This window comes from Oryzias latipes, chromosome 17 (genome assembly GCF_053564925.1).
Source record: "Oryzias latipes strain Hd-rR chromosome 17, Olatipes_Hd-rR_3.1".
In the NCBI taxonomy this organism is placed as follows: Eukaryota; Metazoa; Chordata; class Actinopteri; order Beloniformes; family Adrianichthyidae; genus Oryzias; species Oryzias latipes.
This window is the reverse complement of record NC_136253.1, coordinates 26,462,018-26,583,408: the sequence shown is the minus strand read 5'-3', so window position 1 is coordinate 26,583,408 and position 121,391 is coordinate 26,462,018. Positions and strand designations below refer to the sequence as shown.

Here is a 121,391-nt window from a genome sequence, read left to right as displayed (position 1 = left end):
TACAGCCAGCACAAATCAGTTTTAAGCACTTTTATAATGAATGTTGTTTGTCATAAGAAACAAAGAAGTGCTTCTAGTAACAAAAAGGCTTTGAATTTTTTTTTTGAATGAGAAAGATTTTTGCGATTGAAAACCTAAGCTGATCCAAGTTTTAATTTTGGGATAATTTCAAAGTGAAATGTTTTTAAAGAATATTTGAATCCATGGTTAAAAGTTTGAGTTCCGAAACAGTAACCAGAGTTAAAGAGCATACCACAGAATATCATTTTTTTAAAAAAAATAGAGATAGTGATTTTTTTTAATTCACATAATCAAGCAGATCTATATGAGTGATTTTTTTGTATGATTTTCTTTTTTCTGGCGATATCCTAAGTCAGTAAAACTAAAGTTGCACATACAGTCAGGACCATACATATTTGGACAGAGACACATTTGTTCTAATTTAGTTTCTGTACTTTACCACACTGAATTTTAAATAAAACAACTCAGATGCCGTTGAAGTGCAGACTTTTAGCTTTTATTCCATGGGTTGAACAAAAAGATTGCATAAAAATGTGAAAAACTGAAGCATTTTTTAAACACAATCCCTTCATTTCATAGGCTTGTAAGTAATTGGACAAATGAAATAACTGAAAAATTAATGGTCATTACTAATATTTGGTTGAAAACCCTTTGTTGGCAATGACAGCCTGAAGTCTTGAACTCATGGACATCACCAGATGCTGGGTTTCCTCCTTCTGAATGCTCTGCCTTTACTGCAGCGGCTTTCAGTTGCTGCTTGTTTGTGGGCCTTTCTATCTGAAGTTTAGTCTTCAACAAGTGAAATGCATGCTCAATTGGGTTAAGATCAGGTGACCGACTTGGCCATTCAAGAATATTCCACTTCTTTGCTTTAATAAACTCCTGAGTTGCTTTGGCTGCATGTTTTGAGTCGTTGTCCATCTGTATTATGAAACGCCGCCCAATCAGTTTGGCTGCATTCACCTGGATCTGCGCAGACAGCATGTCTCTGAACACCTCAGAATCCATTGGGCTGCTTCTGTCCTGTGTCACGTCATCAACAAACACTAGTGTCCCAGTGCCACTAGCAGCCATGCACGCCCAGGCCATCACACTGCCTCCACAGTGTTTTACTGATGATGTAGTGTGCTTTGGATCATGAACTTCTCCACGCCTTCTCCATACTTTTCTCTTGCCACCATTCTGGTAGAGATCATCTGTCCAAAGAATGTTTTTTCCAGAACTGTGCTGGCTTTTTTAGATGCTTTTTAGCGAAGTCCAATCTAGCCTTCCTATTCTTGAGGCTTATGAGTGGCTTGCATCTTGCAGTGTACCCTCTGTATCAACTTTCATGCAGTCTTCTTTTTATGGTAGACTTGGACATTGATACGCCTACCTCCTGGAGAGTGTTGTTTACTTGGTTGGTTGTTGTGAACGGGTTCCTCTTCACCGTAATAATGATTGTGCGATCATCCACCACTTTTGTCTTCCATGGACGTCCAGGTCTTTTCGCGTTGCTGAGTTCACCACTGCTTTCTTTGTTTCTCAGGATACTGTAGTAATTTCTCGCATGGTTTTTTCTGTTTTCTCAGCTTAATGATGGCTCCTTTCACCTGCATGGAGAGCTCCTTTGACCGCATGTTGTCTGTTCACAGCAAAATCTTCAAAATGCAAGCACGAGTCCTCTAATCAACTCCAGGCCTTTTATCTGCTTCACTCATAATGACATAACAAGGGAATTGCCCACACCTGCCTATGCAATAGTGTGGAAGTCAATTGTCCAATTACTTACAAGCCCATCAAATGAAAGGATTGTACTTTTTTACTTTGTTTAAAAAATGCTGTAGTTTTTCACATTTCTGTGCAATCTTTTTGTTCAACCCATGGAATAAAAGCTGAAAGTCTGCACTTCAATAGCATCTGAGTTGTTTTATTTAAATTCAGTGTGGTAATGTGCAGAAACAAAATTAGAAAGAATGTGTTTCTGTCCAAATATTTATGGTCCTGACTGTATGTCTTAATGAACAATCTGTTTTATTCTACATTTAAAAATCTGAACAGATGGATAAGAAGTAAAAGAAAACTCATCTAGGTTGTAATTGAAAAGTAATCTGTAGACATTTTTTTCTTCTTAGGATGTACTATTAGTTGAATAGATTTGCACGTAATCAGTTCTTCCCCTGTTAATTGAGCTAAATTGTGTATTTTGTGTCTATTTGTACAATTCATTCTACACTTCAGTTTTGACCAAAACCTAAATGAGAGTATCAGTAATGTAAATAAGGTTAAAATGTAAATAAATTTGCAAGTTTTTATTAAAATGTCTTCCTTTATTTATGTCTAAACATACTGTAGGTTAACATATTTTTTGTTTTGTCTCCCTCTCGCTCTTCCAGAGTTTTGGGAGGAAATTGAAAATAGACAGACATCAGATGAAGGGGGTCAGGCTGGTACAGAATGATGCATGAGGGGCAGGCTGGAATAAATGTGTGTCATTCAGGACTTGGTCTTCTATCATAAGGAAAAACGTTTCTCATGATAACAGAGTAGTGTCTTCATCACGAGAAAACAGGCAAAGAAAAAGTAGGATAGGCCGTTATTTTAGAACATATAGTATTTAAACTCCTTTTCAATCATTTCTTTATTTTACTAAAAGTGATGCCACTTTTACTTGAGTAAAAACATTTGGATAGTCTCCCACTTCTGCAAACGTGTGCCTGCAGCTTTAGGCAGAAATGTCACATGTAAGAAGGACGTCACAAAAGTAGAACAAAAGGTCCATGCAAAACACTTTAATGCTGTCAATATCTATCAAACACTATTCTTTGACAGACACACCACATCATTTACAAACATTCAGTAAACTGTTCGCTGTAAGAAGACACTAATAGGAGTTCACAGTTTTCACACTGATCTTTAAGGACAGGTCAGAAATCAAAGTTGACTGTATAAAAATGTACTCTTTAGCACCTTAGGTCTGTCACCAGTTAGGCTGAAATGTGGGAAATAACGTAACACTGTAATAATTCAAGTCAGGTCAACTGCACAGAGACTGCTGGGAAATTCGAGCCCTAATAGGAATGTGCTGATGAAGTTTGAGGCTTGGATTAGGAGTCATAACAACAGAAGACTCCTTCAAGGCTTCTGCAGGAAAAACAGAAAGCACTTCCAGGCAGCCGTGAGTATTGGTGAGTGGTAGCACCAAGTAGTTGCACATTTACGTTAGCAGAAACACCCAGACGTACGCACATTTAGAGAGTCAGTGAGTGAACATCAACATCTCCTTGTAAATCACAGTTTGGAGCAGCAGGAAAAAATTGTGCAGTTTTTCAGTACTGATGAATTCCAGGTTCCATCCAGTTATTTTACAAATAAATAAACAAGACTGTTTGTGCTGAAACCAAAGAGTGTCTTGATTATTTTCCTCCAGGTGAGAGTTTGCCGCTCTGGTGTTGATCCTGGCATTCCGTGGTTTGTTTGTTCACGCGCTCTCCAGTGTTTCAGATTCACATTAGCACACAGGCCGCGGCTCAGACAGGAAAACATCGGGCTCAGCTGGTGGTCTGGTATGTAACAGAGCTTCCCAAGTAAAATTTGAACAGATTTTGTTGGTGCTTTAAATTGAGAGGCAGTTTGTAAACATTTTTTTGCAGGCGGACAAGCACACCTATTTGCTTAATCCAGCCAGGCAACAGTTTTGTGAAATTGCAGGACCGGAGTGCAGACTGATCAGAAGTCACTTCGTTCACTTCCAAGATGAGACCAAAAGAAGGATCCCAGAACACCACCTAATGAGGAGGTGCTGTGTTTTTTTGTCACGTAGTTTCTATCAACAAGGCACAGAATGAGAACACAATGAAACTGCTGCAGGTCTGCGTAGGGCACTGGAGAGTCAGGATGGAGAGAATCTAGTCCTGACTGACTCGTCTCTTCTCCAGAGTCATTTTGAGCTCCTCGTTGAGTGCTGGGAAGAAACAGTAGAGTTTCCTTTTAGGTTTAGACAAAAATAACGGCAGCAGAAGAAGCTGAGAAAGCCCCTTACTTTGTGTGAGAGGTGAAGGGGAGTGGATGAGCCGCCTCATCGGGTTGGTGGGTGAGGCCGGCACTGAGGAGGTGAGGATACGACGGTCTGGTGCTGGAGACCTGGACAGCGGACTAGTGCACCAGCGATCTGCACAGGAATGAAAGTAACCCTCATTGATGAAGTTTGGTTCTGTCTGTATATTTATAAGATTGGGACAAACCTTGTTTTGGAGGCAGGGCAGGGGCTTTGGGCAGTGGGCTGGTGGGGGCAGTGTGCAGAATTTTTTCTCCATTTTCATCGTTGGCAGAGACATATGCTGACAATGAAAACAATTGATAACGTCAAACTGTGAGGATGAGACCTGACGGATGAAAGAAAACTGAGGAGTGCTCACTAATGTTTTCCTCATAAGGCTCCTCCAGGAGGAACGGCTGCAGAGTTCCTGCTGTCTTCTCGACCAAAGCGTCAATGACGTCATGAAGTGTGGCACAGGGAATCTAAAAGAAGAAATACCATTTGTATTACAGACTTTTTGGGCTTTTCAATGTCTTAACTTTTGTACTGTTGCTACAGGGTATCGCCATGAATTTTGAATATAAAGCTGACTGTTAAATGAGGACAAGGTCACTTTTGAAGACCTTTTACTTCCAAACTAGGTTTTATTCTGAAATGTTTTTTGCTCTATTATTGTTAGAGATATAACTGGGAAGTATCATTAGGTAAGAGAGACATTTATTTGCCCCCATGTTTATGATTGGTGTTGAAATACTTTTATAAATATTGATTTTTTTTAAGTATTATGGTGACACATTTAAATGTTTAAATTTTTTTTTTAAAGTTTTCTCTTATCAGACACAAGATTCAACGTGAATTACTCCTATGATACTATATATTTCTTTAAAGGAAAGTTTCATTACTTGGTCCATCAATATTGTTAAAGACTCGCTCCAATGATGATCTTGTTGCATTTTTCTCGTGATGGAGGACATGAGATGGAATGAGATGGAGTGATGGTATTTAGGATTAAAAACTGTGTTTCGAAGTATTGCTTTAGTCTAATTCTGGAGAATCAGGAGCAGACAAAACAAATGCTGTTGCGAAAAGTCTGTAGCAGTGATGAAGGTGTTACAATTGACAGGACACAAGCACCCTGCTCCGCCAAAATCCCATGCATCCACTTGTGGTTGGCTAGATCCATGTATGTCTTTCTCGTCCTTGGAGCTGGATAGCTCCAATATTGCTCACCATTTTTGTTTCACAAGTAATGCTGGGTTGGGGTTGTGAGAGGCTTTAAGCTAGCAGGAGAGTCTTTTTTTAATTTATTTATTTAACCAGGAAATGTCCTATTGAGATTAAGTATCTCTTTTTCAGGGGAGTCCTGGCTAGGAGGAAACAATAAGTTTAAACAAAGGGATGATGGAAAGTGTGGGCAGGCTTACTATGCACCAACAGACCCACCCACAACCAGATTCTGATGAACTCCTGCTGGTCTGCAGAAACTAGGTCCTAGAAAACCACACAGGTTTTTCTATTTGGCCTAAAAACTGCAAAATCATAATTAAACTACCACTGGGAACGCTTTTATAATAGATCAAAGAAGATTGGAGTGGGACTTTAAGAAGAGGATCTGTTTCAAACCAATAAAAAAAGACTTCTGTATAGAAAGTGAGAGGACAGGACAAAGGAACGGTCGGTGGTGAATCTCCCTCGTGACGGTTCCCTGAAATCTCCAAAACCTTTTTTTTACAGTTGCAACCACAATTTGGTCATAAAAGTACCTGTGGTGTACTATCTTTTATCTAAATGTCTGGCTGACAGTAATCAGCCAAGTAAAGTGGCAACTACAAACACTGCAAAGTGAAATACACACAAAAAAGTATTTACATCTGTTAAACCACTGCAAGCCTAAAACAAAAACTAAGAATGTGGCAGTCCTGCAGGTCTCGTCACAGCTTTACATGACATTTTGCTGTTTCATTTTAGAACAGTGCAGGAACAAACCTCTGTTTGCACTTTAAATTCCCACTGTGCAACAATACTCCACTACTACTTCAGCCATTCTTTATTCTGTGACTTCCCAGAAAAAAACTTGTAAATTGGTCACATAAAGTGTGTGCAAATCTTTTTTTTTATAATGGTAGGGCCTTTCTCATTAGGGGTCTGACTGCAAATATTTGCATGCACAGCAAAAATGAACAGCTCAGTACATAGATAGGGATTGGGTGGAGTTGAGTAGTTACACATAAAAAAGCTCCTGAAGACGTGAAAGAAATAAAAAATAAGGTAAAGGAAAACTGTGTTTTGGATCTTTGAAGACAGTTTTATGAACTAAAAGTAATTTTGCGTAAATAACCAAAGCAGAATATTATTTCAGTTTTATTATCAATCGCGCCAGCTCAGGTGAGGAAAACAAAATCCGTACATGGATCAAGTCATCTGCAAATGGATGAATCAGAATGAAGCGGAACAAGAAGCTTGTGACCCACCCAGCGTATTTTATGCATGACAAATACGGTATTTTTCCAACTGAATTTCTTGTCTGCTCCTGATTCACAACAATTTGAATAAGGAAATACTCAGAAATGCAAATTGAAGCTTCATTTTCTTTATATATGTCTTCCATCATGGGAGAAAGGCTACAATAACATGTTAAAAACACTAAAAACTGTCAAATTAATAACACCAGATCTAAAAGAATGTGAACTAAGCACACTTACTGGGTTTTCGACATCGATGATATACCCACCCTGGTCTCTCTGAGTGACTCTGTAGTGCCTAAACACTGACCTAGAGAAAACAGAGCAAAAAACCAAACATTTTGACAATATGTAGGCTGTTTTGCCAACTCAGTGTCCTGATGTTTGACAGGAGTTTACCCATTTAGGTCCTGTCTTGTTGTAACAGCCAGTGAACATCCATCTCTGCCTGGACGGAGCAACATATTGCCACAGTCTGGGTGCCTCTCCAGAAGGACCTCAGCCTCTGTGCGGGACACGGGACGGAAGCACCTGCAGGACGATGGGGATGCATTGATGCAGACGCTAAATGGAGGTGTGCGGCAAAATCGTACCACTTACGCAGGAATCTCCCCCACTAAAGGAACCGAGAGGGGTGAAGGAGGCGCTCGTGCAGGGTTGCGGGTTCTCCGCCTGGACCTCTCTTTGTCTACCACCTCCTTTAACATTTGTAGCTGGCCTGGCAACAACGTGAGGCTCGTAGGGACGTTCAGCTGTGATTAAAAGGAACAAACAATAATTGTTTGACATTTGAAAATAGCTGATAATAGAGTTAAGAAATAGATTGATATTCACATCTATGACAGAGTAGAGGAAACCTTTCCAGAGCTCCCGGGCTTCTAAATTTGGTGCCTGAAAAACAAAAACACATCTGTGATCCCTGAGATTTGGCGAGCTTTGATTTTTGTTAGCACGACAGGCTCACTGTGAGTCGGGTTTCTCCATCCTTCATGCGGAGGATGAGCCTGGCAGCCTCCAGGTTTCTGTCTCGGCTGCTGTCATCCTTCAGGGACACAAACCCACCAAGGTCCATTTTTTCCACATACTGTGACAGACAGAGGAAAATTCAGACCAGTGCAGTAAAAATAAATAAAAGCCCAAAATTCAGAAGAAACAAACCCCTTACATGGCTGTCCTTGGCATTATTGAAGAAGTATAAGGAGTTCCCACAAAGGCAGGTCCACAGCCTCCTGGACGCCTGGCATATTGAGAAAATGAATAAAAGGAATTGGTGAGGATTGTTGTTTTTTTCCAACATCTGTGCTGGAAATTTCGGTTTCTATCATTTCCTGTCCCAGGAGATGGATAGTAAGTGAGCCTCAGCTGTGATCAATCTGACAAGAGAGCAGCAGCAGCACACTGCACCTGAGCCTTTAGGACATTACATGTAATGCCTTGGAGGCAAATCAATGATGTGCTGCAGGCAGAGTAGTTGAAACCAGCCATGGAGGTGAATTTACACTTTTGAATTGTAAAAACCTTTGTGTTTTTAGCAATTTTAGTCAACACTTCATTCTGCGTGGAAATGCGTGTCGTGTAATCTGTGCGCAACATGCATCCCCCCCCGCAACAACCAGAGTCACAAACATCCAAGCTGACAGCTGCGCTTTAACATCCGCTGGAATTCCTCGATTCCCGGCGCGCGCTGTGATCCGTGCGTAAATGGTTGCTCGATGTTTTCCCCTCACCTTCGGCGTCTGCGAGGGAAAGAAAACAAACGGCAGCTCCACCTGCGTGGGTGCCCACGCTCGCCTCGCCCATTTCAATCACAGCAAGCGAGAAAGTTGACATCTGTCTGTCTGGGAATGGTGGCGCACAGTTTGTGCGCGCATCAGCATTGCGCTTCGAACCGCCTCACCTTCTCCTTCGGCCCTCGCTTCTCCAGGTAGCCTTCGTAGTAGCAGGGCGGGAGCTGCGCCCGGGCCCCCCCTGAACCGGAGCGCTGCCTGACGGGTGCAGCCGCCATGAGTGTCGCTGTCAGGGCACCGACTGAGGACAAAGGGGCGCCGAGCAATTCGGGGACTGACACGCCTTCCCCTATGTGATAGAGCTGTGGCTGTAATCCAGCAGCTGCCTGCTGTGTCTGCGCACACGCAGATTGTGTGTGTGCGTGTGTGAGGAGGGAGTGAGGGAGGGGGGGGGGGTTAGATTAAAAAACATGACAGATGAAATATAAAGATGTTAAAAGAAAAATCAAATTTGTGAAAATAAAAGACACTCCAATGCAAGTTACTTAACATTTATTAAAGATAATAAACGGCAAATGATACACAACACAAGAGAAAAGGCACAAGTGTATTAATCCACGCAGTTTGTGGATAATCCAGGTCAACCCCACCATTTCTTTAATACAGAAAAATAGGACATTGCATGATAGAAGGCTTTTAATAAAGTTGCAATTAAAAAGTTTTCACAAATATTTCTTTATAAAAAATGTGCATGACAGAACAAAGCTTGAAGGCTGCTAATACTTCAATTATGTTGGAGATCTGAAAAAGAATAGATGGATGTCAGCTGCAGACTCTTAGCAGCCACACAGATTGATTGATGCCCCCCCTAAAAAAATAAATCAACATTAATATTTAAAAGAAAGATGCAAATCGGAGCCCCCACTCCCTGATTATAATATTTTTCTGTGATTTAAACCCACACCTGACCCCCCCCCCCACTACTCTGAAACCTAAAAGGTGCATGTGTGGAATATGATTCCACACACAGACTAATGATCCTCAGAGCCACTGGGGGTTTGGGTTGGGACAGATAATGAGAAAGAGGGTGGATGAGGGGGCAGGTGGTGAATAGGAGTAGTGGGGGAGGGCACAATCCACCCCTGGGTGCCCTTCCCATTTGAAGACTTGTCAGTTCCACTTGCAGTTTAAATAGAGATGGGGAGAGACGAGTGGGGCAGGGGCGGTCTAACATGGGGATCACGAGGAGAGGAGCAAGTTGGCATTTTAGGCAAAAGGACAAAGCCTGACAGCTCATCGTTTGCCAGTAATAGGCTTAATTGGCACTGAAACCAGACCTTTCTTGTTTGTAAACTCAGATTACAATCCCTGTAAGGCAGCGTTTCTGTTATCGTGTCTGGAGGAGTTTCTATCTGAAAACGGAGACAGCTTCAAGAACGCCAAGCGCACTTCGTGTTAATTTCCATGCTCCAAATCAAAGCACGGCATACCATACTCTAAGGGGGGAAGAGTAAAAACACAAACAATTCAGAAAAAGCCCTGAAAGACAGAGTGACACTGCCCGCAGCATCAATAGAGCCTGGGAAAAACACCAGGAACATGTTATAGCTGGACAATGAGGGGGTGGGTTGAAACCATTGCATATATCGTCAACTATAGAATTTTTTTTTTAATAATCACACGCATTAATTAAAGCAGTACCGTTTTAAATGTTCTCAGCATGTAGTAAAACCTATTGCGACGTTTTAAAAAGACATTTTTGGAGTTCATAGTGTGATAAATGTAACGTCAAAGTAGTGTTTCCAAGGAACAAAGCTGCTTCTTTCAAGGCTGGTGGACAAAAACTGTACAGAGAAGCGACAACAATTTCATAACATGCCTTTAAAATCCCCAAAAATTGGGACAAGCCATCCATAATGATTTATTAAGCACAATTCAGATGAAATGAGACATTTCGACTCTATTAATGAGCTAAGACAGGTCTTTCGAACAGTACCAGCAGATGGCAGTGGAGGAGTTTTCAATCCCTAAAAGGCAGCCCCCTTTGATGCTAATAAACAAGACACAACTATCATAGTGAGGCTTAAAAACGAGGATAAAGGAGAGTGAAAGTATCATGTTGTAGTTCCAGTATAAAAGGGAAACATTGCATAAACCACAAGTCAAACAATAAAGGTTTACCTCTTGAATAGTGTTATACATATATGTTCTCATTTTTCTTTCAGCTTTGGTTGAGGAGCTGTAATGTGCAAAGTTGCATGGGTGCAAAAGATGATAAAGACTCAGGATATGTTAAAATGCACCTATAACAATATGCAATCCCTTTCACTTAATGCACATCCCTTCAAAATGAATGTGTTCTTAACTGTAAATGCATTACAAAACAGTCTTGTGAAATCTTGTCCTACAAACACACAAAGGTTTGGTCACTTCCTTGCTTTTTCCCCCCACTTTCATTGCAGTAAAAAAACAGGATCTATTGGTTGGCATTTATAAACTTCCATCATCCTATTGGTTTTTAGTGACGTTCTCTTTATTGCTTTATTCCCTTTAGTATGGCAGGGGCACCATCACTTCCACATAGTTGGTGGGAAAGTATCCAGATCTTCCTTGAAGCCTTCCCTCATACCAGTTCTCATCGATTTTAGAGACCAAGGTGATGATGTCCCCCTCACGAAAGCCCAGCTCTCCGTCATTCTCCGGCTCAAAGTCGTACATGGCTTTACAACAGGGGTCTGCTGCAGAAAGAGACCGATGTTAGCAGAGACACGTCACAAAGCAGATAGAAAGCAGTCCAGCCAAGAAAAGAAGGTGCGACTCCTCTGTTACAGTTTTTTTATTTTATTTTAAAGTCTCACTCCGATCATCTTTTAATCTATTGTAGAAGCGTTCCCTCTGGTCTTTCAATTATAAATATATATTTTTTCCCCTTAAATCAAAAACCTATTGTTTTCTAGGACATCCTTTCTGCAGAGTGGCAGTAGTTCATTGGAAATTCGCCTATGAATTGTGGGCGGAACCGGTGCTGCTGAGTTACCATCATTGGTTTACATGCTCTTCACTAGCTTACAGGCCCTTACAACCCCAACCTAACATTACAATCAAAGTTAGGCTTAAAACATTCCTCTTTGGATTATTCAACTCAATTTTATTTTTATAGCCCAACATTACAATAATCGTCTCAGTGGGCTTTGTAATAAACATGAAATCATTAAGAACATGAAGTCATACAGTTCAATATTTAATGGCTAAACTAAACTAAACTAAACAGACTACGCTAAACTGAGCCTCCCTGCCCTTACACCCTCTTAGAAACCTGAGGGGTGTCCACAAGAAGGAGGGATCCTCCCCCAGGACGGACAGGCGATGTACCATGACTGAACTGAAGAAACCAGACATCACTGAGGTTTAATATTCTTTTTCCAGAATCAAATTTTTTTAGGAGTTTTTCCTTACAAAGAAGGAGGGTCTAATGGCAGTTTAGTTTAGTTTAGCCATTACCTATTGAATTCTATGACTGCATGTTCTTTATGATTTCCTGTTCATTGAATAGGTTCATAGAACCTGCGTCAGACTGGCGACCTCTGCAGGATGTCCCCTGCTTCAGCCCATGTGTGGCTGGGATAGGCTCCAGCAGCCCCGTGACCCAGAAAGGGACCAAACGGGTTCAGAAGATGAATGAATGATGAATGTAGAATTAGCGGTATGAAGCCCATTGAGATGACTATTGTTGGGCTATATAAACAATAATGAATTGAATTACAGGTGCAACAAAAATGGCGAGCAATATTGGAGCTATCCAGCCATACAGTTTTAGCCAGATTCTAGTTCAGACGAGGAAAACAAAGACATACATGGATCTATTTGTCTGCAAGTGGATGCATCAGACTGGAGCAGAGCAGGGAGCCTGTGGCCTGCCGTAGTAGCTTAATGTCATTGCTACAAGCTTTTTCCAACAGCATTTAAGCATCTACTCCTGATAAACAACTATTTGAAAAAAGAAATACTCAGAAATGCATTTTTAAGGTTTTTCTTTATACATGTCCTCCCTCATGAGAAAAATACGATGAGAATATGTTAAAAACACCATTTTCATCGGAGTGGGTCTTTAATTTGATTGTCTATTCCAATGCCCCCTTTCCACAGGGAAATTTCCACACAACGTGATTTGTGTAAAAAGAGTAAATGTTATGATTTATGAATTTGCCATTATAGTGTTAATATAGAATACCTCTGAACATAGAGATCTGTTACTAAAAATCTAATTGAAAATATCAGAAAAAAAGCTTTTTTGTCAAGATCTTTGAGGCTCAGAGGTTTCAGGAAACAGGCTGTCAGATGCATGAAATTCAGCAGCAATAATGGTCTCTTTGTTTAAAAATCCATCCCAATCGAGTGAGCTGACATCTCCATACATCTGCAGTCTTGTGCTGTATTACGTTCTCAGCTGGTAAACCAGACACCGTGAACACTTTTTAACTCTTCAACACCAGTGTCTACATTCTTTAGACCACCGTAAATCTTCAACCGTTATTCAATTAACCAGCGCATTCTGAGGCTCTGATACGCATCACTCTACCGTAGGGAAATGCTCATGCAATCAACTCATCAGCTGATTCTGGCGCGGAAATGGCCAAAGAGTTACGGTAAATCAAAGACTGTGTGGTATTTCGGTGTCACTGGTGTTATAGGGTTAAACAATGTTAGTAAAAGACTCAAAAACAAGGAACCACCCATCCATTGCTGAGATGCAACAGTCTGAATGAGAGTGTTAAAATGTGTCTTTATGCAAGTCACACCCCGCCCTCATCTCTGTCCACTCACTTGGCTTCTTCTTGACAGACGGTCTTTGGAAGGACGGATATTGGGCGGCTTTATGTTGCAAAGGGACATACATGTGTCATAAAAATGCCAGATGTGCACGCTTGGCATTCCAAGACAGACACACAGACTTACCAGCAGAATAACTTGGGGGGTTTATGGCAGCGGGTGAATATCCTCCGTTTGAGTCATCCTGTTCGTGTCCGTACTCAAAGGACTCCTGTCTTTTTTTGGGGATCTCTCGTTTTGGACGGGACTGAGCATCACTGACCCTGCACAGAATCAGAAGTCTTACAAAATTCAGGGCAACACAAGCATGACCCAGTGAAATAGAACTCTAGACAGTTTGGTGGCTGGATTCTTAAAAATGGATGAAAAATGTCCATTGGGATGTTTGGTCCATCTTCTAAAAATAGTCAAATAGCATTGATGTAGTTTACCTAAAAAAATACAACTCTTAAAAATGTTTTGAAATTGACTCGAATCATTTGGAGATTTTTCATTCAACATACTATAAACTACAAAAATAAACTATGTAAATATATATTTTTAAAATCATATCAAGACCTCTTTTAATATCAACTTTAGGCCAAGAATTTGGAACTTGAGTGCCGACAAAAACAAGCATGCAACCGAGTAATGAAGGTGTGGTGGCTCAGATAATATTTAATACAGTTGATTTAGATCTCAATTTAGGAAGTTAATCATTTGGAATGGTAGCTTATAGGGCTGCACGATATGAAGAAAACTCGCGATATGCGATATTAGTAATTAATATTGCGATAATATAATTTGCGGTATATAAACAATTAGCAAAACAACATAAAATATTATTCCCATTCCATTACAGCAGCTTAAAAATTATACTACAAATGACCCTTGTTGACATAGGAGGCGAACATACAACATAATAGGGTGCCATCCGATTTGTTAACAACGTGAAGGGGTCCATCTGATTGGTCAAATGCAGAAAGGTATTCTTTCAATCCATTAAACACTTCAAGCTGCCATAAGATTGTTTGGCCACATCTAAGGTAACCATTTATTGCAAATTTGCTGTCTTTTGCGATATGCATATTGCACAGCTTGATATTGCGATAACGATAAATTTGCGGTATATTGTGCAGGCCTAGTAGCTTATTTTAAATAATACAATCAGAAATGTTTTTAATCATGTTTGCATGGTCGAACTGCTAAACTGTGAAACACCGCAGCTGATTTGAAAGTGAGAACCCCTCAGGCTCTATGCGACAGTTCGAACTCTCTCACTCTGACAGTTTGTTGTCAAGTTGTATTACTTGTTTGAAAATGTGTTATTTAAAAGCTAAACTTACTCACCTTTAACCTAGAATAAAGCTAATGTAATTAAACAATTGTTTGTTTTCCAAAAACTGCTGAAATACGGACCTCTCTTTTAGCCTGCCATTGAGCTCCTGCAGGATTTGTGTGGCCTCCTGGTGGTACTGAAGCAGAGAATCCACAAAGGCCGACAGCTGACTCACCTGCTCCACCTAGATGCACACAAACAACAAAAATGCAAGACTAAAAGAAAACAAAGACTGGTGCTTTTGTGAACTCTTCTACTAATGTAACAGCGCTTGTTTGTCCCAATATCAGAGGGTCATTCCAGCTTCAAATAGCTTTAGATTAGGCGTGAAAAACAAACATACAGGAGCGAGCAGGTTGGACAAGCTTGCTGTGGAAAATAACCCGGCATGTCAGCTGACTGACAGAACTATGTTTTTTGTGGTTAACTAATGGAGATGCAGACAAAAGGATTTCCAACACATGCCAAAAAATGCAACAAACTTTTTTTTCCAACAAAAAACAGAATCCTTCATATTTCTGAGCTTCTATGGCATAGAAAACATGAAAATCAAGAGTGTTGCCCTTAAATTCCGACGTTAACTTTTTTAACAAACTACTTTAATGCATAACCATAACATGCGTTACATGTACACTATTATTGTTTTTGTCAACAGCAATATCAGGTTTAAAGGCATTACCAAAGAGAATTTGGTTTAAATAAAATTTTCTCCCAATAATATTATGTTATGTCATAATCCTCTATGAGAGATTGTACATTCGTGTGTTGTGCTCTATAAAAAAATTAAATCGTGACTTTTTCTTTCACTAAAAACAAACAAATCATCTTAGGAACATTAGTATAAAAAGACTCTTTAAAAAACACCACATTCCAGGTTTCCATTTGACGGTTGAGACTTGTTTAGATTCACTCACATCAGTCTCCAGCAGGTTATACATGGAGGTCTCGGCCAGATCCCGGGACTCGTGGAACTTCTCCAGGGCCTGCCTGAGCTCCTCATCTGGGATTTTACCTTGACGCTTCTTTTTGTAATCATAGTCAAGACGGCGGCCCTCCAGTTTCTTGAGGTGGTGCTGGGAGTAGTAATGCAGAAGACATTTAAGCAGGGCACCTCTCATGATGGTTGAGTGAAACTCTTTATGCCATAGATGAAACAAATCACACGCGGGCATCTTATCTGCTTTGTATCAAAGTTAGTAAAAGCTGAGCCCTCTGAGGAGTTGACTGGATCTACCTGAATGTCCTTGATATCCTTGTCAGCAACTGCCTGCAGTGGGTCAATAAAGTTCTGCTTCACGTCAATGTCCAGAGAGTCCTTGACCTCAGCCATCCTCTTCATCGTTTCTCCAACATCTAATAGAGCCCCACCTGAAGAACACACCGAAGAATGTTTGAAAAGTAAACATGGAGTGACGTGATTGATGCTGATTTCAATGAGTAAATCTTTACTTAAGTAGTCAGCAGAAAAACAACTGCAGTTCATGGACATTCTCTAACACAGGCCGACCATTGTATTAGAAGCGAAAGCTTCTGCCAAACACTAACCTTTAGGAGCATTAAATGAGGGAAGAATTTTATGTTTTCTATCACAACTCCACTTTTTAGGCAAATCCTCTGATAAAAGAAAGCCCCAAATCCGATCACACATTTCTCTGTGAGCACCAGCCCCTCCCAATCCACAAAAACGAGCGGGTTCTGAGAACAGCCCCTTCCTAGAAGAGTCTGCGCTGCCAGCAACCCCGCCCACGTTCTCCACTGAGTTAGCGGTGATCGGCTAAACGTTTTGCTGTTATATGCACAATATGCACATCCATCTTTGCAAAAGTTCAGATGTTGTTTGTTTTCGTGGGGGAGACGCAGACACGCTGCTGACTCTAGGATGACGTCATGAAATGGGCGTCACCCACAAGGAGCAAAAGCCGGTGTTCTCTGAGGTCGAGTCGTTTTACTTCCGGGTAGGAAAAGAACTCACGAAAATAACAAATATTTGATTAAAAAAAGTTCTTTTTAGTGCCAAAGTAATAAATGATCACATACATGGCTTTTGTTTACTATAAAAGGCTTATGAAAAGCATGGAAAAAGTCCTTTAAAATCTTTAGCACAGTCAAGTTCTTCGTCTATTATGTTTGTTTTAAAACATCATAGAGTTGAGCCACATAGATGTGATCCATGGCTTGACTTTGTTTACAAAGGATTTACATCAGTGCTGTGTCTGAAAATACTCACAATAGATTGAACATTTATCACAGTATCAGCCTGAACCGTACACATATCGCAAAAGACGGCATTAACTGTGATGGACGGCTACTGTAAAATCAGTGTTGCCGATAACGGATTACAAAATAATGTATTACTGTAATTTAATTACTTTTGTCAGTAGGAAAGTAAAGAAACGAATTACAGTTCAAATTTTGCTATTAAATTACAATTACTGGACTACAGAAACCCTCGTTACTTTGTTACTTAGGTTTTATAGGCTTTGATATTTATTTATTTAATATAAATAAATAAAGAAATGGAATAACTAGCCCGGGCTAATGCTAATGCAGACAGACAGAGAGCGGTCACTACAGACAGGCATCACTTCAAATCAAAGTCTGATGGCTCAAAGACCAGACGAAGAGCAGCAGACCAGAGCCCACGCCGTACAGTGAATAAAACTACTCTGAGCTGTTCTTGGATGAGAACCACACGAGCCGAAAAGGTTTTTTCTCCAAATTCTTTCACCCTTTCTTTTTTTTTTCCCCCTAAGCGGCATGTCAATATGGGTTTGCGCTACACTTGCAGCAGGGCAGAACTGTGGAGGACAGGGAGAGAGGTGCAACAAAAAGAATCAACACCCACACAAACGTAAAGGAAATGAGTGACAGCAGGAAAAGAAGCAACACCTGAACCATTTCAACTTTATGGATCATACAAAAAGGCAGGATTTAGAGTCTGCAAGAAATAATGGAATCTAGAAACAACCTGAGAACTGTCAGAATCTTCTACAAAACAGGATGATCACTGACTGAAGAAACCAGAAGAGCTTCAAAAAGATGAGACACTTAGTATTTTTAAAGCTTTACCATGATTAATTCAAATCTTCTTGTTGTTTTTTTCTTTTTTTTTTGTACATTTTAATTTTTCTATTTTGTGCTGTGATCGCTGTGTTTTGTGTTGTTTTTTTTTAAAGTTTGTTTTAAAAGGAAAAACCCAAACATTTTTGAGTAAAAAGTTGAATTGTAAATAGTTTGTTTTTTTAGATTTTAGCATTTCCTTTTTCTGGTTTAGCACTGTGCCTCATCCCGTCAGACTGAATTCTTTGCATTTGAGGAGAAAGAAACTGCTGGAGGAATTTAATAGTTGGTGTTTTCAAAAGGTTGGCTTAGTTTCAGGTTTGATAGATGTGACTCTAACTTCATAGATACAGGCACAACCGTTTTTTCTCACTTCTCACTTTCAGGAGTGGTATAGACCATATATATAGTACGGTATTTTCGTGTCATCATTTTTACACTAGTGAATTATGAGTAAAGTAATTTAATTACAATGTCAGCCAGTAATTAAAGTAAAGTAGCAAATTGAAATAGTAAATGGATTAAAAAAACACCCTTAACACATGTGACCAACTGGACAGACCCCTTTTATGTTAGATGCCCACCTCCTTTGAAGACGTGGGTCATTCAGCTTCTAATCGGTTTATTCCCCGTCTGAATCTGTCTGTCGCAGGGCCACAATCACACACCCATACACACTCACATTACATTAACCTGTGAAGCATATTTTTGGACGGTGGGAGAAAGCTGGAGTCCCTGGAGAAAACCCACGCATGCACGGGGAGAACATGCAAACTCCACACAGAAAGGTCTCCCCATTGATGTGCTTTTTCAGGACCCCCAGCTAGGACTTGAACCAGTGGCCTTCTTGCCTAACCACTCCACCAGTGAGCACCCGATGTGGCTCATTGGCAGTATAAATTATATTGACTTTTATTTAAATAAAACTGTTGCAGAGAAATGGAAATGATGTAGTAGTTGTTTTTGTTTTGTTTATGTATTGCAAGTCATGTTATCATCACAATATTGACATCACTTATTTCGCACATCACAAGGTTTCCTCATGTAGAAAATACTGATAATGGGGAAAAGCCTAAAAACAGCTCAGTCCTGTCCTACCTAAAAGCCCTGACATCCCTGATTATTCAGGGTAATAAAAACAACATAGCATCTTTGCTTAAGTTAGCATATGTGAACAAACACCAGGGAAGATATCAGCTTTTACTACCCACCAAATCCTGTTCAGGCTCACATGGATGCTGGAGCCTATCCAGCTACTGCTGAGGAAAGGTGAGGCACACCCTCGACAGTTCACAAGTCCATCACAGAGCCACAAAGAGACAACCACACATACTCACATTCACACTTAAAGGACAAATAAGAGTCAACAATCAAGTGATGAATGAAGGATGCTTTTTAGAAAGTGGGAGGAAGCTGGAGTTCCCTGACCCCCCCCCCCCCCCCCCCCCCACGCACACGCACACACACACACACACACACACACCCACACACACACACACACACACCATGTAAACTCCATATAGAAAAGACCCAGCTGGGATCTGGACCATGGCCTTCACGCAAACCACTACACAACTGTGCAGCCTGGATTTGAGAAATGTGCGGAAAAAATTCCTGCCAGGAAACTTTGCATAAAACAACTGAAGGTTTGCCACAGATGAACCGGTACATTTGAAAAAGCCAAATAAAAGAAAACAAGCCATTCTCTGCTAACATCTCAAGTGTTTTCTGGTTCCTCGTTGAACAAATTCTCCTTTGCATGCATTCATTTTTATTAACATAGACCTGTTACGCCTTTTAAATAGTGATGCGTTGTGTGAGGAGAATAACGTGTGTGTGTGTGTCGCAATGTTTCAATAATTTGAACATGTGGTTACTTATGTTTGAGGAACAAAAACCTTTAAAAAGATAGTCAGTAACAGTAACAAGTAAATAACAAAAGATCTTTATTTAATTCAAAAGAATCTACTAAGGTCTTTGGAAGCCTACCAGTCAAATTAGATTTTTTCTTAAATTTAGGATTAAATAACGTTTTCTTTTTTTAAACACGCATCAAAAGTGGCCTTTTTGACTGATGCTCCTTGTTTACCCCAAGATTACAGTGTTTTTTTTAAATCAGCATTAATTCATTGTTTTAAATGAAAAATGATCACAAATCTTGTGTTAAACGGGTGAGAACTCTACAAAGGTGAGCTTCTGTTACATCTCTTGCCATCTGATAAGAGGCAAATAAACCGCTTGAGCCTATATGCAAGTGCTTGTGTAATTTGGAAATACAATTCACTGTTAATTCTTGGCGAAAGAGATATTTCAAACTGCTGTGTGAAACTTACCAAAGTTAGTGTCATCCCCCATATCTCGACCATATTTCAACATGGCTTCTCCCAGAAGGCCCTCAGGCTGCGGGTACCCTGGACTCTTCACCTGGCCTCGGATTTTGGACACCGTGTTGAGCATGGTAAGCTTAGCTCTTGTTGCTGGATTGGGCTGAAGATATTCTGTCGTTTTACTGATCACCTCCAGCATAGCTTTGCTGGTGATGTCTGCTTTCTGTTGACACAAGGTAGGAGAAAAAATTTTACAGTGTAATAACTCAAACAATGAGAAAAGTACACAACATAAGGCTTTACTTGATCTAGCTCAGGAGCTCTTACATACCCTTTCAAGCTCCTTGAAATCTTCATCAAGTTTGGTTCCCTCTGCACCTCCGACTTTTTCATTTATCATCTTCGAACACAACAAAATATGAATGAATGACTATGACATTGCTGGATGGTCAGATGAGATTAACTTTAAGTATTGTTGACATAAATGCAACAAAAAAATGTCAAATCCCTTAAAGTAACAGGAGGTGGTGTTATATTGCTCAAAGGTTAATGCAGAAATAAGACTCAGGATCTACACAGACCAAAAAAGGACAATGTGTGTCATACAACAACTACACAAATCCAGCAAACACACACATCTGTAAAGTTCAAATGAACACCAAACCTGTACTGAGAGGAAGTTTTAACACCTGATTTGTCAGGCTCAATTCCTGACCTAAATATCATTCTATACTATGACAGATTTTAGAAATAAATAAAAAAAGATCCTCAAAATTTAATCTTTGTAAATAATTACTAAGTTGTCTTTAAAGGATTGAAGGATGTGCCGATGCACTTAGAATTATGAAATATGCCCAGAAGTCAAAGAGTCCAACATTCCTTGGAAACCCAGTTTTCCATTAGCTAACTATGTCCAAATATATCCTGGGAATTGTGCATTTGTGTCGGCCAATTGACTGCAAGTTATGGCACGAAAAAGAGACGAGTGCACAAGTGTCCAATGTAGTTTTTTTTTAATAAATCAGAAAAAGTTTTTTAAATCTATTTGAAACAGGATCTGTAAAGTAGTTCGCCCCTAATTAGCTGACTAAAAAGGTTCCACCAGTTACAACTTACTTTCAAATAATCAAATAAAAGTGGTTGATCTCTGCTGTTTATCTTGTTGCTGTATAGGTGACCTTATTTTTGATTGAATTCATTTCAACTGCGACAACCCGACAGTCAAAAACAAAAAATGTAATTTACATTCTGACCCTCGTATGGATTTTTCTGTATTTATGGACACATCCATTTTTTATAGCTACTTAAAACACAGGCATCACTAATGTCACTAACATTATCCACTTGTGGGCCAAAAGTCACAAGTGTGATAGCTTAATGACATGACTAATAAAACTGCTTCTTTACTTGCCCATGAGGGTGTGTTTATTTTAAAAATTCTGTTTGAAAACCATGTGTGGCCTAACACACAAACCAAGTGCAGCATTTTTTAAAGTTTACTCAAAGGTTTTCTTAATAAAATGTAGATAATATTGTTTTTTTCTAATTTATTCTACACACACAAAAAGATGACATAAAATAACACCATAATTATCAAGAAAAGGTGGAGCGTAAAAGAAAAAACATTTTTAATGTTCATTTGATTTTTTTATTCCTTTAACAATAATAGAATTTATATTTACAATAGATTCAATCCATCAGTCAACGGTATGCTCTTCTTCCTCAAAAAATGTAATTTTGAGAATGTTTTTGTGTATATCTTGTTCTACTTGTTTAAGATTTTTACTGATTTCACAAAATCACGTTTTGAAGTACAGGGTACTTTCAAGTGTAGTGTGAATTATAAGGTTTTTTTAAGTCATTTTCCCTCTCAATTCTATTTCCCTTCTTCCTTCATCGTGAATGCTTTGTGTTTAGCAATAGTCACATTTAAATATTTATTAGCAAGGCTCCATTTTTAAAATAAAACGGGAACCAACTTTTACACAACTGATTACTCAGCTTTACACTAATTTTTTCCACTTTAAGCTGGACTGGAAATATTAACACTAGGAACACATAAAAAAATGATTACTATGTGGAAACTATTTTCAAAAGACAAATAAGTTATGGTACGGTATTCAGTATAAATGTCAATCATCCCAAGAAATAGGGGACAAAAAAAATGATTGTGCACAAGCTGTACTGCGAAGAACCAAATTAAAGAAATTCCTTCCATGGACTCACATTTATTGAGGTAATTGTTTTTCCCTTTATAAAAGATAAAAACAATAAAAAAAAAAGAAACTACATTGTAATATCATGACTCACTCCCAGAAGTGCTCCAGAGAACCCAACTACCCCTGGCTGCAGCCTGCAGAATGGGTCATCATAGTGGAATGCTTTGATTGCAGAGGAATGTGAACACGCTGTGGAATGTTAGCCCCGCCCATGCTGAGCCCGTCTTCTTCTTTGGTGGTTTTACAAGTTTCCATGTGCAATATTGCCACCTACGGGTTTTTAAGGAGTTTTTCCTTACTGTGAAGGGGGGGGGTCTAAGGGCAGGGATATCAGTTTAGCTTAGTCTTTTTTGTTAAAGTTTAGTATTATCCTAATGCATTCTTTGTATTCATGATCCCTTTTTCATTGTATGTGCTAAAATAAAATAAAAATATTTAATTGAATTAGGGAATTTCTACCATGATTCCTGCCTTCTTATGCCTTTTACAAGTTTCCATGTGCATGCATTAGGGAATTAATAAATTCTGTCTGGCCTCACAGACTCAAAAAATAACTCATTGGATGAACTCAATTTAATTGTTTTGTCAGGATTTACATCCAATAAATATGAGTAACCCCACCTCAAAGTAAATTCTTCCATGTAATGAAATATAATCGAGTTAGTCGAACTAAATTTTATCAAGAAAGGCAAAGGAAAAAAAAATAAGCAACAACGGTCTAATGCTAGATTCGAACTCAGAACCTCTGAGTTGTTAACCCGCTATCTAAGCCACTGAGCTATCACTCCGGTGATCACGCACGTGATCATGATCGTCTTTCCTCTTATTGGGAGAAGCCGAGTTGAAGCGATTTCATGCCACAGTTTCGTTTTTTACGTGGAAAAAGCGAACTAAAGTTTTCACTTTTGAAAAGTCGAAGGATTTGAAGGACTAATAGTCATACCAGGCATTACATTAGATGAAGGAGTTGAACATTTTAAAAGTTCAATGGTTAAAATAGGTGAAAAATTGTAGCCGTGAGACGGCAAAAAGAATAAAGAGAAACAGGAAAACAGCATTCAACAGCATGCCCCTTACTTGAACTCAATTATTTTGGATTACTGGAGTTATAGGGGAAACTATTTATACATTTTGTGTTAGGTCAATTAAATGTAGATACAATCTTTTAAAATAAATATTTTTAAATAAAACATACAGAATTTTATTGTGTTACATGAAAGAGGGGCTTGAATCATTTTTTTGAGTGATACATAAAAAAAATTGCACCATTCAAATTTTCCTCCTTCTGTTCTCTTTCTTCCTCATACAATTCACAATGACACAAAATGTGCTCCACTGATTCTTCCCCTTTCCTGCAATCACAACTGCTGTGACAAAGGTGAATCAAATGCACGGGCTCAGCGTGGGCGGGGTTAACATTCCACAGCGTGTTCACATTCCTCTGCAATCAAAGCATTCCACTATGATGACCCATTCTGCAGGCTGCAGCCAGGGCTTACTCAGAGAACCAGGAAAAGTTTGGTAAAGCTTGATGGTTATGCAAAACCAAACCGGCGTGTTTGGAGCCATAATTATAAACATTGAATGAACTAAAATGAGCAAAAGCAAAGCAAAGTCTAATAATAATATTAGGTAGAAACATAGTTTTGACATTGTTTTCACATGACTAGAATTCTTTTGCACACATGCACACCCAGTGGTAATGGAACAGTGACGTCATTTAAATGACAGTGTGTTCAAACAGTCACATGTTGTAAAAAGTCATTATTACATTTCATAAAAATCCTACAAACTTTGTTAAGATCCAATTTATTTACAAAAACAGACAAACAAAAAACAAGCAAATATTTGATGTTAGTCACTCAGAGATCAAATTAAAAATAAAACAACAACAAAAATAATATGTTCAAATGGAAACCCAAGATAAATAAGTATTTCTTAAGCTACATTTTCATATATTTAAAAAAAGATAAATGGATCTGCGTAAAACTAAAATTTAAGGAGTAACCAAGAATTTTGCGACTTTTCCGTATCACAGGAGGCTTGGCTATCTAGAATGATCTATAAAAGTAAATTTCAAACAATGGTATAAAAAAAAGTATTTATAAATTTATACAATTACTTTAAAAGCAAAACAAGGTTTAAATCAACTCGTACTTTGGTAAACTAAAAGTTTAATCCACCGCTAACTTAGTTCACAAGTAGCATTAGCTAACTAAAGGGTTAACGTCAACGTTTCGCAGGAACGACTACTTATTTTTTAGTAGTTTGATTACTTTATTACACAAACACGGTAGATTTAATATTAAATATATGTTTTTTGAAATAATAAAAACATATAACCCAACAAAAGCGAGTATCGAAGGGTTTCTCTGATCACTTCAAGTTAAACTACTTGATTGAAGCTAGCTTAAACAGTAAAAAGAAAGCTAACACGCTACCAGGTGTTTGTTTCGTCAACAAAACTGTTCACATTTACCTGAGTTGCTTTGTTAATTTGCTTCCGTAATCCTGCGACGGACATTTTGCACCGTCAGTGTTTCAATCACACCTAAAGAGGAGAAAATCCGTGCCAAACAGATGCTGAGGAGAACTCCGTCCGAGCCGTTCCAGTCCCTCGTCTTAAGACTTCGTACTGTGGACGGGGAACCTGCTGGGCAAACAGTTTCCTGATCCTCAGCGGGTGGGAGGGTCCGCCCGGTCCGTCCGGATGGAAACCAGAAGCTTCAAAAACACTCACGACACACTCTGAAGACCACTTTCCTGGACTTTTCAGCCAAAGTTGTGTTGTTCACGTTATACTCATACGGTAGAGATCATTTGAAACTGCATTTTAAAAGTAATCACTTACTTTGCAATTGTATCGTTTCAGAATGTTATGTTCAGAATTACTTTTACATCGAGTTTGTTGCACATTATGGTTTTAACTATTACTCTTTTGTAAGTTATTCGGACATACATAAGTTTTGGAACATGTAACAAATATAACTGTACTCAAAATATTTATCAGTAAGTAATGCCTTACATTACTTTGTTACAGCATAAAGTAAAGTGGTCCTGTAATAAATTACTTTTGTAAAAAGTTACCATCCCCAACACAGGTTGGAACATACTAAGTTGCACTTCCTAAGGTAAATTTTTTAAATTGAAAAAGAACTAAATTAGTATAGGCCTAATATTTACTTATTTACTTAACCCTTGTGCTATCCTAGGCACTTTAACATTGGAAGTTGGGTCATCTAGACCCACTAGACAGTGCGCTGAACCTTTTTTCTTCAATGATTTGTGATGTTCACTGGTGTCCATGGATTACATGAAATCTTTCCACCTTTATCAACCTTAGTCCTGGTAGGGAGAACACGTCAATGTAAGGGTGGGGTCATCTAAGATAGAACAAGGGTTAAGTAACCTCTCATTTAAAAGGAACTTTGAGAAACAAGTAACATTTACTAAGTTGCGCTTGAGAAAACATTTCTCATCCGAGAAGCCTTCTTAATTCTAAAATGAAAGAGAACAGTTTTTGTTTTAAACCTCCATGGAGCATCATTGATAATGATGAAGAGTAAGTGACCAATACAAAGACCTGAGTGGTTTCGGGTCGCATTTGTTAAAAACCAGTTCTCTTACCGGTTTATTTGTTTGATGACCCTTTTCAGACTTGTACTGCTATGAAACCATCCTTGATGAATGGCAGTCCACACAGATATCTTTCCTCAAAAATTTAAAATGACTGAGATCAGAGATAGATAAAGGAGCACTCTCTAATAGTGTCTAATATTCTGGTATATTTGGGTGTTTGTTTTTCCATTTTGGATCATTATTCTGCTGGAAAACCTCCAAGTTACAGCAAGCTGTAAAAATCATATTTCACCACAGAGGGCCTTGACACAGAACAGAGGTGCCAAAAAGTGCCAGTTTTGTCTCACCAAGGACATTCTCAAAGAGGCTTTATAGTTTTGAGAAGGTGCATAGTGGCAAATTCATTGATTCCTTTCGTCCCACACAGTCATCTTCCAAGAGGCCCAGTTCCAGTTGGAGATTACATTTCTGTATCTATGCAGCTGCAGAAGCATCAAGGTGATTGGAGATGATGTCATTGTCTTTACCTTAACTCTCCGTCTTCTGTGGTTCATGTTTAGTGTGATACTCAACAGAGTTACTAATTACTATGAAGCCCTGGAAATGACATAGAAAAAGGGAAAGAATATGACCTCAAATTAATAATTTGTGCCTACAGATTGTTTTTTTGTGGGCACAAATACGCATTTTGTGGCAACAGATTTGAAGATACTAAAATACTTATGTACCCTTTGTGCTATCTTAGATGACCCCACCCTTACATTGACGTGTTCTCCCTACCATGACAAAGGTGGCTAAAGGTGGAAAGATTTTATGTAATCCATGGACACCAGTGAAGTTCACAAATCATTGAAGAAAAAAGGTTCAGCGCACTGTCTAGTGGGTCTAGATGACCCAACTCCCAATGGTAAAGTGCCTAGGATAGCACAAGGGTTAAGGGCTCAAAATGCTAATGAAAGGATCTTTTGTAGCCACAAAATACTAAATTGTGTGCACAAAATGCCAATGTCTGTGCACCAAATGTTAATAAAATGCTAATTTGTGTTCACAAAATGCTAATATAATGCTATGTTGTGGCGACAAATTATTAGGGAACAACTTGTTTTTTTAATGTCACATCCAGGGCTCCGCACAACTTATCTGTGAAGCCTATCATTTTTGTTCAGGCCTGTTTCACTAAACTGCTTCCTCTTTTGTTTTTTTAGTAATATTGTTTTGAAGTAATAGTTCTTTTACTTATTGCACACCTTTTGCTTCATCCTTCCTGTAATAATAACTATTATTTGAACCAAAAATGTTTCAAAATGATATGAACCAGGAATCAAAATGATGCTAATAGGACAGGATTATTTTAAAAGAAAAAGAAACCATTTATTTATTACATTCTTAAAACCACATACAATGTATCCCATTGGACAATATATATCAAGCTGTGTGTGACTCTTGGACTAGTAATATACATCTTGTACATTTTGTCAAACTGAGGAAGAGAAGGGAATCAAAACTATTTTTTAGCTGTTTGAACCTTTCTTGTTCAGTTATGAAAAAGCAAATCATTATTGACTTTGCAAGATAAAAAGTGGAGACATGAAGAAAAGGTGTGGGATGAGGTCTGATGAATGAATGAAAATCACAGCAAAGGAAACCCAAATAACAAAAGTAATCTTTAACTAAGATCTTTTTTTTTCAATTCTATGCATCTTACGTCGAATGTTACGATAGTAGGACAAACAGGAAGGACTTTGACAATTTGTGGGAAACATTCACAACAGAACTTACGGCCACAGTGATTATGGGTTGCAGGTGCAAAAGTGTGAGGAGCACAAGGCTACAAAACGACACATGTAGTAAAGGGACGAGAGATCACAGCTAGCTCCCTGAGCAGCAGGCAGCAGGTCCTCAGACGCTGCTGAAGAACTTCAGAGCCCCCCAAGTAAGACATCATCATCACTGCTATGCTTAGCCGTCAGAAGATGAATGGAGATGTAAACAGTTATGAGTGATTTTGAGTGACAGATTGGTACCTAAAAAAAATATATATATTGAACCAAAGTGACTGAAGTCTTACTGGCATTTGAGACCAACTCAGGGGGGCAGCTGGTAGCTCTGTCTTGCCTTAGACTAATGCCAGGTGGGGAAACAGGAAGGTTTTAAGTGCTTCTTGTTCAGACAAGTGTTGGGACTAGAAGAGAGGGGAACACCAAAATGTACAAAATAATACAGTTGTACCAACCAGCAGAGAGAGTTTGGGTTACATGTGGACCTTTGTAATACAAACTTTTAGGCAGGTGAAACATTATGAAGGAAACAGAGTTAAATCACTGTTCTTCTATTGTACTGACTGCTGGCTGGAAACTGGTGGAGAGACCCTTTATGTCCCGTTTTATCCTCCAGTTCAAGAAGTGATTTTTCACTTCCCGTTTGTCCTTTTTGTCCCAGTAAGCAGGGGTAAGAGGGCAGCGGTGCTGACTGAATGCATACAGTTCAAAAGGCAAGGCGTCTTCTTCTTTTGCCTCGGCTTACATGCGCTGCCCTCACCCCCCTCCACCTGCTTCAATGATGCGTCGCACCAGCCAGAAAAGTCCACCCCATCGCTTGCGAGATGGTTGTCCTCCAGCCAAAAAACAAAAGGAAGGCTTGTTGCCACGGAAACCTGAGGGTACTGTCAGAAGAGGGACAAATTGTCCAGAAAAAAAAAAATAAGAGTCCAAATATCAGCTTTCCTCGCATCTTTGTGCCTCCTCTTCGTCTTTACTTACTCCTACTCTCTCCACACAATTAAAAAGTTGTTTATTTACATTCTTACCTAAAATATTTGTCTATAAATGTGTATATAAATTAAAGATAATTTCATCTCGCTCTGTCACTAAGTGGCATTTACAAGGAAAGGGGTGTGTGGGACTGAGGTTTCTCAAGAGCCTAAAAGGCAGCACCGGAACAGTATCTACTATAAAGGTGTGTGAACCTCAATTTGTGCAACTTACGAAGTTTGGACTAAATCATGACATTATACTAGAGGATTTTTTTTTTATGTCAGTGAAAATCTGACCTGTGATATTGGTCCCTAGGTGAGGATGGATTAAATGGTGCTGTCTATACGAATGGCATGCATTCCATAATGGGACGCACAAATATGAAGGAATACTGACTAATAATTATATTCGCAATTAGACCCGTTTAATAACTTCATGCTAATAAAAGTGTGCCAAACTCTTTCAGAGCGGCAGTGTCTTACATTCATTGTTGTTGGGTTCTTGTTCGTGCACAAGTGCTAATCAATGAGGTACATTCATTACTAGATAGTTGATCCACAGGAGGATCAGGTGTGTCAAATGTTTGAGAGCTTAGAGCTGTGCTGTTTGGGCCACAGTGATGTAATTACAAGGCCCAATTGCTTGTGTCGATGCTACAATATGCAGAGGGCCATGAGCATGTGTGGTCTGTAGTGTAAGGTGCTTTGCCTGCTGGGATAGTAAAGGACTACTTTGGGAGACGGAGTATTTAAAGTCCTGGATTGTCTCTTAAAATTGCTGGTTGTTAAGCTTTAAACGTATCTATACTTCTCTGTCTCTCATTTTGCTCCCCTACCTCTTCAAACACTCTTCTCCATCTTTCTGGTTTGTCTTTCTGCCTGTCTAGCTGTTTGTGGAGTCCGGCAGAGACATCTCGCTGCCGAACACTTCCCGGTAGAGTGGCGGGAAATTGTAGGCAGTCTCTGGGTGAACCAAACGGAAAAACTCCAGCTTATCAACGTGGAGTTTACAGATGGACTTCATCGTCGGCAGCTTGGACATCATCTGTGGAAACAAAAGACATTAAAATGTAAATGAGACAACTTTAAACCTTCTTCAACATGTAAACTGTGACCATTCAGCAGCTAATACAGAGAACTCTTTCTCTCCTATAAACAACAAAACATTACATTTGCCTGTAATTTAGGTAACTTCAAGTCCCGTTTCCATAATTTTTGGTCTTGTTTAAAAGCGTTCCCAGTGGTCTTTTAGTTATAATGATGCCTTTTTTAGACAAAATTAAAAAAAAAAAACTGTCATTTTATAGGACATACAGTTGTTTCTGCAAAGCGGCAATAGTTCATTAGTAATTCACCTCTGAGTTGTGGGGGGGCATGTTGCCATGGAGTGGGTGTCTCTTCATTTCCCATCATCCCTTTGTTTACAATCTCTCCCTCTAGCTTGCAGCCCCTCATAACCTCAAGCTAACATTAGCTGTGCAACAAACATGGTGAGCTATTCTGCCAGTTTAGAGCCAAATGCCAGCTGGGACGAGGAAAACAAAGACGTACATGGATCTATTTGTCTGCAAGTGGATGCATGAAAATAGAGTGGAGCAGGGAGCTTGTGGCCTGTTGATTGTAACAACTCCATCTCTGCTACAAGCTTTTTCAAACTGCACTTTCTCTTCTGCTCTGATTCACAACAATCTGGATAAAGAAATACTCAGAAAACAAATGTAATCATATTTTTCTTTAAATATGTCCTCCATCATGAAAAACATGGCATAAGAACATGTTATAAACACAATTTTTATTGGAGTGGGTCTTTAAATGTGGATTTATTTAACCCTTGTGGTATCCTAAGCACTTTACCGTTGGGAGTTGGGTCATCTAGACCCACTAGACAGTACTCTGAACCTTTTTTCTCCAATGATTTGTGATCTTTACTGGTTTCCATGGATTACATGAAATCTTTCCACCTTTATCCACCTTTGTCATGGTAGGGAGAACACATCAATGTAAGGGTGGGGTCATCTAAGATAGCACAAGGGTTAAAAACTATATTAGACCTGATCCAAACAGAGGACCCAGGAATTAAAAAAATAAAAAAAACCCAAGAGAGTTTGGTTTTACCTTGTCCAGTTTCTCTTCACTGGCCCCACTCTTCTGTACACTATGCTGCAGAGCCAAGTAGACCTTCTCCTGCAGTTTCTGAACTTTCTGGCCTTCTGTCAGCCAGAGTCGGTCTGCAGGAAAAGTCAAGTCAAGTCAACATTATTTATAAAGCACTTTTTAAAACAGCAGAGGCTGACCAAAGTGCCTAAAAATGAAAGATAAAACAAAAACAGCAATCTAAAATAAACATCATAATACAAAAGAAATACATATCATTAAAATCAAAAGACACTAAAAGAAGATTTATAGCTATTTACAATCATTTTCTAACTTCTCTTTTTCTCTCTGTGTACCATAATCTGTTTTTTTGACATTGTATGTTTTTTTTACACATCTTAAATTTCACTTCTTTGTCCAAAAAAAACCCAAAACAATGTTTTCAATTTTTAATAATAGGAACAAAAAAAAGACAAAAGAATTTGCTAGATGCATGGATTATCGGAGTTATTTTCTATTCTCAGTCAAAGATTTTAAATAGAAGGCATAACTAAAAGAGGACCTGTTTAAAATGCAGAACCAAGGTTAGCTCAATGCCCTGCAAAGTTAAAACTTTACATTAAAAATGAGAGAAAACCGTCATAAAAAGCTAGTTAGAAAATCTTTCTGTTAAAAACACCAGAAAGTTTCCTAAAGTTATATGAACATTTTATTGGCTTTGTGAAAAATTATTTAAATAAAAGATATAAAATGTAGTTCTTTCCAAATGTCGAAACAAACCATAACATATGAAAATCTTTCATTAGTTTTAATTACGGTAGAGCCGGTGAAGAAATACTAAAGTGGATAAACTCTCTGGGTTAAAAGATTTAATCAAACTTATGTTTACGTTGAGGGACGTGAATGGGACCCTTTATTGCTTAAAGGCCATGCGGAGCAAAGCACAACTACTATTATGGAGAAAAAAAAACTATGTTGTTTGAATGTGTGTGTGATGAAAAGAGAATTTCAGACATTTACCTGGTGAAAGCAGGACGGCAGCACTGAACAAGGCCATTTCCTCGTCGGTCAGCTGCAGACGACATAGTCCTTTCCCCAGTTCAAACACTGCACTGACCAGATCGTCACAACCTGTGGAAACAGGAGGTTTTAAGGTGAAGCAAAACTAGTGACCTAGTTTTCTCCTGATAATTACTTGTCATGAAATTGTCTCTCTTGCGATTTAAGTCAGTAGTCTTCAACCCTTTTCAGGCCACTGACCGGTTTAATCAGACAATATTTTCACACACCGGCCTGTAGGAGACTGAAGTTGGTTTTCCTTTTTTTTAGCTTCCAGTTTCTCTTAACTTTAGAGGGTAAAGTTTATCTTCATCCTGTGCAAAACATCTGCAGCTACTTTAAACAACTAGATTTTGTGTAGGAACCATTAAAATGTGATACAAATTTTCCCTGACCCATAACTGTCAAAGTGGAAAATAAAAAAGGTCAAATGCCAACTTCAGCCTCATCTGACTTTTAGGGTACAATGAAAATAAATAAATAAATAAATAATTGTGAATCTACCATTTGAGCAACTTTGTTACCAGTGTCCTCGTAATATCAGTCAGTCGATTCTTAATAATGGATTATTATTATGGCCTTTGGGAAAATCGGTCACAGTAAATCTATATTTAGAGTAAAGACTTCTGGTTTTTGTCTGTTCAACGCAGCGTTCTTATTTCTTAAGTCAAAGGCTCTTCCTTCGTTTCCTCTCTGGCTCTTTTGTGTAAACAAAAACTTCCCAAATACGTTGGATTTTTATTATCTTTCCTAGCTTGGGAGTCACAGCCGCTTTAAAAAATTAGTCCATATATTTCCGGCACGTGACCGAGCGACAAGACAAGCATCAAGAATGAGTCGGGTGTAAAGGGGAGAATCCATAATTTTTTCCAAAATAAAATTTCCGTCAGAATCAGATTATAAATAAATTTTAAAAATGGTAAGTCGTGTTTTTTTTTTTTTTTGTCTGTGGCTTGGTACTAACTTTCCCACGGACCGGTACCGCTTAGTGTCCTAGGGTGTCGGAACCACTGATTTAAAGGAAAAGACTACAGAATCTTTATCTACTCAGAGTGAAAAATCAATGACATTGAAATTAAGTGACTTGTGTAGCCCTCTGTCAATACTGTCTGATGCAATACAAGTCACAAGATTAATAACAAAATAAAACAAAACAAAACAGAAATGTTGTTAGCTATCTTTGAAACAACAAAAATAATACAGGTAGTGAATATATTTACCAAAAAATATAAATTGTGCAGGTTTATAGTTTGCCCACTAGAGTGCACTGTTACACATTCTTTAACAGTAGGAGCCAGAAGAGGCAGGCAGTCAGTGAATGGTAACATTCAGGCACCCTAAAAGCACCATTGTTGTTCAGAGATGATTTCAAAATAATGACTTGCAGGTGTGTGTTTCTAAGCTGTCAGGAACAGATTTTATGCAACGATCACTTCGATTGCCCAACAGACCTGAAAGAGTCATATGATCCTGAGCTCACACGAGAAACCTCAGACGCCCAGGAGGAGTGTGTCAGTCCTCTGAATATTTCAAAGCTTACGAAGCTGCAGCCCCAAGTGATCCTTACCGAGAGCTTTGAAGAACTGAGCCGAGGCAAATTTTCCATTGAAGAAGATGGTGCTGCTGCTGCTGTTGAAGGCGCGGCACATGCGAATGAGCAGGACCTCCAAGCAGCCTAAAAAAGTAGTCAAAGACAGAGGAATAGACATGGAAGGATGGAGATAGAAGAGAAGAAAGCGGGAAGGCAGAGAAGGCCCAAGATACTCCAACATGCACAAAAAGTACAACAAAATGTAAATAATTTTGTATCAGATTAGAAAACAGCATATATAAAACAATATTGAACATTTAAAAAAATCCACAGGATAAAAAAAAATATCCACCAAGATTTTTTTCAAATTTCAAGTTTCATTAACAAAAGGTAAACCCATTGTTAAATATATGCATTTTATGTTGCGTTATTTATGTGCAATGCACAAAGAATAAACAAAAAACACAAATTTTGTATCCAGAATTGTGTCGTTTTTTTCCCCCAGTTTATAATTTAATGATATAAGCATTAAATTTTAAAACATGGCAGAGATAGAAGGTTGGGGACAAAGGAAAACACAGGAAAGAGCTCAAGTTAGCAAAATAAAAGCTTTTCTTACATTGAAAAAGTACATCTAAATCAGATAATTTGATATTTGTTTTTTTTTTTTTGCACTGACCTGCTTTGAGCAATATAATCTGATCATTCTGGCACAGATCCATGAAGCCAGAGATGCGCTTGGCAAATTCCACCACATACTGGATGGCGTTGGTAATGTGGAGTGCACATTGCTGCCACATCCACTCGGCTGACTGAAGAGGAGCAGAAGTGAGTGTTAGGCTGAGTATTTCCTCCACCATGTCCAGCTTTTTCCCTGTTCAGGTTCATATGGACCGCTCAGCTTTGCTCTGAGAAGTTTTGTTTTGGTAACCTAACCACAGTTTTGTTGACTGTAAACACTCTGGTTCACCCAGAATTTTTTTTCTTTACAAAGACTGACGTCAGTGGCTGTCTTTTTTCTCTCAATCATTGTTACTTTTTATCTTCTCACGAGATCTGATCTCAGTGATACGCATCATTGTCTAAGCTGGAATAGTTGTGTGTTGCCTACCTTGTTCTGAAAGACCCTTGTTTCTTCAGGTGTGTACTGAACCCAGGAAAATCTTTTCATGTCCTCTGCACTGTACTGACAAGTTTCCAAGTGAGACTTAACAATACCTTGAGTGATGTGCTCTGAAAAAAAAACACACACAACAAAGTCAGTGCCTGCGAGCTGTGGCTTTGGGTTGTGGTGTGGGCAGCATTTTATCATGAGGAAGTTTTCTTCTTAAAAATCTTTGCTCTGCAGTTTTTAAAAAAAAAACAATTCTGAATTAGATATTATTCTTCCCTTTATTCCCTTGCACCTCCGCCAACAAACTAGACATATTTACAGTTTTCCATTTAGACCAGTCTGCTGATGTCAAGAACAAATACAAGTTTATGTCTTGGTAAGGCTACTCTAGGAAAAGAGATCCACATTTTAAAAAGAAATAAATAGCAAAAAAACCTGTATTCTTTTATCTGAACTCCTTAGCAAGGAATTTGTTTCTGCTCATTTCCCATTACTTACTGCCTATTGGTTCCACAAATTAGTAGTTCTTTTTTTGCTTTGCTGCACAAATGCTAAAACGCTGCACAACACAGTCACAAAACATGTCCTTGTCCTTCGCCTATGCCTTTGATTTAATTAGATCTGTCTCTTAAATTACATTTGCTCTTCTTTAATTCAGTTTTATGAGCATTTGCTCATTCTTGAATCATTTCTGTGTTTTAAACTGAGATAATATAAGTTATCAGAGAAAGAGTTCCACTTTGTTTTTTTCCTTTAGTGTATCAAACTTTGCAGGACGGCTGAGATAATATCTCAACCGCACTGAATAACTTAATAATCTGTGCAGAAATATTCCTTTAACTGAATTAAGTGTGATCCGCTTTTATCAGCTTACTGAAGCGCATAAAGAAGGAAATTAAGGTGAAAAATTTAAACCACATGAGAAAACCTTTTACAGTTCTGCCTCAGTGAAATTCCGTAAAATAAAAGGTCTGTTCACAAGTAAAGCATTTTGTTTTGGTATTACTATCTGTGAATGTGGCACTGAGACATTTGTTGTGTAGTTGGTGTATCATCTTTAGTCTCACCAAGGTCTGATATTGAGCAGTCGTCGGGCAGATGGTCCAGCAGTGGACGTCTGCGTCCCAGCAGCGGATGCGGGAGCTGGAACCCGTTTGTGTCTGCTGTGTCCAGCATAGTCTGCTGTGGGGAGTTCTGATTGGACAAAGACGAGGAAGTGGAGGACGAAGATGAGGAGTTGGAGGTGTTCCCCGTGCTGGCTCCTCCGCCTCCGAGCAGCTCCAGGCTGCAGTACTCGCTGGCCTCCTCGGGGGTTAGAGGCAGGTCAAACAGGTCAGGCAGTGCTGCAATATCATCAAGGTCGCTGAGGGTAGAGGTGGAGCCTCCACTGCTGTAAGATCGGCTCAGGCCCTCTTCGCCCTCATCTGTGCTGCTGTTGCAGACTCCATCCTCCATGGGTAAAGATAGGGTGGTGGAGCCCCCACCTCCAGAAGCCACACACTCTTGGGACTTCTGATGCTTCTGAACCTCCGCGTAGAGGCTGTCACGCTGTTTCTTTGACATACGGCCAAATTTCACGGCTGCAGAGAGATGATATTTGTCAAATACTTGACACAAAAGTCCCTCACAGATATTTAGTTTTGGGGGAAAAAACAAAACTTCCTGTGGTCATATATTTGTTTTTTTGCTAAGAAGTATTAAGATCATATGAAGTGTGTAAAAAAAAGATTACCATCTCTGCTCATGCCCAAAGCCAGACACTTCTGCAGACGGCAGTGCTGGCAGCGGTTTCGGTTAGTTCTGTCTATGAGACAGTTCCTCTGGCGTGAACAAGAGTACATGGCGTTGTTCTGCTGGCTGCGACGGAAGAAACCCTAAATACACACAGAAAAATGATTTTTGTTTTTTTACATCTCACGCACACTTAACATATGTTTGACATCTCTGCCTCCTCCACCCACCTTACAGCCTTCACAGGTGATGACTCCATAGTGGATTCCTGAGGACTTGTCCCCACAGATCTTACAGGGGATGACCTCAATCTGTGCTGTAGGACAGAAAAACATCGGCAGGACAGGTCAGAAAAGAACGTCCCACGTCTCAAAGGCAACTCTGGTTCAGATAACACGCAAGGACACCATCTGCAGAGTGAAAAACAGCTGTGATTTGTTGGCCTTGTTTGGCAACTATTACTCTGAGAAAACCCGAATCCCAATTGCAGTATCTCAAGTAAACATGGAGTTTCACAGATGGTAATGTTTGGTGTGGTTTTGACCTCAGATGGGGCAGACAGCTTCCCCCTGAGGCGGGCCAGCTGAGACTTTTCCTTCTATTTGCAGAAACAACAATGACTTCCTGTTTGAAGCTGGTTAAAAAAGAATAGCAACTGGAACCAGGTCAGGTGACCTGATCAGCACACCTTATTGGGCTGTTTAAACAACTCTAGGATGTTTGTTCCCCATTTTGTCCATTTGTAGAAATGTTAAAGTTCTGTGATGTCATATCTGGCCAAAATGGGGACAGCTGAGAGACCACTGGCTCCAAATCAGCTCCAGTAATGTCCAAAGATGAATGTTAACTCAACCAATAATCTGTGATGATAGTCATAGGGTTCTGAATGGTAAAAAATACTCTCAGCGTAGTTTTCAAAGTGGGTGATGGCATATGCTGAAGCAAAGTAAAAGTTTTGTTAAATCTACTCCCCTATTTAGTCACCATTGGACCAAAAATGACAAGAAAAATAAATAAACCAAAATAACATTGACAAAGTTTTTCAACCAGACTAAACTAGTCTTTTTTAGCTTGGAATCCATGAGAAAATGGTCCATTCTAAAATCAAGTTTTCAGTGGTCACACGAAGAAGTGCAAAATTTTAATCCATTTTCCCATCATACACCAAACAAATGTGCTGAAATGCTAGAACATCTGGAATAAAAAGGCCTATGTCAAAGATCAATGAAACGTTATAGCCACCGCAAAGGCTCTTTCCTAAGTTGATAAACACTAGATGCCTGCTCCAGACTCTTTTGTTTGCTTTTTCTGTGTGACACAGCAATTTCACAAATTGGAGATTACACCATGGAGCCTTTCATCAAATTTGAAAAATCCCGATGTCTCCTGCTTCCAAAAGTACTGTACCTGAAACGTAGCATACTGTATTGAATGTCTCATTGGAACTACATGTGGCCACAAAGCATGTTAACCATTTCTATTATGCTCAGTTATTATGTTACACCCTGCCTGTCCTCTGCAGGAACTCTGTGGACAAAACCACAGATTTAAACTGTACAAGGTCGTGTTACAAGAGATGTTACATCGTGGGTTAGAATCTCTTCACTGTTAAATTAGAGGAAGACTTTTTGATTAAGCTTTCCTGTTTTTTTTGTTTTGTTTTCTATTCATTTTGTCTGGTTTATGAAGCTTTGAAGCCTTTTTTTTCTGTGTGTGACCCAACGCAAAGTTCAAAACTGATTGAGTTTCATTTTTTCTCTGTAGATAACAAACAGAAGAAACCAAGATTGCTTGTGTTTGTGTGTGTTCCCAGCGTGACAAAACTGCATAAACATCACTTGCACATGTGATTTTTCCACAAAGATCTCCTTCTTTGGTGGTTAAAAACAGACACAAGCTATATCATGATGAAGCAGCCGTCTGTCTGTGAGGAGCCACGTCTTTGGAAAACTGCAGGGGATCTGTTTCAATGCTAAGCAGTGGAAAACACAGCTTTCCACTTCTTTTTTCCTCTTTAAGGACACCTTCGTCTGCCTCCGCTCAAATGCTGTTGACGAAAATACTTCAACTGATGAGGGCAGCTGGAGGCATGCAATGGAAAAATATCTCCCTCCTCCCTGCTTCGCCCTCCCTGACTTTTCTCCCCTCCACCCCTCCCTCCTCTCTCGATTATATAACTCCTGTCTGTGAGCATTCTTCTTGGCTCTCATTAAGCAGGCTCACTCTAGCAACACGGATACCCCGCCCTCTACGGAGCCGCTCTTTCCCACTGGCTGTGTGCCGTTGGCTGCTCCGGCGCCATTGGCTGAGTGGTGCGTCACTCTGCCACTGCAGCCTGTCAGCCCATGTGGACTGGTCTGTCCCACTGACACACTTTCCCACTGCAGAGTGAGATGGAGGAGTGAGTCAAAAGCATGATCCCGCTCTCTGCAGGCTGTTTTAAGGTGGAAAGAAATAATTCGTACACTCTGCCACAAAATATGTCAACACCATGGCTGTTGGATGTTGCATAACATGAAACCCAAACAGGAAAAATCCATTGAAGAAATGTATTCAAAATCTCATGTGGGTTTCATATAGCTCCTTTGAATTCTTGAACATGGGAGCGTTTAGGTAAAAAGAAACCATATGTGGTAAGACTGTAATGGTACATACTGTACTTGACAGTGAGGCCTTCACCCCCCCCCCCCCCCACAACTGACATTAAGCCTCTGCTTCAACCTGTTCTATTCTTGTCCTTCGCCAAGAGCCAGAATTACCCAGACACCCACCCCAAGCAGTTACAAACACACACCACACGTAGTTTCTGTCTGTACTACCCAGCAGATCTTCAGGAACAGCCAAGGGGAAAGACATATGTCCTTCAATCCTCAATGCATTTGCTTCCCAATGTGCTTCACATGAAACCCCAAAGTGACTTCCTGCCAGGCAGAGGCATGTTTAGCTCCAGCTTAGCCAGGATGATGGAAAGATAAGGCCAATGCCAACACTTTGGAGGAGCAAAGGGTGAGGAAGAAATACGATTTCAAAACGTTAGAGAACACAAACTGAACAACACTTCTAAATTGCACTAATGACCTCGCACACAACACGTGAGCTGATCAATAACAGAATTTTCTTTCACCTTAACAATTGAAAGAAAAAAAACACGGACTAGCGAATAAGCTAAAGTTTGTTTGCAGATAGCACATTTTGCTTAGTATGTATTTTTTTCACCTTATTTTAATTTCTTCGACAAAAAACCCCCCATTAAACTTTTAAAATTGAGAAAACTAAATTTGTTGCTGCTGTCATTTAAAAAATAGCGCCAAAAAAAAAGGATTAAAAGTATTTTTCTTTAAAAAGTGGAGAACAAACAGCATAAAGTGGACTGTTTGGAACCCATCTAATTAAAATTCTGCTGATTGTCGGGGCTGCTGATGAAGATTGAGCAACAGTTGCCACACTACCAATAAAAAACCATTTACCTCTGACCCCAAACATCCCTTCCAACCTACGCAACTACATCAGTCTAAGCCTTTTGACCTTTAGCTCTCTTGAGACAGTAGGCTTTCTAAAGAGATCAATACCAGTTCGCTTCTGCTGACAGAATGCAAACAAACTGAAGAGGCTTATATCCGCCACATCGTGCTTTGTTATAGAGATGCCTGTCCGAAGTGCAATGACTTCTGGGAAATGGACAACTCAGTGGAGTTTGAGCGAAGCAGGTGTTGGAGCTGTGCTGCTGCGCGGCACACCCAAACCTTTAAACTAAACACACTGGGAGGCTTTAACGGCTCAGACAAACACGTTGGCCTCACAGTGTTTATCAGCCAGCTAAATGTGTAACCTTGTTATCTCTACTAAGGCTAAGGGAGGGGTTGGGAGAGGCAAAGGGAAAATCACTGACTTATAAAAGCTCTCTTCTTTGTGTCTCACAAGGAGCAATAACTCTCCAAGAGGTTTTCTCATGAGTCAAACAGTTAGTGTGTCAGTGTGCCACAATGAAAGACTCCAGTTCATCAACCGAGCCATAAAAACCTGTGATATCTAGGTATTCCTTCTTTATTTAATCTTTTTAGAGCTGGCATTAACATAAATATTAGTGTATTTTTCATGCCATTAGTGGCTGCCCAGGGGCAAAACACTTGCTACAGATGCAAAACGCACTTTCTGTGTTTTGTGTCATATTTGCAAAACATGCCTTTATAAGAAAACATACAACTGTTCCGGTAACTCATTTGAGAGAGGCTGCAAAGACATGAAGGGAAAATAATTCAAACGAATCTTTCCACTTAATGTTTACATTCAGAAAGAGAGTTTGGGGTCTTGATTGCAGCTTTATTTTTATTTAATACACTTTATATTAGGTTTATTGACTAAATATGCTAAACTGGGGTCAGAATTGATCTCTTCCATTTTGACTGACAAGTTTACAATTTGATTTGATTTATTATTCACAGCTAAGATGAAGAAATTGATTAATCAAATCCATTATTTGATTTTTTTTATATGTTTTGGGCAGAAATCCCAATTTTTATTACTTTTTAATACAAGTACTTTAATATAAGAAACTCTTTTTAAAATAAAATGCTAATTTGAAAACAACAATTTGACGTTTAAAAAAAAGAGTAACTTTGAGATTCATAATAAAAATGTAATTGTAATTGGCAATGAAACCCATCCCTATGAACTCTTTTATAGCATTTGATTAATAGTCTATTTTTTGAATTATTTTCTATTTTAAACCCTTTTTTAATGAAAGACTGTTTTAGAATAGCTAGGGATTTCAGCAGAACAAAGATGAGCTCTTCCCGATAATAAAATGATAAATTCCTACATTAAAACCAGCTTAAAAGCTGTTTTTTTGCAAAAACAAAAAACAAACAAACAAACAAAAATACTACAAGACATTTCTTTAAAGAAACAAATCTATCAATTATTTAGATGAATTTAAACTTAACATAGCAGGTTTGAATTAAAGACCAATTTATCTAGATTAGGTTTTAAACTCAGCCTCACTAACAGCCCACACTGGCTAAGTCTGGCTGCTGAAGCTTTCAGAGGACTCTTCTCTAAAAGATGCATAACCCCTGGAGGCCTGGCTGAGGCCCACAGAGGGGAGACAAGGACAGAGCCAAGAACTTTCCTCACACAGGTCCTATAATCTTTCAGGGAGCCTGTGATCCAGTTTGCAGCAGACATGCAGGATGCTGCCCAGCACAGCAAACCAGAGGAAGGGTCAGAGGTCCAAACATCAGAGCGGAGAGTGTGTTTGCATGCCAGAGCCCTGAGACTAAACTGTTTAATCATGACTAAGTCAGTGGTGGAATAGTTGCTGATGTATTTTCTCTCAACGAGACAGGTTGTGTCACAAACATGCATATTTGGCCCAGTTGGCTAAAAAAAAAGTGGTTTGTTTACATCTGGATATCCTGACGGAGAGGGACCCTCCCTCCAGCAGAGGCCCCAAAGCAACCCCCTCTTCTTCCTTTTCCTTCTAGAAAATACAGAATCTATCCACTTTCTTCCCCTTTAAGACAACATTTGCCTTTAATCCTTCATTTTACTTAAATGAATATTATTATTGTTTTAAATATACCGTCGTATAAACAATAAATATGAATAAGTAGGAAGGATTTTGCACATGAAGAGACTTTCTTGCAGCTGGATGGACCTTAATGTAGGATTTTGAGATGCTTTAGTGAACAAAATTTGATTCCAGGAAGGCTTTGTGCAATTTTAAAGCCTCTTTAATGAAAACCTTGGATTTGACTAGTTTTAATTTGCTGATTTTTTTCTCCTGATCCTGTCAGCAACGGCCCACCTGTAACCGCACATGGTGATGCACGTCTGTCGGCACGACGCTTCCCAGAGTCATCCCCCCTCCCTCCGCTGCATAATGCCGGGCGACATAACTAGGTCAGTGGAACAGCCAGCGCGTTCTCCCTCTGAACAGTCACGCAGTCGGCCATGCTGGCACAGCATCACACCACAACAACACCACAATCCTCACATCCAACTCCAAATTTCCAATTAAGAAAAATATATCTAATAAAAATGGTTCATCGTGCTTTAAAAATATTTAGGCACAACATATAAACATTTCTAACATATATTTTTTTATATGATTTACCAACATTTTTCCTGGACATGAGCACTTGGGAAGAAAATCACTCAAATTTTAATTGTGTTTTCGAAATATAAGGTCTTGTAACATATCTATTACATAATTGCAGTTTTGGTTAACAACAACCGCGCAAGCCCCTCCCTCTCCTCATTGCATAACTCTTATGGATCCCTTGGCAACATTCACAGCCTTCTCAGGTGGACTATGACTCACAATTTTTATTTTTATTTTTTAATAACCTCAATTATACAGTTATGGCACCAGCGTGAATTCAAACCCCTCAAATCCCGCACATTATTAAGCAACGACTCCCGGTTTCGATCAGAATTATACATGGTAGCATATTTAAAAATAAACTAAGATCAAAGGGAATATTAGAAATGTATTTTCAATGCATCTGTGTGAGCTTCCAGCGCTTTCTGACAGCACGCTGAACTTCAGCCTTTAGCATGCTGCCCGCGGCTCCGCGCGGCCATAATCCCGTCAGAAGGGATTAGTGCGCACTGGGAGGAAAGCAGGCGCACTCCAGTCCCTGTGCGCACACATGTGAGTCTGCTTTACGAGCCCACACAAACCACACTGCGATCAAGTTCAGCTACGCATGCACTGATTTATCATGGTATAAAATCAGCTTACCTCTCATCTTGGTGTTTTCTTTAATGTGGGCAGGGCGGCAGAGACTCGGCTACATGGGGTAAGTGAAGGTGACGGGACAGAGGTGCAAAAAGCGCCGGAGCCAGAAGAAACTGGCCCAAAAATATGACCGGGACTCCTGGCTGCAATCTGGTTTAATAAGAAAATGATAACCAATGCAGAAAGTGTCCGCAACTCCTCTTTCTATCGCTCGATCAAGTCCGTGGAGAATAAAAGAGGGAATGAAGTCGCTTCGCTTCGCATTGTAGCCTTCCTTTGCGCGCAGTCGAACAAATTTGGATCAACTTTGTTCCCGTTTGACAGAATAGTCCCACAATGAAGGAGCGATGTTCGGACCCCGCTTCAGCGCCGTGACTCTGCCTGCGTTCCTCTCAGTCTACCCTGCTAACCTACTTTCTCCAGCGTGGACTCTCACATGATCTCACTGCCGACAACCCTCGCGCAGCGCACGGGAGCGCGCACTCGGGAGCGTGTTTAAGGTGGCATCGCAAGTGATGGATTTATAGTTCTTTTTTTGTCTTTGTTATTCATCAAAAAAAAATCATGATTCCACAAACATTTATTTTAAAAAAAATATTTCAATTTTAGCTTATTTTAGGACTGTAGGCAAATTAAATATAATTCAAGGAAGTTTTTGTAAAAACTTTTATTTTGTTTTAAAAAACCTCATGTAATTGTGCTAACCTGCCTAAGCATGGTGTTGGTAGTTTTATGGTATGGGGTTATCAAGTATTCAATCAAAATTCTGTTAAAAAAATCTAATAAACAAAATATTTTGAATTTTTTTTAACTCAGTATTTATTGTGTTTTTAATTCAGTATTTTGGAACGTATTGACCTCTCCTTTGTACTGTAACGATCCGGCCGGACCTTTGTAGTGTGACGATCCAGCCGGACCGTCACTTAAGCGGGGTAGCAAAGGCCTACCTGCTAATTAGATGGCTTCGTTGGAGAGCTGACCGTGCCCCATACACCGCACGACCCCGGTCAGTCTCAGGAAAGAATAAGTAGGAAAAGATGCAATAATTCCTTTTAAGCAACAATACCGATTATTCCAACAGTTCAAACAGCATGGAGAGTGACTTCAGTGCACAACCTACTGACTCAAGGTTTCACCCCTAAAGCTCCCCACTTCCCATGAGCCTTTGGGCCTGAAGGCAGGGCTAACCCCCAGGTCGCTACAGTACATTGTCCTTAAGTTTCTTGAAAGTTGCTTTTAAATAAAATGGAATATTATTATTCAAATTTTTTTAATATGTATTTAAATATTTAACATATATTATGTCTATGGCACAACTATTATAGTTACTTAATATGAATAAAATTAACAATAACTGTAATGAAATCACAAATATGGCTCATTGCACAATTAAAATAACAGCAAACTAAAAACTCCATTGTTAAAAATGACACAAGTTGGGTTGTTTTTAACCCAACTCTAAAGGGTCAAAAAGGGACTAACTTTTTGCTGTTTTTAAAAAAAAATCTGCGTTAAAAAGCTGTACATTCAAAAATTAACATTGTTTCAAAAAGTATATCCCAACATGGATAACCCAAAAACTGGTTTGAATAAATAAGGTGTTTTAAGAGTGTGCATGCAACTTTTACATAATATAACAATTCATAATAATATTCTCTGTCTTTTATAGGGTTGTTTTTCACTGTTTGTGTTTGTAAATTTTTTTTTTTTGTTGCAACACCCAGACTAAGATGTCATTGAAGGGTCACGTTTCCCTGAATTTCTGTTCTTCAGGGAATGTCGAATTGAAGAAACCCCTTCTGGACAGAAGCAAGGTTTAAACTTTTGACCCATTTTATGTCTCATACAAACTTAGTTTTGAAAATTTACAAAGGAACTGGAATCCCGAGGGTCATCACTACTTTGTGATACTGAAACTTTCAAGTTATTATACGTTTTTATAAACTCTGGATTGAAGCCATTTTCATTTACCAATACGAATATCAAGTTTTGTGCCACACCTTTGAAGAAGCCAGCACCCACATAGGCTAAATTATCTATCCAGTAATTATAACCGAAGAAGGTCCTTGAACTAACCACCAAAAAATACCCAAATCAGCTTGTTAGTTGTGTCTGCTTTCAGAATCACACCACAATTATTTTAAATCAGAAAGGTATGTTTCTTCATACCACCTCTAAATCTTTGGGGTAGTTTTTAAACATGTTTAGTTCAATTTTTTTCTCACCACAAAACTAAAGTAGTTTTCCTCACAGCACGAATATTCGCCAGGCGTTATTCGCCAGCGTTTTTCGCCACGTTTTTTGTGTTCACACCCAGGCGATTTTCGCTGACGATGAGTGGAGTGAACATGCAATTTCATTCCCTGACATTAGATGGCGCTTAATGTAAAACCGAAATACTCCTGTACACAAGGTGGCGCTGCGCAACTTTACGCTTCTTAAAGTCGCTTTTCACTCAGAAGAAGAGAGCAAGTATTTACACGCTTGTCAGAATCAAACAAAGAAAACATGAATATTTCAAGCACCAGTAGCTCCAACTGGTGCTTGGTTCGGGGATGTTTTAGAATGTCCGTCATTATTGCTTCGCGGCTGTGTAGACGCTACTTGGCGTCTATCTTCTTCGCTGGTATGTGTGCTCAGCAAGGCAGTTTTGTTTGAGCGCCCCCAAGTTGTGTTTTACTGTAACTTCAGAAGCTCCAGACACGTGAGCAAAAGCGCCGTTCTCATTGGTCGAGTAGATTTCGACGCGACGCGTCGAAAAAAAAAAACGAACCCGAGGCGTTTTTTTTTTTGACGCTTTAACGCCTGGCGTTTTTTCGCGTCGGTGTGCACACTCTCATTGGGGCCCTTTGTTTAGTCACGAGGCGTTAAACGTCGGCGAAAATCGCCGGCGAAATTCGTCCCGGTGTGAACAGGCCTTTAGAGTCCAAACATTGTGTGCATTTAAGCAGCTGTGGCCAAGTCAGACAGTAAGGCAGACAAATGTAAGGCCAAAAAACGTTTGAGTGTGAGCAGATGTTTTTTCAGCAAAATGCCAATCTGAAAAACGTCAGTCAGTCCTTGTGGCAATGCAATCTCTTCCATCTAAATTGAAATGCTGGAGCAGGTATAGGCTGGGCGTGTCAGGAATGTTAGCCGAGAGTTTTTCAGGGAGATTAACTGTGAATTCTTTGAGATAGTGAAGAATACCTCGAAATTATCAGAGGAATTCTATGATCACGGGTCTTTTGTTATATTGTGTTGTGACGTCTGAGTATATGTAAATGTTGAAAGAAACATTTTCTTCTTTAAAAATGAAAATCCTGCACTTCTCAGAAGTTATGCATTTTAGAACATTAGGCATCGTTTTTCATTTGAAGATATTCAATGTCATTTGGAATGAAATACATAAAGAGTCAGCTTCTTTTCTGTCTTTGTCACAGCATCTATAAAGGGATCAAAAATAATAGGTGACAAAACTGCTGCTGACTGTAACCTGTTGATTTTCCATCTCTTTTTGATTTAATTCTCTGTAGGGAATCTGCTGAGTTACATGCAGTGACCTTGTTAAGTTGAACTCGCTCAAGTCTGCTTCCTGTTTTATGTCCATGTCTCTGCACTTGACATGAAGGATTTAAACGCTCCAGTCCTGCTTGCTATCTTTTAAAAAAAAAGTTTCATTAGTTCCTAAATTATCTAAATTTTTTACTTAAAAATTGTTACTAAATAAAAGTATTTACATTTTCCCAGCAATTGTAACCTATTTCTTTGAATTTATCTTTGAAAAGTATCAGATTACTGATACTGTTTGGCCAATAAGCGTCTGTGTCCTCTGGGTGTGTGAGGGGAGTTGAAGCGCTAAAAGGGGAGTGTTTTGCTGGAGCGAGAGGCTTTATGATGCAACGATCTGGCAAAAGTGTTACGAAACAGCACAAAGGCAGAGATTACTCAAACTGGGTTAGTGGAGCAGCAAAGCCACATAACACGTACAGTCAGGGAATCAACCAAGCACATACACACACACACACGCACACACAGCAAAGTGTGCACTTTCTTTTCACCTTTTTCCTCAGTAGACCTTTGTCCTCTGCTACTTCCCGTTTGGTCAGACAATATCGTTTTATGTCAACACTTCCCTGTATCATGTCTGCTGGATGGATTTACTGCTTTGATCTTTTCATAGATGCAAATTTCTTTTTTTGGTGCAAACCAAGAGAATTAAACATCAATATGCTTTAAGTTGGGTTTTTTGTTTCATCATGAATATGCCTTTCTAGATAAAGCCCACTTTAAACTAAATCAGTCACACATGCAGTAGACATATGTGGCAACATACAGAAATGTTGCCACATATGTCGTCCCATAAATTCATGCTACAAATATAAACATTTGGATTTTTCTAAAGACATACAGGGTTGTATTGTGATAAGACTTATGCAACTAGACTCTTTTTTTAACCTTTTGCCCTTTAATAGACATTTCTCTGCCAACTGCAAGTAGTGTTATTAACCTGTGGCGAGGAAGCATTTAAGAATACCGGGAATCCAAGTGTGAAGACAAAGATAAAGTCAGAGCAAAGTTTGAAAACAGATTTTCAAATCAAACTCATGAGATGTGTCATAAATTCTCGAATGTCATCCATTAAAATAAAAGAAAATGGAAAGAAAAGTCCCACTCCAATCATCTTTTTATCTATTGTAAAAGCATTTCCTGTGGTCTTTTAATTATGATTATGCCGTTATTAGCTAAAATCAGAAACCTGTGTTACTTTCTAGAATTAGGCTTTCTGTAGAGCGGCAGTAGTTCATCAAAAATTTGCCTCTGGGTTGTGTGCGAAACTGTTGGCATGGAGCAAGCCTGTCCTAATTTCCCATCATCTCTTTCTTTACACTCTCTCTCACTTGCGGCCACTAACAACCCCAAGCTAAGTTTACTAGGGCAACAAAAATGGTATATTAAAGTAATATAATGGTATATTAAAATACCATGCCAGATGCCAGCTTAGACGAGGAAAAGGTACAGATCAGGGAGCTTGTGGACCGCCGATTTCTAGCACCTACTTCACTGCTACAGGTTTTTTCAATGGCACTTTTTGGTCTGCTGATTCACAACAATTTGAATAAAGAAATACTCAAAAACACAATTTTTTGTTCTTGGTGTCTATCCTCCATCAAGAGAATAATGCATCAAAAACACCAAAAACGCTATTTTTATCGGAGTGGGTCTTTAAGAATAGGTAATCTAAAAACTGTACTGTGTGAACTCTGTGCAATAAACTTTTATGACAAGAATTTCATGCCAGGGTTTTACAAGAAATCATTTTCATCTTTCATAGTATACTCTTATCTGATGTGCAGCTATGTGAATCGTGGTTGCCCTGAGACCTTACTGGCCTGACCGCATTGTGCCAGTAGCTAAAATTGTAAGACAGGTACTTTTGCATCAAAGCCAAGCTCCAGGAGTAATGCATGTGGTATTCACAATTCTGAGAAGCAAAAAGTGATCAAAACCGTGTCTGTGTGTGAAAGATTCAATATTTTGTCATAGTATAATTGCATGAATTCAAACCCCTCAAATAGTATACTTGGCATTGTATATGCCAAGTATAACCCCTGGCTATTTCTATTCTTGTTTTTTATATATTTGTATTTGATTTTCGCAATTGTTCCCTTATTGCATACATGAATGTTAATCTCTGTAAAATGGCATAATGTGCAATACGTTTTATTGTAAAAAAAATAAAGGAGCAATGTGGGAATGAGTGGCCACAAATGACTGCAAAAACACTTCAGTGGTCAGTTTTTCTAAGAACCAGGGGACGTTTTTACACCTCTAAAACGGAAGGGGATGATGCAGCTAAACTCCAGGTCTTTGAAATGAACATCATTAAAGTTCCATTTATTAATTATAGTCAGGCAACCAAAAAAACAAAGCCTTTAAGTAAACATTTCCCCTTTGACAGTGAAGTTTTAAAAAGGAAAAACATTCTGATGTGATTAGTAAGGCAAATGCATGCTTGCTATCTAATGTTTTGGGGATTCTGTAATACTCTGATTTTGTTTCTCTCCTCTCTGCTGTTCTTCCCTTGATAATGGCAGTGACACTTTGACCTCAGCTCTTACATAACCGCTGTGCAGCCCTGCAGAGAGAGCTGAGGGAGGGTGGGTGGGGGGAGTCGGGCTCCGGCATGGATTCATGCATGGCAGACATTTTGTGGCTTGATGACGAAGAAAAAAGTGAGGCAGAAGTGAAAGAAAGACCAGATTCTGGAAGTTAGCCAGCAGTGGTGTGAAAATGTGAAAGGAATTGGTCGGTGCTGCCAAAAATAAAAACAGGTTTTTTGTTTGACAGATTAAATAAAAGCAGGCATATAATTTAAACATTTCAAAACACCAACTTTAATGTTTTTGGTGTTTTTTATCATGTTCCAGTAGCATTTTTCTCATGATGCCAGCAATCAAAGCAAAAATATTACAAAAACAGGACAACAGAAATGTATATATATATATATATACAAAGATAAATCAAACATTGGATAATTAGTCATGAAATTGATTGGAAAATACGCGTACGTTCACATACACTAGTGAGAAAAATTCAATTATTACTCTTAATCATACATTAACACATTATCTCTTTTGCACATGTTCATGGCACAATGAAACTGTTAAATATTAAGATTGAAAAAAGTGTTCCATAGGTTGCTTAAAGGGAGTGAGAGGAAGGAATTTTCTATAAACCCACCCCCGCTTTTTGCCACATGCAATCACAAGATCCTACAGAGACTATACAAAGAAAATTAAAGTTAAAATTGCGTTTCTCAGTATTCCTTTATTCAAATCGTTGTGAATCAAGAGGAGACAAAAAATGGCGTCAGAAAAAGCTTGTTGCTGTTACGTAGGTGCTACAATTGGCGGGACACATTCTCCGCTTCATTCTGAAGCATCCATTTGCAGACAAATATATCCATGTACGTCTTTGTTCTCCTCGTCCGAGCTGACATTTGAGTGGAAACTGTAGCACTGGATAGCTCCAATTTTGCTCGCCATTTCTGTTGCACTAGTAATGTTAGGTTGGGGTTGTGAGAAGAAAGTTAGGGAGAGAGAGTTGAAGCAGAAGGATATCGGGATGTCTTGCCCACAACTCAGAGGCAATTTTATAACGAATCCAGCCTCTCTAAATCCTAAAAAACAACACCGTTTTCTTTCATTTTGGCTAAAAACGGCGTAATCACAATTAAAAGACCACTGGGAACACTTTTAAAATAGATCAAAAGATGATTGGAGCGGAACTTTGAATTTTTTATTTTATTTATGAAGTGAACTAAATGCAACACAATGCTAAAGAAATAACAAAAGAGAAATGGGAATTTTGAAGTTATTTTGCTTTTTCAGGAACAGTATGCAGATGAAATTTTGATAAGAAGAGCTAATAAATTATCTGTACTCAGTACAAGGACAAATACCCCCCCCCCCCCCCACACACACACACACACACATACAGACATATACACCCTTGAATCTGCATTAGCTGGCAACACCTATAATGTCAAGTTAGCAGGAATTTGGCTGTTACCAGATCTTGTTGTTAGGATCGGAGTCGAGTTTCTCTTTAGTCAGATCAAAGAAAGGAAGGCTTGTGACTCCCCAGGGTTGATTTTTAAAGGCCTCGCTCACATCAAAGAGTCTTTGTAGGGATGAAGAACCGACTGTAACTGATTGGCTGCACATGCTTTCCACTGGGCCTCGTGGTGAATCTCGCCAGCATCAGTTTCTAAAACTCCCCTGTTTTTTCCTCTTCATTGTAAAAGCTTCACATGCATTCACAAGATCCTACAGAGAATTCAGCTCACATTTGTCTTGAGGCTTGTTTACAGCTTCTTCCTCATTTGTTGTGCTCAATTCTGCCATGAAAAGGCAGAGGGCCAAATAAATGCACTCAGTTGTACCAGTTGGTTTGCTGGGATTATTTTTAGGCTCCTTCCATGCGCAAAGCCGTAATCCCTCTCTACTTCACTCAATCAATTAATCTCCCTGTTCTCTGCTCTCTGGAGGCACTTTAATACCCCTGCCCTCCCCCCTATCTCCAAACCCAAAGCCAATGCTCTGTAATCTGTGAGCTTTGCTGCGTCACTGGGTCACTGTGTCAGGGAGAGTGCCATGTTCTCTCCCTGACACAATCTGCTTGTCCTTCTCTCTGCAGTATTTCACATTTTTGCTCCACCAGTTCCTTTTATTAGTAGTTTGTTCCCGGCTCCTTTCATCTTACCTGCAAGGGGGGGCAATGCCCCTCCAAATGTTGTGGCCGGCAGCCCCCAAAGTCAATGCCTCACAAAAATCCCAAATTAACTACGTTAACATAAATTACAAATAAATAAATGAATTAAAAAAAAACAGAGAAAATCACAACAAACAACAAAAAATACACACTCACACACGCACAAAATTAGGAGAAAATAAAAGGCCAAGAAAGCAAGGATGCACGGATAGACAGGCAGAAAAATAGACAGACATATTTAAAAATAAGATAAATGCAGCCTCAACAGGGCACAAACCAGTGTCCTGCTTGTGCATGTCCCAAGCCCGGTAAATGCAGAGGGTCTCAGTAGAAAAATAGATAAAAGGAAAAGATAGATTTATGAATAGATGAACTGATATGATGATAGGATGGTCTTTTAAGCATTTTAAGGGCTTGAAATGATCTGGCAACCCAAATTCTTACCACTCCCCCTGATATTCTATCCTCATCCCATAGTGGGGCTGGCTAAATCGAGGTACGGCACCAGCACTACATTTTTATATCATACAGAGCCTGCCTTCAAATATAAATACTGTTAAATGTGAGCAAAACCAGAATGTGATGTGCAGAAAAAATGGGATATGCAAACCTGGCTAGTGTATATTGTACAGTGCAACAATTCAACAAGCAAGAGTACCGCATATTATACATTTTAGTTATTTGCGCTCATCTGTTTTTTTTTTTACACTCTTTGTGTTGAAGTTAAACTTTGATGATGGTGGATTATCTGGTCTCTTTCAGTGAGAACATGCTCACACCACACAGAGAAAAACAATCCAGATCTCATACTGAGAGAGTATTATTTCACATCCATCTGTTTTCTGTACCCACTTCATCGTTTTCAGGTTGCCTGGGGGACAGCAGCTCTCTGCCAGCTGTCATCAGGCAAAAGTTTGGGCAAACCTTTGACAGCCCACCAACCCCAAAGAGACACGGCAAACTCTGCACACTCACTCCTAAAGGTAATTTATGATAATCAATCAACCAACCAGACAGGCATGATTTTAGACTGTGGGAGGAAGACTAAGCACCTGCAGACAAGGAGAAACTCAGTAAAAGACAAGATTTTAACAGACGCAGAGTGGCCATCAATCAGGATTCTTAGTAAATGCTATTTTTCTCATGTTGATGGCTGTTAATTGCAGTTTACACACAGAAGGCATGAAGGCAACTACAGACATGGAGCCAAAATCTTTGCAAATCCACTAATTTTGATGTAATTCGACAGAAAGATTAGGATAAAACAGCCAAATCTATCCACACACAGGTAACACGCACACACAAATGTTTTACAGCTTCTACAGATCAAAACCCAAAATCTAAGCATCTGTGAGAGGAGAACTGCATCACAGGCAGTCAAATGCCACAGAAGAATTTTTCTGCTTTTTTTTAGACACTTAGACTTAGACTTAGACACTTTTAGACACGAAATAGCTCCTTAAGACAATTTGATTATGTAAATGGCCTGTAGAGACTCATGTGCTGGATTACTTTGGAGGATAATTTTCTGCTCTGTGCCTGGACTTGTTTTGATGAACAGCATCAGGAGCAAATGTCTTTCAGCGTCTCACTTTAACTCCCTCCCCTGTTTCATACGTCTACTCTGTATTGCTCACAAAGCTGGCTAAATATCCACACCTACGGATATGTCAAACAAAGGGTGGACTTTGCAGAACTGACGCGTGCCACAGAACCAAAACCTCAAATTAAGTTGTACAAAAGCCGGTCATGATTGATTGAGGTTGTGTCGTTTGGCATGAATAGCTCATCAGTTGTTTTTATTGGGTTTGTCTTGGTTTGGAGAGGCTTGTGTCTCTGCCGGCTCTACACCAGCGATCTGATGCAAATAGAAATGTATGCAATGCAAAGATGTGGTAAATGCAAAGGCGTGTTTCCATGGCAACCGTGATGTGTTTACTGCCGGTGTGATTCAGCGTGCTTCACCATGTGAGCCTGACCTAGTTACGCCCAAGTGAGTGTGAATGCAAACACATTAGCACTCGGACGCACCCACCAAACGCACATGGCGTCACACATGCAACAACACATGGGCAGTGACAACACAATGACATTTATAATCCAAAGGATAATAAGGCCGCCAAACAGGGCCAGCAGAAAAAATGGGTTGTTCCCATTTTGCTGTTCAAAGCTATCACTTTTCTTTTCTCATCTCATTGTTTTTTCATTTTTGTCTTTGACCCTATGACCCAAATGTTTTGTCTTACTGCCACTTCTGGACACCCACAGCATTCCTTCCTTCTTTCACTATCTAATTCTGAGCTAATTTCCCTTCATTCCCACATTTTCCCTCTTCTTATTCCTCAAATGATATAATCAAGGTAATTTGATGAGATGCCCTATAGCATTCACTGATTTGTGCATTCTCATATCTTCACAACCAATATTTTTAGTGCCTTATACCACTACACTGTTAAAGTGAGCTGCTTCTGAAAATGAATCTACTTTCATGTAAAGATTTTTTTTTACCTTTTTAGAGAAACACTACATTTGAGAGTCAGGATTGGGTGACATTTGGCAGCTCAGTTCATATATAACCTCTCAAATGACTCATCTGAGCAGAGCTAGCAGAAACAGAGACATCCAGTGTCTGAAATGTGTTATAACAAGTCAGGCTTATGTAATACTTGGAATTTGCACTTTGGCTGTTTTTTTACTTGAACTTTTTATTGTCAAAAAGTGTTTTTAAAAAGTTTAGCATGTTTCATGCTTTTGATAATGCAGATGAATGGAATTTGGATTTTCTGTTGGGTCGGATGAGCACTTATATTGCGTAAGAGGGCACTTCAGGAGTTGTATCGACAGAGGCCTCCTAAGCAAACACAGCTTCACTATTTCTGTGGGCTGGGCAACACGGACCCCCTCTCTCGCAAATGCTCAAGATCCTCACTGCAGCTTGACCCAATACGTAACAGTAAGGCATTATGCAATCACAACAAAGAGTTGGTCCAAATCACAGAAATGTTGGCTGATCAACACATCCACATGGCTGCTGCTGATTCATCACTGTTGACTGTCACCCTTGGAAGTGCAAGTTGTTTTTGTCACGTATGTTTGCCAGATTCCGATTTACAGGACTTAACAGTCACTCAGCCATGAAAATGGAAGACAGCGGTGCGTTTGTCAGATCCAGGAGGTGTGCAGAAAAGTCTGCATTGCGTCACAACAGGGAACAGAGGAAAAAGGAGACAGGAGGGGTTGGGAAGCAAGGGTGCAGTCAAAGGAGGGGCGTGTCCTCGCTGACCTAGTTAGAGCAATGGAAACCTCGCCTCCCTTTCACCGCGCCTCACCACTGACGTGCAAAGGGCACATTCAAACTGTACCAGATAGAAATGAATGAAAAGACAGGGAAGGAGAAAGGCTGAGTTGTTGAAAAAGAGAGGCCAGCAGACAGGCCGGTGTGAGTCAGGAAAACTGAGACCTAACATATCCACAATAGTGTACCACATTTGAAAAGCGTCAATGAAAAGAGGTCCAAAGAAAGCAACTTAACTGGAATAGCCTGCATTTCTGGTATTTATTCCCAGGGATCATTTCCTGAAATGCATGAATATTCATTTCACAACAGTGCAATCACAGTAAGTCAGACATTTAACGCGCCATCATCTTTTCTTTGCATGTTTATTTTTATGAACTTGAATTTTCATTCTTGTGCCACAAAACTGAACCAATGCAAACACTTCATGATTGCAGAACAGCACAGTTTCAGCAACATTTCCACTGGAGGTATTTTCCCCTCATCATGACTCTGTCACTATGGCTTTTATTACTTTGTAAGGCACTGCAGTTCTAATCATATAGTAAAAGTTCCCTAAAATCAACCTTTAACACCAAAAATAGAAAAACTCATAAAAGGGTAACCGTGTTGGCCCTTTTATTGTGTCATCTGTTTTTGTGGAGTATTCTATTCCGTTTATTCTATTCAACAAGTTTTCCAGAGTGGATCTGCAGACGTGATCGTCCACTCCCAGTTTCTATGAGACTGTTCTGGCCTCATAAGTTTCTGTCATCAGTTGTGTACTTTCAGCTTTTTGTCGCTGATGATAAACAGAAGATTTGTGACCAATCCAGCCTGAAGACTTCAAACTAAAAGCTTTACAGAGACATTCTTCTGGTTTGTCAGAAGATTCATAACCCCTCTTGTTAAAGTAACATATGTCCAACACAAGAGGGCTTCAGCTCTCATCTGTCTGCCCAGCTGTTGGACAGGACAAGTAAAAATTAATTAATAAATAAAAGCTTTACAGAGAATCATGAAAAGTCATAATGTCTTCACAACGACATGACCTTCAATCAAATTTACCTCCTCATTTTTTCCATAAATGTTGTTTCATGTCCTATACAGGATTATTTAAATTTCATCCATGATTTATCAACTTCATAAATCTTGCAACTATCATCATCAAACTGAAACCGCCTGCTGTGGATTCATTCTGACGTTCTGCCTTGCAAAAACCCAACTGTGTGCCTAAAAGCCTTTCAGCAAATGTATTTTGACCTTTTTGCGGTTGGGGGAAATCCACAAACACTTGAAGATGAACAATTTTTTATCTAGACCATCTGAGCCTCAAAGACAAACACAATCTTTTCAACAGTTAAGTCATATTTCTTTCTTCAGCACTTTTTATGCAGATTGTAACTTACTTTCTAGGAATTTCAAAATCCCACACATCATAAAAAATTACTTTTATAATGTCAAAACAAGATTGTAAGTGAAAGGTCAAAGGAATCGGGGAAATGCAGAAAATGCTGAATTCTGTAGCTGGATGGCTCAATTGGCTGCGTGTAGGACTGGTGCATGAACCGGGGTTCAATTCCCAGGAGGCGTGATGAGCTTCAACCAGATAAGACCCTTTGTGCTACTGCCTATAGCTGCAAGGGGGTCCGAGTCTGGGACTCCCTGTGCTGGTCCGGATCAGTGAAAGCTGATTCACTGTGAATCCCCTGAGGGGATATGCTGAAAGGTGAACAACAATGTTGAAAATGCTGAATTCACGTCTTTTTAGGGAGGTGTTGCATAAAAATGATGTAAAATGTTTACACAAAAATTAAAGAAAAAAATTCTAACAAATAATGTAAATGTAAATGTAAATTTGATGGAACATTTATTTATTTTTTAAATGTCCAGGTCTTTCTACAAAACAGACTTCGTTTAAAAATGTTTGTGATATTTTCTTGTTGCTGCGTCAAGGGGCATTCGGTTTATTTGAAATTCTCAAGAAAAGTCAGAAAATTGAGTTACTTTGTACCTTTTTTTTAATTTATTATTGTATTTGATCCATTTTGTATTGACTCAGGCATGTGACTTAACCTGCAGGGTTTTTGCATGTTATTGACAGTTTGGATGAAAGTGTCTGCTAAGTAACTACACTACATTACAAAAGGTATTCACTCACCCATCCATATCATCAGAATCAGGTGTTCTAATCACTTGGCCTGGCCTCAGTTGCATAAAATCAGGCAGACAGGTATGCAGACTGTTTTTACAAATGTGTGAAAGAATGGGCCGCTCTCAGGAGTTTAGTTCCAGCGTGGAACTGTCATAGGATGGAACCTGTGCAACAAATCCATTGGGGAATGGATTTCCTCGCTCCTAAATATTCCACAGTCAACTGTCAGCTCAATTATAACAAAAGGAAGAGTTTGGGAACAACAGCAACTCAGCCACCAAGTGGCAGACCACTTAAACTGATGGAGAGTGGTCAGCGGATGCTGAAATGTACAGTGCAAAGAGGTCGCAGACTTTATGGACAGTCAATTGCTGCAGAGCTCCAAACTTCATGTGACCTTCAGATTAGCCCAAGTACAGTACGCAGAGATCCTCATGGAATGGGCTTCCATGGCCGAGCAGCTGTATCCAAGCCACACATCACCAAGTGCAATGCGTGCAATGCAAAGTGTCGGATGCAGTGGTGGAAAGCACGCCTTCCCAGAAGAGTTGAAGCTGTAATAGCTATAAAGGGTTGACAGACATTATACTGACCTCTATGGGTTAGGAATGGAATGACACTTCAGTTCATGTGTGAGTCAAGGCAGGTGAGCAAATACTTTTGTTTATATAGTGTACGTCTAAACCTGAAGACAATTCTGATCCTGCTGGGGACATTTTTCCCTGAAGCCTTTGAGACATTTTCTAGGTTTGTTTGGTTGTGTATCCTCTCTTAGACCCAGCTCTGTATTTTATTCTTGTGGGAGCTTCATAAAAGTTGAAGAGAAGAGACAAACAGAAAACTTTAATCTTAGCATCACTTGTATTGTCTACCTGTCATTTACCTAGACAGTAAATGAGTCATAAATTCCTGTTTGAGTGCTGAAAGAAATTGTGGGTTAAAACAGGAAACTATAGCTGACCAGCATTTGGTTTGACTGCAGCTCGTGGAGCTGCAACAGAAAAGCAGTCTGTGGTAAGTGCAGCGTTTATTTTTGAGGATGGTTTTGATTTTACTCATCTTCAGGCGTCACTCAGCATTGTACATGTTCATGAAAGGGGGGAAATGATGCAAATGTAAAAAAGAGTTGTGTGCTGCTTTACTCTTGAACACCTTATCAGCTGAATGCAGGTCTAGTTCACTTTAGTGAATAAGCAGGAGAACAACTTATCCGGTAAGTTATGCCTTCAATTGGTTTGTTTTCAGCCAGTAACAGGGTGAATGTAGGATTTCAAAAAGGTCTGTCTAGCTCAGGGGTCTGCAACATTGATCTCTAAAAGTCTTACTTCATAGGGTAGAAAAATACAATTTATTATTATATTTTTGTGACCCATTAAGCCTTTGTTTACAAAATGTAGCTTTCAAATATTTACAATAGTTGAATTAGAACAGTGTTTTATTTTACTATGTACAATATTTTCAACTACTTTTTTCATTTTGACAGCAGCACATAGATGATCTTTCAAAATAAATTACAACCAGTGTGAAATGAGATCCTCCTGCTGCAGCAGCTTTAAATGAACCAAAAAATGTGAGAAAGTCAAATCTGATGTTTTCTATCATTATCTTTTTTTCCTCTAACTATCAAATATAAACATGAGAAGATTGGCTTAGAATACGTCTTTTTCATCTTTGTAAATGTAATTCTATACTTGAAGAACCCACTCAGGCAATAGAATGAACCTTGGGTAAGACCCTTCACACTACTGCCCAACTATGTAGCTAGAAGGGGACCCAAGTCTGTGTCCCCCTGAGCCGCTCCCCAGTCCAGATAAAATACAGGGTTGTGTCAGGAAGGGTATACTTAGGAAAAAAGTCTCTGCCATACCACCTGTACGTCTCAGTGAAAGCTGATTTGCTGTGGCGACCCCTGAGGGGATGTGCCGAAACAACATCATAAACTTGGCTTAGTGGTTGTTAGGTCAAGTTACGTTCTAGACAGAAGTTTAACTGATAGACAGCTCTGTTGTTACACAATTAAAGCTATAGCTTTTATTTTTCCAACTATGAATAGCTGCAACAAAAATTTCAGTAGAAATATTGATTCATTAACTATATTTGAAACTCACGTATGTATTAACTTTCATTCTTCCAAATGTTGCACAGGATTCCTGCCAATGTAAAGAGTGCAGAATGTGCAACAATGGCACAAACCTTACCTGCAATGTGGAACTGCTTCAGGGTTTGCTTTATTGTCCAGTCTTCCTTCTGGGTTTCCTCATCAACGCTGCTGCTCTGCGAGCCTTCATTGCCAAACGTGACCACTGGACAGACAGCCACATCTACATGATAAATCTGGCAATCGCCGATTCCACCTTCATCCTTTTCATCCCCTTCAGGATTTATGATGCTTTCTTCTGCCTGCCCAAGACACGGTTGTGTACTTTCCTCATTCACTCTCATTATTGTAACATGTATGCCAGCATCCTGACCACAGCATTCATCGCCGTGCATCGGTACCTGGCTATAAGGTTCCCGCTGCAAACCAGATTTTGGAGTAGGAAGAAGGAGACATCTGTCTGTGTGTGTGTCCTAATCTGGACATTTTTGGTGACAATTAACTTTGTCTTTCAAGATGCAAACAAACCAGAATACTTGTGGACGTGTTATGAAAGATGCGATGACAAAACCTTGGATGCAAGGTTTTTGGTAGTGATAGTGTTTGTGGGCTTTCTCCTTCCATTTCTGATTATTGCTTTCTGTTCCAGTCAGATTATCTGGATCATTTTCAAGGTGCACAATAAGTCAGAGGAAATGAAAAGCATTGCTAGAATGGTAACAGCAAACATGATTGTTTTCTTTGTTTGCTTCACTCCAGTTCATATTGGCTTTGTTTTAAACTACTTCCACACCCCACCTCCAAACTGGGAATCTAATTTTTCACCAACTCACACATTTTTTTTTGTGTCTGAGTGGATTGCCTCCACAAACTGCTGTTTTGATGCTTTTGGCTATTATTTTTTACTGACACGGTATTATTTATAAAGCATTAGCTGCATTAAACATTTAATATGCTATTTAACATTCACATCTGCTGTTCTTTTCCATGTCCTGAAAACTTTGCCACATGGTCAAGTGAGTTTAAATAGAATTACAACAAGAAGACAAGATGAAACTTTAACATTCTTTTAATCTGTCAAGTGTAAAATATCCTGAATACAATTAATGCGTCTTACAAGCAGCTATGTATTCTTTATAAAAATAAAAATAACGTTTTTTACTTGCACTCATGCAGAACCAGAAGGATTGGAAGCCTCTTGTTGTCAATACAATGGTAATTAACTAAAACTGTTGTTGCTTTATTGTCCTACAAATAAAGCTATTTATATGACAATCAGTTGAAACACAGATAAAATTCAGAGTTGCAACCGCTTTCTTCAAATACATTTTCCCAGCAAGAGTGTGCTCACTTAGAAGCACATTTGACTGATGTCTTATGGTCTCAATCAGCTTAAACTGTCATGTCAAATAAGGAAATAAGAGTTTTTCTCAGTTGAACTCCTCTTCGCAGAACAACAGGGTCTGTAAACCTGCCCACAAACCCCAGAAGTCACGTCTGCCATGTGCAGTAGGAGGATGTTGCTGTCTTTTGCAAGATGTTTCACTGAGTCTATTTTAGGATTATATAAAAGCACTTCTAATCAGTCAACAAAATGTTCTGAAAGCCAGATATTATAAAACACACAAAATGTTTGCAGTAAATGTGGTTTAAACATAGTCGCAAATTTTCAGCTCCAAGTCAAAAGTCAAAAGACGTAGCCTAAAAATATAAAAAGAATCAGTAGAAAGCAGTAATTTGGTGTGTCCATGCAGCGAGTAATGCTACTTAAAAAGAAATCTTAAAAAAGGTATCATAGTCTAGAAATAATAAATTCCACACAAACGTTCAAGGGAAAAATAATCTAAAAGGCCAACTGTTAGAATGTCTTACACAATCACATGGGTGCCTAATGCAAGCAGAAAAATGTGCACTTCAGAGAGTAACAAAAATAATATTTAAAATGTACAGAACAGACCAAACATTTAGAAACACCTTCTCAGAATGAGAAGGTGTGTACTGTATACTGTGAACTGTAAATTTAACAGGAACTGAACACACAGTATGAATGCCAGTGTGTAGATTTTCTTTGATTCTTTTATTATGGTTTGCACAATACAGCAACTAAATAAAAGTTTTTAAATGCCTTACATGATTGTCATTAGCGTTGTGGTACATTGTTAAAGTTATGCTACTCCACAGAAGAGTCTCTGACACTTTCTGGTTATGATTTCACTTTTTTTTTTATAGTCCAGCTTATTTTCTTTTACAACTCACAGGTTTTTGCTGTCTTATGCAACCCCAACCCTGACAAAGGAGCCAGCAGCTGCTCTATATTCAGTCTCACCAGCGCTGCTTCCAGTTTTAGCTGACCTGGAGTCATCAGAAAACTTTAGGAATGGCACCATTTTGTCTATGTCTGTGAAGTAAGAGGTGTGCAGATAGCTAAGAACTCAAATAGAGTGAAACAAAGCGATGCGCACGGTGTGTGGTCTCCCAGTCTGCAATTCAGAACCCAAAGGGCAGGTCAACCTACGTCACTCACTTTCTTCTGCTTGCACCTAAAAACAGGAGATGAATAGCTTTCACTGTGCATTTGACATTTCACACACATACAGTCTGTGGGTTCAGCAGCTAGATGAAGACATTTCTCTTGCTGGGGCTGGTAACTAACAAGGGCCCAACCAAGGATTGAAACTGCTTAAGGATCTCTCGAGGGACTTCCTTCAAGAGTCTTCTCTTCTCCATGTTTTAAATGTCACATTTCATTGGGAATTGAATGTTTAAGCAGATAGGAAAAAGTTGTAATTTCAGGAGGGGTGGACTTACCATTAGGCGAAGGTAGGTGATGCTTGGGCCCCCCAACACTCATGGGACCCTTGGCTGTACACTAAATAAAAATGTCTACAATAATTTTTACGCGCAATATCATCTAACTGTAAAAAATAAAATAACTGAAATGTCAAAAGACTGCTCATGTGAAAGTGCTTCGTCCTCCCCGTCCCACTGCAGTAATGGAATATTCCAGTCAACAGCAAGTTTGCAAGCAGAGATTAAATGATAATTTGAAGAGATAAAAAAAGAAGTAAAATGACGTGTAGTTATCCTAGAAGCTGTGACAAGAGAAAAAGGCAAAGAGGAAGCAAGTGTTGCCACACTTCCAAAAGTGCAAGAAGAAAGAGAAAGCAGAAAAGAAGAATACAATCAAAGGAACTCAAAAATGAGATAAATAAAAGTCAATAATGAGAAAAGGAGAGAAAAGACAAAGAGAGGCAGCAGACAGTAAATAATGAGTGGAATATTTATTTATCTTTTTATTAATGCCACTCCATATGGATAGGCAACTAGTTTGTTCCATCAGTCAAGCAATTTTTGTTTCTTCTGATTTCTATAGTAAAACCTGACAACTTAAAGGAAAGACAGAGGAGCGGCATTTGCTCCTACCAGAAAGTAAGTGGGTAACAGATTAGTAGATTCAATATATTATTTTGTTTAGTTAAAATATATTTATTTTCTTTAACATTTAAATATGGTCTATGCTTTAAATTTTTCCTATTCTGTCTCAAAGTGGACCAGTGAAGAAATGATTTAATGGACGCTTAACCCTATAGGTAACCATTTTTATAAAAAATTATTAATACTTCAATAAGAAGAGATCTTGAAGGTGTGATTGAAAGATTTCATAGTAAAACAGGAATGAAGCATGAAGTCTTTGGCGGTTGGGCTCTGGGCTGGAGACATCTTATCTTAGGATGACCTCGGACCAAGTGAAAATGCCCCCTGAACGCAGACGCTAATGGTGGTTAAGGCCAGACTGCAATGAATCAAAGAGCCAGAAGGAGAATGGGGTGGAGATGGTGGAGGCATGATGCCTGGAATGTGGATAAACAAACTTCTATGAATTTAAAATTTGATCGTGATTGGCTGTGAGGAAAGTGAGCACTTTAGCTGTTGGCTCAGAGTGAAAACCAATTGATGAGTGATGTGTATATCTAAGAATTGGCAACCCAGCACACCTGAAAATGTTCCTTATTGAAGTTCCGTCAAAGCTTCACAACTGCTGTTGTTGGGTCCCTCAAACTGCTAAGTACACCACTGCATTTGCGCTACGTAAGACTACGTGAAACCACAACAATACTGAGTAATTATTAGTATGCAGGCTGGCGTTTTTAATGGTTACAATTGATGCTGGACAGTCATACTTGTGTAACAGTATTTGTTAATATGGTGCATATCTGAAATCAAGTCTATTGATAACTGAAGAATTGTATCTCATATTCAAAATGTTACATATTATTCATATGAGGGAAGAAATAAAGTTGCATTTTTAGAACCTAACTTATAGGGAAGAACTGTAAAACATTTTTCTTCTATTTCTTTCCTCTTCATCAGAGCACACACTCAGTGTCCAGCTCCCTCTGGTGGTACAGACAGGTAATGCTCCATGTACTGGAGCTGCCTTTTCTGAAATAGAATTTGAATGACAAATCTCTTTTTTTTAGGAAAAGGAATTTCACAAATGACATGACATCCTAAAGAGGGCTATGGTGCAACTTATTTGGCATTTTTGCACACATGCATGGAGTAGGTGTGCTTTACTTCAAAAGATGGATTCAAAATCACATGACAACATCATTATTATATGATGCCATTTATTAGCAGTACTGATTTTTACATCATCAGTAGCTTAGCAACTGCAAAACGTGACAGGCATCGGTCAAATGAGAAGGCTCAACTCAGGCGGAGGTGACGCCGCGACTACTCTAACAACAAGAAGGAAACAGCTAAACTCTGCGTTCAGCCACATAGGTACTGTACATACACTTTATTCACAGAGCTGTCACCATTAAAAAAAACTGAAAAGAAAAAGAAAAAAAAACCTCACTTCAAACACAGTCCTGCCTTAGAGGATGATCCGGCCTGAACGCGCACAGTACATTCAAGATGAATATTTACACTATTCACAAATGGTACAGGACAGCTCCTTCAGAAACAAACAGAAACACTTTTTGTGCTTTTCATCATTACGGCACTAAAAACACAAGAATGAGTACATTCATCCACTCAGGATGCTGACTAAACTTTCAAGATCTGTCAGTGTGGCAGTCGGCTGTGGACCAGGATAAAACCTTCATAATTACACAGTGTTCCCAGAATGCATCTTAGGGTCTGATTATGAACTACTCTGGAGGCGTCCTTAGAATGAGCTCATGTCAGGGCAGAGGAGGGTACACGGACACAGTGACTAAAGATCATTACAAAATGTCTTTTCTCACATTTGCACAGTTCCTGCCGTGGAGCATCAGAGTAGTTGACACGCAGACTCTCCCGTGACTTCATTCGGCGTTAGGAGCAATGGGAGCCGAAGAAACTAATTCAACAGTACGAGCCAACATCTAAATGGAAATCAGACATTCAGCATGTAAGGTCAAAGGCATACATGTAAGTATACTGCAACAAGAGAGCACACCAGAAAGGTGCGCTGCTGGGTGAAATGGGCTTCGTCATGGCACTTCAAAACTCTTTCCTTTTTTGCTGTAGTATTCAGGCATTCAAGTCTATAAGTCATTCATCAGCTGGGTTTGGCACACACGTAGTCATTTACCTACCAGACAATATGAAACTGAAACACATATTCATACATTATCGACATGACAAATGTACTTATGTAACTATTTTTGTTTTGCAGGTCAACACCCGCCTAAGGTTTCGGAGCTACAGTCTCACAATATTGTTTTATTTAAAGTTTACTATGTACATTTGAACCACATATTGCTGCTCACTACAGGATCAGCACAAGTCGTTTGTCAACACTGCGAGTGAAAATCCACTTGCCTCTGGGATCGCCAAGTCTTATTTATTTTTTATCTTGAGGTTTTATGACTTGGCTCTCTGATGGAACGCACGTAGTCCATGCTGTGTTGATCTAAGCACTTCATGGCACAGGACACTTTCATGAGCTGAATATATAGTCCCCTTAGCCTGCTGGGAACATTTCCATTACCTCTGTGTGAGTTAAGCCAGAAGTTTCAATCATGACCCCTGTCATTGTCAGTTTTCAGCGCATCATCATGTGGGACTTTGACCCACACAGAGAAATTCTGCTCCGTATAACCACAGCACTAGAAAAGACCTCTAAAAACCTTTCCTGGGACAGACAAGTTGGTCGTTTATTCAAGTTCGTTTAAATGAATCTCTTTTTTCCTTTGTGTTCAGGTGAGATATTCATGGGTGCTGCGGTGCACCCCCCCCCCCCCCATGTCCTTGAGAGGATATTGGTCATTAAAAAGCACACAGAGTTGCAGGGGAGAGCAGACTGAGCAGCTGATATGCCGTCATTCCCGAGAGCGCCCAGTTGGCAAGAATAGTGCTGACTTTTCAGTCCAGCACTGCTTTCCAACGACGTGAGTTATGGTCCCATACACGAGACAGAGACGCGTTAGAGGCTTTTGGCACACAATCCTGGTTTCCAAAGAATACAAAACACCCCGACCCCGGTGTGCGCATGAGATGCATGTGTGCAGCACAGAGAGAAGAATACAAGGAAACACTTTGACTTGATAGAAACCACTTCAGTTTCTGTCAGGTCCCTCAACCCGAGCTTTATGTTCCTGTGATACATCCAGGATTTGCCATTTCACTTTGAGAGCTTTGTAAATAGGCAATCAAAGCAACAGGGGGTATGGCTAAGAAAAGATGGATGGCTGTCTTGTAGTAATCCAGAAGTGACTCAGCTTCAGCTACTTTGAGCTTTTGTCCTCGTCCTCGCTGCTCACTTCTCTTCTTTCTTCCTGCTGCTGCTGAGAGCAGAAGGCGACAGGCAGCTCTGCAATGCAGACACAGCAACAATCTCAGCCGTCTGACCAATTAGTGTGAGCGACAGGATTTGAATGACAGAGCCGGCAGCCAGTCCAACGAAAAAACTCATTATGGGTTCGTCTGAGAGACAGTTTGCAGATCAGGAGGCTAAATAACAATGAGATATAGAAGCTGGAGAACAGAAGTAGGTTTACAGAGCAAAGAGAATTTAGAAATCCATGGCCTGAATTATGTCTCTTTGCTCCACAGTCACTGCCCGGGCTGAGTTCTATCGTTGCAGTTTTTCTTACTCATCAGTTGGCTCAAGTCCACCAGCTCACCCAGTTCCCCTCGCTCCAGGGCACCTCTCAGCAAAGCCCTGCTCAGCCCAGGAGGGTGTTGCTGCGGCAGGTAGGCCTGGTTGCTGGGAGCAGGCATGGCGGGAGGAGGCAGGGGGACGGGGACTATGCCGTGGCTGCTGAGGATGTATCCTTCGGGGGCTGGCCAGCGCAAAGGCAGTGGCTCGCTGTATTCTGCAGGGGCACTGGGAGCTGAAACCACCCGCCGGCGCTCAGGTGAGTCCTGTGGAGTCATGGGGTAGACGTACTCCCCCGCAGACTTCCTGAGAGGGGCTTTTGGCGTACCCTTCCCTTTGGGCGTACCTCTTTCCTGTTTGCTTAGGCAGACGTAATGTTGGCGGGGGGTGTCATGCCCGCGGCCCTCGCTGTGTCTACCTCCACCGCCCTGCTGGAAGAGTCTGGTGGTCAGGTAAACAGATGGGGGCATTCTGCAGGGGGACCCCAGACCAACAGAGCCTCCACCCAGGTAGGTCTGGCTGGTATCCCATCCACCCGAGTTGGAGTCAGACAGTCGGAGGCCTCGGCGCTTCTGCTGGGGCGTGTGCTCTGGTGTGGGCAGGAAGCCGGGGTCAAGTTCTCCTGACTTCACCCAGCCGTTAGGCATGACAAATAGCGTCTCCCCTCCTTGGGAGCAGGTACGCTCCCCACCTCCCTGCCGCGTCACGCTCAGCACGGAGCCAGCCATCCCGCTTGTGTTGCTCAGCAGGCTTCTCTCACGCCGCTGGATGGAAGATTGAGAGGAGGAACCGTGGCGACGGTTGGCCGGCTTGTGAGCCATGATCCAGCACACGGCGAGGCCAGAGAGCGCCGCCCCGATGGTGAACGCTGAGACTGCAGAGGCCACAAGCAGGTTCAGGGAGACCAAGCTCTCCGGTTCTATCAACAGACTCTGCTGTAACATTCCTGAAAGATGGAAAGTCACAATTATGAAGATGACATTTAGTGGAGGGGTCCAAATGACATTGCTGCTGAATGTGAGGCTTCAGGGTGCAGTTTAAAATGCCTTTTATTATTACACACAGCAATTTTCACCTGCTTCTAAGACATAATAATAAATCAATAACTACAATAACATTTCTAACATGTGATCATCACCCTTAGCATTGTGATTATTTCATGAAATTATTATATTTCATAGCAGCTTCTCTCCAGTTTTGCCTTGAGGCTCCACAAGCTCCATGTTCACCGAGCTCTGCACTTGTCATCAGCTCAGCCCAGACCACAGAGGCAGACGTTTTCTCCCATTCTTTCCTCACTATTTCCATCCGGCAGCTTGGACGGAGAGTCTGTCCTTGCGGCATATCATTACCTCAGTGTTTCCACCCTGCTTTAATCAATCCCATCTGCAGAAAAAGCAGTGCAAGCCAGTCTCTGGATCAGCTTTTCCTGCAAATTCAACACTGATAAAAGAAGTTGGGCTGCAGCCTAGCATCACTCACCTCTAATTCTGTCACTTCTTGGGGTAAAATCCAGTTGCTTACAGATCCAGTTAGCACAAGTTTAGTTAATTTTGAAATGTTTTGTCTTCAAAACCCCTAAGCTATAATGCTAAAATGCAACTCTGGATTTGTTGGAGAGGAAAATTATTTTTTGTTTTCCTCTGAGCGCCGGGACATCTGAGCATCTCTATGCAATACTAAGATATTTCCTGCTTGTTAACCAGCCATCTCATTAGATTGTCAACGCCGAGGAAACCGATTCTCACATATTAGATGGAAGTGCATATCCTCTGGTGCTGTCGGGACTTTTTTTCCATCCTCATTAATAAAATATCCCACAATGGGAGTAAAAAAAAGTGATGAGGAAGAAATAGAGCTGAGACTGAAGTCCTGGTTATTTGTTCACCAGATTGTCATGACACAGCATTATAAAACCTGCCATGACACATGCACTGGATCAGAAAATATTAACTTCACCAGGACATTTCACCTGAATGACCAGATTCAGAGCACGAGTCAATTGCAGTGAGATTTTGAACCACAAGGTGGCATTTTCCTTTCTTCTGCTGCACAAATCAAAGGCTTTCACAGTGGTGCAACCTACCATCACAGTCTCCAAGATGGGAGGTGGTGTTTCCATATTCCACATCCTGCAGGAAAGGGAGCCTGCAGCCAAAGAGGGGTCACACATGACACTTTTTTTCTCTTAAAAGTATAAAAACTTCATCGAACAAATGAAGTAAAGTGCTTAATTTGTCACTTAGTGAGTAAATGTGCAATATTCAGGAACAATTATGAATGGCACATTCACTTATAGGGTTGCTCACTGCCTCATAAAGAAGAACAATGTCCTAAAAGTTGATGAAAATATAACTAATGCGAAAAATGAAGCTGCTCACTTCAGTCCTAAATCAATACGACACAATGATGTGTCATTGATTGTAATGGGATATGCTATTAATCCTGTTATTGATCTGTTCTTCCAACAAGGTCAAAGTCTCAGGTCAGCTTTGCAGGCTGTGGTGGGAGCTGAAGAACTGCAACACAAACCCTCTGGAGTTTACATTCAGGCATGATCAATATTTGTAGGCATTATTCAAATGTATTTAAAAAACTAAAGTTTAGAAAGAAAACTGCTTGTGTTGTTTGGTTCTTTTCATTTGTTTAAAAAAGCTAAAAGGGGTTTAAGGCAAAATCAGAATAGATTTGATTAAAGTGAATAAAAAAAATGTACAGAAAGAAATCTTTTTTTTATTTGTATTGTTTAATATTCCTAAATATTACTGATAGGTATCAGTGAAGCTCCAAATACGCATCACATTTGTAAATAATTAGTAAAGTTACAGTACAAATATTGACAAAAGTTTTCAGAGTGATATTAGCTGTTTTGAGTGTTGTATCTTTCCTGTATATTTACTGATGTAATTAAGAGTTGTTGTGTGTTTTTTGTGTGGTCCGCACCGTGTGCCTGGTCTCAGGAAGGAGCAGGTGCTGCCCTTGGTCCATCCACAGTATGGATCCCTGGAAGTCAGACAGCTCCTGTGCGCACAAACAAACACAGTGAAGTAAGTCATGGGAGCTTGAGCTAAAGCTCAGATGGTTTGAAATGAGAACATTTAGGGATCAAATTAAAGGCTCTAAAAATCCATAAATGTGAACTGTGTCAACACATAAGGACATATTGTTGAAATGATTTTCAAATATTTGAGGAATCCAAGTTTCCAAAAGTCTTTTAATAACCCACTACGATGAAAGTCTTGTTTTTGATGTTTTTTAACATGTTCTTGGGCCATTTTTCTGATGATGCAGGATATTTATTATTCTTAAGATTGCATTTCTGAGTATTTCTTCATTAAATTGGTAAATCAAGATCAGATGAGGAAGTGCAGTTTGAAAAAGAGCTCATTTGAGGTGTAGAAAATATGCTAGGTGGCCTACAGACTCTCTGCCCTGCATTGCTTTGCAATAAAGGGGGAAGGAGGGGGGGGCAGGGTTACTTCTCATCAATGGTCCCACCTACAACTGAGAGGTAAATTTCGAACTACTTCCACTCTGCAGAGACTATGTCATAATTGAAAGACCACTGGGAAGGCTTTGAAAATAGATCAAACGATGATCCGAGTGGCTCTTTTCTTCAATTGTGCACTTATTTAGCAGATACAAATTCTAAACTGGCAAAACACAATACACAAACAGTACATTTGACAAAAACATGTTCTGGTTGGTGCTGACCACGACAGTCAAACAGATGAAATGATCAGAAAAAGGGACGAAGTGACTCACTTCATACAGCGTGAGTGCAGATGGCAGCGTGATGTGGGGAGCCTGACCAGACAGGACGGGAAGGCCAGCAGCAGAGTGTGGCTGCTCCGGTCCAGAGTAAGGGCCAAGAGCTGGCGAGCCTGAGGGGTGTCTTCCCCACACCTGGAGACAGCAGACCACCGGGGTGAAGACACAAAACACATCACAAGGAGGTAGAAGACTCAGCTGTTTCTAAATGAGGGTGTCATAGAAAGCACCCCAAAGTAAAACTCATACAGGTCAAACCTTAGAGAAACATTGAAGTCCAAAATAATGCCATGTGATGGCATGGAGTTATGGATACATGGAACAATCAGGAACAATCGGGGAGAGGACTCGAATTTTAGTATTGATCTGTTTGTCCTAGAGTACAATCTTCATAGATTCTAGAGTCTTTGGCTTTTTACAAACCTAGAAACTTATAGAAAGCTTCTTGTCTTTACCAAAGGAATAATCTAATGTTGCATCACACTAAGTTACAGTCTTTGTTTCAATAAGAGCCACTCTGTTGAAAATTGTGTTTTTGAGGTTTTTAACATGGTCTTATGGCATTTTTCTCATGATGAAATTGCGTTTGAGTATTTCTTTATTCAAATCGTTGTGACTCAGGAGCAGATGAAAAAGTGCAACTGGAAAAAGTTGGTAGCTGCGACATAGAACCTACTGTGATGGCGTTTCCCAATCCTTGTACTTGGGGAACACTGTCCTGCATGTTTTCCACGTTGCCCTGCTTATGCACACCTGACTCAGCTCATCATCAAAGTCTGCAGAAGCTCCCTGCTTTGCTCCACTCTGATGCATCCACTAGCAGTCAATTAGACCCATGTACGTCTTCGTTTTCCTCATATGAGCTGGCATCTGGCTCAAAACTGGCTCCAGTATTGCTCACCTTGTTTGTTGCATCAGTAACATTGGTTTGGGTTTGTGAAGGGCTGCAAGCTAACAGGAGAGAGTGTAAAAAAAGGGGTGACGAATAATGAACTACTGCAGCTCTGTAGAAACCATGTCATAAAAATGACAGTTTTTTAAATTTAACTCTGCAAAGTGCCTTTGAAGAGGTGTTAGAACTTTTTTTCCACATTTTTTCTCTAATGTTTAGCCTTTAAGTGAACAAAACCTAGAATCCATACAAATAAATCAGTCAGTGAGAAACATAAAGCCAGGATGATTTCATAATTCCTCTTGAAATTGTTGAAATGAATTCTTTGCTAATTGTTTCTGCTGTTGCAGAAGATTGGCATTCTAAATATTACTCTCTGTGGGGTTATTGTAAGTGAAAATAGTTTATTCCGGTCAACATAGCCAACACAAATCTTTAAAGTTTGAAAGGATTTATCTTTTAACTAAAATCTACTTCCAGCGTCTCAGAATTGCATATTTTAACCTTCTCAAAACCAGCTCCGTTGCCGTTGACCCAGTTCTGCGTGACAGCTACACTAGGTGTTGAGGGATTAAAATAACTATTTTTGGGTTCTAAGGATGGAGGCTTCAACAAGATGCTCTTTGCAAATGCCACCTTAAATCAAAAAAATTTTTACCTGCATCTGTTTCTTTCAGTTCATTCCAGACTTACAAAAAAAATATTATAAAACTTTATTTGACATTTTTGTTGATGAGTTTAAGATAATTTATTCCTTGAATTTTGCAAATAATGTGGACAGAGGGAAATAAACGGTTAACTCCTCTTCACCCAAGTGCTATAAGCAATGCTTTTCCATGCAAAATAATCACCTAAGGTGCATGATCTGCAGAAATCACATGGGAGGACAGGTTATTGATTAGACGCAGGACTGATTGTCCGTCTTTGTTTTAATGTTCTTTCTTGCTAAAAACTGGAGCTCAACAGAATTCCTAGTTGCAGAGACACCATTTTTCCCATCCTGTTGTGTGTGAGGCAGCCTTTCATCTTAGTATTTGCCATGCTGATGTAAAATGTAAAAGCCAGTCTTCTCCTGGGAATGGGATGCCATGAGGTAAGGAGCGCCGTCACAGTACCTACACTTGGCACTGTTCAATGTGACAATTTATTTTTTAAATTAACTAAAAATGACAGTTGAAATTCTAGATTCTAATTAAATTTGAGAGACAACGGAGATGGCATAACTGAAGTGCTCCAAGATGTGCAAAATAACGAGAGATGGGATCACATGAAAAAACTAAATTCCTCCTGTTTAAATGCAATTTTCCGACCGATTAAAGCACCATGCGGGCTTGAAGATGCTGCCTCCACTGGGGGATTCAGCAGTGAAATCCATCTCTACTTTCTCTGCAGGCATTGTTGCAAATAGCTTGCAGTGGAAAGCACAGCTATTCACAGTAAAAAAAACACTGATCAGTACAGATCTGAACCCAGTTTTAACATTAATGATGAAACGTCAGATTCACAGACAAGATTTTACTTTGCCCCCTTTGAAATGTGAGACTTTTCAGTTTTTTCCTTGTCAGTTATTTTTTACATCATTATTTGCAGTGAAAGTTGTGTGCAATAAAAACATGGTACGGAAAAAAACAAACAAAAAGAAAATAACTCTGCAGAGTAAGTTAATTATTACAAGGAGGAAGCAGGAAACACAAAAGCAGTTAGACAGCTCCAGATTAGATCTGACGGTAAATTCCTACATACTCATATAGAAAAAACAAGAAAAACACACAAGATAAACAAATGAACGTCTAAAATCCTCTTATAATAATCAAGTTAGGATTCCATCTGCTGTCTGACCTATTGTTAGAGTTTCAATCTTAAATGAAATGACTGTGACTTTTTTAGTGATAAGCAAAGTACTGGTTTAACCTAAAAACTTCATTTTCAACCGCAAATTTGCACCAGTCGGGTAAATCACCAAAAGGAGTTTTCTTAATAACTGATTAGAAGTTAGCTTCCTGCATTTATATTTTGTTCCTAATTTTTAATGTCAAAGGAATGTCTGCTGCAGAAACGTTAGGAACTGGATTAGAAAGGAAAGAAGCGGAATGCTTGCTGTTATGTCCTTAAATCGAACTTGCGACTGTACAGTCTGAAGCTTATCTCACACAGAACAGGTCACACCTGCAGGATTGTGTAACTGAAACAAGTGTGCATGATCCAATTCACTCCTAGGGAGACTTTAGAATAATCAGTCGGCTTATGCTGCCCTTAATTGCAGCATGTTTGAGACAAAAAAGAAAAAGAAAAAAAAAGAGTATTGATTCTCACTAACTTCTCTGGGTTGAATCCTTCAACTTCCTCCAGAAACACACTGCTGTGGGAGACCGAATCCCCACTAGGAATCATTAGGAACTTGAGGATGGTCCCTCGTGTGGATCCCAGGAACAAGACTGTGCGGTTCTTGTTGGGGCCGGCTTCTGTGTCTACCACCATGGCTGTCAACTGGTACCTAAAAAGACAGATCCCAAGTCAATTTTGTGACCTGTGTTGTTATTTGAAATATCAATTTTATCATGTGGATACATGATAAAATTGATATTTCCAACAATATATTTTTTAGGACATCCAAATTTAGTCCTACAGCGTAATTCATGATGTGTACCTCCCCATAGTTTTCACCACCCAGGGGCGTTGTCCAAGTAGTGGAACAGTTTCGTCCATTAGAGGATGGGTCTTCACAAAGTTCAGGACCTCATCTGGCAGCGTAGTCGAGGAACTAAATTTTGAACCCTGGACTGAACATCCTCCTGGTCTGAAGAGGCCAGAAGCCGCAGCAAAACAAGAATAGATGAGATCATTTCAACTGCTTGGAGGGAGTCTGGATTTTACTAAAGATAGGAGCAATATGGTTAGTTAGGAGGAGATTGGAAAAGTTTCTGAGACAGATGCTTACAGCAGCTCTGCAGAATTCTGCTGAACAGCCTCTCAAAATCACTCTACATCACGCTTCCCATTACCTTGGTTTAGGCACAGCCTCATCTGGTACAGGTGTCCAAATAGACTCAGGGGATTTTTGCTCTTTAAAGCGGCCCTCAAATACACGAGCAAGCTGCTGCATGTCAAACACGCAGACTGCAGAGCCGGGGATGCTTCCAGAAACAAGAGTGAAGGAACAGTGGTGAGTCTGGAATATTGTCTTTTTAAAAAAATGTTTAAATCATATACACACTGCAAACCCTGGTACCTGTTAGGCGGTGTTGAAAAGAGGCCTAGTATAACGTCTCTCCCTTGCATGCGGATGATGTTGCTTGTGGCGTGCAGGAGGTTAAAGTAAAAATGGGAGTCTCCGGGGATGGAGCAGTTGAGCCGTGCCTTCAGAAATGTAGTCCACTGTTTCTCAAGGACTCGTGGAGATCCACCGAGGTCTGCTTTGCACACACGAGCCACACGGGACACCATCACCTAAAGTGACAAAGCAAAAGCTGCAGTAAACTTTAATAAAAGGCAGATAAAGGCAACAGCCCATGTTGTGCAAGTTACTCCTAAATTGTAATAGATTACAGACAAGAGTTCCTAAACTTCCAGCCCAGGGGGCCAATTCTACCTCCCCCCTTATATTAGATAAGACAGATCAATTTCCAAATAAAATGTAATTGGGCCCTCAAGGTTCACTTTTACTTTATTGTACATCCACTATAATGAAGACAACTGCTTCTTGTGAACAATTTATATTAACAATAACTAGAGTTGGAAAGAGGATAAAAAAAAATAAAACTCAAGGATGAGTCGCTTTTCTTTGAAGTCCCACCCCGATCATCTTTTGATCTATTTTCAAAGTGTTCCCAGTGGTCTTTTAATTATGATTATGCAGTTTTTAGGCAAAATAAAAAACGTGTCATTTTCTAGGACATAGTTTCTGCCGAGCAGCAGTAGTTCATTAAAAGTTAGTGTCTGAGTTGACGCATAGTAAGCCTTTCCCCACTTCCCATCATCCCCTTGTTTACACTCTCTCCCACTAATTTACAGTTCCTCACACCCCTAACCTAACATTACCAGTGCAACAAAAAGGCCGAACAATGTTGGAGCTATCCAGCCATACAGTTCTGAGCCAGATGCCAGCTTGGATGAGGAAAACAAAGATGTTCATGGATCTATTTGTCTACAAGTGAATGCATCAGAATAGAGCCAAGCAGTGAGCTTGTGGCCTCTAAGTTCTACATTACAACTACAAGCTTTTTCCAAACATAACATAATTAAAAGACCACATGGAACGCTTTCAAAATAGATCCAAAGATAATTGGAACAGGATTTTAAAGGAGCAAGATTCGGATTAATTAAGAAAAAAGGTTGTTACAGTAGAGGAGGAGAACCAAAATGGAGAGCCAAAGCTCTTTGTTCCTGTGAATTTACCAAAACAAAAGTGGCTTCCAAATATAAAAAGGTTAAATTTACTCAATTTTTGGTCCGAAATGAAATTACAGGGCAGTCATCCAGGACAATTCTACAAAAACAGTTAATGTTTATGGCTGAATATTAAGCTTTGATTGATAATTCTCTCCTGATCCCCCTGCATCAGACCGGTCCCTGTTCAGGGGATATTCCACCTTTGCCAAACACTAGCTGGGGTGGCTCCAGCAGTCAGTGACTCCGAAAGGAGTACGGTAGGGTCTGAAAATAGATGCATGGATGGATGGCACTTTCTCCTGATCTAGGCGTTTTGAATAATAACATTTTTGGTGTTGCAGTGCAGGTGTTAACAAAATGGTGCAGAGTAAACTATTAGCAAAATTTGATTAGAAATGCCTTCCTGTGCAACAGCGAAAGGTCATATGTTACCAGTGGCAACGACAGAAGGTGGAGCTCACCTTTTCTAGATGATGAAACTCCATGGCCATCTCTCTGAAGAAGAAATAAATGTGCGGCCCCCACTCCATGGCGCTCACAAAGTAGGGCTCTAAAAGATAAAATGTGAAAACACTCAAAGGCAGCAGCAGATTAAACTGACATGTCTCTGTCATCATTAGGCGTTGAATTGCCTGGGCTTGTGTGTTTTCCTTTTTTTTTTTTCTTTTGCTCCAGGCCTCAGTGTTCAGCTGAAAACTTGTTAAAACCTCCATCCTGTGGGGATTGGGTCTAACCTCAATACCTCACTCTGTCTGAACACGGTTCTTTTATAATAAATCTATTAAATGAAGGCCTACTCGTGTCTGGCTTTGTCAAGTGTAGCTTGACATTAAGCTCTGCAAAACTTTCTCGCGGTGCGAAGCGTCTTCTTTTGGTAAAGAGATAAAGATTGCTGTACTGGATGTATGCTGAAGATGCCTGACCCCGTGGGCTGCTTTTAATGAGCCTTTTCTATAAGCACCTCTAAACCATTTGGAGTCGTGCTTGACTGTGCGGAGGGCAGGGCTGTCGCCGAGGCTGCGATAGATCACCGCATCGATGGCTAGGAAGTCTGTCACAGTGCCTGTAAAAAGACTTCCATCTGAAAAAGAGAGATGCACAGAGAAGGAGAAGGAGGAGATTAAAAAGAAGAAGATATAGACGGAGTGATAGCACAAGGTCGGGAAGATTAAAAGCAAACATACGGGGCAGCGAGGGGTTAGACTGTAAATCTTCTGTAAAGATACGTGCAAGGACACAGATGTTTTTTGGTCTACCTCCCAAATCTAATGCAAACTGAACATCCTACCAGCAAACAACGCCACATTAGCATGTCGTGGGTCATACGGGCACCGGGCCATCCCACTGACAGGCTCAGACACCATCTCCAGAGTGTCTCTCTGCAGCAGAACAACAGTGACAAAGACCGATAGAGCAGCAGAACTGGAAAACATCACCAAACCGCAATAGATGGATACTAACAGTGTAGTTCGCACACAGTGGGTTGAAGGCGTTTGTCCCACACACAAACAGGCTATCATGATGGCTGAGCACAACCTTGATGAAATTGCGGCACTCCTCCTGTAGAAAAGAATAGAAAAGAAGATTGTGAGGAGAGGAGATCGCACAGATTCTGAAGAATTAAAAAATAGATAAAATGACAGAAAGAAAGGTATAGTCAACAGTCCACCGAGGAAACAAAACCCTCAGCTTTACTGAGATTTTCAATAATTGAAGTAGAGGACACAGACTGAAATCTAAATGTAAAGAGACTAGGGGTGTAAAGATTAATCAACTTAATCGATGAATGGATTTATATTCCTATGATCCAGCCAGATGAATCTGTCTGAAGCAAGTTGTTTCAAAATGAAATAAATGGATTAGATCAATATTGGAAATTACAGTTTGGATTGAGGCACTGTAGGTTTATTTTACTATAACGTAAAAATGATCAAGTGTAATCACAACGGTCAACACATATGTGATGGCGGCGAAAATGATCAAACCATCCTTCCAGTCCAATGTGTGAAAACAACTTATATTTTGCAAAGATACGTGACCAGAAAGTGTGGTTCCAATATTGCTTAATTTGGATTATTTCGATGTGGAGAGCAATTATTTTAGGAAACAAAAATGTGAATGGACTTGCCATTAATTCTTATTTACTTGTTTGTTTGTACACATACTTAATTTAAACTTGATTATCTTGCAAGAAATGTAAGGAATCTGTAAAACGTCTGAGTCACACTGGTTGAAGTTTTGGCTAAAGATGTCCTGGATCCATTTTAGGGCAGTGAATTGGATTGAATTGGATCGTTCTGAATGAACCAATATCAGATGGTATTATTAATAGCAACAAATTATGATACGAATCAAATTGTTGCTAGGATGAATCTTTACACCCGTAAAAGACACACAATCTGAAATTTCATGACAGTTTCACGCCTTTTCATTCAGTAAAAAGAAGATGCAATAGCATCTTACAGCAGTGTTTTTAATAGCATTAAATTAAAAACTAAACAGAATTCTACCTATTAAGGAAAAAATACACAATTTTAGACCAATACCAAATTTATCAATCAGAACACTTTTCTAGAATACTTTTTTCTACTGCCTAGAAGTGACTAACATATACAGTGACATCTTTTTATCCTGCTTTTGTATATGGATGTATGTAGTGCCGTGGCGGCCGTGGTGCAGCGGTAGGGCAGTCGACCCATGATCGTAAGATTGCAGGTTCGATTCCCGCCTTGCACCCCCATGAGTTGAAGTGTCCTTGGGCAAGACACTGAACCCCGCCTTGCCTCAGGCGCCTGTGTTTGGCAGCGCAGCGGCCACCAGTGTGTGAATGTGCGTGTGACTGGGTGAATGAGTCTGTGACTGTAAAGCTCTTTGTCCTTGTAGGAAGAAAGGCGCTATATAAGTATACGCCATTTTAGTGTAGTATGTATGTCCAGATTAATTTTCAATGGAACTTACATTTCCCTTCCAGCTTGAATAAAATTATTCTATTGTTTTGCATTTCGATGTGTTTTTGCCATTCAACTTTTTACGGGTAATGTGTGACACTGGAGATCCATTAGCTTTTTAATAACTCAGGAGCAGTTTGCATATTTCAGATGATGATGTTCTCGTCGCCTCCCTTGTAGATGTTTGGTAATAACAAAACAAACGTTATCTCCATGTTTGCTCAGCTTAAAGACTGGAAATAATCGGAGCATTTTTCTAATGATGATGTCTTGTGTACTTAACAGTTCTATATTTTTCTAATATGTTGCAGCCCTGACTGTTACTGCGGAAAATATATTCTTAAAAAAAGGCCAACGATCCCGGAAATTCTCCAGTTTCCGTTGTGCTACTCCTGCTTACTTTTAGCTTTCTTACTTTTAATTGGAAATCCAATTAAACAAGATGGTTGAAACTTATTCATTAATTCTATAGGTGTTTAATTCTCCATAATTATGAGCTGAATGAGTCATAGCTGCAGGCGGAATTTATTCAGTCCCCCCCCCAAGCTTTGCAGTTGATTTTGTTTGCATAGTTAAAGGGCTGTAATTGATGTAAAGTGGTTCATCACCTTTGTTTCTGTTTTATCGCAGCTCAAATTCTCATTTTGTTTGCTGTCTCCTCTTTCATCGGCGTTTTTCACCACCTGGCAGCTCTCTTCTTTTCTGTTCTTTATTTCCTCCTCACACACCAAAATGCCACCTATACCTCCCTTCCTCAGCTGATTTCATTAGCAGTTTCCCCCTCCCTGAGGCTGTGCCACTCTCCTCTCAGTTTGCTCCATAATGCTTCCCCTTGCCGCTGTGTCTTTGATTTCGCAAGTTCCAACCAAACCGCATTTTGCCGCTGGCACTTCTGCATCAATAAAGAAAAGCTTGTACTTTAGGAAAGCCCTTGAGAAGCTACCGTCCCAGTAAGATTCATCTTTGGTGGACTTAATCCTCTCCATCCTTTGCAAGCCATTACTTTGTTCACATCCAGTTTCCTATCCAGCCCAATGGTTTTTAAGCAATAAAAAAAGAGCTTTGAAGCTTCTGTGAAGTGCTGATAATATTTCTATGAACATGCATGATTGAGCGGATTCTGTACCAACAAGATCAAATTTGAGAAAACATCGTATGCAGGTGCACCCAGCGGTCAAGGGTCCTGAAAGAGCTGTTGCGTGAGTCCATGCGTGTGATAGTCTGGATAGCAATGAAGCATGTTAGAACTTTACCTCATGTTTGCCCTTCATTCGACACACATGAATGTCGTTTTTATTGGACTCCCATGTCCTTTTCTGGAATGCAGAAAATCAAGGTCAGAACGGGCTTTTTTCTGGTTATAGCTTCAAGTATTTAAACATTTTACTTGAGTCTGCATGAGTGTGTGTAGCCAACATGATTCATACCTTGCTGTAGAACATCTCATCATCTGCCCTGTTATCCAACTCCACTCTGTACAAGTCATCTCTACAAAATACAACAAATCAATATGTGAGGATTTTTTTTTAGATTAGTTCGTGGTTTGTGCTCAGGCTGTGATTTGTTGGGTTTTTGTGTTTTACACAGTCACAATCACACCAGGTTTCAGCTGTCAGTTATCCACAGGAGTTCTTGATTTCTCTAAATATATTTAAAGCCATGGTTTCTACTTGATCACTACCAGATCTTCATGTTACCCACAACAGTTTATGGCAGGTTCAGCTTCATTTCAATACATATTTTACTTCGTGCTTATTAATAATATACATGCTGTAAATGAAAATGTGTGTTTTTAGATTAGCAACACAACTATACCAAACCTAAGCTGATAAATCAAATCCCACTGGAAGAGCAGAATAAACCGTGCAGCCTCCAGCAAAACACCTTCCTAAAAATGTGTGACCTTGAAGATTAAGTATGATAATAATTTTTAACCGGGTCGTCTTTGAATATTAGTTTGAATCTTGCTCTAACATCACATGCTGTGATACAAAAATATCTCACGGATTTCCCTCAAATTATCCCAAAACAAGGATCTTTTAGTTGTAATAGCAGTGAATTAGTTTTAGTTTTAAGCAACGTTTGTTCTGTTTAAGGTTTGATATTATTTATAACATTGATCATTTAGACAGTCTAAGACATTTTGCTTTTTTCTTAACATTAGCCAAATGAAGAGAGTAAACTTTACCTCTAATTAATGTTTTGCTATGAAGTAGACATATTTTGTTATATTTTTCTGTTTTTACATCATCTAGCTATGTGGGGTTTGAAAAAAAGCTTTGAACAGCTTCTATATTAGTCCCATTATAATATTACTGATGTACTCAAAACGATCTAAAGAGGCAAATATACCCCAAAGCAATTTAAATTTAGATAAAAGAGGTATTATAGAGGATTACTGGCAACTAATAATATAGTTTGGTTTTGATAAAGTGAAGCACCTGGACCACCCCTTAGCTGTAATTCAAATGAAATCAAAGTTTATTGTTAATACATTTTTAATCGTGGTAACACAAAGTAGTTTACATAGTAAAAATGTATTTCACGCTTAAAAAGGTACAAAAAAAATCAGGAAAACACAAACAATGTCCTCAACTTCCCAACCTCATGTTGTAACATGAATAGAAATAGAAATCTGGCTTGATAATAAAATGAGGACAATATAAGTTCTCTACTTTGAAAAAATAGAAAGTAAAACCATGAAATAATGAAAAAGTAAACAGGGAAGACAGCTATTGGCTTAGTGTCAAACATGACTAAATTATCGCTGGGCACCAAAAAGAAAATACAAATGTTTGGATCTCTGAAGCCTAACAGAAAATTCACCTCAGCTATTATTGTAAAGTGGCTCGATGCTTCAAGCAAATTTATTTTGGGCTATTTATTTTTTCTGTTGTAGTAATGAGTGAAATATTACTAAAATGCAATTATACGACTTTGTTACAGCACAAAAAGTAATATATAACTGAATTACACTACTTTTGTGACAAAGTAGTCTCAGCACTTGGTAAAAATATTCTATAATAGTTTCGTTTGATTTGATGACCTTATGAACCACATGTGAGAATCTATCTGTCTGGATGCACAAACATTCATAATTAGTGTCAACACACAAGCAGTGATCAGAAAGCACAGTTTTCACTGAGGCAAACCATTTCATGATGCATTCATTTCAAGTAGAAGGAAAGCTGAAGAGAATGTTTTATAAAAATTGCTATGATTAATGGATCAGATTGACCCTGTGGGTTATTATTTTCCAAAAATAAAAACAGTTACATCAACCAGTTCATAAAAATAAAGAACATAAACAGCTTTCTCTTGACATTTAAAAAAAAAAAGTGTGCTGAAATCCAAATGACTCAAATGTGACAGCGAATGAAAGCAGTGGCACCAAAGGAAGGCAAACACAGATGAATAAAAAAGTGACACACAGCCGGAGGCGGTTGCTGTTGGTTACCTGGCTCCTATGTAGAGCGTTCGGTTGACTTGCAGAACTGTCTGGATGTGCAGTTCCTGCCTTTGAGCTGAACGATGAGCTCTGCCCAAGAACACTGGATACCGCCTCACCACTACCATGATCACAGAAACATAAAAAAAAGAAGAGAAACACAAAGCAAAAGAGCAGCGGTGATTTTTGTGCCTGGTTTCAAGGACTAAAACCTCGTCTGAAGAAAAGCAACAATTTGTCCTTCTTTTTTCCTCCAAAGGCTGTAAACAGCTCACATAGCCTTCCCTCTAAAAATGTTGCCACTCACTTCCAATAATTTTGTGTGTTGAAAGTCAGTGTTCTGAGACAAATGACGTCTCAGTAAAATAATACAAAAAACACTTTTGTTCTCTCCATGTTTCCAGATGATGTTTTCTGAGCTCCATAATGACAAAAACTTCACATGTTTTTATTTAAGTTTTATGTATCAAGTCATCCGCCTCCATTGTTTGTCTTCATTTTAAACGAAAACAGAAATTATAGATGATTTGCATGGAAAAAAAGAAAGCAGATCCATCAGGAGACAGACTAAAGGAAAATGCCTCACTGTCCTTGACTGCAGGGGAGGGTTGGAGATCTATCTTTATATCTTCTCTCATTTCCCTTTCCACTGTTTAGCCCCCTCTCCTGTCATCTGCATCACCCCTGTGAAGTCCAACTATCCCCTGCTTTTTGTATTTCTGTGTATCTCTAGTTGTACTTTTTTTTCATCACAGTTTTATAATCTTATCACATTATATCTTGTATCTCTGAATGCATAATACTGCCCTAAAAAGAAAGTTTCTTTATCTATTTCGATGCTGGCAGACTCCTCACCGAGGCTCCAACCCTTGACCTCTGATTTCCACATTCACCGTGAAGCCATCTATCAATGCTGCAGTGCACACCCACGCACCGACGGGAAGGACACATACCCTCTAAGGGGACGTAGCTGAGAGGACTGGGCTCCTCTGGGAATGAGCCATCAGCCAGTTGAAGTACCAGGAGAAGAAATGTGAGGGGAGGAGACACGGTTGCCATGGCAGCAGCACACATGAACTGTTATCAAAGAGAGAGAGGAGAGAAAATATTCATTGTGTGCCAGGCGGTACATGTCCTTCTTAGTTCACGGGTGATAGTGTGAGTGTCTATATGCGCACTGACACTTTGACGGGTTTTCAGTGGAAAAAGCATCAGGACCGTTCCTGACAGTGTGTGGGAGAGAGCGGGTCAGAGGTGTACGACACAGTGACAAATGTGGATTCAGCAGAGGGGATGATGTATTTCTATTGTTTGCATCAGAAGTGAGCTGCCACTCCGTCTGCAAACAGCTTGAGATGAGAGGGATTACAGGCATGCAACAGTCAGAGAGAGATAATAGAGCAAAGTCACTTTGGCGGTTTCTCTGGTCTGGAACTGGAATGATGGCACTGTCTCAAAAGTGTCAAAGCTCACAGACCCAAATCTGAGCTGTGTTTGAGTTCAATCCATGACAGGATAGAGGGGGCATAAAAAAAACTCTTGGGAATGAACAAAAGCATTATGAAAAAGAAAGGATTTTAATAATAAAGGTGGGAATTTGTGAAGAAACACCACAAAAAATGTGTTTTTAACAAGTTCTTGTGGCATTTTTTTCATGATGGAGGAAATTTAGAAAGAAAATTGAGATGAAGTATTTCTTTATTCAAATTGTTTTGAGTCATTTGGAAAAGCTTGCAGCATTGACAGGGAGGATTTTAATAAATAACAAATAACGGAATTCTATTGAAAACAGAAAACTAACTAATAAATCACAACAATGACATGATTTTTAAGATTGGGTCTAGACACCACAAAGATCTATTACAAATAATGATTTGATTATTTTAATTAGGAGTTCCCACTGAAGAAAGGATCACACCAAAGATAAAAAATAAAAAACACATTAGTATTGAAGAAGATAATTCAGCATTTAACATAAAGTGCCTTAAAAGTCTAAATGGTACTTGTGCAGTAGCATCCTGCAAGGACTGCTAATGGCAGTACAGTGGCAGACACTAATGCACAAATGCCTATTAGCTGGACGCTAACAGCATATGCTGGAGACTAATGCATAAAGAGGGTTTAATCTTATGTGCATACACATGGCCAATGAGCTCACAGGTTAAAGCAGCAAGAACAGATTAACAGGCTGAAGGGTTCAATACTTTTATTGGTTATTTTTTTTGTTTTTTAAATAAACAAAATCAACCTTGTAGTAACAGGCTTGATTTCCTTCAGTTAAGGAGATGCCCCCCATTCCATCACATTGCCTTTACCAAACACTATTGGTGCAACATTCAGTCCTGACAGGGTGAATCTTCATGAGACTCCCACTTCACTTTCTGCCTCTGACATCTGTATCATCTCCATTGTTTTTGGAGATGATACAGAAGCTCAGTTCAAACAATGATGGATTTTTGGAGCTGACTTTTACTGCCCGTTATAGCATAGCCCATGTGCACAGACGCTGAGCCTGGGGGTACCAGAAACTTTAAAATAACAAAAAATAACAGAAAAATGAGCTACTTACAATTGATAATTGGTCTTTTTCAATTTACTTTAAGCCCAAAGCTGTTACAAAGGTGGCACAATTCAAAGTCCCACTCTAATCATATTATGATCCATTTTAAAAAGCATTTCCTTTGTTTTTTTCAATTATAATTATACAATTTTTAGCCAAAATCAAAAAACCTGTGACGTTTTCTGGGACATCGTTTCTGCAGAGCAGCAGGTGTTCATGAGAAATTCACTTATGAGTGTGCACGGCGTAAGCCCATCCCATCATCCCTCTGTTTTCACGCTCTCCCGCTAACTTACAGTCCCTCACATCCCAACCTAACATTACAGGAGCAACAAACATGGCGGGTAATATCAGAGCTATACAGCTGTATAGATTTGAACCCAGATGCCAGTTCGGATGAGGTAAATGAAGTCTGCAAGTGGATGCATTAGAATGGAGCGAAGCAGGGAGCCCGTGTCCTGCTGATTGCAGCACCTGCATCACAGCTACAAGCTCTCTCTAACATTTGTTCGTCTGCTCCTGATTCACAACCATTTGAATAAAGAAATACACAGAAATGGAATTTTGATCTTAATGTCCTCCATCATGATAAAAACGTAACAAGAATTAGTTAAAATCACCAAAACATTATTTTTGTGGTCCTTAAAAAAATAGCAACACAGATATAAGTTACTACTGGCTCAGGAGGTTGAGCAGGTTGTCTAATGATCGAAGGGGTTGGCAGTTTGATCCCCGCTCCTCTCAGTCAACTGTCGTTGTGTCCTTGGGCAAGATACTTCACCCTCCCTGCCTCCAGTGGCTCTACTGGTGTGTGAATGTGTACGAATGTTCCGGTGGAATAGCACAGATAAATCTTAATGCATTATTATTACTTATTATTGACAAAGATAAAATGTTTCTTTTCATTTTAAGCTCAGAAGCTTTTTTTTTATTTAAAAGGAAAACAAACAGACTTTCCAACTACATTTGTTACCAAGGAACTTTGCAATAACAAAGAAAAGAATTCTGTTTCATATAACTGTCTTTAAAGCCTATAAAATAAACTCGTTTTATCAGCTGCTGGTCAGGAGTAACTGCCAGATAGAAATTGCCTTAGGCTAAACATTAAACCAATATTTAAACAATCAAGCTTTTCTGCCTTTGCACAATATGTCTTAGGATTAGCTCCACAGCTTGTGTGGCAACAAAAATTCTTTGAAAGCAAAAAGACGATAAGGAGAGAAAGGAAAGCACATAGAATGGATCAGTGGGGGTATTCAATATGTGGCTTTTGAGAGAGCAGAGAAAAATGTAACATTTGAATGAAGACAGCTGAACGGACAGAGAAGATGTCAAGCTGAATGCCATGTTCCAAGTCGCCACTGTCAACCGTTTATTTCCTTTCATCCTCCATCTTTCCACCAGCCTCCTGCCTGCATTTCTCTCTCTCGTCTTTTCTGGTCCGTGATTAAAACACTCCCAACTGTTTCCACTGACGGGCCTGGTAGATGTTTGTTGCTAAGGTGATGACTGCTATTTGAAGCACACACATATATGACACACATTCATCCCTATGAGTGCGGTCACCGGCATTACTAAAAAAAATGAAAACCTGATGCAAGATTGAATGACAAGCTGTTTGAAGACATAAGTGAGCCGATGAGGGCTACAGACTATTCTCAGGAGCCACTTCAAGCCAAATTGTAGCCCAGAGATTGCAGGTTTGACATGTCTAAGCCCTCTTCTCCTCAGGAGTATTAGATGGGGGTGGAAGGTTTGTCTCATCTGGCCCTCCTTTGGGAATCCCTGGACTAGAACTGATTAAGCCAGGTTTGGAGTCAGTCTCATTTCATTATGGCAAGTTCATGAGGAGGATCCAAATGTGATGCTTTACAGCTCAAATTAAATTCTGTTGTCATGTGCAGGCTGAAAGGAATGATGATGATAATTAAATGAAGCTTGTGTTCCAGCGAGATTAGCCGTCCTACACGACATGCTTTGCCACAAACAGGAACCAGCATGAGATGCATTCTGCTTAAAGAAAATAAATGTAGCTCAGACCTCATTTAGTGATCCTGTTTTTTTCTACTACAATCTGTAATGGGAACAAAAAAGATTTTTAAAGACAACAGTGGACTAGGTAAAGGGAGACACTGAACAAATGTCCTTGCTCAGTTTCCAAGGTGTTTTTTGCATAGTTTTTTGCAGGTCATTCCTAATGTGTTCTTGTGGTATTTTGGTCATGATGGAGGACATAAAGGAAAATTAAGCTTGAAACTGCATTTCTGAATATGTCTTCATTCAAATCTTTGTGAATCAGGAGCAGATGCAAAAATGCAGTTAGGTAGGTGTAACGTGGAACACATCTGCTTGTAGACAAATAGATCCATCCATGTATGTCTTTGTTTTCCTCATCTGAGCTGGCATCTGGATAGCTCCAATATTGGCTGCCATTTTTGTTAAAATGGTAATGCTAGGTTGGGGTTGTAAGGGGCTGTAAGATAGCAGGAAAGCAAGGAAACAGATGGATATCGGAAAGGGGATGGGCTTACGCCAGCCCACAAAACTCAGAGTTGAATTTCTAATGAACTACAGCCACTCTGCAGAAACTATGGCTATGTCCGAATTCCCTCTCTACTCCCTAACCTCTTAAAAACTATATAGTGTGGGACTATGTAGCATCCTGGATTTTGAAAGCAATTTGGACACCATACTTTTTAAATTTTCTAAATGGCAAATATGACAACTGTTAGAAGTCAGATATCTGTATCCAATCTCTGGTCACCAGTGGGAACCATCTCCAGAGTTCTAATCAAGTTCCACTCTAATCTAGTCAAGCTCAGTGCAAAGTATTGTTTGTGCCACTCTGCCTTACTTACTGAGTGGTGTATTTAAACCTGATCTTCTGTCTCCTGACCCTGTTTTTTACTCTGCCTGCCGCCTGCCCGACACTCGGCTGCATCTTGACAAACATTTCACTCCTCTGATGATCTCATGCCTGTTATTGACCCCTGCCGGCCTGACCCCGATTTAGCTTTGTGGATTTTTGGCTGAACTAATTAGCCTGCTGCTTTTGGATCCAGCCGTCTAACCGTTCTTGTGACAACGTCACCGATTTCACTAAAGTGAAAATCTAATCAACACGATCATGTTACGCATCCACTGTGTTTTGAAGATGAAAACGTGGATGGTTTTTTAAAAATACATTTAGACCCTTTTTTGTTGTTGTAAACATTGTTTAAACAATGCATTGTGGTCTGTATTTGCCAATCTAGTGCCCATTGATGCACACTGGTTTTTCGCAGAGATTTCTGGGAAATTTCTAAGGCACTGGATTTTGGAATTGTAGATTCAGACACCACTACAAATGACAAACACACTATATAGGGCACTATGTAGAAAGTAGTGAAGCAATTCAGACATGCCCTATGTCTTAGTAAATGACACTGGTTTTGGAGTTTGGCTAAAACAGCATAATCATAATTAAAAGACCACTGGGACCACTTTGAATATGGATCAAAAAATGATTGATATGGGACTTTAAAACTTGACACATGCAAAGATGTTGTAAAACCGTTTTGCATAAATCTGTTGACACTCTTGCTTAAATCTAGAAGGTTCTGTTCTATTCTAAGCTGCTGTACATGGCCTTTAAAAAAAAAAAAAAAAAGAAACACCCAAAACTTCAGTCAATAGTCTCTTCATTAAAGTGAGTATTGATTAGGGAGTATTGATCCTTAAGATAAACCATCAGTTCTGGTCAAAGGCCAATATATTTAACTGTACTGCTGGACAACAAAAAAGAAAGTAAGGGTCTTAAAGTCATGAACAATAAATGGGTAAATAAATGGGTAAAGTGTTCTAAAGTTAGATTATAAATGGTTTTTATTTTTTATTGATCCATAAGACAGGAAATCAATGATGAAGGGATAAAGAGGTAAAGCAAAAAACAAACAAACAACAACAAAAACTGGAATGATAGTATTCAAACTGAAGTGTGACATTGTAAAGTCTTGAAATGAGGAATGTGTTGTACTATTTGTGTCAAATCATCTTACCAGATAAGATTTAACACAGTGGCACCAACACTGTTATTATGGGAAACGTGTAATGACGGCGACAGGCATGCAGTGCAATCTAGCCTCATCAGGCAACCAATTAGGAAATCACCTACAAACACCCACATAATTAGCCAATCAGCGGGCCATTTAGAGGAGCACACACCTACACCCCCCCCCCCCATGCCGTTTTGTCCGTTGCGCTTGTCAAATGGGATCTAGCTTCATTTAATTTTTTAACTTTTTTCTCCCTCTGTACTATTGCTGTATTTTGCTAACTTATTAGACCTGATCTTTCTATTTTAATGTCTAATCTGTTGCTGTGATTAGCTCCACCAGGATAAATCTTTTTTTTTTCTGTTCCGCTGCTGCAGCCACTCCACTTTGAGCCTTTGTTACCGTAGCAACCAATAGCAAAGCTAGGGAGAGATGTTTTATTGCAGTAGGACTAGATAAAAAAAACAGCAGGGTGGGTCCACCCTTTGAAGGCAAAGGCCGCAGCAAATATATGAGCCTCCAAACACTTGTACATGCAGTTAGTTTAAGCCAAATGCACATACCTTTAGATTAAAATGTATACGGAAACACATTTGTGCATACATCTGACAAGGTGGGGCTCTCTCAGCAATGGAGGGGGATGGGGAGCTGCAAGCATTTTGTCTTTTCGTTATGCACACATTGAAACGATATGAGCTATAACTCATTTAAAATGTAGGTCAATAATTAATCTTTTTAAAGAAACTCAAAATGCAGAAACAGAGAGTGAAATAATAGCATGCTAAGAATTTCTTTTTTGGGATTTCCATATTAAAAGAAAAGCCTAATGTCCTAGTTTTAAGACAACTGCTCATGCAAACAAATAGAGATGAAGAGGAGACAGATGGACAAAAAGAACTGTAAAAAGAGACAAAACGTTACAGTATCAAAAACTAAATAAAGTAATCTTCAGCAGAACAGACATGAAAGTGGCACTGAACAAAATAACCAATAAAAACAAGTATCGGTAGCTAATGCAAAGAAAAAAAAAATCTATATGATTCCCTAGGAACTAAAGTAAGAAAAAAAACATGTACATCGATCAATCATACTCACCTCTAACAAGAAAGAATGTAGCAAATTGAAGTAGAAAATTCACACTGGATTGATGTGAGTGGAAGCTTGTTTTTGTCATCAAGTAAAGTGTCTTTTTCTCTAAATGTAATCTTAGTTAGTTAAACCATTTGATTATCATTAAAGTTATAGTGCAAATCACTTTCCATGCCATCCAGATCAATAATTTATGTTCATAAATGGAACAATCTTTTCACAGTTCTCCTTTTCTAATATCTTAGAGGAGCTGAAGCGGGTGACTTGGGGTGGGGAGGTCTGGGCTTTTTGCTTGGATTGCTGCCCCTGTGACCCAAATAAGGAAAACTGGAAGGTAATGGATGCATGAATGAGATGGATAGATGTTACAAAGACGTGACTTCCCTTTATGATTTTTGTGTCCATTAGATAGAGCCATATCCAGCTCAACATTGCTTAGATGTCCTTCTAAATTAACATATTTTTTCTTCCAGCCAATCAAAGCTGTAAACCAGGTGAAGGGGGATACTGAAAAACTTTGCAATTAAGGCTAATGCATTTCATATAAGATGGAGACGTCCATACTTAACTCAAATTTAGACCCCTCTATATAACCCAGTACTGATTAAAATGTATACACTTAGAGTAAGGCCTCAAACTAGTTAGATATTATGTATAAATCTGGTCACAATTAAAGGCCTGGCTCAAGTTCAGTCTTTTGTGCTCTGTTCTCGTGTGCACTTTGAGGACAGTATACAGGTTAAAGCCAGGAATAAAGCAAGAGGGCCTGAGGGTAGAATCACAGACACGACTAAACTGGGAGAAGTGGGTCACCTTCACACTTTACAACTCCACCCCATGAGCAGTTCATTAACAGAATTTAAAAAGGAAATTCACTAAAAGGAGAAACGGTGAACAAGACAACTTGGTCTTTGTATACTGTTATCAACAACATTCCCAATCTTTTCAATTAAGCCCCTAATGTTAGCGTTAATGAACAAATAAGTCCATTAAGACATGAACAGTGCACTTACAATGTTTTTCTTTAAATTTTGACCTAATTTATTTAGTCTAGTTCAAACATTTAACTTTTGTTGTTAAAACTAATATAGATAGCCAAAGTACTGAATAGAAACATATATCCATCCATTTTCTACACCCGTTGTATCTCTTGCAGAGTCATGAGGCTGCCAGAGCCGAACCCGGTTACTATTGGGCAAAGGCGAGTTACACCTTAGACAGTTTATAGAAAACATTTGAACTAAATAATAAATAAAGCAAATAAGAATAAAAGCATACTGGAAAAATGTTTATAAACTTGCATACTAAAAAAGAAATGATTAACAAAAATCATGAAACTAAAAGAGGTGAGTGAAAGTGAAAAACGCTTCCACAGTTTAGTCCAGAAACAGCAAATCTCTCTTTTCTGACGTTTCCAAGGGGTGTAAAGGTCCAGATCTGAGGTACCATGCAGAAACAAAAGGAATAAAGCGGCTCAGAAAGGCGTGATGGGAAGGAAGCATTTCAACGTTTAAATATAACTATGGACATTTTAAAATAAACTTTAAAATATACGCGGAGTGAGTAAAAATATGTCAGGACGATCATTATGTTGTGAACTTTCTCATTATATAACTCGAAGGCAGGCAGCAGTCAAAGACAAGAAGAGGAAGACTGTCTGACTGTAAAATAAAGTGCATTACAGTAATCCAGCTGAGACGTTATGATGGTATAGATTACTGTGGTGCTGCGAAGAAAGGAAGGGCTTTACCTCAGCTAACCGCCTAAGATGGAAGTAGTTAGACTAACAACTGCGCTAATCTGTTAATCCAATTTAAAATTGCTGTCCATTTTTAAAACCAAAGTTTGAGATTATTGGCTTCTCAAGTTAGTCGGTGAGGGTTCACAGGAGTTCTTAGAACCACACAGCATTATGTTTGTTTTTTATTCATTTACTGTTCAAGACTTATAGACATACTCCAATGAAAATTAATGGCACTTTATTTCATCGATGACATAAATAAATAAAATTAAGTTCAAAATTGCATTTCTGAGTATGTCTTTATTCAAATTGTGGTGAGTCAGAAGCAGATAAAAAATAAAGTTGGAAAAAGCTTGAAGTTGTGATGTAGAGCAGAGCCTATACGACTGTAAAGCCACAAGCTCCCTGCTGACCTTGTAGACGACCAGATCCATGTAAGTCTCTGTTTGCATCGTCCTGGCTGGCATCTGGCTCCAGACTGTATGGCTTGATAGCTCCAATATTGCTCGCCATTTTTGTTGTACCGCTAATGTTACGTAGGGGTTGTGAGGGGTAAGTGACAAATGAATGATGGGAAGTGGGTGTAGGCTTACTCCGGGCTAACAACAACTCAAAGGTGAGTTTCTAATGAACTACTGCGGCTCTGCAGAGACCATGTCCTAGAAAATGACAGGTTCTTTCATTTGGGGCAAAAACGTCACAATCATAGTTAAAAGACCACAAACGCTTTTACAATAGATCAAAAGATAATCGGAGTGGGACTTTAAGCATTTTGTAACCAATTAATCGTTACTAAGACACAACAAGTGGTTTAATGACTTGTACTTTTCCTTTTAAGTTCTCTGCATTCAATGTTACGGTATCTAACAACACATAGGGAAGTGGTAGACTTGGAAGGAAAAAAAACAAGAGGTACCGAAATGGAGCCCTGTGGAACTAACAGAGAAGCTTCCATAGAGGCCTAAACATGGTTATTTTGAATTCTCTCTAGTCATAGAAACTCCTGGATGCCACACACCTGACTCTCATTCACTCAATCAATCATTCAATCAATCACAGTCTACTTAAAAACTGTCCTGAGCCTCACTCAGTGCAAAGTACTGTTTTTGCCACTCTGCCTTCATTACAGAGCGGTGTATTTTGATCTGATCTTCTGTCTCCTGACCCTGTTTCTGACTCAGTTTGCCTGACTATCCCTGTCTCTCCTCTGATGCTCCCATGCTCGTTTTTGACCCCTGCCTGCCTGCAGGACCCTGATTTAGCTTTATGGACTTTTAGCTATGCTAATAAACCTGCTGAAATTGGAACCAGTCGCCTGCCTGTGACACCCAGTCTCCATGCAGAATGTTGAGTCTGACAACATGGTAAAACGACTTGTATATTGTAATATGTTAGTCTTTCTTGTACATTTTCAAAATCTAGAGTTTGTTTTCTAAACAAGCTTTTCAAATGTTAAATCTGAATTCTTTTTCTGGCCCACTGTTGTTCAAATCTAACAACTGTGGAGTCAGTCAAAAATTTCTGCAGAAGCAGAATAGTTGCACAGATGATCACAGTCGCTTGTGGTGCTCCTGTGTGGCTGACCACCTGCTCAGACACAACAGTTCCCTTTTACAACATATGCTCTGTGGTCAGAAAGCTATGATCTAAGTGTTTATTGAGATATCAATCTGTGTTTTATTAAGCTTTCAATGCTTAAATCAAGGTTTATATGTTGCAGAAATATTCAATAAAACATCCTAAAGGGCTTTTTACATTTCCCCCCCCAGAAATTTAAGAGAACTTAATTGGTAAAATAAGTTGGAATTTTTCATGCTGGGAATCGAATAAAACAAATCCCACAAATGAATTAGGTCAACTTTACTGTTATATATGAATTGTTTTGCTTTGTACCTGCAAATAACAACGTGTAGGAATGCATGCACAGTAAAACAACAATTAGCAGTTTAACGCAGAAATAAGTGTTGTTCTATTCTTGGGAGAATGAATCTGCAAAGTTGGTTGGTAGCATTGCAGCAGCTAAGAGCTCTGTGTTCACCTTTGAAACAACTGTTTTAGTCTTTATTCCCAAAGGCACCAAATGTCTTTGCAGACTTTCTTTGTGTGTCAGAAAGGCAAAACTTTGGGTTTAAAAAAACAAAAAAAGTGTTTCTACTTTAAACGATTTGCAGAAATTCTATTCTTCCTGACAGCATTTACATCAAGTAATACAAGTTTTGAACTAGAAAAGTTGTCAGTAATGGCATGAGATTCAGGTAAATCGTAGTATAGCCTATTGAAGCAGTTCTTTCAAACTGTTTAAACCATATCAACCACTGTCAAAGACTGAGTTAGATGTCTAATATAGAACGTGAATATTTGTACATGTAAGATAATGTTGTAGTTGCTTAAACTACTGAAGCTACGTTCACGCCGCCCTTGGCAACGCATGTTCATGATCACTTCAAATGAAAAGTCTATGTTAATGCACACAAAATGCAAGTTTCGGGCTACAAAGTTCAAGTTTCTCCAACTGTTTTTTGGGCTTTACGTACAAATGCACAGCAATTGAGCGCTCGCTGCAAGTTAAACCAGGTCGAACTTTGACCAATCAGGGACTCCGATTTGGTAATGACGTTTGGATGGCGTTCCCTTTAGTTTACGTGAGTACTAACCATTTGAAAATTTATCACGAAAAAGAAATTAATAAATGAGGTTTATGCCTGGACGGAATTATCTGACACCAAGTCCTTCATATATCGGAATAGAGCTGTGAAAGAAAAAGCCTGGAGCAAGATATGTGAGATTTGCACGCCTTGACATTACGCACCAGGCCTCTTCCAACTGTAGGAGGTATACATGCGCAAGTAAACAGCAGACAAAGAAGAAGTACCTCCCTGATTGTTCGGTGTGAACATCATAGGTTCAACGCACAATCTAGGATGTATGTCACATGCCCGGTATGTCCATAGCGTGACACTAACACTGTTCGATGCTTTTACTGTTCAGTCGTCTCCTATAATCCTATAATAAAACTCTACAGAGTCTGAGGTAAAAGCCTGAAATCTGGTGTGGACCAAACGAGCAAATCGTGACCTCGCAAAAAAATTCTGAGTCTTATAAGGGAAGCATGATGTAGTTAATTACAATGTAATGGCAAACTAACTATCTAGAGGATCAAAGAGTGGAAGTGAACAAAAATGACCGAAGTGTCATTTGTACCAAAGAAGCAAATTTAAGAAAAAATTTTAAAACATCTTGTTCATTAATACAGTGAAGTGATAAAATGTGACATTTAGAGGAAGAGCGAGACTAGACATTTTTAGGTACTCTTTCCCTCCTGGTCAGTGCTCATCTCATGCAGCATCCCTCATCCATAATCAGCTGCTATAACTGTGTGATGATTCAATGGTCAGCGCTGTTGCTCATGGTGAAGGCAAACCAAGCCAAAACAAGGTGACATTTTTCATAATCCCTCGCCCACTAGAACTGATTTTTCCACACCATTCTGCTCAGAGAACCACGACAAACAGCAATGAACTATTAGCTGTAGCTCATAAAGCAGCACCTTACAGCAATATGTATTTAAAATTTGAGGAAAAGGGACATTTTTTTACAATATAAACTAAATTAAATTAAATTTTCCCCCTTAGTAATGGCAGGCTAAAATGTTGTGCCTGAGTGTTTGTAAGTGACAAAGTTATTCCTTTTTCTGTTAAGTATAAAATGATTATGGCTTGAAAGACTAATATAAAATGCAACAGATTGTGTCAATCATTTCACTGCAGAGATAAACTAACTCACAGAGGAGTTTGTATGCACCGATATAACCATCATTCAAATTACAGTGATAAGTTTTGCTCTTATGGTGGTGGAGGTGACATTCCCTCAAGCACTATCTGGCTTCACAGATCCAGTCTAATCACAGTTAATGGAACGTCTTCTTTGGTTAAACATCCTAAAATACTTTTCAGTGGAAGGGGTCATTTATATGCTAATGAAAAAGTTACCTTTGACACAGGTGTGTTGTTTGGTTGTGCATGAAAAAAGGAAAATGATGGGAAGAAAACAAAGTCGGTCAGACTGTAGGGAAGGTGAAGGAGCAAAATAACACAAGTTAGAAATGAGAGAGAGGAAGAATGAAAGGAAAGGAGAGAAGACCCAGAAACAGAGAGGAAGAGATATTCCTTTGGGTAAGTGCTATAAGTAATTAAAATCGGATGGGCAGAACTGGAGTCTTGCCAAAGAGAGCTCTAGTTCTCCTTAGACTTCTTCCTGTCAAGTCTTTTGCCCAAACACATATAGCTGCTTGTGACAGACACATAACCATTTGTTAATATGTCAGGTTTTCAGAAATTTTTAAATAAATCAGGATAAATGCTTATGAGTATCCCAACACTGACAGTTTGGATTGTAAGGCAGGTAATATGTGCACCCCTGGTGGTGCACTGAGACAGAATATCATGGGACACACACACTTCCACTTCCACACACCAATGTCTGTGGCGCTGTGCAAAGCTGCAGCAAGGGCAAACGTTTCTAACCAGAGTTTGACTGCAGTAAGCACATATACATTCACTGCACAGCCCTGAGCTCCAGGCGAGCGCATGAGTATGCAGTGCACACACTCAGACACTCACTTTGAGCACAGACAAACGCACACATGGCCCACCGGGTGCGACAGCAAAAAAAAAAAAAAAAAAAAAGGTGCAGTCTAATTAGACAACACTGAAATCCAAAACCTTTCAATCTTTTTTTTTGTTTTGTTATAAACATTCATGATGTCATGTAAAGAACACAACTATCCTGCAGGGAGCATGCTCCTTGGATGACAACCTCATTTTACTCGCACTACTGTATGTAACACAATGAGTTTCGCTGCCTTTTTTGCTTCTTTAACTACTATCCAACCAATACTAGCCTTTCATTTTTCACTTCAGCATGCTAAATAAGCTGCGCCTCTGTCTCTGCAAGGCAACCATTACCGTAGATCTCACATCCTGTTAGTATCTTTTCTTTTGCTCACACAGGGAACCTGAAAGGTAGCTCACATTCTCTTCATGTTGCTCTTTGTGTGCTATGATCGGTGGTATGGGTAAATTTAGCTCTTTTGGCAGATGCCTGCTAAGAAGATCATAGCTCACAATAGGTGGTCTATGCACAACAGCTATCAAAATGCCAAAGAACCATCGTGTAGACTGACATGGGCACACATATGCACGCTGAGACTCACACTCCTGCAGCATAGAAACCCGCGTACAGACACGACACCTCCCTTGAGAGCCTTCCCTCCTCCTCTCAGGTATAATTGTGTTTCTGCTATGTTTCACTCCTCTCTTTTCAGTTGTAACTGGGCCCCCGAAGAAAAGCCATAATTAAAAGAGAAAAGTTGTGTTTGTTGTGAAAGCGATGATAGCTGTTATAGAGAGGACGGGAAGGCGAGAGACAGATTAGCAACAGCAAACGCTAATCAGGCTATGAAATCAAGAGGAGAAGCTGGGAGACAAAGGGCTCTGGTGCCTTTATCTCCCAACAGGAAAGTCTTCCAAATCCCTCTGGCTAAGCTGCCATTACTAAAGCCTGCTTTTGGCACAGGTGCTCACTGAATGTGTTGTACAACAAAGGCAGCAAAAAACGTGAAGATAGACCAAGAAATCTGTAGATCCTCTCTACTTAGTGCAAAAAGTCAATCGTTGTGACAGTGGCATTTAAGGAAAGGTTACTTTGTACTTTTCCTGTTTTAACTGTGTAAATGTGGCTTCTTCAGTTACTGCATGAAGTAAACTGGTAGTTATTATTAATGTCTAATAAACCCAAAACGCAAGAAATGTAAACGGTCTGAACATGAATCTGCTGAGAGCTGCAGTTAGATAGTTGGAGAATGAAGCTCAATTCACAGCAGGCATGTCCAAAGTCCGGCCCATGGGCCAAATGTGACCCGCATTCAAAGTATCAACACTGTTGTGGGACTCTTCTGTGACATTTTCTAGCTCATTTTCAAAATGCCAACTGCAAATAAAAAAGAAGCGTCGACAGTGAGGACCAGAGCTTCCAGGACACGAGGAAATTGACTTTTTTTTTAATGAAATATGAAACAACCGTGTCTTCCAAATGTGCCAATAAACTGGGGCTGTTTTCAAGGAATTCAATTTCAAGAGGGACCATCAGAGAAGAAATGTGCAGCTGGATGACTCAGTTGGCTGCGTGCAGGACTGGTGCATGAGAAACCAAGGTTTGTTTCCCAGGGGGCGCAATGAGTTTGATCCAGTTTGGGGCCCGGGTCTGGGTCTCTCAGTGCCAGCACCCAGGGTTGTGTCAGGAGGGGCATCCGGCATTGTCAAGCAGAATGGCTGGCCCTCAAACATTTTCACCTCAGCCAATCTGGCCCTCTATGTAAAATGTTTGGAAACCCCTGATTTAGAGGAAAACTTTGTAATCCTAGCATGTATTGTAAAACATGCAGCACAAAACAAAAAACAAAAGTGGTGTGCCTCAAATATTTTCAAAGAACATGCATTCATCTGCTTGACCGCTGGATGGGAGAGTCTCATGAGTGCCATTAAGAAGAAACAGAGGACGGAGAAAATTGCTAAATGAACACGTGTCTGTGGGTTACAGCGTGTGAGACCTCACTGAGTGCAAACGGAGGCTGGGAAAGAAGCTGCACCCCATGGGAAAAATCAACGTTGACAGGGCGTCATAAAACTGAAGATTTATGAAAAGGCTAAAGTGTTTTGCATAAAAATAACTGCAATGCATTTTTGCAGCACACAGGTGGCAGGGGTAACAACCGCATCTGTAAAGTGCTGCCATCTCAGCAGGCTGAGCATCGTTCATCTTATGGTGCACAGTTTACAGATGAGCTGCCACAGGTAAAGACCGCTAGGATCGCATCGTACTTTTCATCTTGTGTCTATTATTTTGAACTACAATCTAGAAAGACTTTTTGGAAACTGTCCGGCTCACACTGACACAAGGTATTTGTATCTCAGAAAAAAGGACAAAAAAGAGGCCCACCCTGCCAAATGTTAAATGTCTTTCAGGTTGGCTTTAAAGAACAAAGTTAATCCAATTAGAAATGACTGGTTTGGTGGCGGCCCACGCAGCAGAGACCCACAAGCCTTTGAATGTTACCTTCTGCTCCAAAGGTAATAGGAGACAATTTGTCGCAGAAGGCCTGACATGTTCTCCTGTTAGCGAACCGTTCAAATTCTTCTGTCGGTTTGCCTTCACTTTAATTCAAACAGATACAGAATTTCTGACTGGTCTTATGCTGCTTTAAGCAAATGCAGGAACCCTTAAATTGATTCTTATGGTTGGATGAAATAAGGTGCAGTCCAACCCATTTTTTTTGGTCCTGTGATGCCCTTTTTACTGCTTGACAAATGTGACTGATCAATACGCTTTGATGCATATCCTTGTGGACTTCTGTGGATTCTAATACTTGCAGGGTCTTTTCTGCCCTGAAGCTTCAAGTGATTCCATTTATTGAACTTTAAAACTTAGCCCTTCTTATATGTCAGTGAATGCTGTGTTTGTTTCGTGGAAGTATGGGCTTGTGGGCGTCAGAAAGCTTTTTAGTTGCTGTATGTCCACGGACTTCCAAAGGGGCTGCACCTGTTGTTCTCGCCGTTTGCTGTGTGGTGGGGTCAGCACCTGCTCGCACGGCTGCTGTGTGGCTGTCTGTGTGGGCAACAGGAAAACCATTCACACCCGCTCAGACTGCTGTCTGCAGCCCTTCTCTCCCAAACGCTTTCTGCACCATCATTTCTTTTTCTGCCTTTTACATTCTCCTCATGTAGACTATATGCCAGATAGCTCTCTGCCAGACTTTATCCCTTGTATGCCCAAACTGTCTGTGTGCCTCTATCTCCTCCTTCTCTTGCTTTTTTTTTTTTTTTTTTTTTTTACATTTTACATCTCCAGCCATGTTTTTCTGTCGACTCACACTGTAATCAAAACATGGACAACAGTAGCTGGGAGGGTGAAAATGAAAAAAACAGCTGCAAACAACCAAAAAATAACATTAATTATAATTTAGTTGAAGATTAAATGCAACTTTAATTTAAAATGTAACTTGCGCTTTTACAGGGTTTTTAACTTTGTTTATTGTTAGTCTCTGAGACAGCTCTCTATATGAAAAATATATTTTTCTTTTGTATCTTAACTTTAAATTCTATTTGTGCCCTTTGTAATGAAGATTTCTGCTTTGTTTTATGCAAATGAACAATAACCTAATGAATTAATAAACATTTAACTTTAAATTGACAAGTCAAAATATTTTGTAGCACTAAAAAAAAAGATTTAAAAGGAGATCTTGAAGGTAGGGAGCATCTTTCTGATGCAAGTGAAAGCAGCAATGAGTCTCGCCCCTTGATCTGATTGTACAATTTGCATTAAGGGCAATTTCACCACAATCTCAACTGAAACATGAGCATCGTTAACCCTGAACGTGCAACATGTGAAAGAAGGATGATGTGCAACAAAGACGTGCGCATGATGTGCCATTTCAACATCAAACTTCAGTCAATAGATACCACAACGCTGACAGTATGGGGGTTTATATAGACAAAAAGATTAAGGGGAGGGGGTTTAAAAAGAAATGCAGCCTGCCTTTTGTGAAAATTGCGCACTTGTACCTGGTCAAGCCTTGCGCACATGATCATCCAAGTCTCAAACGCTCCATTTCTTGGCACACTCACCGCACCAGATGGTCAGGTACAGAACCCGAGGTGGGATCCAATAACCAATTCCTCTGCCTCTCGTAGGAGAAAAAGAGGAGACGGGTATCCAAAGCCTCTCCGGGAAGAAAAAAAAAACGCTCTTCAGCCGCACCTCACCTGTCTCTCCCCCTGTACGGCTTCGGCGCGTTGCAGCAGCATCACCCGTTAGTGCGCGCAAAACGCCCAGCAACAAAACAGATGACACCCCCCCCTCTTCTCTCCTATATTAATATTCACACTGAGGTGATCTGCGATCCTGGGGGGGGTTTATTCTCCCGCAGCCTTTGTCAAAACAAGCTCCACATCCAGCAAATGCAGGCAGGCAGAGTTGAAGTCCTTCTTCTGTAGGTGGAGCAGAGGCTGAGAACACACCAGTCAGCAAAATGTAATCCCCTTTTTAAATTTACTGTGGCGATGCGAAATGTCCAACGCAGAGCAGACAGTGACAACAGGGGCCCATAACTCACACACCCCTGAAACCCTGAAACCCAGTCCTGCAGTGGATCAATGAGGAGCACGCGCGCTCTCCCTCCCCTCCTCTCTCTCGCTCCTCCTGCTTTATCCCTTGCACGTGCACGTGCACGCTTTTTGTGTCAAGCCATTACCTGATTACAGCGTCTGATACAGGGAAATGAAGTACAAAGATGCTCAAGGGAATGATCATAGCAACAAATTAACAGGAAGCATTTTGTAAATAACCATGCAGTCATACGTGTATTCACCAATGCAAAAAACTCACATTTCCCAAAATAAACTAGAAAAATACACAAAGAAATAAAAAAAAACATTACTTAAACTTGTATTACTCAAAAAGAAACTGCATTCTTTTAACCAGTGCTATGGCTTTTTGTCATGAAGTAGTGAATATATATTTCTTTTCTTTCAATTCTCTCATTTTTGACTGAATCACTTTTCTTTTTTTGCTACATTAACACCTTATGATGCCTAAACTTACAGTGAAATCTGGATTCATTTTTGGTCAGTCTGTTAAATTATGCATGCATTTTTGTAAATCATTTTATGCATTAATATGTTGTGTGTGGTGGGTAGTAAGGATTTTATATATTTTTTCTTTTTGTGTGATAGTCTTTGTCTTGCTTTTAAAATTGGAAACTGTTTTTTTTTTGTATAAAGGACTTTGGGTCACATAGGAAAAGTGCCATACAGATAATAATTTGAATAGAATATGCATCCAAAAGCCAGATCATGACCAATTCAAAGAAAAAAAATTTGTATGATAGTAGCAATATAACTGTTGTTTTTTTTAGTCATACTTACTTGATGGATTTTTTGATGATGTTTTTGCAAAAACCCTTGTTAGAGGGATTAATAATCACACAGGTTTTTTGCTGTGTTCAATAGAACGAGCAGGGCTATAACATATGTTTAGTGGTGAGTCATAACTGCCATTAAATAACAGTGACTGGATATGTAAAAAACACACATTTGGGGAAGAAATTGTTGCTAAATAGTTTAGGTAAGTATGAACAGAATGCATTACAATACAGGTATCATTATCTTTTTCTTATTTTTAAAATATTTCTAAATTGTCAGTTTTCTATGTTGTACATCTTCATTGTTAATCAGATAAAAAACCTGAGTAAAACTGAGATTTTTTTTTACCTTATTGCAACTTGTAACGTTACAGAAATAGAAGAAGACAGTGCAATTGCATGAATAAAGAGGAAGAAAAAACAGAGACATCCAGCCATTTTCTGTTCCGGTTTTGTCGTGTGGAGCCACGGGGGCTCCTGGAGCCTGTCCCAGTTACTTCAAGGCAGAGGCGGGGTACACACTGGACTGTTTTCACATCCATTGCAAAATAAGGAATAGGAGCAGCAAGAATGTTTTACAGGGAATGACATGCCTATTTACAGACAAAAGGTGACAAGGGCTTTATCATAACAAATGTGCAGGATTTTTAGAATGTGTACACAAATTCTGTGTTCTCTAAAAGACCAGTCTTAATCACAAACTGACCTTTTTGTTTGTGTAAAAATCTGGGGATTTTTTAAAATCCAAATCTACATAAAAATGTTCACATTGAACATTTGGAACTGTAGGTATGTTTTGCTACTTTACAGAAAAATGATGAAAGAGTTTTACGTTGCATTATTTTACTACAGTGTCTAAAACCTCAAAGTCTTTTATGCTGCATCAGACACACCATATGTACGTTGCCAGATTATTTAGCTACCTGTCAACAACCGGAGTGGTACCAATATGATGAAAATTTTGATATTGGTGAAAAGCTGTGCAGAGGTTGAGAAGGAAATGCCAAAATAGGGGCATTGCAAAATGTCAACAGGGAACATGATTCAATTTGGACTCTGCATCTGCCCAAAAAATATCTTGGACATATCTTTGGAATTTAGAACCAGCAAGACTAAAGTTTCTGATCCATTCAGTGTGTAATATGCCTCCAAAACTTTTGAGGCTTCACTGTTGTAAAGCAGCAGACACTTCTGCATACCCACTGTGCTCACCTCTGCACTGGAATCCAGCAAAGCGAGCATCAGAACAGCATCACTTTTGTCAGGGAAGGGAAGGGTTCCCAGGCAGTACACAGCCTGGAACTGACAGACCTAAAGAGACAGTTAAAGCCTCCACCGTACATTGCAAGAACATCTTTCAGACCAGACCTGCTCTTAGTATCAAGTTCAACAAAAATTGATTCTGGAACTCTCAGGTCCCTGGAAAAATTGGAAGGAGCAGCTGACAGCCAACCCTTAGCTGCTTGAGGAATCAATAAAGAGGCAATTCAATGATTTACAAAGACAAAAGGATCAAACGATATCCAAATAACACCAAAAACACCTAATTGGCAGCATCACAATGCTAAAAATATATACATAACTTAGTATTCTTGCTTGTTTGTAGGTGCTAAATACTTATTTTGTGGAACATCATACAACAATGATTCATTTCACTCAGTATGCACACTTGCAGTTAATGAATTATTCACAGCTTCATTGTGGGATGTTAAAGTTAGGAGTAAAAATTGGCCCACATTTATCAAAGGGGCAGTCTGGGCATATGCCCAACAGTCCTCGAGTTCAAAGGATGCTTGTTAAAACATTTGAGGAGAAACAGAGTATCATTTGCTAGAGAGTAAATTTTTTGTATGTGTTGCTATGCATTGTCAAACATTGTGTCTAGTTATAAATCTAAAATTTGCATGATCTCCAGCTTTTGGAGTTGTACTTGCTTTTTTCTACAGTTTTTCTTGTTATATGTTTAACTGCCTTTGTAGGACCAGTGTTGTAAAATTTACTTTTTTATTTCATTCATCAAAACAATTTTTTAGAGTATTATTAACAAATGTTAATGTGCTGTCAAAAAAGGGGGCCTCAAGTGCCAAGTGGCGTCTGGTAGTTCCAACCCTGCCTTTGATGAGACTCTGGGGGATTAAGAATTAATAATGTATGTTTTCTCCTGAATACAAAACTGGACGTATGTTTGTTTTTGTAAAATTATCCAAAAAATGTAAAAAGGGGCAGAAAAATAAGTTTTCTTCTGTTTGTTCCATTTTCATTTCCCAAGATCTTGTGCAAGCTATTTTGTTTTTTTGTGGAAATGAAAATAAATGAAGGAATGAAAAACAGAAATTTGAATTTGTGAATTAGAATTAACTACTAGATTAAGCATACTTTAGAACTTTTAAAAAAGCTGAAATGTGGTGCCATTAACTACCCCCAAAAGTTGCACCGATGTATTTTACAGCTACAGCTCTTTTTCTGATTTTTTTTTTCATTTTTTTTGTCATCTTTATTCAACATAACATTAAAGATTACAATTTTTTTTGGATTACAATTTGTTTTAAGCAGGGCTTTTCAGCGTCTTTACGTCACTTCCGGGTGAAGTCGGACAGTTAAAAAAAATCTGGCTGCCATGAATTTATCCTAGATTGCTGCTAAGTGGCTCAAACAAGAGTAGTACATCCATGTCAAGACACAGGAAGAGTTTTCTAAGTTTTGCTCTGCTTTCGTGTACACTTAGGTGTACACGTTCCTGCTCACTAACCAGCTGTAAGTCGGTAAGTAGGTCGCTTAGGTTTCCGCGTTAGCTTGCTAGCAAATGCCGCTAGCTGGTTTCCTTGCTATAGAAAATAATGAAGATTTGATCGCTAACTAGATATACATCTTCATAAGAAAGTAAATAGTCTTATATTAATTTGTAGTTGCTTTTTTAGGGGTCTGTAATATGTTCTAATAGAGTATATATTAAACTAGCCAATTACGAGCCTAATATCAGTGTTGAGCATGTAGCATTAGCATGTTGCTTTTCCTGTGTAATTACTATAGCAGTCTATTTCTTTAATTTTCTTTTTCCCCCTACAAAAATGCTCACATCCAACATTTTACAATATATTTATTTACATTACACATTAAGTCCCCCCACCTATATTGGACAAATCTGAGAGAAACATGTTTAATGATGCTACCAACAAAGACCAATAATCCACAAATCATTGCCTCCTTCCTCTGCTTAGTTTAATCTCTCAGTGTCGGGATATCAACACGCTAATCTTTGTTTTTAGTAGTATAGGTGTACATTTCTTCTATTTTTATGATTTGAAAGGCTTTAAAAGAAATTAATCTACAGGTCATCCTGCCATTGTGATCTATATACAATATGATAGATGTGTTGTATTGTGATTTCGTTAGGATCCAGTCTGTTCACGGAGGAGATCCAAAAACCTTGGTGCTGTGCTTTGCTGTGGCAGCTGATTTCAAGACCAAAGCACGTCTAGATTAAAGTATGTTCTTTGTATCGTTTTGTTATTATTCAGGAGATCCTACGAGCAGGAATTTCACAAGAATTAACAACATAGCCATGGTATTTTAAAGTCATGATGAGGAAAAGTGAGAAGTTATATTACTGACCATCTTCCTGGATGTTTACTTATTTTTTATCTTACCTCATTGGCAGTTAATATGTATATCTTTGTTTTTTATTCACAGCACTGGACATAACTAAGCCAGAGTTTGCACTTATTCCTCTTTTAAAATAAAATAAAAACATAAACAATTACAGACCTCTATTTAGCCTTCCTAATTATTTGATGGATGCTTCACTTTAGGACAGAGCTGCTTATTCTTGGTCCTCGCGATTCACCACCCTGACTGTTCCAGATCTCCAAGCTCTGCTAGATGCTGATTAGCTCAATCGTCTCCAGATTCTGATTGAATGAACACACCTGGTCCAGGTAATCAGCAGCAAGTGGTGTAGGGAGAGCTGGAAAACTCAAGGACCAGGAATGAGCAACCCTGCTTTAGTATATCACGAATCAATGCATTAACTAAAAATAAGTTCCGTTTTGGGTAACAAAAATGTATTGCCAGCTTAATTTGAAGAAGCAATTCCAATATGTAAAATATAATGAATTGTATCAAAATTGTCTTTCCTTCCCTCCCAACGCTTAATATCTTTCTTGTTTAGATTCATACCAGAAGATGAACGGACTGTCCATACGAGAACTATGTTGCCTCTTCTGCTGCCCCCCTTGTCCCAGCCGCATTGCTGCCAAGCTGGCTTTCCTCCCACCAGAGCCCACCTATGCTTTACTCCCTGATCCAGATCCAAGTTCTGGCACTGCGCCTGTTACTGCCCCTAACTCTGGGGCTGTTCCCTCTTCTATTGGAGCCCCTGGACTGCGTTCTAGGCTTAATACTGGCAGTGGAAGTGACAGAGGAGGAGGAGGAGGAGGAGGGGGAGGAGGCGGTGTTGGTGCTGGCAGTGCTGGCACCAGCAGTACCGGTGGTAGTAGCAGTGAGGGTAGGTGGAAGCTTCATCTCACAGAAAGAGCCGAGTTCCAGTATTCACAGAGAGAGCTGGATGTGACCGACGTGTTTTTGACCCGATCAAGCCGAGGAAACAGGGTCGGATGCATGTATATACGCTGTGCCCCCAATGCAAGGTGAGAGACCTCATGCTAATGCCCACTTTTTTCTTTTTGTTTACGCACATTTCTACTCCATTTTTTGGTCAGAAACATCCTTACAGTTATAACTTTAATACGTTCAACACTTTTGCAGCTAACTTCTTTTCTCTGCTTGCCCTTTCCTCTGTTTTACTAAGGTTTACAGTGCTGTTTTCTCATGGAAATGCAGTAGATTTAGGCCAGATGAGCAGTTTCTACATTGGCTTAGGCACACGCATCAACTGCAACATCTTCTCCTACGATTACTCGGGTTATGGAGTTAGCACTGGCAAACCCTCTGAGAAGAACCTATACGCCGATATTGATGCTGCTTGGCACGCCCTTCGCTCCCGGTAAGTGGGTCAGAAGTTTTCTTTCTCATTCTGGGAAGACTTTGATATCGACAGCCAAAGTATCCACTGAAGCTCAGTCAGCTGATTAATTGTTACCAGCTTTCCACAACTGGCTAGAAACATTTTATTGAAGAAGGGTTGGACTGTTTTTCTTTTCAGACTTTTTCCTTCTGTCACAACACAGCCATTTCTTTGTTTTCTTTATTAAAAATCCCTGTTCTCTATGTTGGCCTTTAAGACTCTGGAGCTCCTCCTGACATTTATATGAGCACAACACTTTTTAAAAAAGACAACTAGTTATGACAAAAAAATAATTTCATGTGGGTATCAGACAGACAATTGAAAGAAATTGCAGAGTATTTACTTTGCCTTTAGAATAAATACCAAAAAAGGAATAACAAAGCCTTTAATATAATCGTGCTCTTTAAAAAAGAAAGTAGGATTATGGTGCAGGACAAGACTATACATTCATGCTAAAAAAAAACTGTCAGCAGAGTTATTTTACGTATACTTTTAACACGTGTTGCTTTTAGTGGGCTTCCAAAGAGTTTAGTTGTTTTACTCCCAAATTGATTTAACTGTTTTTCAAAGAGGATAAATGTGATGAACTTAAATTAAAAAAGACACTTTGTTTCTAACATTTAAAATGATTTATAAAATGGGTACTAATGCCTTATCATGCTATGTTCACTCTCAATAATGCACATTCAAGCGACTACTTTCAATCAAAAGTCTGAAATGTCCATTCTTGGCTTCACCATTCAAATTTCTTGCCTTCAAGCTATTGCTACACACATTTTAAAGACAGTTTTCAGGCTCTACATACGATACGACGCGCCTCTACCGAATGTGCATCGAAAGTTAAAAGGGTCGAACTTTGACCAATCAGGAACTCAGATTTGGTAGTGACGTATGGATGGCGTCCCTGTTAATTCATGGAAGTGCCAACCAGGGGAAAATTGATCATAAAGGAGAAATGTATATTTGCAATTTCTGCCCTGACAGAATTCTATGACACCAGGTCCTTCATTTATCGGAATAGAGCTGTGAAAGAAAAAGCCTGGAGCAGGACTCGCGAGGTTTGCAGCACTTCATGATTTCACAGGAAGCCTTACTTTGACTCTTACAAGACTCATGCACACACGCACAGCTCTTCTCACTGCTGCTGTTTTATGAGATGGGCAACAAACAGAAAAAGAAGCTGTGAAAAGTGTAGGTGGATGTTGCACCGCCGTGGATTTATATCAGTTTTTTTGGACTTTTTCTAGAAATAGCAGAATTTGTAATTGAAGTTTATGTCGGACACAGACTGCTCTGGTGGTTTGTCTGAAACTTTTCTGCTGGTTATTTATTAGTTGGTTTATGTTTGTTTAAAATGTTGGCATAAGATAAACATTGAGTAGTTCTGAATTTATATAAAATGACCTAAAAATCTGACATGTAATGGTTGCGATTTTAAAATGCTATAGATGCAATTTGTTAACCAAATATTTGTTGTGATTTAATTTCAAATCAAATTACATTTATATGATGTAAATACTATCGTTTTGTTCTGTTTTCTCCTTTTGTTTAATGCCATGATGTGTTTTAGACGATAATTGAATAAATACATCTGAACGTTTTTGAGTCTATGAAGTCCAGATATGTTTTTCTTTTAAAATACACGGATTTGTGTTTCAGGTATGGCATAAGTCCGGAGAACATCATCCTGTACGGACAAAGCATTGGCACGGTGCCCACGGTAGACCTAGCGTCGCGGTTTGAGTGTGCCGCTGTGGTCCTTCACTCTCCTCTCACCTCTGGAATGCGAGTGGCGTTCCCCGACACTAAGAAAACATACTGCTTTGACGCCTTTCCAAAGTAAGTCCACCTTAAGTCCCCAGAAGCAGAAAGACATTTACTATTGGGACAGGCCTGGTTACAATATTATAGCCATACATTCATTTCTGCTGCATCTCAAGTGGCCGACTGGATTCCTGTTACTCAGCTCTGTTGCATTCACAGTCAAGTAACCTGAACCGTGCTATTCATCAGACAATGGCCGGTTCTCAATTACCCCAGATCACAGTAGGCCGTTTCAGTTTTTTTTAAAGTTGTGTACCAAAGTTCATGAATTACAAATGGGTGATGAAAGGATTCATTTGTTAGCTTACTGTTAGTGTGCCTCTTGCTGATTGTAGAAGGACAATCCAGTGAAATGTTATTCATATTTTCTTTGGTTCTGAGGATTTTTTCATGATTTCCTTCGGCCTAGAGTAGAACCAAAAGTCCCCGCATTCTGTGGTGAAACTTGGTCATATCAGGTCAGCAAGTGATCCTGTAAGCAGTAGAAGACACGTTGAAAGATTAGACGTGGGAATCTAAATACTTGGATGTTACAACAGAGTTTAAGTGTCTACCTGTGATTGGATCATCCATCACCTGGACCCATGTTAGCCACAGGTCCAAGCAGCTTAATGGGTGTAATCCCACCATCAGATAGCTTAATGGCCAACAGATCTGTAAGGTGACTAAATATCACAAAACGTATCTCAGAAGGATTGACCTTGTGAAAACTAAAAGTGGTGGATGTCTGTTAATGTGCAATTAAAGAGAATTGACCCTTAATGAGAAACTGATGAAAGAGCTGAAGTTTCAAATGTGAGAACATGTAGTTTAGGAAACTCCAGAAACTGCTTATTGCTCACTAAGTTTAAAAAAAAGGGAGAAAAACACAGTTACAGTTCTGCAAAAACAGGTAAAAGAAACAAGTCCAAGAATCTTAAAATTTAAAAGAATTGTACTTAAATAAGCAAAAAAAAAATCTACCAAGGGTTTTAAGAAATGTGGTCTTTCCAGCAATTCCTAATTTAAACATTTAAAATTGAAGACCTATAACGAAGATTGGCTTGCTATTGAAAAAAGTTCTTAGTTTGAAGTAACTCGACTGTTCGTCCTAAAACAACTTTTTAGATTCGCATAGAAAGAAAAATTACAATTAAAGAACTCCCGGAAAGCAGATTTTAGGTTGTGACATAACTTATAATTCTTTTCCTATTCTTTTTTACGGTGATGTTTATTTTGATCTCCTAATTTTCTAAATCTTCCAGCATCGAGAAAGTATCAAAGATCCCGTCTCCAGTGCTCATCATCCACGGTACTGAAGACGAGGTGATCGATTTCTCTCACGGCCTGGCCCTGTTCGAGCGCTGTCCCAAGGCCGTGGAGCCGCTGTGGGTGGAAGGCGCCGGTCACAACGACATAGAGCTTTACAGTCAGTACTTGGAGAGGCTACGGCGCTTCATCAACCAGGACCTCGCTGCACAGCACACCTGAGAAACGAACAACCTCTCTGGTTTTGTATGTATGACAACTAGTGTGTGTATGTGTGTGTGAGTGTGTGCGTGTGTGCGTGGTAGCATGTGTGCAAAACAAAACATCAGCACATTTGCATTTCAGTCTGAAAGGGAAAGCGTCATTTGGGTCACATCTTTGTGTCTTTTAAACACCACACTTAGAGGTTAAAAATAAACACAACCAATGACTTGTTTCCTGTTTTTTAAGGCCAGGTCCTTTTACAAACCGTCAGTACATCCATCCTCGGTGTTTAGAATCATAAAGTCAACAACCCAGCCATGAGCTGCAGCTGCAAGATGTGTTGACCTACTGAAATTGGGAAGTAACTACAATCTCTTTTCTCTAAACAGACGCACAGATGGCGTTTTAAAGTGTGATGTGCTGGTGAATGCATGTGTCATGGTGCGTGCGTGCGTGTGTATGTGAAGATCTCTGTGGACCTGTGAGACCTGAATAATGTGTAGACATGTCGGCATGCGTTGCCAGGACATGCTGGTCGAAATGAAGGACATCCTGATGACTTGGACAGCTGCAAGTAAAGGAAGCTGAGGGAGACTTATCATTGCTGTTTATTTTATTTTGAAAGTGTGTATGTCTAAAGAATACCTCCCCGCTTTGGCCGCTTCTTTTTCCAGTGGACATATACTGGTGTCGCCTCCTTTTGAATGAACCTCCATCGGACTGCCAGGGCATTCCCCAAGTGTTGCTTCAGCTGACACCTTCCTGAACTTTAGGCTGGTTTAAGACTTCTCTGGCATTTTCTGGTGCCAGTTCGGATGATAACACTAAAACTCTCCTGGGATGCTTTTACACTCTCATATTTTCACTTTTCTTTTCCCTTGTGAATCCGATTAGACAATGACTTGCTCCTGTGTTTCGCCCAGGCATCAGCCTTTACCTCTCCTCACAATTGTATTAATAAAGTTTCAGGAAACACATTGCATTTCCCTTAGCGAGTGCGCAGTCTGTAGCACACATTCAATTTGTAGGTTGGTTCAATCGATGCAAATGCAGATCTGCTCTGTGATTCACTTTAGGTTGGCTCCTAACAGATGGATCTTCTGTCAAGCAGTAGTTGATTTTTGAAAAGCAAAAGGTGCACATTACAGTTGTAGAAATGTTTTTTTTTTCTTTTTTCTTTTTTCTTTTGGAGACACCATGTCATTTCTGACCGGAAAAAAGAAGCTAGTTGACAGAATTTCCTTTCACCTTTGGGCAGAAACACTTTTGCATTTCCGTTTTTCACATAAAGTTTAGCAGAAAATGACTGGTTTTCACTTGATAAATGGAGAGCTTTTCAACTGTCCCTTTAAAAAAAAAAAAGTTCAAATGTCTGGCAATGCTTGTAATTCTGAACAATTTTGTACTTCGAACACGATGCTTTGGTTACATTTCATGCTTCAAATCCGACTAGAGACAAATGATCTGCTTAGATCGCCACGATAATGAAGCTTGTGTCTGTTTTCCTAATAACAATCATGCTTCAGGACTACAGTTTACTTCCCGTGAAGCGCTCAGCACCACACGTCGGCCTCCTTTCACAGACCGTGGCACATTTCTCGGAAGACCTCGACATGATTGCCCCTTGACTTGATTTTCATAGTGTGGAGGTGTTTTCCCACCACGCTCGTGGATGTTGTGACTAACAGTGACCAGGATGGAACATCATGCCTACTCTCGCTCTGTTTTGACCTCTGTCGCCCCTAAGTGTACAGTAGCTCTCTTATGGGTGGCAGCACGCTTCTAATGTCTGACACAAGCCATACTTGAGCCTCTCACTGTTGGTGTGGTGCAGGTTCCACCACACACACACCTTTGCACATCAGCACACACACCCAAACACTACATACAAACACTTATATTTACACATTTATATATATATATATCTATATATATATATCAGATCAAGCATGACAAAAGCAGGTCTTAAGTTCAGCACTATTGTACAAAGCATCCAAAGTGTAATAAGGGTATAAATGTTTTTTTTTCTCCTTTTTTTTGCTGTGTTTCTACAGGCCAGCGCTGAGGACATTGTGTTGATATGAACTAATAGGTTCTGAGAGTAAATCAGACTAACTACCGGTTGTGACACAGGAGACCGATCAGTTCCAGTGGTAGTGGCTGTGTTTTGTGAAAGGGAACATCTATATATATATATAAAACAAAAACAAAAAAAACTAGCACTGTTTCTGATGACTCCATTTTTGGGAGGACAAGAGGCTCATGAAGCCAAGCAGGAGCCCTCACACCACTCGCGTCCTGTCATCCTCTTGAGCAGGAAATGTTTTCATCATGTTCGCTTTTTGTCTCTGATATCTCAAAAAAAGAAGGAAATCTGTCTGTTTCTAAGAGGATCTGAGCCGTTTGGGGAAAAAAAAAAAGACATTGAGTGTGAGCTCCTCACTCTGAAAGTTAAGGGTCGTTGTCATTTTTTCCTGGACAGCTTATCAGGGAAAACAAATGGAGTGTCATTGAGTCATGGGGTCACAGAAACTGGGTGGATCGTACTGTTTTATTAATGCACCACTAAGGTTGACATATATTGTATTCTCTGGCCTTGAATGTGTATTGAAGGGGTGGGTGGGGGGGAGGGAGGGGGCTTGCACAGTAAAAACTGTATGCATGTCTATTGTGTTTTTGCAGAGCAAATGAGACATTATGTATTGTGTAGTCTATGTGAGGGTAAAGCTGAACTCATGCTGTTGGAACAGTGAAGCGCTTTTTTTTTTGTAAAAAAAAAAAAAAAAAAAAAAGAAGAGAGAGACTTGTGAGATTTAAAAAAAATGCTAATACTAACTGATGTATTGTTGGTTTTTGTGCTAGAGCTTGAGTGGGGCAGTTATAAAACAGTGGGGGGGGGGGTCTAGATATTACTAGTGGACTGTTTCTATGGTTATTGTACTTACCTATTCTATTTGTTTTATGATTTGTATGTTAACAACCCATGATGCTTTTTTTGAACTGAAAAAAACATGTAATTAAATTCATGGGATTGAATCTTGACCTTTTTATGGACAATAATAAAATCACTTATGTACAAAACACCAAAGTGGGTTTATTTAAAACATTTATTTTCTATTGTATTAAAAAAAAAAACAGCTATAGTACAATGAGTGAAAGGTAGTCGTACAGAGTTAAAGATTGAAACACTGAATAAATAGGAGTCCATGCACTATAAAAACAGCAGTCATGCACCGAAACAAAAAAATGGTCTTGAAATAGAATTAAACACAAAAAGAGAAGTAGTTGAATAAATCCACCTGTGCAGCATTGAATTTTTGGGGATGACTGCCCTCTTCTGGTTAGTTCTTGTCACTGCATCTTTAATGTTGCTACATTTTTTACTCAAAATTAGAACGAGTTGGCACAATTTTTTTTAACACAAGGTCACAACATGTAAAGACGGTGATTTCTTAATTGGGCTTTGCTGCTTGTCGAGTGTCTTTGATGTAGATCTTATGCTGTAGCGTTGAGTATTTTATTTATCTAAACTGAACATGCTGTCCTGCAGCCTTTTCTGCCATTTATCTGTATGTGGCCTTGTTCAGAAATCCCAGAATCCTCTTTATACCATTGTAAAAAAAAAAAAAAAAAACAGATTCTCTTGTAACCCTTGTGCTATCCACGGCACTTTAATATTGGGAGTGGGGTCATCTGGACCCCACAACACAGCACACGGGATTTTAGAGATTCAATAAGCCGATTTAACAAAAAAAAAGGTTTGCAGTGTGGAACATTTACAACCTTCATATTTGAATTGTGCTACATCAAAATGCTCAGAATTGTAGTTGGAAAAAGCTTTTGTTAGCTTGCTGCCTGTGGCTATGCTTCTTTCACCTGTGGGGGGGAAAAAAACAAAGAAAACAGCATGAAAGAAAATGACAACATCTGAGGGAAACATCAACCTTTTTACAAAAAAAAAAAACGCATTCACAGCATAAAAATAGAAGAAAATGCCTGAATCTCAGTAGTGTCAACTCAAAACCACAGATTCTGTTGGAGTGGATGGAAGTGGAGCTCATCTTTTATAAGCATTTAGTTCCATAACTGCCCATAATCACATGGAAAATTGTCATTTAAAGTCAGACTTTTCTCTCAAGCTTTTAACATTCTGTTTCTTGTAATAGGTGTGAATCTCTGGAATGTGATTTCTTTGTCACATTGTTGTCTTAAAACCAGCAGAGCGACACATTTAATCTGATCAGACAGAAGTGAAGGTTTAAAAAAAAAAAAAAAATCCAAACTAAAACCGGTTGGTGTAACCTCACTTTTCCCTTTACACGCACCTGAACACATTTCCCTCTGCAGTAACTTAACTCATTTCAGCTGCCTGCCTCTACATCTACTCACTCTGTGTAGTGCGAAGTCAAATCATTTATGGCTCCCAAAAAGTTCAGCTGCTCCTCCAGAGCTGTGATCTTCAGCCCGATGTACCCGGATGCCACCACCATCAGCAACAGTCTGTGCCAAGATGGGAACGGGGTGCAAAAATCGGATCATCTCAGTCGTTAAAACAGAAATATGTCGGATAAAAGGTATCAGAACATTCCATCGCCGTGTCACCTGAGTGGAAATCTTAATCACATTTGTAACTGACATCTTTAGGATGACTTTCCTTCCTTAAGAGCTGTACAGTTATGCAGAAATTCTGCATACTTTCACTTTGATTAACCTAAAAACTGAACTCGTCAAACAAGTGTTTTAACAATCATGGTTTGAAACTTTCAATTGGTCCTTTATTAAGGAAATAAAAACATTGGGGTTACATGATGAGAAAACTCAAAGACATTAAGCAGTTTGGGTTTGACTGCTGTAGCCCACTTAGTCTCTTTTTAAAATCACACATTTGCTTAACCCTTGTGCTATCTTGTGGGGTCCAGATGACCCCACTGCAGACGATAACGTGCCTTAGAGGCACGTTATCGTCTGCAGTGGGGTCATCTGGACCCCACAAGACAGTGCGCTGAACCTTTTTTCTTCAATGATTTGTGATCTTCACTGGTGTCCATGGATTACATGAAATCTTTCCACCTTTATCTACCTTTGTCATGGTAGGGAGAACACGTCAATGTAAGGGTGGGGGGTCATCTGGACCCAACAAGATAGCAGAAGGGTAAAAGTCCCACTCCATTTATATTTTTTTCTATTATATATGTCAATTATATATAGGCGGTTTTCAGCCAAAATCAAAAAGCCTGTGTGTCTTCTTTTTTTTTTAAACTGCAGAGCAGTTGGGAGCTCGGATTGTGGGCGGGACTGTTGGCGTGGAGCTTAGCTCCGCCCCTTTCCCATCCACTTACACTTTCCCCTGCTAGCTTATAGCACCTCACATGCCCAAGTGAGCAAAAAAAGAAGGAAATACTCAGATGCATTTGAATCCTAAATTATTTGATACATATTGCCACAAGAACATGCTACAAATAGGATTTTCCTTGCTGCTGGGGACTTGGTGTCACTTCAAACCGAAAAGGAAACTGCTAGCTAAAAGTTCAAAAATCGTAGCATTATGACATGAAGAGCTCTGCACTCACAGTATGATGAAGACAAAGCTGATGGCGCCCAAATTCTTTGCTTCTCTTAGAAATAATGGCATCACTTTCTCCACAGCCCTCCAGATCCACCACATATCTAAAGAAGGAAAAAGGTGACTTTGTCTCTCTGTCACGTGTGTTTGCTCGCTCATCGCTTATGTTTACATACCTCTACGGTCTGCATGTCTAGGGTTGTTTGGACGGGGAGAACTGCATCTGCAGGGAGCTGAAAACAGAAAAACATATTCATGTTCGATGCAATTTTTAATCAATTCTGCTAGTAATAAATGACTAAAGGGTGGCACTTCTACCTTCACTAGAATTAGCCGGGAGGATGCTGTCAAAGCAGATGCTGTTGACATCTGGATCTAGACTGTCATCTAAACTGGAACGACCCGAGACCTGCAGAGCAGGAAACAGACATCAGGGATTGTTTTGCATTCTTCATCCGCTTATTTAGTTTTTAAGTCTGACGGTATCTTGAGGAGAAACTTACCCTGTCATGATCTGCTTCATTTTCTGTAGAGGAGGGGTTGGGGCTGCTGTTTGCAGTCTCCTGTTCCTAGGGAACAGAAACAAGTCTGTTCATGCCTTCATAATTGTGTATAGAGCAACGTTCACACTGGGCAGGCGTTCAGGAACGCTGTAAAAGTACATTCTTGAACGCGCATTTAGCATATGGTGTTCACACTGTTCAGGAAGGGAGGGGCTTCTTCTTTTCTACCCTTTACTAGTGCATGTCCGCCACCTATAAATGGAAGAGGTATAATGCCAAATGCCAACGCAGTACAAATCTCACTAATCTTTCTCCAAGCTTTTTGACTTCACAGCTCTATTCGGATGCATGAAAGACTTGAAAGACTTGTGTGAATTAATGTTTAAGTGAACTTAGTTTAGAGGCATTCCTGCAGTACCTGTGTGTGTGAGCAGATGTTTTGGAGCAGTCTGTAACACATCTCACGGTTTCTCAAAGATGCAAACGAATACTAAAAGAGAAGAAGAAGAAAGAATGGGTTAAATCTGCACCAAGAAATTTACATTTTTCTGTTTCAAGGAACTTTATTTTAAAAAAAAGAGGCGTGGCAAGATGTCCAAGTAGCTTGTAGACCAGAATAAAAATCAAAGTTTTTTTAACCCTCAACTAGAGCAGTAGTCCATTAAAAATTGAGCTCCTCTTAAAAAGAAAGCAAAACAAAAAACTGAAGTTACATAACGATAAAACACAATAATATTTGCAATGCAGCTTTTTTTTTTAAAAATCCGTTTCCTGTTCATTTTAGCAGCAACATCACCAAACTGTAAAGGATCCATTTAGCATCATAATGTGTAGTTTTTGTCAGTCAACTCGTTGCGTGGCACAGAATGACTCCTAATTGAGATCTGTGAATGCGTGTGCAGCGTCTGACCTTCTCTGCAGTGGATGTTTGGATGGAAAGCATAGACAGAGCCGAGTTTTGCTTCTTGACCTGCGACACGCTGGAAACTGGGATCACCACCTGCAGTGGAGCAGAAACGGATGACTCAGGCTTCACAACAGCAACACATTCACTCGAATATTCCCTTAAAATATGCACAGAAACAGAAAACCTAACACCATGTCTATATGAGTTTTACAAAGTCATGAAAGCTCATAAATTCTGAGGATTAGAGTTGTTTTCTATATAAAACCAGGCTTTTACACGTTTAGAAATGTGCCGATTAAAGACCCACTCCAATCATCTTTTGACCTATTGTAAAAGTGTTCCCAGTGCTCTTTTAATCATAATTGTGCTTTTTTTCCAACCAAAAAAACAACTGTTGTTTTTCTAGGACATATAGCTTCTGCAGAGCAGCAGAAGTTAATTAAAAAATTTGCCTGTGGGTTGTGGGTGGAACTGTTGGTGGTATAAACCCCCTCACACCCCCAACCTCACATTAACCTAACATGGAGCAACAAAAATGGCGAGCAATATCAAAGATACCCAGCCGAACCGTTTTGAGCCAGATTCCAGCTCAGATGAGGAAAACAAAGACGCATGATTCTAGTTATCTGTAAGTAGATCCATCAGAATGAAGCGGAGCAGAGAGCGCGTTGGCCACCCAACGTATTTTTAGGTCACAAATACGCTCTTTACAAACTGCATTTCTTCACCTGCTCCTGATTCACAGTGATTTAAATAAAGAAATACTCAGAAATGCATTTATTATCGTCTTTTTTTTTTTTAGATACGTCCTCCATCGTGAGAAAAATACAACAAAACCACATAGAATCACCAAAAAGACGCTTTTCATTGGAATGAGTCTTTAAGTATGACTTCAGGTGTGTGAAATCAGGTATTAGCTATCATGCATTACCTTGGTGTCTGTGAACAGCACAGATGAGTGGAAGCAGACATGGTGCTCCGAAACGAAGAGCTTCCCGTGATACAGAACCTCTTTTTGCAGGGCACAGGTGAACGCTGAAGCAAACAAGTGGAAAGCTTTAGATAAACTCTGAGGAATAAAATAAAAAGTGTCACTTCCATAACCGAGGCATGTCCACTGAATCATTTACAGACTACACAGCCTATGGCAGGAAGTCATCTACCAGAAAAGACATCAGGGACACGATGTGAAGGACAGGAGGGGGAAGTCGTTTCCATAATCAATACAGGCGAGTGAGTAACTCAGACAACTCACTGTGGGTCAGGTTCTCCTCTTCAGGAATCTCTGGAAACAGCTTGTGGAAGCTCTTTTTGTACTTCTGGAAGCTCTGCGGGAACAAACAAAAGAAATCAGTGAAGCCTCAACAAAATGGGGTTTCACTTTGAACACAACAAAAGGTGGTTGGGCAACACACCTTTGCTAAAACAAACCGTTTTCCTCAAGGGGACAGTCAAAATGAGTTGTGACCAGAGAGTTGACTTTTATTGCTTTGTGATGTGACCGCTTTCTTTAACACTTTGAGTGCCATTTGCTTTGGTATTTTAAACTTCTATCTCTAAATGCCTGCATTTTCTTCAACATCTAAATGAGTAGGTGGAGAAATTAATAAATTCCTTTATTTAGAGTCAAGAAAAAACTAAAACTGATTATAACACTTTAAAAGAAAATCAAAGATATAACAAATTAAGAAAAAATTGTTTTTTAAAAGTTTCTCTAAATCCCACTTTGATGGTCTGTTTTAAACGCTTTCCCACTGGTCTTTAATGATGATTATGTTGTTTATAGCCAAAATAAAAAAAAAATCCAGTGTTGTTTGATAGAACAAAGTTTCTGCAGAGCGGCAGGTGTTTGTTTGTTAGAAATTCCCCTCTAAATTGTGACCCGTTGCTGTGGAATAAGCCTGCTTCCCAACATGTGTCCGTTTACACCGCTAGCTTACAGCCCCAACCTAACATTATCGGTTCAACAAAAGTAGCGAGGTATATTGGAGCTTTCCAGCCGTACAACTTTGAGCCGGATTCCAGCTCAGAAGAGGGAAATGAAGAGGCACATGGATCTATTTGTCTGCAAGTGGATGCATCAGAATGGAGCAGAGCACGGAACTTGTTGCTTGCCATTTTAGGTTCTACACTATACCTACAAGATTTTCCCAACTGCATTTTTTTGTCTGCTCCTGATTCACAATGATTTACAGAACTACTCAAGTTTAATGTTCTTTATATGGGTCCTCTACCACAAGAAAAATGTCATAAGAACAAGTTAAAAACACAATTTTCATCTTTAAGCTGATTCTCTTTCTTAGAAAATGTGATAAAGTAATCATAGAGGAAACCAAAAGATAATGTTAAAGCAGACTCACATGACTTCTGTTGAGGCTGTCGGATCTGTCAAAAACATCTTCAGTTGTGTTTATTTCCCTGAAGACAAAGATAAAGATTTTTTTTGTTTAAGAAGCTGCATCAACAGCACGAAAGCTCAAACCTTTAACCTCATTTTCCTGCCAGTTTCCCCTCCAGGCTGAGTGGTTTCTGAAGTCTGTGTTACCTGAGGGGCATTCTTGCATCAAGGCTGGGGTTGAACTGTTGAGTCTCCTGTGCAGCTTCCTGGAAGCTCGGCTTCAGACTGGATTTCCTGCTGGAGAGGCTGTTGCTTCTTCCCCCGCCAACTGGTGATGATGGTCCATTCGGACTGGTGACCCCAAATGAAATGGGACGGATGACGTCACATTAAAGCTCGCCACAGAGACCAAACAGAACGAAAGCCTTTCATTTTTAAGAGCTTTAAGCTTTAAGAGCTCAGGGGAAACCTACCCTAAATGAGAGTTCCTTGAACAACAATAACAAAAGTAAGTTTACACAGTTAGACCCTTATTATATCTGAGATTACAACATGAGAAATAAAAAAAGAAAATATTTGACGGAACTTTTGATTAGTCCGATGATTCTTCGGAATTAATTATCACGGACATTTTTCTTCAGGTCGTTACAAAATAACATATTTTACCACAAAAGGCAAGCATACACTAATTTAAAATAAATATAATCCAAAAGAAACTCAGGGACGTGGCGCAGACGCAAACATGCTCACCTGCCGCTGCTGTCCAGTGAGAATTTCCTGGTTTTGTGATTCATTGTTCAGCGTCAAAACGTTTTGTCAGTCAGCCACACAAAACTTCCCGGGCGAAACGGCCTTGTTACACCTCTTTACATCGAATTCAATGAGTCGCTTCGTTTGTTGTTTCTTTTCTTTCTTCTTGTTCACTCTATGAAAATAGAAACATACCGCCCACTCTTCGTTTCTAGCCAATCAGCTATCAGCAAAGTCAGCTTTGGGGCGGGGCTTCCCGTCTTCACGGGTGCAGACATGTTTGCAAAGTCAGGTGAACAGCGCCCTGTTAAAAACCGTCAGGCGATTTAGAAACGACAATCACGTTCCTGTGGCATGTAGTCTGTCCAGCCCGCGCAGATAATCAGCCGGAGCGACAAAAGCCTCCAACGCACATATACAACACCTGACAGCTTTACACGAACGTTTTAGTTTTAACCTGTCACCTACCTGCTTTTCTTTCATTTTTAATATGGCTATCATGCCTGTAACCAAATTCAAAACACTATAGGAAACCAGCAAAAGTACGTGAATTAACAAATAAATGAACATTTAATGATGAAAAAAGGACAAATAAGCTAAATGTTTAATGATAACGTTACAAATGTATGGAAGCTCACTTATTTGATTTGCGGTTTATTCATGTTTTATTCATTGATTGGTAAAAGTCAAAGAATGAAAAATAACTGTAATAATACACATAACTATCAAAACTATTAATCATATTACAATTTCTTGTTAAAAACGCAACATCTAACCCATACATTTACTTATACATTTACCTAAGTACATTTCTTTTTACAGCAATAATTAGGAATATTGCTCAAGAAGAAGTTTAAAAACAAAATTTTTTTTTACCTCAAAAATTGTTAGAGTAACGCCTTATCTTTTACGGTGAAATTCTGACAACCCCAACTGCCAGTTTTTTTTTTTTTTACCATATAGTTTACAGTAATTTTTAGAGTGTAAAATGAAATGTTGGATAAAAATGCCCAATTAATTTAATGCTATTATTTAGAGGAACTATGAGCGTGTTATAAAACAAAATACAAAAATATCACAAATACATAAAATTCTGAACTGTACAAATGCCAATTGTTGAAAAAGATCCCTTTCCTGTTGTGTTTCTCTGATGACTCGAGATGTTGTGTTGGTACTGAATGCAGTTAATGGATTCAAATAAAATCTGCCTTCATTTCCATGACTGATTTTGTCTACAGACAAATAATGAAAGTTACTGGATGTGCACCTCCTGATAAATCCATTAAGGAAGTGCTGCATCAAAGCCTGACAATAACAATCCTTTACAGAACAATGCATTCCTCTAACCTTCTTTTTCCATGCTGGTTAACTCAGCTTTTTCACTTTTGCACGTCACCACACATGACATTCTTTTTTTTTTTTTTTTTTTTTTTTTTTTTTTTTTTTTTTTTTTTTTTTAACCTTGTCCTGTCCAACAGCTGGGCAAACAGATGAGAGCTGAGGGCCTCTTGTGTTGGACATATTTTATTTTAACAAGAGGGGTTATTCATCTTCAGACAAACCAAAGGTATGTCTGAATAAACCCCTTTTGTAATTGAGGCCAAACTTTATTAATTTCAATCATGTTTGAAAATCTTTGGTGTTGGACCGGACGGAAAAGGAAAGAGGGGAACAAGAGAGAGGGACGTTAGAGAGAGGGGGGGGTAGGAGGGTGATAATAGGAGGGGAAGGGGGGTAAGACCATGAAGCAGCATAGAGCAGACAGGTTTACTGGTTGTTTATCGTTACGGTACGGTTCAAATGTAGTACAAAAAGGGCGGGGCCTGTTCACACACACTCAAACATTATCAACACACCTGCTAGCCGCAGAAATGTCCACATGTCAACATGCACACAAAACAGATAGTGTTCACGAACGCATACCTATGCCTTTAAACCAACTAGTGTGAAATCTTTCAGTCATTCAATCATGCAAACTATTAGTGCAAAGGTGAGCTAACACCTGTGCTCAGGTGAGTGTTTATGTTCTTCTAAAATGGATGGTGGAATGTGAAAAGAAGGAGGAGGAGCGCCCAGCCACCCCCACACCCATACCCCCGCCGCAGCAGCAGCGGCAGCCGGAATTCCCCCAGCGCCACACGGGAACAGGCAGGGAACAACCGCCCCCCGGGCGACCAAGACCGCCACCCAGGCCAGGGCCAGCAGGACCGCCGCGAGGCCCCCAGAGCCAGAGAGCAGGGAGGCGCAGAGGGAAAGAGAGCGCCGCCCCAGCCCAGCCAGGAAAGCAGCCCCCCGCCGCGCCGGAAGAGCCCAACGCAGGGCCCCACCGGAGAGGGACGCCCACAGCCCCAGACGAGCACCCCACCACCACCCAGGAGTTCCGGGCATCCCCCCGCCCCGACCCCAGGTACGAGCCAGGACCCCCCAAGGGAGACCCGCTCCGCACTCCAGGCAGCCACCCACCCGGCCCACGGTTGGTCCAGGTAGGAGCAAGGCAGGGGCCCGCCGCCCCCGCCCAGGAGGGGGGAACCCCGGGGAAAAAAAAAAGGGCGGCCCATAAGGGATGTTATAAATATGGCCCGACCAGGCTCGGCCATTTTGGAAGTTTGGCGGGGCCCAGCGCCCAGGGGCAAGGACCAGGACCCACCCCCCAGGGACACGAACACCCCCGGCTCAGGTGTAATATGAACCCCCCCACCGTGCGGAGAGAGCACCGCATAAAA

The 121,391-nt window shown here is 39.6% G+C and overlaps 6 protein-coding genes across 14 annotated transcripts; 1 reads left to right on the top strand and 5 right to left on the bottom strand.

Moving 5' to 3' along the window:
- Positions 1 to 2,777: 2,777 nt before the first annotated feature.
- On the bottom strand, positions 2,778 to 8,662 carry stap2a (signal transducing adaptor family member 2a). The gene is made up of 11 exons (XM_011486690.4): positions 8,399 to 8,662; positions 7,667 to 7,738; positions 7,466 to 7,585; positions 7,336 to 7,392; positions 7,102 to 7,253; positions 6,901 to 7,032; positions 6,742 to 6,811; positions 4,419 to 4,521; positions 4,245 to 4,340; positions 4,043 to 4,171; positions 2,778 to 3,964 (listed from the first exon to the last, which is right to left on the bottom strand). Exons 1-11 carry the CDS (start codon positions 8,504 to 8,506, stop codon positions 3,909 to 3,911), a joined length of 1,095 nt encoding a protein of 364 aa, XP_011484992.1. The 5' UTR covers positions 8,507 to 8,662; the 3' UTR covers positions 2,778 to 3,908.
- Positions 8,663 to 8,763: 101 nt separating this feature from the next.
- LOC101161753 (endophilin-A2) lies at positions 8,764 to 24,817 on the bottom strand. Of its 4 annotated transcripts, none has more exons than XM_011486689.4 (9): positions 24,462 to 24,817; positions 20,095 to 20,163; positions 19,770 to 19,986; positions 15,611 to 15,744; positions 15,291 to 15,449; positions 14,457 to 14,560; positions 13,185 to 13,321; positions 13,053 to 13,100; positions 8,764 to 10,966 (listed from the first exon to the last, which is right to left on the bottom strand). In XM_011486689.4, the coding sequence occupies exons 1-9, from the start codon at positions 24,504 to 24,506 to the stop codon at positions 10,779 to 10,781; spliced, it is 1,101 nt and encodes a 366-aa protein (XP_011484991.1). In that variant the 5' UTR covers positions 24,507 to 24,817; the 3' UTR covers positions 8,764 to 10,778. The 4 variants fall into 4 exon arrangements, with proteins under 4 accessions (XP_011484991.1, XP_078791798.1, XP_004079229.1 ...); XM_078935672.1 differs by having other exon boundaries at positions 8,764 to 10,963; XM_004079181.5 differs by lacking the exon at positions 13,053 to 13,100.
- Positions 24,818 to 26,907: 2,090 nt separating this feature from the next.
- On the bottom strand, positions 26,908 to 43,081 carry rorcb (RAR-related orphan receptor C b). Its single transcript, XM_023964873.2, has 10 exons — positions 42,588 to 43,081; positions 36,073 to 36,158; positions 35,844 to 35,985; positions 35,179 to 35,691; positions 34,109 to 34,230; positions 33,677 to 33,809; positions 33,034 to 33,141; positions 31,428 to 31,538; positions 30,429 to 30,541; positions 26,908 to 29,358 (listed from the first exon to the last, which is right to left on the bottom strand). The coding sequence occupies exons 1-10, from the start codon at positions 42,592 to 42,594 to the stop codon at positions 29,197 to 29,199; spliced, it is 1,497 nt and encodes a 498-aa protein (XP_023820641.1). The 5' UTR covers positions 42,595 to 43,081; the 3' UTR covers positions 26,908 to 29,196.
- Positions 43,082 to 62,981: 19,900 nt separating this feature from the next.
- LOC101169812 (semaphorin-6B) lies at positions 62,982 to 104,198 on the bottom strand. Of its 2 annotated transcripts, none has more exons than XM_023965542.2 (17): positions 104,074 to 104,198; positions 81,862 to 81,985; positions 80,918 to 81,029; positions 78,888 to 78,948; positions 78,714 to 78,776; positions 75,974 to 76,072; positions 75,801 to 75,891; positions 75,474 to 75,593; positions 74,974 to 75,062; positions 73,353 to 73,570; positions 73,126 to 73,257; positions 72,771 to 72,920; positions 72,441 to 72,617; positions 69,226 to 69,366; positions 68,404 to 68,481; positions 67,547 to 67,608; positions 62,982 to 66,406 (listed from the first exon to the last, which is right to left on the bottom strand). In XM_023965542.2, exons 2-17 carry the CDS (start codon positions 81,980 to 81,982, stop codon positions 65,415 to 65,417), a joined length of 2,706 nt encoding a protein of 901 aa, XP_023821310.1. In that variant the 5' UTR covers positions 81,983 to 81,985; positions 104,074 to 104,198; the 3' UTR covers positions 62,982 to 65,414. The 2 variants fall into 2 exon arrangements, with proteins under 2 accessions (XP_023821310.1, XP_023821309.1); XM_023965541.2 differs by lacking the exon at positions 104,074 to 104,198 and adding an exon at positions 99,014 to 99,569.
- On the top strand, positions 102,879 to 111,695 carry abhd17aa (abhydrolase domain containing 17A, depalmitoylase a). Of its 5 annotated transcripts, XM_078935668.1 has the most exons (7): positions 102,879 to 103,070; positions 103,702 to 103,793; positions 104,477 to 104,954; positions 105,116 to 105,310; positions 106,991 to 107,170; positions 108,400 to 108,649; positions 110,662 to 111,214. In XM_078935668.1, the coding sequence occupies exons 3-6, from the start codon at positions 104,491 to 104,493 to the stop codon at positions 108,623 to 108,625; spliced, it is 1,065 nt and encodes a 354-aa protein (XP_078791794.1). In that variant the 5' UTR covers positions 102,879 to 103,070; positions 103,702 to 103,793; positions 104,477 to 104,490; the 3' UTR covers positions 108,626 to 108,649; positions 110,662 to 111,214. The 5 variants fall into 5 exon arrangements, with proteins under 5 accessions (XP_078791794.1, XP_078791795.1, XP_011484987.1 ...); XM_078935669.1 differs by having other exon boundaries at positions 102,890 to 103,062; positions 108,400 to 111,695; XM_078935667.1 differs by lacking the exons at positions 102,879 to 103,070; positions 103,702 to 103,793 and adding an exon at positions 104,136 to 104,243.
- A 1-nt stretch (position 111,696) lies between these two features.
- LOC105356228 (uncharacterized) lies at positions 111,697 to 118,875 on the bottom strand. Its single transcript, XM_023965543.2, has 13 exons — positions 118,669 to 118,875; positions 118,126 to 118,269; positions 117,941 to 117,998; positions 116,836 to 116,908; positions 116,512 to 116,615; positions 115,584 to 115,673; positions 115,092 to 115,163; positions 114,674 to 114,739; positions 114,489 to 114,579; positions 114,347 to 114,403; positions 114,178 to 114,274; positions 112,997 to 113,107; positions 111,697 to 112,483 (listed from the first exon to the last, which is right to left on the bottom strand). The coding sequence occupies exons 1-13, from the start codon at positions 118,710 to 118,712 to the stop codon at positions 112,480 to 112,482; spliced, it is 1,011 nt and encodes a 336-aa protein (XP_023821311.1). The 5' UTR covers positions 118,713 to 118,875; the 3' UTR covers positions 111,697 to 112,479.
- Positions 118,876 to 121,391: the final 2,516 nt, after the last annotated feature.

Coding starts and splice junctions, on each gene's coding strand:
- LOC101169812 (XM_023965542.2), bottom strand. CDS start 81,982: ATGTGTGCTGCTGCCATGGCAACCGTGTCTCCTCCCCTCACATTTCTT. Junction 75,594..75,800: donor TAATGTGGCGTTGTTTGCTG/GTAGGATGTTCA, acceptor TCTCTTTTTCAG/ATGGAAGTCTTTTTACAGGC. Junction 75,063..75,473: donor CGACTCCAAATGGTTTAGAG/GTGCTTATAGAA, acceptor TTTATCTTTTAG/AGCCCTACTTTGTGAGCGCC.
- rorcb (XM_023964873.2), bottom strand. Junction 33,142..33,676: donor GATTATATTGCTCAAAGCAG/GTCAGTGCAAAA, acceptor CTACTTTTTTAG/GCTGCTTGGAGGTCCTGCTC. Junction 30,542..31,427: donor TGCCGTCCTGCTTTCACCAG/GTAAATGTCTGA, acceptor CTTTTCCTGCAG/ACCGACTCTGGCTGACAGAA.
- LOC101161753 (XM_011486689.4), bottom strand. CDS start 24,506: ATGTCCGTCGCAGGATTACGGAAGCAAATTAACAAAGCAACTCAG. Junction 13,322..14,456: donor AATGGCAGGCTAAAAGAGAG/GTCCGTATTTCA, acceptor GATTCTGTGCAG/GGTCAGTGATGCTCAGTCCC. Junction 10,967..13,052: donor GTCTGTCAAGAAGAAGCCAA/GTGAGTGGACAG, acceptor CTCTTTCTGCAG/CAGACCCCTGTTGTAAAGCC.
- abhd17aa (XM_078935667.1), top strand. Junction 104,955..105,115: donor CGCTGTGCCCCCAATGCAAG/GTGAGAGACCTC, acceptor TGTTTTACTAAG/GTTTACAGTGCTGTTTTCTC. Junction 107,171..108,399: donor TGCTTTGACGCCTTTCCAAA/GTAAGTCCACCT, acceptor TAAATCTTCCAG/CATCGAGAAAGTATCAAAGA.
- LOC105356228 (XM_023965543.2), bottom strand. CDS start 118,712: ATGAATCACAAAACCAGGAAATTCTCACTGGACAGCAGCGGCAG. Junction 117,999..118,125: donor GATGCAAGAATGCCCCTCAG/GTAACACAGACT, acceptor CTTTGTCTTCAG/GGAAATAAACACAACTGAAG. Junction 115,164..115,583: donor AAACATCCACTGCAGAGAAG/GTCAGACGCTGC, acceptor CTTCTCTTTTAG/TATTCGTTTGCATCTTTGAG.
- stap2a (XM_011486690.4), bottom strand. CDS start 8,506: ATGGCGGCTGCACCCGTCAGGCAGCGCTCCGGTTCAGGGGGGGCCCGG. Junction 7,739..8,398: donor AGCGAGGGCCGAAGGAGAAG/GTGAGGCGGTTC, acceptor TCAATATGCCAG/GCGTCCAGGAGGCTGTGGAC. Junction 3,965..4,042: donor CCCTTCACCTCTCACACAAA/GTAAGGGGCTTT, acceptor GTTTCTTCCCAG/CACTCAACGAGGAGCTCAAA.